The sequence below is a fragment of the Sinohyriopsis cumingii genome, chromosome 12, assembly GCF_028554795.1.
Source record: "Sinohyriopsis cumingii isolate HCF-2022 chromosome 12, ASM2855479v2, whole genome shotgun sequence".
Taxonomy (NCBI): domain Eukaryota; kingdom Metazoa; phylum Mollusca; class Bivalvia; order Unionida; family Unionidae; genus Sinohyriopsis; species Sinohyriopsis cumingii.
This window is the reverse complement of record NC_142972.1, coordinates 62,713,138-62,831,302: the sequence shown is the minus strand read 5'-3', so window position 1 is coordinate 62,831,302 and position 118,165 is coordinate 62,713,138. Positions and strand designations below refer to the sequence as shown.

Below are 118,165 nucleotides of genomic sequence, written 5' to 3'. Positions count from 1 at the left end.
TTTAGGTTTTCAATACGAAATCCATTTTGGCACAACTCCACTGGAAGAAATTCTGTATGAACTGAGAGTAAGAGGTTAATGAAGCTCCCAGGCATTCGTTTTTTTTTTTTTTTCTTTCTCGGGTAATGACGAGTCGTCATTTCACACCTGACTTTTACCTTGAATATTGCTGTCAAGCAAGTCAGTGGAAGATTTTACTTTGTACTAGTTTACAAGAGCTTCGATGCGTTTCGTTTCCAAAGAAGGCACTGGCAGAAAGAAATCGTCAAGCAAGTCATTTGGCACTTCTTGAAAATCTTCTCTTCTGGGACTAGGGCCCATGTTTCTTCCATATTTCCTCTTGAATTAACATCAAATTGTTGTCCTGCTTTTTCTGACTAAGAATGATTGATTAGACATCCTTAACAATGTTTGATGGCCAGGACTATAATTTCATAAAGCAGGTAAGCAGTAAACAAGTGACTAAATGTTGTTATTGTTCTGGCCTTTCTTGACATCATGACCGTATTTTTGTCTTTTTCTTCACTTTTGGTTTATGACCGCTGCTGTAGTGGTTCTGGATTTTCAAAACAGACCCCTCTTCTCCTATTTATATTGCTTCTTTTTAAAATAATCTAGGATCATTTCTCTCAAGCTGTTGATTTCCAGAGTTTTGTGAAATTATGAATACAAGATGACGTTAACTGTATTGACCAGAGCAACTACAAACTGAAATTCCACACAAACTTTGCTAGCTTTAAAAGGGCGGAAAATGACCATCGTCGCTGCCTTGGTCTGGAGCGAAAGCACATCCTCACAAAGAATATCCGCCTGCAAAATCGTAGTACGAAATACCGTTGCTGCTGTTGGTACATAAATATCTGGTGACTTCCAACATTATCAAAAAAGATCTCAGGTATTATTTTTTTCTGGGCAAAGTTAGGTTTAAAAGGATCTGTTACACAACGTCTGCCCATCTCGGGTGACTTCTGTATGTATCCATTTTAAGGATTTTGATCGATGACTCCTATAAAAAGAACATTGCTGACAATCATTAGCAAATGGTTTGGTTGCTGTCCTTGGAAAACATGATCATTGCTTTTGGTTCGGATTCCACATGCGGTGGTTTAGTAATTTGCTGTAATTCTGCTCAAAGTTTCACTGATGCCTTTTCCAACTTTCGATAAGACTGGCTCCTTCGATGTTCGTATTTTACTCGTTAGTGTTAACATTAATTTAAAATAAGATTCAACTTCGAATCAGTCTCAGGCGTACATCCATTCCATTCAAAAAATAATTGTTTGCAAATGCATGTCAAAATGTAAATGATCCATCATTTCCAATCCACATCCTTCCTTGATTTAATTTCGGCGGTCTTTAAATTTAAAATATTAGGAGTATCGCCATCGGCAGTCGATTCTGTGTCGGTGAACTTTGTCCAAAGGGTCAGGTTTACATACCACGGCGGCTTCCGATGTGTGCTGTCGGCTTCTTTTTACGTCGGGATATTTTCCAGGTAAGTTCAGGAAGGGTACGTAACCATGCTGTTGCTTACTTGTTTGTTATTAAAGTACAAATCTACTTCACTGAACAACAAATGCGTGAAATTATTAAAGGCAGTTACTCCAGCATCGAAACCTAGATTGGTGTTTTCCATTTTGAGAACGTTGACTTTCATGAGAAAGTAACTGTTATTCAAATTCGAAGTATTCTTCGGTTTGTTCTTTGATTTCAAATTCGATACGTGCTGAGGTGGTCAAAGGCTACATGTTTGTATTCTTGGATTATCATTATCGTCGGCGGCATGGTGAATAGATCAAAATCCGATTGAAACATTTGCAAAAATATTAGTGCATCATTTTCAGTAATTTATTAAACCAGTCAAGTTTAACATCGCAGATTTATTTAAAAATTCAAAACTGTGGATAACATCGTTGAAGATTTCAGTCCAAATATTAAATGCGAAAAAAACCACAACAGATGAATACGTTGATACCTGCTGATAGCATTGGCTCCACGTTTTTAAAACTCAAGTCAAAAGTACTCTGGTCGTTGTCATAAAATCTTGCAATCATATTCTGGCGCAATGAACATTTATAATTTTGCATAGGCATATTCTTACATTGGAATGCCATCAAATCCCTTTTTTTAAATCATACAAAGTTTGTGTGCTGCCACGTACGTTTATTGTATTCTTCTGCCAGTATGGATCAGGATCGTTCTGTTTCCTTGGCGATATCTACATAAAAGTCAAAGAGAATCAGATATTACCATCATATGCCCGTCACACTTGACAGAGACTTGAACCTCGTGTTTGCATGTTTCTTGGCAATACGATTTCTTCTCCTTTTCAGAAATGGACTTAATTACATTATTAAGTAGTTTATCTATCCCTAATCCATATATGATAAATTGTTTATATTCATTAACCATTAAATGTTCAACAAATTATGACCTGAGCGGAAACGGATACGCTGATAAAAAATAACTGTCATTTTCGGAACAGTATTACGTAATTTATCGGATTGTTTGTTTTAGTTGGATAGTCTTTTCTTTTATAATTAGGATGCTCAGTAATATCATTCTTAGGGTGTTCTATTATCAGGCCTCGGGTATTTTGGCACTGTTTAAATGGGGGGCCCTGGGGGGGGGGGGGCCTAGTGGTTTAAAGCGTCGCCATTACCGTTCACTGTCATCTCTCCACTCTCCGTGTGGCTGAAAGTCTAGGGCTCGGCCAGTGTGGGTATGAAAGGCACTTGAGAGTAACATCCTTTGAGTCGATGGTAGTACTTGGTGTATTCCTGGGATCTTCTTCCACAGGTTACACTGGCCGCCATGTATAACATATAATGTGCTGAAAAATGGCGTTAAACCCCAACGACAGCGACAATACTATTTAAGTATGTCCAAAGGCCGTTTAGAATCTGAACAGTATATAAATGGCATTACAGGATGCTGAGACTGCTTGCACATGAAGCCTACAATGAGGCATTAAAGGTTATTATGGTAAATGGAACCTACAACGGAATAACTGGTCAACACTTGACTGCTAAGGAGTTGGATAAACGACTATAATACCAATGACATCAACAGAGAAATATTACTGAGAATAACATATTTCTTTAGCACATTTCTTCATATTCATAAAATAAACGAATTACAGAAAGAGTTGAAAGAAGGCTACGTAACGAGAAGCAGAAATATGTAATTTTTGTGTGAATTTTATCTGTTAGTTTGATATTGCCACTTTCAGCAATACGTGTTTGATTGATAACTTTGAGCACATCAGTTTTTAAACCCAAAGCGGCAACGTTTAGAAAACTAGAACGTAGTTACGTTAGAAGGTCATTAAACATTGAAGATATTTGTAAGGTGGAGGCAACTTGAAGGTAGATGAAAAATAACTCAAATACCTATTAGGACGAAGCTCAAATTTATTTACAAAATGAACGCGAAGAAGCGAGCAAGATCTGGAAAGCAAAATGGAATACAAATTACAATTTTCTAAATCGCCAGTGGTTGTAAATTCACAAACGATAAAGATCATAGTTATGTTCAACATGGTAAACGTTCGCATTAATTTAAAATAGACAAAGCTGAAAAATTAAAAAAAACATGTACGACTACTGAGAGAACAGGGTCACGCAAGGCTGACTTAGATATTGTTAAAATAGATTACAACTTTTATTACTTGATAGCTGGTGTTATTATTACTGTAGGAGTATGTTTTCTATATTTAGAACAAATACACCTAAATAATAGATTCAGTGCCTGGGACGGGACGCCTGTATCGCACTTCGCTAGGACTGCTTTTTTTTTAGGGGGGTGGGGTGGGGGGCTATTAATATACTACAGAAAGTAAAATAAAGTAAATCCATTTCCAGAAATGATATAGAATATTATCTAAGCATGGATTTATGAGTTAATTTAATACAGTTTATATTAGGAAGTGAAAACGAAACGAATAACCTTATTGACACTACTTGCCCTTAGAGCATGCTTGTGAAGATGATATTTTATTTTAAAATAGTCCTCGACAAACCCGAGTACGGAAGAAATACTAAAATTGGAAATTTCAGTTTCTTTGAGCAAGTGTACGATTAACTATCTAATAGCACAAAATATACTACCAGAAAATATAATAAATTATTTTCATTTAATGTCAATGTTTTGCTTTAATCTGATGAAAACATAATGAAATACGAATGATTTAGTCAAAGAGATAGAACTCTGAGGAGTTTCGTGTAACCCATATGATGCGGTCGATGGTGACATTAGATCAGATGACGGTAATGTTTTACTCGCAATGAGGGACAAAAGCTTTTGCAGAGAATAAGGATGCTTTAAAATGATCCTTCAGTAGACTGCGATGGGTGAACCAAGCGTGGCGGCTCTTTGACCATTCCACCGAAAATGCATCGTCCTCAACTGACGCTACGAGATGCACATGTTCCAGTTTTAATCAATATTATCCAATATCACTCTCTGAGCAAAATCAATAATTCAAGATCATTATGCGAGTGAAAATCAATAATACGTACACTCTAAACATGGATATAGCATACATTATTCATATTTTTTTAGGAATTATGAATTTGATCACCTTTTGTTAAAATAAGCATGTAGTGTTCAAATTTGTGTATAAAATCCTAAATGTTGATACCCTTGGTGATACATTTATCATCCAGAGTGATATTTCCATATATCAATCATATTTCTTCACAACGTCGATACGGTGATTCTTTCTTGATAACTCGCTGAAGTTACATTTAGGAACGATATCATTTCCGTATATCCTTTGCCATTGGCGTATTGAGGGTAAATGGCCTCAGGAGTAATGATGATGGCCCCAAGAAATGTTGGCGCCCCAAGACCTCTGGCGTTCGGAGCCCCGTCCAGCCCCCGCTAGTACGCTACTGTCTGTTGTTGAACTGGGTGTTCATCATTTTGTTAAATCCATTGTTGAACTTTATGCGCACGAGTTAAAGAGGGAGACGCAAGCAAAGTTAGAAACCCCAGAAATTACTTCCTCATGGGAAGCTATTTACACAGGTCTGAATTATATGCCACTATCCTGAAGTGAAAAAGGGTCTTACATAATTTTTACGTAGAGACCAAAGGTTCGACGCTTATGATAAGAAGTTATAATTGTTGCTGAGGGAACAAACATTATTCGCAAATACTTTTGATATGGCTACACAAGCAGACTGTTTCGACCACGACTCGGGGAGGTACCCAAAATGCAGTCTCGATCGGTAACCAGCCTACAGACCAGATACCTCCCACTCCAAACAAAATCAAAATTTCCGCCATTGCTTAACAGGCTTGAGGCAGCTACTCTGAATTTTTGTGCCGTTTCTTATATGATATGTATGTGTTGACTGTGTTTATCAACACTAGTAGTTCGTTAAGCATTGTTTTTCTGTTGGAGTGTGTTTCTTCCTTTGCTTATTGTAGAGGGGAGAACTGTTAGAACGCTTCTCAGCCGTTTTGTCCCACTTGTACTACAACCATATTTTGTTTTGAACATGACGACATCACGTTATACTCGCCATTCGACCCGTTTATGCACGGATGGACCTTTATTAAGTGCATTAAATAGCAACTCGTTGGCGTTCGATACTACATTGTGCACTAGATATAACATCCTCGGAATATATTCATCTTTATGAAAATGTATACGGCAGCGAAATAAACGTTGTCTAGAGATGAGCCAAAGTGAATAATCTAACACCCTCCATTTACTCCATCAAGTCGTTCCCACGCCACTACTGTGGAACATAATTTACTGTCATCGAAAAGAACTCTATAATTACATTCTTAACTACGCTACAACCTTCAATTTCGAACATACATCGTCTGAGTTAGACCAAACCTCAGGCAAAACGATCCAATTTTTTCTGCCTCTACCGCCCTTCTCCTACGCGATAAAAGGAAACAAGCTGATCGAATCTCTCTTTTTGGAGCAGCTTCCTAACCTCCTGGAGTAAAGAGATTTTATTTTTCCTGGAGATTTCAAATTTCGCTTTAAGATGGAAATCCATAAACATTAAAATGTCTCGATTCTCTTCACATTTTCAACCTCAAACAACCGGTTAGCCAACCAACACATAAATACATCTAGTCCGATTATCCGAAACGAAAGGGTTTGTCAAAGTGAAGCATTTGTTATTGAAAGAAAGGGGTGGTCAGGAGGCCATAAGCACGATGATTGTCCGCGTGATAACTAATACCACGAGAATGGTATACAAGTCTGCAACAGTCTGGGAGGGGCTTGCCATGCGAGGTGGCTCCTTGTCATTTCGACGATAGGTTTGGAACCGGAAATACGTCGTGTTCGTCAGCTGGACGCTACGAGATATACCTGTTTCATTTAATCAATAATTAAACATCACTACACGAATGAAAATCAGTAATACATACATTCTACATGTGAAACATATATTATAATTTTGTACAAGTTATTGGGGGCCCAGAGTGGCCGATTGGTCTAAAGCGCTTTCCGTTACGGATCACTGCCATCTCACCTCTGTCTGCGTGGGTTAGAGTCTCCGATTCGGCCAGTGTGGTTATGTGAGAAAGCTTGCCAGTAGCTCCTCGTCGGTCGGTGGTTCTTTCCGGGGTTTTGCCGGGTTTTTCCTCCACCATTAATACTGGCCGCCATGTATAGCCTATGGTGTGCTGAAAATGGCGTTAAACCATACAACAACAATAACAAGTTATAGACAATGATCACATTTTGTGATACATTGCTCATATTTGCGTACAAAGTCCTATAAGTGTATACCCTTTGTGCTTACTCTAATATATAAGAAATAATAATACAACCAAGACCATATCAACACCCGATAATTTCTATCATATTGAAATTCGGTCTACACTAGCAAGGTCAAAGAAGGCATGACTGCTGATGACGACAATAAAGAAAGCATATATATCGAACGTCAGAAACATAACTGCAAAATGTAAGTAACTCCGAGTAATAATTACACTGTGTACATAACAATCTACAACACTTCAATTCCAGGATTTGATTGTTAGAAATCTATATATACATCTGCCGGATCGGATGCAGTTTGTAAATATCTGAAGCCTAGAAACTTATATACTTTACTTGATCAGCTAAACAATACAAAGAATCAGTGTAGCGGCTCTTATTCTACTCTTTTAGAGTGCTTTTCTAATACAATATATGTTTCGCTGTGATTTCGTCTAGGACGATGTTATTAGTATACGGATACATTACAAAGAGGTGTATACACATATGCTGTAAAGATGAAAACTATAAAGTCATATATTGTAATCGTATGCAAGTTACATACATCCCTAGAATATCTCATGCGGATAATTTTGCCATTTAACTATATGCTTAAAAACTAAATAATGACATAAATAATATTAACCCCAGGGATAATATCATATTAACCCCCGGGGATAATATCATTAAGAGGTCCTACTTATTTTAGGCTTAAGTATTCAATAACCCAATAACATCAGCCAAACCCCACCCCGCACAAGGCGGAACACAAAATTAAACGCAAATAACACCATCATAGATACGAACGATTGATATCAATCAACAGAAATTAGAATTACTATAACATAAATTGGTTAACCCAGAATTCATCAGGCCCGGCTGCATGTGCAGCAGTACTTGACCCAATTCAACTTAAAAACAACCAAGAACAGTGATTCCTATTCTTAGGGTGTTAAAAGGGAACTAACCAATGTATGCGTACTGCCTTTAACCACAGAGATTCCAACTTTCCAAATTCCAGCAAGACGACACATTTTAATGTCGGACACGAGAAATCATAATTTACCCATGGGTATCCCTACATACGATAATATTAGAATGACCAACATTCTATAAATAATTAAGTATGAGAGCATGCATAAACAGTCATTCTCATGTACGAAAAAATTGTTTACGTGTATGCTCACATTTATCTGCATATATGTGCATCCCTGCCCGCATATATGTACGAGAAAGGGAGTGACAGAAAACGGGTCATACTTTTTCAAAGTCAACATTTCATTCAGTGATCACTCTATTCCACCATCATAGTTCTTACTCTATTTCCTAATGAAATATGTTTTCACATGATTCAATTTAGTAAATAACTTTTGTACTTTTGGATTTCTCGGGTCAGACGTATTAGCTAAAATTTAAAAGTAGAGCATCTTGCAAATAAAAAAAGATTTTCAGAAATCTCGAAATTCACTCCAGTCTCGCTTCTATAAAAATATAAACCCCGACCCAAAAATGTTTTACAACAACACAGTTGCAAACTAAATGTTTTATCGTTTCTTCCTCGCTATTGCAGAAAGAACACCGTTTATAGCAACGGAACCAATTTTGAATAGAAAATTGTTTGTACTCAGTATGTTATGGGTAATTCTAAACTGGAGCCACCAATATTTTGTATCCAAAGTAATTTTGGAATCGAATATACCTTATTCCACCAATGTTTGACTTTTGGAATGTTGAATTTAATTTTTTTAGAAAAGGTTTCTTGAGTCTTAGGACAATGTAATAATGACTTTATTAGACAAGTATATATCCTTCTGCATCCCATTTTTTATTCTTGGGTAGAACTTCAGTATTCTTCTGGAAAAAAAGAGTGCAGATTTTTTGCACATGCTGCAAATTTAATGTTTTTAAATATAGTCTGATTGCACTTAAAATACCGTATTATCTTTTAATCTGGGGTGAAAAATAGTATAGATTACAAAATCCTTCATGTAATAAGTATACACCTTGTTCACCCAAGAAATGATATTTAAATTTTACCACCTTCGACAGCCACGATCGATCCACAACTGGTCTGTTGTTAATCGTTATATTTTTATTTTTAAACAAACCCTCCTGTGAAATTTCAAGGAATTTTCTATCTTTCTCTACGGTCATAAATTCTGCCCATGTTAAAAGAATATCCGTCAAAAACAATTTTTTTGGGGGAATATTTTTGGATAATCTCATTATTTGTAAATCATTTAAATGAAGAAAAACAAATGTGTAATAGCACAAAATGTATTTTTTAAGAAACTAGTCTGTTATATTTTGTCATTCAGAATAATTAGTTCGCAAACGCTTGATCCGAGATATTTTTAAAGATTTGATGAAAGATGCTAGATGTTTCATGCACAATCCACCTTTCTTCAAGTTTATTAATAAGTTTTTGGTTTGGACCTACGTAGAGCATACGCGAAGAGGGGAAGTAATGCAGGAAAAACTTGATTGCTCGATATTTAACATTTACGTACCTTGAAAAGCAAGACTAGAGCAGAGAGCGCGCTTGTACCAGACTGGTTATGAAATAAATTTTTTCCCATGGTTATTTAAAGGGATTTAAGAATTCAATTCAGTCCGCCAAGTATGTATGCGCAGAAAAATGCGCAATGTGCTTGGAAGCCAATAGCGCCTATGGAGACCTACATATCGAAGGATAACCTTTCAAAAGTCTGGATGAAAAGAGAAACAGTATTCCATGAAAATTTGTATACGGTGGAAAAAGGAGATATATAGATAAACTGTAGATTCTGTGTATTGAGTTATGTAGATCTCGAAAACCTTTAACTTTATTTTCAGGTGCCTATTCGAAAATTGTGACAGTGACATTCAGTGACAAGTTTTTTGAACATTCAGGTATGGTTGTCTCGTTTGATTTTGATATAAATTATTTTGCTTACTTGTGATGTTCGTTAAACCTGTTAGGTATGTCTTTTACCAGTCATATATACTGCTGGTATCAAATGCATCCAAGTTATTTTGAATTTACTATTTTTCTATATTTAGGACTTCACATTGACTTAATTGCAAATTTTACGCAAGTTTAACGAATATCTTCTTCGCCTCATATGAAGTGGAATTCATTCATGAATGTTAATATATTCCAATGCCTGGTGCAGAGTAAACCGATAAAAACCTTTCATTTGTTAAATGCACATAAAAACAGTATGTCCCCATACACGGTTGAGTGCATATATGTACAGAGACATTGCTTATTGACATCACTGACTGTTTCAGATATGAATTGCAAAGGGATACATTTAGTGGTAGAAGGCCTGATCAGTTGAAACTGGATATAAGAGATTCAATACCCATGTACATTTAGAGTCATCCAGTCCAGTTTTGAAAATTGAGGCATTCACATATATTTTTAGCAGTTTTCAAATGTGTACTTTAAAATACAACACCAAAAAAGAGTCTGTTCTGGTGGCTTAGTGGTTAGAGCATCCACCTTGGAAGCAAGAGGTCATGGGTTCGAACCCTGGCAGAGTCATACCAAAGACTTACAAAAATGGTACTAACAGCTGCCTCACTAGGTGCTCAGCATTAAGAGCTTAGTGTTAGGACTGGTTGATCTGGTATCAGGATAATGTGACTGGGTGTGACATCATATTACATGTCTGTGGCATGATGCCTCAGTGCTAGACATCACTATAAACTGCCATACTGCAGACATCATAGCAGTATGACTGAAAAATTGTTAAAAATCCTAATCACACACACACAACACCAAAAAGAAGTTGAGATGTGCAGGTTGTTTGACTGCTCTCAGTAGTTGTATGCCTGATAATAAGACCAATTTTTTATATATAATAGTAACAGTATTTTAAATATTTGAAGCATGGAAAGAGAGATATTTCATGTCTTTATTGGTCAGGTGATAGTTTGTAGTCATTCTCATGTTGCATGAGTGATTGATTTATCCATGACTAGGTGACACTGTTCATATGTAAGTTTTTCCAAGGGAACACTTCTTCTATGGTGTTCTCTGGTGGGTGTAGTGTCCTAGGTTTTATGTCAACAGACAGCACCGGAAAACAGGGTGAATTTAGTACATGTAATAGATTTGGTCTTTTACATTATATAATGTGATTTTATGTGTTGGTGGCACAATAACTCATGTGCAATGATGGGAGCTAGATATAGTATCCTGTAGTCAAGTGGAAGTGTTTATTGTTCTAAAATAAATTCCAGAGTAGATAAGGGAACCTCTCTATTGAACAGCAGAATTTTAAATATCATGGTTGATGCATGATTTGGATCTGGAACAAGGAAAGGTTAGAATATGAATAAACAAATAAGCAAATATTAAAAGACATCAATGATGAACAAGAAATTCGAAGATAATGAATAAATAAATGTGGTTGTGAATATAAATATATTTGGTAACTTTGAACTTAAGTTTAACCTAGATGAGTTGTAACACAAAATAAAATGCAGAATACAAAAGTAATACATGAAGTACTGGTATGTACAAATCAGAATGATTCAGAGAGACAACGAAACATGGTGATTAAAGATGCATATGCAAATAGTCTTTACTATGCCACAACACAAAATTGTATGGGTCTGAAAATGATTACCAACCTAACTGCATACTGACATTCACATTGATGTCACTGAGTTCCATTCCTGTGACCATAAATTTATTGTTGCACTGGTCCATTTTATGAATAACTGAAGTTTTGCTTGCAAATTATGAACCATAATTAGCATGCCAGACTTGTGACCAGAAGGACCCTCCTCAGACTAGATTGGGTGCATATATGGGCCAGTCATATTACTCCATTTTCTGTGTCATGATGAGATGTTTTATGTAATGATGTTTTGGTAAGCACTCATAAACAAAACTATAGTATATCTTGTCTGGGGGTAAAATTGTCTGGTGTGTGTATATTAAGTTCTAAACTCCTAGCAAAACCTCTGTTGGCTGAAATTGTTATTAGAAGTCTGTTATTAAAATACAAACACACAGAAACCCATGGGCAAGGTACTGTAGTAGGGTATAGCTCTCCTTTGTTATAGCATCCTATATTATGACTTACTATATATACTCTCTTATAAGTCAAGTCAACAGTAAAGATCCTGATCTGCTGTTGCATAATGCACCTGCAGGCCAGGGTATTTCTTGTTTGTTCTGCTGATCACTCCCAACATACTCCATAGACACAGGTCTGTTGGTGCATAATGCAATGGCAGATCTGGGACTGTGTAGTTTGCAATTGACTCAACTTATCAGTGAGTACAAATGGTGATTCCAGATATAATGCTGTACCACTGCAAACTGTGTGGTCAAAACTTAATCATTTTATTTTAATTGTGACCACTCTGGTGGCCTAAGTAGTAGAGTGTCCACCTCAGATGCAGGAGGTTGCGGATTCGAACCCCATCTGAGTCATACCAAAGACTTATAAAAATGGTACTAACAGCTGCCTTGCTAGGTGCTCAGCAGACTGGTTGGCCTTGTGTCAGAATAATGTCACTGGATTGGACATCATGCTACATGTCTGCGGCATGATGCCCTAGTGCTAGACATCATCATAAACTGCCACACTGCAGATATCATAGTGATATGACTGAAACATTGTTAAAGCTACGTTTTAAAAAAAGTCCAAATATACTGGGTGCCATGTATTGCCTATCCTTGTGGTGAAAAATGGCATTAAACCCCCAAATAATTTTTTTTACATGTAAACTCTTTCAAGACTACAAGATTAAATGTATTTTGTTGCTATCTGTAAGCACTAGGCTGTGCCAGGAAAAGTAAAGCAGCTATGTTCAACTGACAAATGACTTTATTGTGTGGGGCATCATGGTAATGTGATTTGTATAATCACATGTAACTCAAAGATTTCATAGTTACTCAGTGGATTAGTTCGCTTCAGTATATAGAAAAGTTGGTCTCATCATTAGCATTTTTATCCAGTCCAGTGATTTTAGAAACATTTTGGCGACTGAAAAATAGTCACCTACATTACAGAAATGCTTTTATTATATTTACTAAGAAAGTTTTTCTGATTTAATGCAGAACTATTAAATTTACCAGATGAAAGTTGAAAACAGTATTTTGCCATTATTAATGCAGTTCAGTCATTTTACTGTGACAGGTTTTTCTCATGTTTGAATTTTTTCTGCTAAATTATCAATTATCTACTCAAACAGAAATGATCCTCAACAAATATAATTCAAAGAATGTTTGTGCACGATAGGTAAAATGCTGGGAAGGTCAGTATTAATGGAATGAGGTGAATTCAGATATTAGGAATATATGAAAGCTGCTGTTTTACTGATTTTCACAGGTGCTGGTGGACAAATAAAGTAATTTTGATATTTGATTTGCAATGAATAAGTATGGTTAAATGTATGGTTGTCTAATACGACATGGATATATTTATAAAAATGACTGGTTTGCTGAAATTGAGTTCCACAGGTACTGATGGCAAAGTAAAATAACTTTGATATTTGATTTGCAGTGAATAAGTTTAGTTAACTGTATGGTTGTCTGATGTGACATAGGTATATTTATAAAGATGATTGATGTGCTGAAATTCGTTGTTAAAAAGACAAATTATGTAATTGTATGAATTGTGTGATTAATCTTTATACTAGTGAATTGATCGTCTATCAAACACTTGGACACACCTAGAGTAGACTGTCTTTTAGGTATATTGACCATTAAGATAAAATTGTTTCATAACACGTCTATCAGATATTGGAATTTTACTAAAGTCACTAACATGATTATTTTCAGCACATAATGTGTAAGAAAGAAATTATATCCATTTCCAAGAAGTAGTTGTTTTGTCAGGTTTAATTATTTTGATAATTTTTGGTGTAACATCAGAGTTGCATTAGCAGACTGCTTAGCATTAGCCACAGGAAATAAATATATAGTCAGATCAGAGTTACTGGGCAGTCTAGACTTTTAGTAAGTGTTGTCTCTCGCCTGTTTTAAGAGATTATATACTCTACCCTCTATGAGTTGTGCTGTACCCTCAAAGGTGCACTGTGCCCAACATATGGGCCTCCCTCGTCTAAATACTTAAGAGTTCTAATACATGGCATAGTGAAACATTAAGCATGTGTATTTTGGCCATGAACTGGGTATCATTAGCTTCTAGGTTTTACTTACAGTTCTAATATTATGATATACATACTAATAAGGTCAGAAAAAAATGCCCCCTCCTGTAGAAAAAGAGCATTATTAGCATTAGCAGTTTCCAGTTATATCACAAGTGGCAATCTAAATTCACAGACAGTGAATTATTTCAGTAAAAACATCTTGCTGGCATTTGCCAGTTGTGATTGTTGAGATATATATATTGACATCAACCCATTTTTATCTTGAAACTGATAATAGTGTAACATCCAGTTACTGTAGTTTTGAAGTTGTATAAACAACGTCAGAAGAAAAATCCATTAGCAACAGAATATCCAGAAGTACATTATTCAGTCAAGAATGCAAACGTTCAATAGTTTTATAAGAAATTTTTTCGAGAAAGTGGGGTTATGAATCAAAATAGATTTAATAATGGGTAATGACAAGAACTGAATAAATGTCAGATCTGGAATAGAAATACTCATAGTGCAACCCTTTTCTGGTACACACATCTGTATTTTTCAGTGCAAAATTTGGTGGCTACTTGCAAATTTATAACACTGACCTAGGAAAAGTCTTTATTGCACTTAGTAGCCATCACTCTTCCCTGACCAGTGGTCATTTGACATCTCTGTATTAGGATATTTACTTCGGCCTTGTACTCTTGAAAAATGTGTAAGATGCTATTTTGCATTGCTTGTGTTTGCTAAAGAAGGGATAATTCATGAACGCAATGTATTAACTCTCTCATTGTTGCTGTTTAGGACTTGGGGTTGTGAAGCTTACTAAACACTTAAAAGTAATCATTTTTGTAATAAATTCTTGCAGAGTTCTTTATATATATTCATTATTTGAAGCAAATACATTACCTGCCGATAAAGTACTGCCATTAATACCACAAACAATGTCTAGCTGTTAACCAGCATTAATAGTATCCCTAGTTATCCCTCATGTGCTGTTTGAATTTCTATGGTTGTCCTGCTCCTACTTGTAGGGAGCCACAGTGGCTTAGAGGTTAGAATAATGGCTAGAAGGGTGTGGGTTTTAATGCAGTCCAGATAAGGCCAGTTGAGTTGTGACTCTGGGCAGGCACATTACCCTTATTCTAGGTGCAATATAGCCTTTGAAGTGTTGATGTGTCATTAAACAGCACTCAGTCAGTCAGTGCTCCGACATTTCTAAACCAATTATTGTCTACCTGGTAAGTGTACAAGTTCATACAGTATAACCCCTTGGGCTGAAAGACAGTAAAAAATCCCCATTGGTCTCAGAATTGGGGGTCAGACTGAGTAAAAAACAAACTTTGGCATCAACACTGGGGGTCAAATTAAAATGATGGGGGTCCCTGAAGCACAAATGAAGGTAAAGGGAAACACTGTTCATATAAACAGGTTTTATTGTTTGTTTAAAACCAGTCCAAGGATTCCATTTCTAATTCAGACAACTGCATCGGAATTTGTATTGAATTCAGTCAACTTCATCTAGATCGATTGTTTGTATTTAGACCTAGTGCTTTTATTAATAGTACTAGCTGTAATATATTTAGAATAGATTGGCATATTATTGAAGTTTTATTTATCACTTTATTGATAACATCAAATAAAAAACTAGTAGTTACACTTTGCAATCAGTTTGATATTTGTGGCATCTGGACTGCTCTCATTGCAATAATTGTGTATAAAAGTAGTACATGTAATTGATTGGTTATAATATAGCTTTAGTCCTGAGAGACCTGTGGGATCTACAGTTATTCTCTGGTTAGGATGACAGATTATGAAAGAATGGTGCAAGTTTGAATCCTACCCAGGCCTAGGGCTGGCCACTTTATTGTGTCTCTGGGCAACACACTTTAAGGTAAATAAGTGTTGTAAATCCAAAGTATAGTTTCATCCTGTTTATTTCTGGAAGTCAGAGACTTTCCCAGTTTTCAGGGCTCACATATAAAACTGTATTATTGATTGGAGTCCACTGTGAGTTTATCAGAGTTTCACCAGGGCACAGACTTCTGAGTATTTTGTGATGTTGCTGTATATCACCACTATAATGTATTATTGCTGTATTCAGCATGACAATTATATCAGTAAAAAATATAGATCAGTGGTATTGTGCAGATTCCATTAAGAGGAAAATTGCTGATTGGCCAAAAGAATTAGAACATTTCTAGGTCAATTCTTCACGTAGATTTTGACTAATCAGCTATTGTCTTGACATTTTATGCTTTATAAATACTATAGACATGTGCATTTTTCTTGTGAAAAGTAAATACATACTTGAAGTAATATGATGTTTTCATTGGCATGACCATACATATATAAAGCTTCAGTTACTTTGGAAAACTGTTACTTGGGATTAGTGAAACATTGCCAGAACCATAAAAAATCACGATTGACATTCTCTCTCTCTTGACATCTTATAGGTCTAACTTAACAAATATGTCAGATAGCTTGTTGAAAGGGAAATCTGTGCATGAAAATGATGCCTAAATTACTGAAAGTTTCAATGTAAAATGCGAACAGCATCAGGATATTAAGAGCAAAATGTGAAACTGCATCAGGTCCATATTATTTATCCATTTTAGTATAAAGTTTACATTAGGCACCTGTGTAGAACAAAGCTAAGTTATACCTTCATGATATGTTCAAGACTAGATAACCAATAGGCAAACTCATGCAACAGTTGTTTATAATTGAAGCACACCAGATATTAAGTGATATTGAACTTTGACACTGGTTAGTGATAGAAAATGCACTTATATTTATTCTCAGGGTGTAAATCTGTCTCAGCTCATCCCAGAGATGGGTATGTAGTAAGGCTTTACTTAGCCCAGCCAATTTTTACCCAGAAGATGAATAGGTTTCATGGATATCCAGTTATTCCTGTATTACACTGGTGGTGATCTTAACTTAAATGTAGCTACCATGACAGCCATCTTGAAAATCTTTCTAGTGCTTTTCTTTCTAATGGAGAATCATATTGACAGATTGTGTCTGTTTGGTCCTAAATGAAAAAGATGCAGATCTGTTATGGCCACCATTGGCAGTCACCTTGAAAATCTTGTCCTTCAGAAGTGATGGTCATAGCAACATAGGTTTCACCAAAGACCTCTTTCATGACACCTACTAACTCCTAAATGAAAATTGTGCCCTGCAACATTCAATATGACTGCCTCAATGAATATAGCGAAAATCTTGCCACTAATTCTTCTGGGGTTCAAAACCCGTAACCTCCATCATAGATGTGTTAACCATTTAGGCCACTGGAACAGTCATGTCCTGTGTCCAAATACATGTATCCCTGCCTCTATCAGTGGATATGAAACCACCAGTTTATCAGACTGATACAATTTTAGAGACTGATTTATCGGATTGTCTTTTATCAGTTTGTTTGTCTTTGTATCCTAATTTTCCTTTGTCAATTCTCTTGGTAACTTTAAGTAAGTCTGTGCAGGTTGTTGCAGTTTGTTTTTCTCAAGGAACATGATGCTCCAGAGGAGGGGTGTGGATTGGGTGCATGTAATATATAGTCTTCTCATCTTTACTCCTTAGCAACTGTTTAGGGAGGGTGTTTTGTAGTATTTGGTATAATGATGCTTTGCCAAATTGTGAAGATTTGGGATATAGAATGCAGCTGATTTTGTGTGTGTGTGTTTACAATAATTATTCTTTTTTTCATTGAGTGGAATATACTAACTACATGTTCAGTTCTAAGTCAGTAATACGTAATTGGCTTCTTGGGTAATTAGTTGTATTTAAAAGAGCAAGGTGCTGACATGAAATTTGTAGGACTGCTGTGCGAAAAAAATTGTCCTGAAACTTTGATTCAAGTCATTACATTTCCATTTAGTTGATATCATTATTTACAGCTCAGCTGGATTGCCTACATTAAAAGAAAATAACAATGTTAATACCCACTTGAAGGTGGAAGGCTGAGGGGTTTCAGGTTCTTATATTTTTTTTTGTTTAATTTTATTCATTTGTGTAGCAGTTACAGATATGTGGATAATTAATCTGGATATGTACACCTAACTAGCTTTACAAAGTCATGTGTTTAATTCTTTGGAAGTTTCACAAAACCTACTCAAGAATAGGTGTCTTTCACCTGTTTGTGAAATTTTCATTTTCTAAGTGAAATTCATTGCAGGCTTTTTCTTGAATACTAAACATTCTTCATTTATTTAAGTTTATATGTGATTCAATAAAGGTAATATATGGATCTATGTTTTTGAATTATACACCTTTGTATAACAGGAGTTAACTGTGACCAACTTGTTATGCTTTAGTCGATCATTGATACTCAGGATTTAAGGTTTAGACAATATCACCTGCACTAGCCAGTTAGTTATCAATTATAGGCATATTTTCATATTGATTAATTAATTCTGTCCATAAATAATTTGTGGGGTGGATATATATATATATATATATATATATATATATATATATATATATATATATATATATATATGTGTGTGTGTGTGTGTGTGTGTGTGTGTGTTTGACTTTGAGTGTACACACAGAGCACTCCCTCATTATAAGGCCTTCATTTTGACTATGTTCTCGTTATAAGGTAATTGTGGTCCTGGACCTCATCTAACTGTTTCATTCCATAGTTATATGTATCCTGCCATAGGATCCAGCTTATACTTACATCTGACCTGTAACATGGAGTCAATCTTGTTTAAGGTTTCTTGCGAAATTGATAATTACTTTTGTAACAAGAATAATAGTTATAATGTCTTTATTTAGAGAGGGTGACACAGTTACTTCTATGGAACTTATCCTCCTTGTGACCCTCAGTTATATGCATCATAAGTTACACACATAGTACATAGCTGTACACAATAAAGAAAGGCACATACAGACTCTTAATTCTTTTCTGTAGAGGAAAAAAGACCGCTCTGGTGGCCTTGGTGTTTAAATCGTCTTCCGTAGATGCGGGAGGTGATGGCTTTGAACCCAGGAGATTGAGTCATACCAAAGACTTGTATAAATGGTACTTGCAGCTGCCTTGCTTGGTGCTCAGTATTAAGAGATTAGTGTTAGGGCAGGTCATCCTGTTGTCAGGATTATGTAACTGGATGGGACATGATGCCACGTGTCTGTGGCATGATGCCTCCAGTGCTAGACATAGTGATATGTCTAAAAACTTTAAAACAACATTAAAAATAAAAACACACATACAAAAATAAATATAGAAATCAATATATACCTACATACTGAAAAGTTGAACAAACAACGCAAAAATTAAAGAGAAACTAAATTTGTATTTGGACGTAACAAGCAGACATTTTTATAAGAATATGCCCCAACTAAATGCATTGTGTATATATACATGTACGTAGTACAAATATAGTGAGACAGCAAATGGGAACTTGCTTTAGGAATTTATACTTTAAGTTGTAATGTGTGTCAAATCAATCATAATGGCCACTTTCCATTATACTTTAAGTTGTAATGTGTGTCAAATCAATCATAATGGCCACTTTCCATTATACTTTACAGGGTAATATAACTCAGACATCAAGAGCTAGGCCACAGATTGAAACTGAATAAGGCAAATTAGGAAATAGTTCAGTCCCTTTGCAAATCAAATTTGACAGCTTATTCGCATGGAAACATCATATTCATATTTACTAAGATACTCCAGGAATGGCTCCAGGGAATACAAACATACATTATTGCTGAATATGTCATGAAGCCATGGTTTCATGATACTTGCAATGATGCCATCAGGGCATACACAAAAGTCCTCCAGCATCAACAGTTACCAAACGTTGGAAATGGCTTGCACTTGGGATAAGGAAGAACTGTATGGCTTTTTGGGTCAAGGTCACTGTAGCAAAAGAAATAAAATGGTTTTCGCACAATAACATTATTTGTACACAACACACCTGGATCAGACATTGTAGATGACTTGTCTTTGGGTAAGAAGAAGAGTGCTGCTGTTGTGTTAAAGAGATCAGACAGGTTAAGGCTACGATATTTTTCAAAATGGTTTCTGCACAGTTTCGTTAATTTTACATCAGACCTGAACCACACTTTAAAGATGGTTTGCTTGAGGAATAAATAAAGTGCCTATCAGTTTTGGGGTCGAAAGGACATTAGATCATTGTGACTAAGAGAAAAGGTGTTTCTACACAATAACATTAGTTCTGCATCACAGACCATGGCCCAAACTTTTTGGATGGCTTGCACATGGGGTAAGAATTGAACCTATTAATTTTGAAACTAAAGGTTTAGATGACTGAAGAAATATGGTTTCTGGAAGAAATAAAAGTTGTTCTTGACCGTATACATGTATCTTCACCAAAGTTTGTGAGTTACTTTTAGTTTGGGCAAGATTACATGGATGCATGGTTTGCACTTCAGGTATGATAGAGGCCTGTTCATTTTATGGTGAAAAGTCAAGTCATTTTGGCTTTTCCCCCAAAAAGGATTTTGCGGAACAGCTTTTCACTAGAGTAATTTCTATGATCATATTTTGTGGATGGCTTGCGCTTACGATAATACATAAAAACTAATGTAGAAAAGATCACATTTCATTGTAATTCTATTAAGAAAATAATTGTTTCTATGCTGCAAGTTTAACTCAAGACTAAATAACCTTGACCAAATGATCTGTGTCACTGAGATCAATTTTCTGATAATCTGCAGAGTCAGCCATGCCATACTGGTTCTTACATAGTTCCCATTAAACACAGGGCAGGCATATAATGTGCCAGTCATCATCATGTTCTCTTGTTTGGTCATTTCACACTGTGCAATTTCTAATTTTGAATGTACAAAATTAACTCAAGAAGTGAATTCTTTTTTTGTCGTTTTTCTTGTACTATAACTCTGACCACTTTGGTGGCATAAGTGCTTAGAGCATCCACCTCAAATGTAGGAGGTTGCAGTTTCAAACCCCAGGTGAGTCATACCAAAGACTTCTAAAAATGTTGCTATCAGCTGCCACACTTGGCACTCAGCATTAAGAGGTTAGCTTTATGACTGGTTAGCCTGGTGTAAGGACACTATGGTTGGGTTGCTAAACATCACAATAAACTTCCATACTGCAGACATTGTAGCAATATGACTTAAATTGATAAAGCTATGTTAAAAATCTCAATCATGTACATATAATACATTTCTACTATAACGTTTTTTGGGAGTTCTTTATATTTGTTAGAATTTAGCTTCAGTTTAGCACCATATAGCCAGTATTTTGTGGCTGTGCCATGGAATCGTATTCATACATATATACATCTTCTCAAGCCAAGTTTCCGATATGATAACCCTATCTATACCTTTTCAGATCGAACAGATACTCAAGTACTTTGTCCTAGCGACATCTACTGGATTTCATGAGTTGCCTCCCTTAGTTGGTAATTCCAAAATAACCAATAGCATATAACAGTGGTACATGTACATTGTATCTCAGTCAGAAATGGAATTTGACTTAAAAAGGTTACTTTGTAAGTTTAATATCGAAAGTATGTACCAGAGAGAAGCCATTATAGGTGTATTTGAGTGAAAGATATTTGTACAAACATGGACCGGCAGTTGAAAATTGCTTATTTTTCAGCCCATTCGAGTTGTGTGCTCCCCTTGCCTCATTCATGAAGGAACAGTGTTCAATATGAACAACTTCATTTTGATTGGATGCGCTGGCTTATCGTTGCTTCCAATGAAATTCACAGAAATATCTGCTTGATAGGGTTATTATATCGGAACCTTGGCTAGCAAAGATGAAGTATATATCACTTACTGTGTCTTAAGGGTATATAGAAAACCTCTTGTCAATCCACCATCCATCCTTCTGTCTCACACACATAAATGCAACTAGTCCAATGGTTTTGGATTGCTATGGAACTCAGCAGGTTTAATGGTCGTGAACTAAAGATGCATGTTTCAGCAAATCACTTTGTCGCCAGTTATTGCCCTATATGAAACAATCTCATCAATGCAACTAGTCCCGTCGCTTTTGCTGGATTGACCTGAAACTCGGACAATATTATGGTTATCACCGGAAGATGCACTTGTCAACAAATCACTCTGCTATTGCGATTTGTGTTGTAGTTATTGTCATTTTTGTCATGTAGCTTAATGCAGTGAGTTAATGCAACTATGACATAATTTTGTTCTTCAACTACTCCTGCAGTTTTCTTATGGAGTGCCATGAAACTTGGTCAAATGGTCATCACCTGAAGAAGCAAATGCCAGCAAATCATATTCTTTTGGAGCTATTGTTTTTTAGTTCAGTGTAGTATATGTCGGTCTTGTTAACACAAATAGTCCTTACTCAGCAGTTTATCTTGGGTTCTGCTATACAGTTGCACTTTGTATAGGGTTTACTTTTTAAAGGAAAAGCATTTCCCAGATTTCCATCATTGGTATTCTGGCTACTCAAAAATGACCTTGTATATATTAGGTATTGTTAAAATAATTTTTCCCATCATTTTGGTGTATGATTGGTGGGGGTTATTTAGGTTATTGCGTATACCGGTTGGTTTTACTTCAGATGTGCATCTCTCAAAAGACTACTATCTCCATTTGGTCATTATCACTTCCTGGGCCTCAAAGATAAGTTGGAACAAATGAGCTGATAACTTTTTTTACCTTTTATATATTTTATTCTCATTTATTGAACTTTCCAAAGCTGCTGTCATATACTTGCTAAAAGTAGAATATTTTGGAATAGTTCAGGCTCATTTTTCAAGCCTATAGGTGCAACTGTATTGATCAGCTGTCTGCTTTACATAGTGCAGTTTCCTTAGTTAGAAGATGTAAAGAAATTTCAATCATGGTTCATGAAAGTAACATAAAAATGTACCAAAATTCTCTCCAGTGTGTATATTGCCAATGCTAACAACGTTTCACCTTATGATGGTCCATCTCAGTAGTACAGAATGTCTGTAAAGCGGAACATTGTATATTTTGTTCATCAATTTCTAAGAAATGCACATAGTAATAAATTTGTTGGTTTCCCTCTCACAAGATTTTTGTTCGAGTTATTGCCCTTTTTGACAGCTGAATGCATTTTATGGTAGCATTTTGTGATTTCAACTTGCAGTCATTAGTGGAATGGTGTGAAACTTCATACATGTTATGGTCATGATGCAATTATATACATACAAAGATCATTATACTCACACTATTTTCAGTCGAGTTGTGTATTTTTGTCTTGACTGCGGATTCATCTCCATAATGGGATAGGAGTGGTATGCAAGAGTGGCAGAGGTAGATTTATATCAGAGGTCTTGCTAAGATTTTAAAACTAGGAGTTCAGGACTCCTATTTTGGGAAACACAGGATTCCCACCAGCAAATGTTGCAGCCCTCTGCCAGAAGCATATTGGGCATACCGAAGTGGTTAAATATTGAGATGAGTAGAACTAGTGGTTGTCATTGAGTCCAATTTTCTAACTTCTTTACTTTGCTGATATATAGCTGTTTGTCCATTAGAGTGAGAGTGAATTATGTCAGGCCAAGGAAAGGTCTTATTCCAAGCACTAGGCTAGGCACCATACATAGAGTTCCATGTGAACTATGAGTTATAGCAACTTTAGCACTCTGCTAAATCTCATTACAATCTTCGTCAATTTGCTGTTTAACCCCAAAATACTTATCCAAAATTGCAACAGCATTTTGTCTAACTCTCAACATGTCTTGATTTCAAGGTCACATGCACTATTTATTCTGCTACACTTAGAAACGAACACAATAATGAAAGCTGAAGTTGTTTGTTTGTTGTACTCTTACACACAAGTACATCACTGGGTCTTTCTGCCTCAGAATTTAGTCATTGTAAATATCAGTACCTTTTCTCACCACTCAGCAGCTAGTCAAGTCATTGAACTTGCCGCCAAGCTATTAGGTCATGTTCTTTTGATGTACTCTTACAATGACAACATGCACATCTGGAGGTCTTTCAGCCACTGAATTTTCTCATTGTAAATATTAGCACAGCTAAAATGGTCAATTTATCAACCTATTTTCTTAAGACTGATTGGTCTCCATATATCTCCAGGATGCCTACATTCACATCCCTATCTTCCCATCCCACAGTCAATTTATATGGTTTTGTCTGGACCAGGAGATCCTTCAGTTTTGGACTCATCTCCTTACCCTTACACTGCCTCGAAGCCTTTTGTAAGTGATGAACCTAATAGTGGCTCCCTTCAGGTCCTGTGGCATCCACATCATCGAGTATTTTGATGACTGGTTGATGCACTACTTGTAACTTTGTTGGAAGACAGTGATTCATCTGGGACTAATCCACAAGCATAGAGACTGGATCCCTTCACAAAGTTTCCTCATCCACCAAGTGACAAAACTGGGTTCTCTTCAACAAGATCTTACAGATCCTGACCCTCATTACAAATCTATCAGAGAAGACTTTATGCTCAGTACCTTTATTTCTTTGTCCTGGGGTGTGAATGCATCAGTAGATTTAGTTTCCCAAGGTAGATTTCATTTGCTGTCTCTCCTGTTCCTGCTGCTAGGAACAGGAGACCACATATGAATTCTCAGTCAGCTCAGATTCCATTTTGGAACCAAATTTCATCATCATTTGCATCTAAAACCTGTCCTGGCAGAATCAGAACCAGCTCCTGAGCAGAGTTTCAAAACATGCCCCGAAACCTCTGTCCTTTATATACACCTGAATGCTTCAGATTCAGGTCGGGTTGATCACATGTTGTCAGAGATGATAGTTTTGTAGGATTGTGGCCTCATGAGGAATCTTCCCTTTATATCAATATCTTAGAAATGCTGGATGTTCTTCTTGTACTACAAGGGTACGTCAACCGCATAACATGTCACTGGTTGATAGTTGCCATAGACATCATGTCATTTGTGGCATACAGTAATACCTATATTACTGTACCTCAGATGTCAAGGGGGGTACTAATACATCTTTTCTGTACTTGGAAGTCTGGAATCACCAATATTGGACAATCTCAGAGAAGATAACTCTCAGAGTCTGCCACATTCCAAGAAATATTCTTGTGGACAACCTGTCCAGGCATGATTGGGTGGTATGCAAATAGTGGTCAGACTGCACCAGTGTAAGTGACAGACACACTTTTTCAGTTGTTGGGGAAGACAATAATACACTTGTTTGCTCTTTGAAAATGTATTTCGTCTTCATGTCTCTAAATCCAGACAAGAAGGTATGGTTTGAGGACTCACTCAGCCTGAAATGGAATCATCTTTATGTTTATACATTTCCATTGTTTAGAATAATCCCACAAATCCTTCACAGAGTCATGACTTCTGCATTAGAAAGTACCCAGGTAGCACCTCTTTTGTTATGTTGAGTGACCTTCCTGACTACTCTTGGTAGATGACCCCAGAAAATGAACAATGATGAGGGATCTGCTATTTAAGCACAGAGGGTTCCACTTACATAACTATCCACAATTTCTCCACCCTCACCTGCACTGCTCAGGTACAAAGGCAACTGACTTCAAAGGTTTATGATGCCAAGTAGAGAATAATCTGTAATCGTTATGGTAGGAAAAACATTGATCATGTCTATCCCCCTTTCACTGCTGTTGCATATTTTCTTTTGTCTGTTCAAGGGAAAGACTTAAATATCCACCTTTACAGCTTTAGGGCAGTAATCTCACTGCTCTCTTGTGTTTTCTATATGTTGGACCCAAATCTTTCAGAACTGGCCATGTACTTTGAGCTTCACAGGCAAATGTCACACAATTTAATGCCTAGGTGGAACCAGTGCTATCATCTTTGGTTGTTATCAAAATGGGTATGAATTTTTGAGTGAGGGCTGCCTTTGTAAACCTTACTCGTAAGATGGTATTCCTTCACTCCCCAGTGTTTGTGAGGAAAATTATTGAAATTTGATCCTTATCAATGGAAAAATGTGATTTAATGTTCAGTGGTAAATAAGAACTATTTTCTCAATATGCTGTCCTGGGTTTTTGATCAAAAGACGGCTACCTTGGTAGACCCTTGTTCTATTGAAATCCCCAGGCCCACTCACATAAATGGATGATGAAGATAGGCTCCTTTGTGTGTTAAGACCTTACATTTCTGTTTGGCAAAATCAACAAGAAATAGAAATGGTTGAAACCAACTCTGTTCCCCTCTCAAAGATACCGACTCTGCTATTTCAACAGATGTGGATTATTGTGACTATCAAAAGACATTATAGTCTCTCATTGAGGGATCTGTCAATTTCATGAGATTTGGGCTGTTGCTGTATCTTGGGCCATTCTTAATCGATCTTCTTTGGTTGGTGTCATGAACACTAAATTCTGGAAGCTACACTCCATACTTTCTTTGTTCTACCTTCAATCAATTGTACATAAAAGCAAAGGTATTTAGTCCACTCCGGTGGCCTTAGTGGTTAGAGTATCTACCTCAGAATTGGGAGGTTGCAGGTTCAAATCCTGGCTAAGTCATACCAAAGATTTATAAAAATGGTGCTGGCAGCTGCTCTGCTTGGTGCTTGGCATTAAGATGTTAGTGTTAGGACTGGTCAACCTGGTGTCAGGATAATGTGACTCGGTGGGACATGATGCCACATGTCTACGGCATGATGCCCAGTGCTAAACATCATTATAAACTGCCACACTACAGACATCATAATGATATGACTGAAAATAAGTTGTTAAAATTGTTAAAGCTATCTAATACAAAACCTAAATCACACACATGCAAAGGTATTTATATATGCATTATGTTTCAATTGTGGCAGCCCAGGATGTCAAACCAAACTCCAATCTGCTGTAGAGCATCCCTGTACAGCAAATGGTACGTTGGCAGCCTATTCTGAGGCCATCAGCATCCAGTAACACTGATACATTCAAAAACATTACAGTAATAGCAGGTGATGAAATTGCTGCTATAAAATGCAGTTTGTTGGGCAGGAGGTTGGGGCTTATTTTAATCATATACATCTGACAGGCTATTATTTCCTAATTCCCTCCTCCCTTCCAGCTCTGATGTCCTTTTTAAATTATGATGGAACTTAACTAAAGGTATCAGATTGGGTTCATGTTTATTGTGTTCTAGACCAGCAATTTCTGATTGTCAGTGTGAATGTTTGCCTCGTACTGGAAATTAGCGTAAGAAAACTATACAGCACTGCACTAATGGCAGGTGAGATTCACATATATTAGTTTTAGTCCCCCCCACCCCATAAATATTCAATACATGTACCAGGAAGTAACAGGCATGGAGAGAGTTTGCACTGGTTATTGTGACACTGCACATTGTTTACATGTCTTTCATATCTGAGTGGGTCATCAATATTTATTTTGTTGTACCACTGGCACAAAAATAGATTTAACTTGGAAAAGTAATAATAGATACAGTCAGCATTAGTTCCTGGGTCTCTCCTCATCCCTTGGAACCATACTGCTAGATTTATAGTTTGGAAATCACTAAGATCCACAGTTTCTTGCGATAAGAAAAAGGTCATTTTTTACACAACCATCTTTGACCCCTGTTTCTTGCTTGACACTTATAAATGGTTCTAACAAAGTAATAGCCTCACCAAAAATGTATATATGCTGAGAGACTTGGGATACACATTAGAATTCATGTGTAGTAACCAAAAAACATTAAGGTTTTATGTCCTGCAGTACCTTTGTTTAGCATTAGCCATTAAAAAGCATCCTTAGCAGAATTCATAATATTCCACAGAAAACATGACTGGCAGTCAGATTTGTACAATAAAAATAGAAGAAAAAGATATTTCAGCAATTCCTTTTTGAAAACTGATAAACATAATTAGATCAAATTTGATAAGAAGCTTCCAGACCTAAAGTGCTTTAAGATTTATTCAAATGATGTCACTTTGCTTGTTTGGATGCTATTAAGTAAAACTCAAAAATCACTGACATAATTTGTCAGATTGTATTCTGGTAAGGAGAGCTAAAATGCCACTGTTACTACAAAATAGTAAAAACATTTAAACAACTTTATCACAAAAAAAAACAGTGGTCTTACAATATTGTACAAATGATGGTGATGCACTTTCAAATATGGATGAAGATGCAAAAAATAAAGACATCGTGGAACAGCTTTCTTCATAATGTATGCAGTCATCAACAGTGGAAAATAGTTTCTACAGAAAGAATTCCTGCTAACCATGATTTCTAGACTAGCTCCTATTCTGCAACCAGGTGAGCAATCTCAGGCTTACTAGTAACCATAGACAAATGAAAGTTTTTAGACATCTTCATTAGCTTATGTATATGATTTGATTAGATTTTAATTAATGCCCCACTGTAATACAGAGGTGGACCTTTTTTATCTGTTTGATGCATCCTGACACCCATCCCAAATCCAAATTAGCACAATAAGAGAAAAACTGTAGAAGCTAGACATGTTAGGGCCATTAAATTGTACACACTTATTATGGTTTAAATAGACAACCTGGATGGGTTTTAAAGTAATTTTTTAACTTTTTGGATGAAAACTTTGCAAACATGATTAAGGAAAAAGATAGCTTGAGATAAACATGTTTGAATTAGATGATGTGATCGGATTTCATGCAATTATGGCAGTGTTTAAATTTTTTTTGTACATATTATATTTTATTTACTTAATATTATTTTTGGGTTTGCAGAACACTAACAGTTCCCATGAGTTCTTACATGTTTCACCATTTCACTTCGCTGACCACTCCAGTGGTTAGATCTACCACCTCAGATGCTGGAGGTTGTGGGTTTGAATCCTGGAAGAGTCATACCAATGACTTATAAAAATGGTACTAACAACTGTCTTGCTTGGTGCTCTGCATTAAGAGGTTAGTGTTAGGACTGATCGGCCTGGTGTCAGGATAATATAACTGGGTGGGATATCATGCTACAATTGTATGTGGCATCATGCCCCATGCAGCGCTAGACATCACTATAAAAAAAATTGCCACACTGCAGACATCATAAGGATATGACTGAAAAATTGTTAAAGCTAAGTTAAAAATAAAAAACACACACACAAAGACACACACATACACTATTTCACTGATATTTTATGTGTAAGTTTTTAATATTTGTTGGGATTTTATTCTGTAGTGGTCACCAATATTGTACATAAATACAAATCTAGTTTCTATTTTCAGAATCAAGTTTCTTATTCAAAGACAATGATATTGTTTGTTGATTATGGTAATTTGGTTCTCTTTTGTTTTATGGCACAGAAATACAAGTAGGTTTCTTATTGCCAAGGCAATTGGAGTAAAGTGCCTTGCCCCTAGGACACACCATGGTAGCCAACCTGGGTTGGTACTGTGGTAGGATTTTGAAGCCATGCCCTTTCAGTTTTGAGTCTCAGCAAACCTGGCCACTGCTTTCATTATGGTTAACAGAAATAGAGAATTAGAGAAAAGTGATGAGGACATTTCATTTGATTTTCCTTGGTAAAATTGCTTATCCAAAATGAATTTTCTTTGCCATTATTCTACTTACCCCTGAATTGGTCCCAAAATGGTACACATACCAATCACAAAACCTGCTTCTTTGAACTATTTTCACTATTAATGATTCATTTTAGAATGTTTACCTGCTGAGGTTTTGCACGCAACTAAATAAGGTGCCATGGTTATTATCTATGGCTCTGACAAGCTTTGGTATAGTGTTACACTGGTAATTATAAACTGTTACAAAATGTATATCAGTACCTATAAACACAATTCCTGCCTTTGATCTTGTTTTGATAGACTTATGGTTTTGGGAGATTAACCTTTAGCAATATAGTTTATGAAGGTACATTGCATTAAGGAATATGCCTTAATTGCACCTAAGGTAGATATAGTATATGCAGTGGTGTTTTCTAATTTTATTCAGTATTTAATTTTTTCCATTATATTGCTTTTAGAAATGATAGTTTATTGTAAAAAGATATATCGTGTAACCATTTTTTACTATACAGTAAAGGGCATGATTCACTGTGTGAAAAACATATTTTTTATAAAAAAAACAGCAGTGAGCGACAGAAATCAAGTTCCTTTTGGGGATTTCAATTCTGGGTTATTTTTGCTCACTTTTCACTGTTCACTGTGAGCTTGAATAATACCAATACTAAAAAAAATAATCCACATTTGAAATTCCAGAAGGGATTATGTGAAATCATAAACTGGTTTGTTATTAGGGTACCTTTATAAAAGTTTAGCCGTATTTTCAAAATTCGCATTTCATCCCCATTTTAGTACTGCACAGTTTGTTAAAAACCAGCCGCAAATGCTGTATTGAAAATTTAAGACTGAGCATAGCCTGTATAATTCAGATCTCTCTCTATACCGCTTGCTCTTTCTCTCTCTCTCTCTCTCTCTATATATATACATATATATATATATATATATATATATATATATATATATATATATATATATATATACTGGTAATCATTGCTAAAACAGATGCAATTTTTATATGCCTGTCTTAAGGCATAGTGTTTCATCTATCAGACTTACAAATTCAGGTTCCACACAATAACTTGAATGTCCATGATGTATTATTACAACACTTTGTGGATATCTTGCAGCTGGGTGAGGAAGAACCCTATCAGTGTTGGGGCAGTCCAAGTCTGGTGCTATAATTACCTCAATCATTCAGAATATCATCTCACATTTTACGTTTGGTTTATAATTCAAAGAGTCTATCCACAAAGATCGATTTTTAAGCTGAATTGTAGGCTGCATCACCCATATGCTAAAATGAAATTGACCTCCAAAGTTTATAAATTATCAAGTCACAGTGGAGAGTTTTGATTCAACTACAGTTGCAGATTTTATTCTTTTTTATTTCAATGAAGAAGATGATACATTTTCACCATTTGGCGTAAAATGAGTTACCCTCTTCAGCACCCTTAAGTTTTATGGGATATACCATAGGGTTAGACCTGCATCTTTCAGAACTGTGAAGTATTTTGAGCTTCAGCAACCATTGTCTTGCTCATGAAATCTTTGTTAGAAAACCTTTATATATTATTTAGTAGTTATCTACTATCTAATCACCCTTACAAATGCTTGTGTGCTGCCTCCTTTAGAATCCCTTTTAGATGGTCTTCTTTCCATCTTTAGCATCAGCAAGGAGGAGTGAAATTCATTCCTTGTATGTGGAGAAGGCATAACTACAGTTCAGTCTCCTTATTTTGCCAGCCCACCTTTCTGGTCAAGATGTTAGAATTGCTAGCCCCAAAACCAATTGAAATCCCTAGTCTCATTTGTATATGTGCTAGTGAAGTTCAAGATAAACTCATTTGTCTCCTGGAGCCTTAGGTTTATATTTGTCAAACCAGAAGGGAAAAGAATTGGTTGAAGATGTATATTTCTCCCTTTCAGAGCTACCTTTGATATTTCAGCAGCCACTATCTTTAGGTGGAGTATTCTGTCAAAAGAGCTTATCAGTCTCTCACTTTGAGAGATCTTTCTTTCATGAGAATCAAGACCCATGAGGTTTAGGGCTATTTCTTTTGATTGATGTCAATGTAGCCACATTCTGGCAGTCTAATATTTCACCATCTGTTTGTTCTACCTGCACTCAGTGTTACACAAGAATGAAGGCAGCTAAGCTTTTGGACTGGTTGTGTCATCCCAGCATTTTTATCAAGCCATTTTCTTATGTAAAGTACAGCACCCTACTGACAGAGGTTATACTCCCTCTGACAGTTTGTCATGGGGCCATAAGCCTCTCTCCTGCCCTGAAAAGTCAGCAATATAATAATGACAGATAATCAGATAATGTATTACTGTCATTAAATGTAGTTTGGGGAGTTGTTATTGTGGGGTTTTATGTCATTTTTCATGATATTACATGATATAGCCAGTATATGTGGTGGAGGAATAACCCATGAAAAACTGATTTTAATTATACAATACTTACCTGTGATAATTACCAAATTCTCTCAATCCCTTTCATTCTTGGTCCAAATCAAAGAAGAATGATATTCCAAATGATGGAATCAGATGGAGATTATTTTTGTTTTTGTTTGTGGCCGCCAATTACATTTTGGATGAAGGAATTCACCTTGAACTGGGGATTAGAGCCAGGAAAAGTAAAAGCAGTTTGACAGTAATGGGGAAGTATTACATAATTATATTTATTTTACTCACCCACCCCAAATGTAAAAGCTGGTATTTTCTACAGTGGAAAGTTGTTCATGTTCACATGGTCATCATACATTATCTGCATTAATTGCACACATCTTAGTGGATCAAGAATGAATGAGTGACATAATTTAGAGATACCTTATATAGCCATGTAGCCATATCACAGACAATTGCATACATTTCATGTATTTTTGCATGATTGGTCTGATTCTGGCTGGGTTAATGTGTGCTTTTTTTATACATCAGTTTTACTCAAGTATGAAATTTTGAATGCTTTTTTAGTACAGTTACATTGTATTTGCATATGTATTGTAATTGCTGTGAATATTTAGGCACTTAATAGTTAATCATTTAAAATAAATGAGTTCATGTAGTTTCCTATGTGCATATGTTTAGGCTCCATTGAATTATCCTTTGTGTTCCAATAAATGTTTACATTTAGTAAAGCCTGCTGGTTTCACAGACACATGGGAGATGGATGGTACCTGCACCGTTTTAAGCAAAAAAAATAATCACTACAAGTAATAAATGAATATTTAATTTTAAAAGTGATCTTATTTATACACTTTTATCTGCCAAAAATTCTCATTTTTCCAATAATTCCCTTTCAGATCCTCATTTCATAAATGGCATTGTCCCTGATCATGATAATAGAAAGATAAAAAGAAATATCATTTTTCAAATGAGGGTCTGGGAGGGAAATGTTGGCAAAATATGTATTGTTGAACTTTAAACCTTGAGCAACCATTTATTGTTTACAAATAAGACTTAATGCTGGAAAAGGGGGGAGGGGGTTATCATCTGTCCATCAAAATGTGACAGCGCATAAATTTAGATTTATTGTCACCAAATCCACCAGCAAAAGTCTCAGAGTCTTCTGTATCCATTGTAATCTTAACCCAGATCTACTAGTCCATTATACTGTACATGTATTTGCATTTCCAGATTTACACTCTCAGTCAGCTGGAGGCATGTTAAAGTTATAACTTTAAATACATTGTCTCAGCCATCTTGAAAATCGTGTTATTACTACTTTTCCTGAATAGAAAAGAATAGTGGAAAAGCATTTTTACCACAAGACTTTATGACATCTCAGGTTGGTCCTAAATGAAATGGTGCAGCCAGAGTATCAGATATGGCAACCACAGTGGTCATCTTGAAAATCTTGTTATCACTACTCCATCTCAATGAATATAAACATGGGGTTTTCACTAAAAGACTACCTCTGATCACTAGTTGGTCCAAAATGAAAATGGTACCAATCTGACATCCAATATGGTGACTACCACAGCAATCTTTGACAAAAAGTCATCTCAGCATGGGGTTTTCACTGGAAGACTTTCTTTTGGTATATTAAAAGTTGGTCTTCAGGTGGGTCTCTACAACTGCAGACTTTGCAAAGGGTTTAATTTTCAAAGGAATATCGTTGGTTTTCCTCACTGATCATCAAGGCAATTTAAAAAAGACATTGTATATTTTAGGTATTGTTAAAAGAACTTTTCCCTGTATTTTGGTGTATAATTGATGGTCTATTTTTTTTGTTATATTGTATTCAGCTTGGCCTTACTTTAGATGTGCACCTATAAAAAAGAAAACTCCACTTGATCAGTTCCACTTTGTGGACTTCAAAGGTAAGTTGTAAAAAATGACCTGAAAACGTTTTAGATTTTTTATTTATATTGTATTTCATTCATTTTTTTTTTTCAGAACCAGTTATTAGATACTCTCGCAAAATTTATTTTTCCTGCTAAAGTTAGTTTACTTTGGACTGGTTCAGGCTGGTTGTTTTTGAGCACGTGGTGTCAGTCATCTTGATCAGATGTGTGCTTAGAATCCTTAGATCATGCATGATTTCCACAACTTCAACATGTATAGACATTTCAGCCACACTATACATGCAAGTAGCTTAGAAGTATGCCAACATTCTCTCCATTGTGCATGTTGCAAATGCAGACAATTTCAGGTTACACCTGTCACTCTGTCAAAAGAATGAGATATATATGGAGTGCTCCCTAAATAACATTGTGCTGATTTGATATTCAGTATGTCTGCCAGAGCAGCTGTCTTGATAAATGTTGTCACTACTCCTGCTAGATGGAGAGTCCTATATCTCAGTACTGAGTTTCTACCAAAAGACTAATTGTTCTGATGATGTCAGGTTGGTACTTAATGAAAAGGTTACTGGTCTGACATGCAGTTTATATAGTCACCATTGCAGCCTTCTTCAAAATCTTGTTATTGCTTCATCTCTTAAATGGAAAGATATATTGACATTGGGTTTTTACCTGAGGACTAATTATGATATCTAGTTGGTCCTGAATAAACATAATGATGATCTGACCTCAGTTGTGGCTGCCACAATGAACATATTGAAAGCTTGTCATTTAATTCCACTGAATGAATGATTGTATTAACATAAAGTTTACACCAGAAGTCTTCTAATGGTATCTTGTATATAAATCCAACTGCAAACAACATAGACCCTGATCAGCCATTGTGTATTGTGCTGGCAGATCAGGGTCTGTTTTATTTGTTCTTCTGATTACTCCTAACTGCATAGACCTAGATATGCTGACACATTTTGGGTCTGTGCCATTTGCACTTGGACTTAACCTACAAGTGAGTATATACAATATATACAGTACATATTGGCAAGTTCATGAAGGATTATCTAAACGGATATTCTTATCAATGGATATTGACTTAACGGTCTTGATAGTCTCCCCTCTTTTGTCATTGTATAGTTTCCACCAAGCTTGTGTTGTGCTCAAGTTATTGGAATCTACAGGAGTTTGGTGTGATGATATACTTTTCTTGGAGCCTGTCCCCACTGTATAAATATTAAACCTTTCTTTTCTTTTGTTTCCTTTGGGCTGAATACAGTATGTTATGAAAAGACTTATATACAAAGTGGTGAATAGGTGTTAACATGATTGCTGGTTCAGTGATGTAAAGTATTTACTTTAGATTTTATCCAAACACAATGAATAAATTGACCTTTCATTTGAAATGAGCTGTGTACTTGTAGTACTGATGTAAAGGAATTTATCAGTGTTCACTTACTTGGACTAAAAGTGTTTACCTGTATACGGGTTGTATCGACAAGTTTAGCTGATGTCTGACATTGATTAAGTTCATTTTTCTACACCTCAAGCTTTCGAAACACTGAAAAAACTATTGATTACTGAGACTTGCTTTGACCTGTCACATTAACTTCATTGTTTTCAAGTCATTAGTACTGGTACGTTTGACCTTGTTCAGGTGAATTTGATACTCAGTCCTTTAATGAGGTATTTTTTTTTCTTTCATTCCAAGTTTTCTGATTGGTAGTGATGGTAAAGTAAGTTTTGGATAATCACTAGATCAAGAGACAGTGTGTTACATGATAATTTGTTTTCTCATATATTATATTTATTTTTCATGTTAATAACGTGGACTGAAAGGAAAATTATGATCTTAATTTTCAGTGTAGGATCTATGACTAATTAGTAAAATAAAGTCAAACAAAGAAACTGTATATACAGTGTGTGTGTGTGTGTATATATATATATATATATATATATATATATATATATATATATATATATATCTCCTTGCAGTATGAAAGAAGGAAACTTGTACTATGCTGGCTTCTGTGACTTGACATTTGCTTTGTGTTACATTTTATCTCATTTGCTTTGTGTTACATTTTATCTCATTTAAATAAGTAAATGCAAATTAATGCAGCATTTACCATACTTGATGATCCTCTTCAAACACCATCTGCAGTCATTGAGATAATTCTGTGTCAATAACCTGTATCATCACCAGAATTTAATGTAAGATTCATTTTTATTTTGAGGCAAGGTTTTGCATTCTTAATTGATGGCAAGGCATGGTGGAGACTCTACCCAAATTACTCAGCAAGCATCGGGGAATTTTTGAATATTTGAGCATTATTGTAGATACTCTGTTTGTACAAAATTTGGCAAACAATTTTAGTAATAGAATGCTTGTAGCTCATAGTGAATGTTTGTGGAAGCATAGATTTGTACAATATTGCTTTCAGTATCAACAGATTTCCTCATGATATGTGCTGCAGGGAATTTTGGTGTCAAGAAGGTGGTGGGATGATGTTTGAGATCTCCTACACCTTATGGTGCTTTGGTTCTCATGATCTAAGAGATGATTGACCATGATGTTATTGCCTGGATCATGTAAACAATAAATTAAAATATGAAACTGATAGCTGAAGTAAAAGAGATCTGACCAGAGATATAAAATATAATGAACATGAGCCCCCATATATAAAATATAACAAGCAGTTGTCTCAACAAAATGAAATTGAACAAGACATTTGAATGATTCACTTTCTCTTAGAAATAAAGTTTCAAAATTTTGTGAGAAATTCAGTTAGCCATTCTGTTACACTGATTCACTTTTTCTTGGAAATAAAGTTATAAAATTTTGTGCGAAATTAAGTAAGCCATTCTGTTACACTGGTAAAACAAATTTCATTACATATTCGAGTGATTGATTGAACTAAAATTGACAGATTGTAAACTTCACCAGGTTGCTTCCAGTCTTTTCCAAATCACTGTTGGTAATAGGGAAGTGGTGCCATATTTCTTTTCCTTCTCTCTCTCTTTTTAGCCTCTTTGGGTCAACAACCATCTTGGTTGTAGACTGTGCTCTTTTCCACTCACAGTACAGGTATGGAGCTATTTTCCCTTCAAATAACAAAAAAATCTCAAACCTAAATATGTGTCTGGGGCTTTCTTTCTTCTCTTGGGATCAAACTATATTCCCACTCTTTTCTTGAGATATTGTCTTATTGCAATTCAACAGAATTAATATAATATGGTCAGTTTGCCATCTATTATACATTCACAACCCTATTGCCATAAATTAATGTCTTTTCTAGCTGCTCCTCACATCCCTAACTGAGAACCATGACATAATTATACTGTTCCAGTAACTATTACTCCACCCCTTTGGATTATAAATCACTAGCTGAGCTCTACCTGTCAACACACACTGTTAATACTAACACCCTCTATTCTTGGTTGAAAGAATTAACAGCTTAATTGCACAAATGAATAAATGGACTTCACTTCTTGTCTATGTTACTTTGCTAATTAGTGATTCATTGGCATACATTTCCAGATATTGAAATATCAGTTCTCAGCATACATGATCATTTAAGACAGACAATTTACTTCTCACAATTCATATCAGAAGAAATGCCAGAAATCTTAATGATACATGTTCTCAATTACATACAAAACAACTAAATCCGAACTCATTCATATAATACATGAGTCATATAACATTTGAGGCAACATGTATACAAAATATTACTGATGAACTCAAGGAAAAATTGATATATGAATTTAAAATAAAAAATTCAACAAATAATTACAAACTTACATCAATGAACATGCATTTGAGGTGAACCAGCTTTATTCTATGAAGTTGAATCTCTCTTTTCGTGTCAATCACTTTCAACATACATCCCTTAGACAATTTAATCAGAAAAGTATATTTTATTAATTCTCTGAGCTAAATTCCGGCTTGCCTCAGAAACTTAGACTGACTAATTGCATGAGGGGAATTCCTTAAAAGCCTAAATTCAGTCTTGGTACATGCAAACACTCATTTGGCTTAGCCAATCATGATTACTCTCTTTAGCTGTCAAGAACTGTATTACTCCCATCAACATCAGAATAATCCTCTCTCTAGAATGCATTTAATAATAATTATTCTAGAAATTATTATTTTATGACACCTGTTTCAAATGGCTCAATGTTTCCCAATAGCTTTTTGCTGCAGTTTGACTCAACTCTATCATTCCCTACACTAAACCATACACTGACACATATGTTGCACTGTTGTTGAATGCACTCTGATTAAACAGAGCAGATGCCATCTCTCACTGTCTACAGTTTATTGTGAGTCTGGATCATACATCAAACTTAATGCTTATGTGTCACAGAATGTACTGTGAAATTATCTCAACATAATTTTGCACTATTATATTTTAGCTCCTGATATATTCTTTAGGGTACCTTTGGATTGCCTGATATGTGCACTAGGTACTTTGGGCTTTGTGATATGTCCTGTGTACATTGGGCCTAGCCTAACTGAAACTTGCCAAAAATTACTTACCAATTTTCAAAACTTGCTTCTGTATTGGTAAACATTTATGTCTTATCTGTCTGTGATGCAGGTGGCTGGACTTGGAATTGAATGGGCAAAAAATTCTAAATCAGATTGATTTCCACATGGATGTACTTACTGATAAATGTTGAGTCTTACAAGGAAGTATTTTTCAATACATGTCATCTACATTGACTTTTACATGATACCTCTTTTAAACTGTATGTATAGCTGTATGTCAACTACATTTGTACACAATATCTGTTTCAAGGTATATTCTTGCTTAATGCTGTGCATGTACGAGTGAAATGTTACTTGGAATAGTGGATTGCAACACAGTATGTATTGAATGATAAATCCATGCTGAATAACAAGTACACACCTAATTTTAAAAAGTTTGGCCAGTACTTGGATTATAGCTTTTTCTGATAATAAGCTTAGCCCCATATGTTCCTGGTAATTTATTAGGCGATTCCCATGGTCCTATAATGGAATAAATACTGTATTATGTTACATAACTTTCCCAGTTGTTACTTAAGCTACCTCTGGTTTTATGCATATACAGTATAGTGTTATACCTCATATAAGTAACTGTGTAATGTTTGCCAACATTAATGTCATGTATCTGGGAAGTAATTATATCATGTCTCCCTCATGCAGTTGTGTCTCCCTCATGACCATACCTCACATTATTGTGTACCCATGTCTTGTGTGACTCCTTGTAGCAGACAATTTCCTACAGTGTATGGGAGAAGTAAGAAAAATGACTTGCCTTGAGTGAACAAATATTATATTTGCCCCTAACATTAGGGCAATAAATGTAAAATGTTTTATATTTAGAGTGTAGGCAATATACTTTATGAAAGTGCATATTTTTGTTGTAGTTGTTGCAGGTATACTTATTATTCAAGAAGGCCTCAGGGGAGTTTATTTGTTATTGGGTTGACCACTTTATATATTATTATTATTATTATTGCTATTATTATTATTATTATTATTATTATAATCTGCTAGCCCAAAATCCTCTGCAGCCCAGGTTGAGTAGTGATTTAAGGTTTATGGCCCAAATTATATTCCCCCTATATTAGGTGTCATCTTGCTAGGACTACATATATATAATTTGGTCAAAATTTTGGAAAATGTCACTGGTTACAATTTTTTGACATGTACTCTTTAGTCTGCTGTAATATACACTACTATGGTAGTGAGTCGAAATGGATAACTTGTGTTTGGACTCACCATTGTATGACTACTTTACAGTGGTCCCTTACTGTAAAGTTCCTCTGTATATAGCTGCCCTTTTTATAAGACATGCATGGTCATGGATCCCATTTAATCAAATTTTGTTTCATCCTGCTTTTGAGTTATTTTACTTAATTTTAGTTTTAAGGCTAATTAGAACCAATTATACTACAGATCAGCTCAGTAGTAAGTTATATAGTGACTCTAAATATCATAAAATCTGTTATCAGTTTTACCTCTAAATGAAGTTAGTCTTATTTTTCATTTAATTAAAATAACCATATGGAATACTTGCCTCCATTAATTTGTGAGTCAGGACTGAATATCATGATATCATGTGTCACTCCTGAATTCGCTTATCTCCATGGTTCTTTCCATATCTGTTCTTTGAACTGAAAGCATATTAGTACAGTAGTGACAAGGAGTCACCACACCTCATGGTTACTACTCATGTGTGTTATACAAAATGGACATGTAAGCTGTATTTGATCAGGTTTCCTTTGTTATCATTAAGAAATCAGTACACCCAGCTGCATGTATAGTTCTTAGACATTTTTCTCCATAAACTGTATTATCAGGCTGATTACTGTTTGTGAAAGGTGCTGTTTATGATCAGTCACACAAGCTTTAATGGCTCATCAGTCACACCAAATTTCACAGGCTGATCAGTCACACCATGCTTTATAGGCTGATCAGTCACACCAAATTTCACAGGCTGATCAGTCACACAAGCTTTAAAGGCTCATCAGTCACACCAAATTTCACAGGCTGATCAGTCACACCAAGCTTCACAGGCTGATCAGTCACATCAAGCTTTAGAGGCTGATCATTCACACCAAGCTTCACAGGCTGATCAGTCACACCAAGCTTTAAAGGCTCATCAGTCACACCTGATTTCACAGGCTGATCAGTCACACCAAGCTTTAAAGGCTCATCAATCACACCAAGCTTCAGAAGCTATATCAAAGACAGATCCCACTTTACTACTCTCCATACTTTTAAAGGTCAACATTGTGATGAAATACATGTTGTGTTGTGTTTGGAACCTTAGGAAGGAAATGGCTTCAAGGTTACTGGCACTGGTAAAGTTTTCCAGACAAATCTCTAAAGCCATCTAGAGCTGTTGTGTGATCTTCAGATTTTTAATGCCTTCTATGAGACTGAGATCAGAGCATTTCCCAAGTGAAACAAGTCAACATTTGCCATAAATCTTGGCATGCTGATTCATACAAATGCTTACATTCTGACATTCAATTATACCACACATTGCCAACATCAAGCAAAGCAAGATTTTTGAATATCCCAGTTGACCCTTTCATTCCTAATTCTTTGTGGTATTTTAACTGCCATAAATATGGCCACCACAAAGATGGCAAAATTTAAGGGACACCAGCCAGCCCCAGATGTGGGAACAAGGTTACAATGAATTGTTCTTCATGAAGGAAGTCTTCTGTGCTGGTTGCCATGGTGAAACTTTTCTTACTCATGCAAGACGACACTAAGTGGAAGCAGTGTAAGGAATATAAAGGTAAAGCATGAGAATAGACTGAGCTTCCTTGAAGCTATAATGTTTGTGAAACACTATACACTGCTAGCAAACCATACACCTTTGCAGATAAGTTTGAAAAGAATTAAACTTTTCACATTTTGTCTGTACCTTGAAAAAATTTCCTGTCCGCAGGGCAAAGCCAAATTTACATTATTGACACCTCCATTGTCAATTATACTGAAAACAGTTGTCAAAAATAAAAGCAGGTATATTTGATATTGAAAGAATTCTGTTGAAATGGTCAAAACCAGAAATCTCAAAGACACTGGCTGAAAGGTTCTTAAAAAGTTCTTCACAAAAGAGAACTCTTCTTGCGTTTCTTGTTATGTCAGAAACCTGACCAAAAATTTGCAATTTGCAAATACTGAAGATTACTATGAAGCTTTCACTATCAGCCCAAAAAAAGGCCCTCTTGATTGAGGCTCATTAAATTTCAACAGAACCAGATTATATCCATTATCGACTTCTAAAACACTGATTAAATACTTGATACAACTCTCAATACACTACATTTCCAGCAAGATTTGGGACACTGGTGACTTCCCGCTGCTATGGTAAGAAGCAGTAGCAAATTCAGCACTTAATCTTTGAAGGGACCAATTACCGACTGTACCATTTACTATCTCATATCATCAACAAACTTTATTTTCATAACCATAAAATGAACGAGAAATATTCCTATTTAGACAGGTATCTTGAGTTCAACAAAATATCATAAGACATTCTATGTGGATTCATGCATTTGCATGGCACAATTGATCATCTAGCCATACTTGCAGCACTTAGAGAAGCCAAAATTTAATCCCTTTTTGGCATATAAATTCATCCTCACCAAGAAGCAATGAAAACCAGTGTTGCCAATACCTTAAATTAGCGAATATAAGATGCATCCTAGTATAACACATGCTCAAGTATTACCCGTATTCTCTGGGCCAAAAGCTCACCACACAATCAAAGAAAGTAAATGAGCATCATGAAAGAAATATGTTTTTTCTTTAAACTCTCGTTCCTCTATTAAGAAAGTTTGGGAAACTATCCACACAAAAAACAGAAAGAGAAAATACAATTTTCTCCAACATCTGAAGCTGCACAATAACAGTTTTAGTTCAAAACGTGACATAGCAGATATTCTTTTGACAGTTTCTCTAAAAAATTTCTCGTCATCTAATTATTCAGAAGCCTTCTGAAGATAAAAAAAATCAAAAAGAAAAGTCGCATTTAAGGTTCACATCCAACAGCTTGGAAAGTTACAACCAACTGTTATTGCTATTGGAGCTTATGGAAGCTTTAGACAAGGCCCATGATACATCCGCTGGGTCTGACGAAATACATTACCAGTTTTTGAAACACCTTCCAGAATCATCTTTAACATCTCTTTTGAAAATCTTCAGTGATTTATGGGCTACTAGTAATGTACCTAAGATTTGGAAAGAAGCAACAGTAATACCAGTTCCAAAACCAGGTAAAGATAGCGCAGATCCTACCAAATATCGATCCATTGCACTGACAAGCTGTGTGTGTAAAACAATGGAATGAATGATCAATTCTCGGCTTGTATGGTACTTGGAAACTAACAATTTAATATCTCCTTTCCAAAGTGGCTTTCGTTATGGCCATAGCACCAATGTTCATTTGGTTAGACTGGAAACATTTACTTGTAATACATTTATCAAGAAGGAACATTTAGTTGTTGTCATTGTTGTAGGGTTTAAGGCCATTTTTCAGCACATGATATGCTATACATGGTGGCCAGTATTAATGGTGGAGGAAGAACGCAGGAAAACCCTGGAAAGAACCACCGACCCATGAGAAGCTACTGGCAAGCTTTCTCACATACCCACTCGGCCACTCAGGGCCCCGTAACATTTAGCAGAGGTTTTCATTGATTTAGAAAAAGCCTATGACACGATATGGAAGTACAGGATTCTAAATGACCTGCACGATCTGAATTTAAAAGGCAGTCTGCCTTCTTTCATATCAAACTTTATCTCAGACAGAGAATTCAAGGTACGAGTGTGCTCTATATATATACCCTCTCAGATATGCATGAGCAAGAGGTGGGTGTGCCCCAGGTCAGTATTCATTCTGTTAAGATTTTCAACATCAAAATCAATAGCATCACAAAGTGTTTGGCTCCTGGTGTGGATTGCTCATTATACATTGATGATTTTCTAATATGTTATCAATCAAAGCACATGCATACAATTGAAAGACAACTTCAGCAAAATATCAACAAGATTCGAAATTGGGCCAGTACTAATGGTTTCAAATTCTTGAAATCCAAAATAGTAATTGTGTGTATTTCTGTCAGTTACGAAGACATCATGATGAACCTAAACTCACGCTGGATGGGACACCTATTCCAGTTGTTGAGGAAAAAAAGTTTTTATGTATTATCTTCGACAGAAAACTGACTTTTATTCTACACCGAAAGAACTTGAAAGCTAAATGCATGAAATCTCTAGATCTTCGTTAAGTAATAGCACACACTGACTGGGGTGCTGATAGAAAAGTTATCCTCAATTTATATAGAACATTTATTCGCTCCAAACTGGACTATGGTTGCGTTGTTTATGGTTCATATAGGAAGTCATATTTGAAGATGCTTGACCCAATTTATCATCAAGAAATAAAACTCACTCTGGAAGCATTTATGACATCCCTGTGTGAAAGCCTTCTTGCTGAAGCGAATGAACCACCTTCAATATCACATCGTAGAGAAATGCTTTATGTACATTATGCTCTCAAATTAAAATCATATCCTTTGAACCCTGCTTTTTTGGCTGTTTTTCAACCCAAATACAAAACATTATACGAAAGAAGAAAAAATGCCATACCTTCCTTTGGTATTAGAAAATCATCCAGCCTTGAAAGTAAAAAAATTTATCTTTCTAAAATTCAGAAAATGTTTGTCTCCAAAACACCTTCCTGGCTACTTACACAAACATACTTTTTACACTTCACGATGGAAAAAAATCTGAGACAAACCCTTCCGTCCTCCACAACTCTTATCATGAACTCCTCACCAAATTAAAAACTATGCAAGGATTTATACTGATGAATCAAAGGATGAGGAAACTGTTGCTGCAGCCTTCATTAGTGGTAAACACACAAGTTCACTTACCAAATGGGACATCAATTTTTTCAGCTGAAATCAGAGCAATAGACCTTGCTCTGCAATATATAGAATACAAACGTATTTTAAACAGCATCATCTTCTCTGACTCACTATCAGTACTTCAGTCACTACACAATAGAAAACTGGATAACCCATTATTAACTAATATTCTCGTCAAAAATTCTGAATGGAGTAACTCCCAAAATATTGTATACTGTTGGTTACCTACCCAATTTGGTATTAAAGGTAATATAAAAGCAGATAGTGCTGATAAAATGGCATTATCCCAAGAACCATCTGATTTTGAAATACCGTGTACTGATTTTAAATCTAGTATCAAAGAGTCTTTATGTCAGAAGTGGCAGGCATCGTGGAATGATGCAGTGAATAATAAACTTCACGCCATCAAGTCCACCCTAAGAGAATGGACTCTTTCCTACAGAATCATCCATAGGGAGGAGGTATACATTGCAAGAATTCGAATTGGTCGTACATATATAACACACTCCCACATACTAAAAGGCAGAGATCCACCAATGTGCATTTCTTGCAATGAACGATTCACTGTTAAGCACTTTATGATAGTGTTTCGACCTGCAACCTACATATATCAATATTACTATTTGCATGACATGAAGGAACTTCTTGATACAGTGGACGTGACCTGTATTATAGAATTCCTGAAAGAAGTAAATATTTATTCTAAAGTATAACTTTTATGCCATCAGCTTGAGCATTTTTATGTAATGTGTCTACCGTCTTGTATTTTCAACAACTTTTTATATGTCTTTATTAACATATACCATTTAGTTATATTCCCAGTAGATTGGCAAGCTTTATATGTTACCCTTAACTAGCTTATCGTTTTACTTTCTTCTGTTTGGTTTTGATATCACTGGTCAATATAAAACCTTTTATCAATGTTAAATAATCATACATATTACCTTTTGTATGGTGCTAAATAGCCTAACAGTGCTTGTGCGCTGTAAAAATAACAATCAATCAGTCAGTTGAAATGTGAAACATAACAATAGAAACAACATTAGACTTGTTTACTATTTCGAACTTGGTGTATTGTTTGAAGTAGAAAATTAGTCTTTTAAAATATTACTACAATGTGGTAATTCTAGTAATATTCAAATTGTTATAACATGCTGACATATATATCCTAAAAGGGGGGGGGGGTACAATAGTAGGGAAAAACTTGGATAACCTGCAAGTTATTTTTGCTAATTTACAGTACTGCAAATTTCTATTGTCCCAAATAACCACTTTGGTTATCAACACTTCCTCTCCCCCTGCCCCCCCCCCCCCATCCCTACCCAAATAATGTTTGCTTTTTGCCAATTAAAATCTCTCTTACCATATATACTGGGTAATAAGACGAGTAACATAATGTGTTGGCAGATCTGGGTCTGTGCAGTTTATTAGGATAATCAGTAGAACAAACAAGACAGACACTAATCAGCAGGTGCATTATGCTATGGCAGATCAGATCTTTGTTGTTTTCAGTTTGGCTTGACTGATGCATGAGTATATTTGGTAATCCTCTTCTCCTTTCAGTACTTTTAGCATGACCCAAACATTACCCATGGTGTGGCTAAAATTACACCAAAAATGTAAAGGTCTAATAGCACAACTCATCCAAATCACTCTAATTAGTTTCCAGCTTAGTAAGGATGTCAAAGACGTACTTTATGTGTCATGAATCAAAAAGTAATTATGTATATTGGTCTAGAGTTGAAGTACACTTACTTCCTGAAGCCCATACCAACAACTGTAACATTTATGTACACAGGGTTGAACACTTGCCAATTGTTATGCCAATAAGTAAGAACACTCAGAACTGTCAAATCTTGGGCCACAAGAACATGATTACATGTAAATTTAGTCAAAATTGTGGATCCTGATTGTTTATGGTGGAATTCTGTGAGCAGCAGGTGTGTCAGGTGCACCAACTATACTTGTGATAATGATCACCTAAACATGACAGTGACCTGTTTCTGTAAAGGTCTACCATCTTTACCTACTTAGAAGCCAGGAATAACTACAAGCTGCATGCAGCTGTGCCATCACATAATGTGCCAACAGATATGGGTCTACGATGCAGTTTATTAGGAGCAATCAGTAAAACAAACAACATTAATCCTGATACATTGGTACATTATGTGATGGCAGGTCAGGGTCTTAGTTTTATATTGACTTAGGATAAGTATATACAGTAAATGAAAATTAATAAATAGATGTACAAGATAAGATTTATTAATAGTTGTCATGATTAAAATAACAAAAACTTAGATTTTTACCAAAATTAAATAAAACAATAATGATATTAAACCAACATATTTGGCAAGACATGCAAAATGTTTGTGTGTGTATTTGGATTTTTAATGTAGTTTTAACAATTTTAGTCATATCGTTACAAAGTCTGCACTGTGGCAGTTTTCAGTGACATCGCACTGGGGCGTCAAGCTGCAGACATATAGCATCATGTCCCACCCAGTCTTGTTATCCTGACACCAGGCCAACAAGTCTAAAACATCCTAATGCTGAGCATCAAGTAAGGCAGCTGCGATACAATTTTTATAAATCTTTGATATCATTCAGTCACCATCCGGGTTCAAACCCATGACCTCTTGCATCCAAGGTGGGTGCTCTAACCACTTAGGCGACTGGAGAGGTCCATACAAAACAGCATATACATAAATGCAATGAGACAAATCACATAGCACATACAAACAAGCAAAGCAGTATTTAAAAGTGAATTTAGTGTGGAGATCACTAAAACAAAGTGAAGGATAAGACTTTTGAAGGATGCTAAGGAGTGGATTCAGCTCTAAAGAAATCCCCCCCCAAAAAACAGAACAGCTGTTCAAATCAGGGTATCTTAAGTTAAAAGGAAGCACCATACATGATCAAATGAATGCTGAGATGCATATTAGACCTTACTATAAGAAAAAAAACAGGAAAGGGAGGTAATAGCAGAACAAATGATGATACTAAAACAATAAAACAAATATGTTGATGGCATCTCATTGCATAAGAGTTGGGAAGTTGGGTATTATTATTCCTATATGTAGTACAAGTATTCAGTGTTTGAATCTTATTCCCACTAATAAAGACAACCACTCAACAAGCACTTCTCCACCATATTTCTTCAGTTTTTGGGATATCTATTTATTATCACCATGCAATGTCATCCAGAGGTTATTTGAGGTGGGTACATTACCCAGCCTGCCCTAGGTGGCACCTAGCTAGATGCCCTCGCTGGGTCATGCCTTGTCCTTTCTGAGGTGTGACTTGATCTCCATGGGCGCTGCCTTGTCTTAAATCGTACTTTGCATGAGGTAACATTGTATGTGTGAATTTTGAGTGTCAACTTCACATCATTTACACCAGTTTTCACTTGCAGTGTTGTTGTAGTAGGGTTTAACACCATTTTTCAGTACATACATGGCAGCCAGTATAACTGGTGGAGGAAGAACCCTGGAAAACCCCGTGAAGAACCACCGACCCACAATGTACTTGCAAGCTTTCTCACGTACCAACGTTAGTCGAGCCTGAGACTCAAACCCACACAGACAGCGGTGAGATGTCAGTGATCCGGAATGGTGAGCGCTTTAGATCACTCGGCCACTCTGGGCTCCCACTTGCAATGTACATATTATCCTAAATTAACTAAACAAATCATGAAAGTGCCCACTGTGCCTAAAGAGGATGACAGGCAACCAACACCCTGCCCAGACTAATAGTCTGGGGACAACCCTAAATATGGGTCTACACTGTCTTTGCTAATAGTGATTTTAGAAAACAGGTCAGGAACATAATGCACTGACTGATTGGGGTTTACTCGGTCCATGATACAGTGATATTATCAACAGGATAGGAACATAAAGTACTGACAGATTGGAGTCTACTCTGTCCATACTAACAGTGATATTATAAACAGGATAAGAATGTAATGTACTGACAGACTGGGGTCTACTTTGTCCATGCTAACAGTGAAATTATAAACAGGATGGAAACATAAAGCACTGACAGATTGGAGTCTACTGAGACTGTCCATGCTAACGGCTGTATTATAAACAGAATAGGAGCATAATATACTGACAGACTGGAGTCTACTCTGTCGATATTAACAATGATTTTATAAACAAGATAGGAACATAATGTACTGACAGATTGGGGTCTACTCTGTCCATGCTAAAGTGATATTATAAACATGATAAGAGCATAATGCACTGAGAGATCGGAGACTATTCTGTCCATGCTATACATGGCAGCCAGTACTAATGGTGGAGGAAGAACCCAGGAAAACCCCGAAAAGAATCACCGACCCACGAGAAGCTACTGGCCTAACAGTGATATTATAAGCAGGATAGGAGCATAATGCACTGACAGATTGGAGTCTACTCTGTCCATGCTGACAGTGATATTATAAGCAGGATAGGAGCATAATGCACTGACAGATTGGAGTCTACTCTGTCCATGCTGACAGTGATATTATAAGCAGGATAGGAGCATAATGTATTGACAGACTGGAGTAACTCTGTCCATGTTAACAGTAATATAAACAGGATAGGAGCATAATGCACTGACACTGATTGGGGTCAAATCTGCCCAAGCTAACAGTGATATTATAAACAGGATAGGAATAATGCACTGACAGATCAGTGTCTGTGCTGTACATGATGACTTTTATCCATATCAGCAGGATGCTTATTATTTTGCAGAGAACCATTATCATTTTTATTTGTAAGTTTACAGAATTAATTCACCATTTAGACCTGTTTGGGATATATTTACTTTGAAAATATGCATAAATTAAATATCAGAATGATTTGGACCAATATTTTGCCATTTTATAGCATATTTCAGTGACATGCTAATGATACCAAATCGGTCATATTTTTGATTTTTTACATTGACTCACTGTTAAATTAGTACCATAATGATGGGTTCACTGGCACTCAGCTGAACTAAAATTTGGCAGATTTCTTTGACATATTTACTCAGTGTTTCTTTTTAGGAATGAAATAGCTTTTGAGGTACTTACATTTCCAAGTGGAAGCTTTATTTATCACTGTTAATTGATAGCTTTCATGCTTTTGTCAGATCAAACAATGTCATCTGGCCAAGATTTAGTGCATTTGGTGTTTCTGTTAGAGCTTTGTGATCTGTTAAATTCATCAAACATAAATCAACATCATTTTTAATATACCATATAAACCCACCTATAAGACCTTAAAATACCTTTTAATCATGTTTTGCATATCAGGGTCTGTGTTAAATGTTATACTGATTACTCCTGTTATATTGTAAAGATTTGGATCTTGGTCTGTGTTATTTGTTCTGTTGATTACTCCTGTTATATTGTAAATATTTGGATCTTGGTCTGTGTTATTTGTTCTGTTGATTACTCCTGTTATATTTAAAGATTTGGATCTTGGTATGTGTTACTTGTTCTGTTGATTACTCCTGTTATATTGTATAGATATGCATCTGCCAGACCATTATGTAATAGCGGATCTGGGTCTGTGTTATTCGTTATATTGATTACTCCTGTTATATTGTATAGATTTAGATCTGCCAGCCCATTATCTGTAGTGATGGATTACCTACCATATGTACTCGCTTATACGGCGAGTCCATCTGCAAATTGCACAAACCCATCATGCACCAACAGATTTGAATCTGTGGAATTTGTTAGGAGTAATCAGTATAGCAAACAATAAAGACTCTGATCTGCATGATGCTCTGGCAGATCAAGGTCTTTGTTGTTTGCAGTTTGATTCTGCTTATAAGCGAGTAAAGATGGCACCATAATCTGCTAAACAAGCTAATTGTGTTGCAGATAAACACTGTGATCTGAGCAACTGTGTCCTTGTGAAAAAATGAACTCTCCAGCATTCCCTTTTCTGTGCCTGTTCAATAAGAAGAGTCTATGTCCATCAGCTTGTGCAAATTTGATTTATTTTGTAATACTCCATCTACAATTAATTTATTAACGAACTAGTGAGAGGTTACTTTTTCCATACTTTTCTGTGTAATGACATTTTCTTGGGGAAAGATATACAGCTAAGAGTAGAGAAAGAAAAATTAATGCATACCAAGCTATTGTTTTTTGCTTGTCAATTTGTAAAAAAATTAAATAACTAAAATATTTTATGAGCAATCATTCTTAATGATGTTGAGCAAACAGGGCAGACCCTGATCTGCTGGCACATAACTAGAGCAGAAATTGGGTCTAAACTGTTAGAGGTTGCATACTTATTTATGTGGCTGAATGTAGTGCTGTACATAGCCAGTGTATGTTACAAGAATTTAGCTTTGAATGTATTCATTAAAACGGGGTGTGAATGATGAGCAACATAATTCATGCCTTAGAAAATGCAGCTGTATTACATGCAAACCTTGGGCTTGATTTTTTAGGGAGAGGGTTTGTGGGTTAAACTTAGTTATTGATGGTGTTATGTAAATTATCATGTGAAAATCAGTTTTGATGAGAACAAGTTTTAATTTTCCTTCAGCTGTGATTGCTTAGATTTCATGGGACTGCCAATTATTTGAATTTCACATAACAGAAAAACCAATTTTTCACATCATTTATACTCTTTGGATGGGATTAATAACTTATACCTCTTGATCATTTCTTTTTTTTAATCCGAGTGTGCTTTATTAAATACTATTACACATCAAGATACATTAAAATTACATTTGAATCGGATATGACTGTGGTTCATTCAGCAAGTCCAAGGACAGTATAAAGTGTGTGTGTGTGTGATTTGGATTTTTAGCATAGCTTTAACAATTTTTCAGTCATATCGCTACACTGTCTGCAGTGTGGCAGTTTATAGTGATGTCTAGCTGTGACTGGGGATGATCATTCCGCAGACATGTAGCATGATGTCCCACCCAGTCACATTATCCTGACAGCAGGCCGACCAGTCCTAACACTAACCTCTTAATGCTGAGCGTCAAGCGAGGCAGCTGTTAGTACAATTTTTGTAAGTCTTTGGTATGACTTGGCCAGGGATCGAACCCACGACCTCCCACATCCGAGGCAGACACTCTAACCACTTGGCCACCAGAGCGGTTACAGTATAAAGTACTTGTTAAGTCATTCACTTATACAAATAAATTGCTTTACATTTAAATAGTATTCAGTTGCTAAACTTTATTCATACCTACTGTTAGGTACACAAAGAAACCTAATTGAATGATTGTGCTAAATTTCCCCTAAATAAAAAATTGATGGACTTTATTATAAAGTTATGAATTTTTGTTTTACCTGCGAATTAAGGCATAGGCAAAACTGAGGACGTTACTTTATGACAGTAATTTTGTTTTTGTGGCTGCAGTCATATTGATATAGGCACTAAAGTTGACTTCTTATGTATAGCTTTGTATTTATGATACTACATAGAAGTTGTGGAACTTAATTGGTTGGTACATCTTGGGGAGTATGGTACTTCTCATTTTAGCAAAATTAAGGCTTAGTTCACTTTTTGTCACATTCTAGTTATGTAACTAAATCAAAACATTTAAAAATTCAAATATTTATATTTATTTTTAATTCATTTTGTTTTAAAAACTTTAATTTACTAACTTTTTATTAACATTATTTTTTACATGGTTCCTGAACTTTTATTCTGGAAATGATAATGGCAAATTCTCACAATAGACTAGCCACATTATCTGTCTATCTGTCTGTCCATCCATCCATCTGTCTGTTCATCCATCCATCCATCCACCTGCCCATCCATCCATCCATCCACCCACACATGCACCCATGCATCCATCCATCCATCCATGTCTGTTTGTATGTTAGTTTCCAAACTTAAAGGTTATTGAAAAATATTACATTCAAAGCATCACTAGTTGCGATGTTGCTACAATCATATTTGATTGTCGATGAAATGGCCTTGCCATTATATGACCAGATACAAATAAGGAGATACATACATGACTATAAAACAGCACAGAGCCATTTCAGGACCAAGCAGAGGTTGCTGAATTACCCGGTGCTCTTGCAGTATCAGGTAGAGTCATTGTAGCACCAACACTCAATCACAAAATGGTAGTCTGAAATGGCCTGGTCACAAAACAGCCCCAGTACCGACCACATTTTATTAGTTGGTTTCAATTCTCTGAAACTGGACAAAGGTTGTACATTATGTTCAGTCTCAAAGCTTGCTAGGTAGTTTCATTTTTAGGGGTACCGTTCTAGTTACCACTAGAAAGTTAGTCATATTGACATAATGTTTGTTGATATAGTCGTCTCATTAAGTTGTGGTTTTTAGCTCCTTTCTCTGACACTTTTACATGTGCATTCATCAAAATGTATAAGTAAACTCATTTTGAGGTCTGCTGTCCACATTACCTAAAAGTAGGCCACAGTGACATTTTCTTCCTCTGATGACTATTTTAAATTTCTGTATTAAGAATTCAATAAGGTTTTTCTTGATTGGAGGAGGTAACAATAAAGGTCAAGGTTACATAATAATTTATTGACATTAACATCTCCCATTGAAATGAAATTGGTGGTTGAAAACATTCATTTTATGTATTTTTTCTCTTTAGATGAGCCATAAAATATGTGACCATGACTACAGCCAGGAAAGGAAGTGCAGAGAAGGGTATACCTCACATGCGATTAGAAGATGATTCAATGATATGGGATACTTATGAATGTGGACGCAAACTTGGACAAGGCTCATTCGGAAAGGTTTATTTGGCCAAGCATAAATCATCAGGGCATCAATGGGCAATAAAGGCTGTAAATAAAGAAAAGGTAAGGCTGTTTGTATTTATTAGCAAAATTTATTGTAATTAGGTCAGACATTATACAGGTACATCATTCCATGGTTGGAAAACTAACTTGTCTAGCAGCCCACGTTTTTGTTTTTGTGAGTTTAATGACATTTTTCTGCACATGATAAGTTATTCATTGCAGCCAGTTTATCTGGTGGATAAAGAATCCAGGAAAAGCATGGAAGAACCACGAGCCCATGGGAAGCTGCTGGTAAGCTTTCTCACATATGTACATTAGCTAAGCTGAGAATCAAACCCACACAGACAGAGGTGAGATGTCAGTGATCTGTACTGGCTAGCACCTTAGACCACTTGGACACTCAGGGCCCATTGCAGACCAAAATAAGTTAAACCCATTTTGCTTGGTAATTTAAATTTTAAGTCACTGCCTAGAATGCCACATAGTGTTTTGAAGGGAAAATCCACTATAGTCGTGACACTGTCTGGTAGAATAATTTTGTTATGCAGTGTCTGTCTGTGTCAGATATGGAGTATGTGCCTGTGTGTCAGTTTTGGAGTATGTTTCTGAGTGTCAGTTATGGAGTATGTTTCTGAGTGTCAGTTATGGAGTACCTGACTGAGCATCAAGTATGAAGTAACTTAGTGTCAGGTATGGAGTCAGTTTGATTAAAATCAGATCTTCAGTGTCTTGGGTGAAGATCAGTGACAGCTACCACTTATGGGTCATGTTCTAATGACCTTTGCATTAGCCAATGGAAATGCAGCTTTTAGAAATTTGAAAGTGAATCAAACCGATAGGCACAGACTGATGCTCTTCAGCTATACTGCTCATAGTCCCAAATGCGAAGATAAAAGACTTCATCTGATTGGATGAACAAATTAGCAATTATGGTAATACCACAGGTCACATACATGTGTGTCCAGTAGACAGTGGTAGAACACAGATTACATAGATTGTTAACTTATACTGATTCCCACCATGACCCACAAAAATTTACATACCTAACTGATTATCTATATTAACTGATTTTCCAGACAAAATCATGCTTTCCCGTAGTTTTGCCACTTTTCAGCAAAGAACTATTTACAAAGGAAATATCTGTCTTATGGACATTTATATAAATAGTTCTTTATCGTTTGATGTGCTTTGATGGAAAAAAAACTTCAACCATCTATTTTTGCCCAATGTATTGATCTATCTTCTGATAGAACTTCAAGATACAGTGTGTCATTTAGAGTGAAAGTGCTTTGTTTGACATCTTTTTAAATTCTATGCTGTAAAATGGCTTTCAAAAGCTTGTTCTAGGCCACAGAATTCTGAAGAATTATTGACTGATTTTTATAATTAAATCCTTTACTCATGCTGTAGAAATACAAACATAATGCAAAGTCCTCAGCACACAAAGTGAATTGATCTAAACACAAGTTGATTGCAGCAAATAATAATGATTGAAAATAATATTTGCAGAAGTGCCAGAGTGATAATGAAATTTGAACACATTGTAAGATGGTGATTTGATTTTGTGTATTGCTGTGGATGTAACAATGAATGTTTTACATGTGATCTCAGTTTGTACTAAAAGTTGCGTGTTGCCCAGGTACATGTGCGTGGGTATGCAAACTTTTAATTTTTAAATCTTGATCCAGGACCTGTGCCATTTTAATGCATCCTGGGATTGCATGAGATATTTCTGATTTATAAATTGATTAATAAATTGAATATTAAAAACAAACTGAATGCACTGCACTTCCAAGGAAAGAAACAGTCAGGAGCTCATTCAATTACTCATGCAGTTCTTGTTTAAGTTATATTGATCTTGGTAATTTGAAATAGGTTGAAACATTAATCTGTCTGCCAGAAGCGAAATGCAAAATGTATTCCATACTTATTGATGTATAATCAATTACACACAAATGATTTCCATATTTTGACAACTGTGTGAATACCTTCCAGGTCTACATTAAATTACCATTATGTACTTGTTTATAATTCAGATCCAACTGAAAACTAAATAGACCAAGATCTGCCAGTGTATTATCTACACCAGATCTGAATCTATGAAGTTTGTTAGGAACTGTCATTAGAAGGAACAACATAGACTGTGATCTGCTGGAGCATTATACTACAACAGATCAAGGTCTGTGTTGTTTGCGCTTGTATCTGACTTATAAGCGAATAGATGTCATTGAATTAAGTACACAGTAATGAAACCAGTCTACAGGATTTCATCACTCACTGAGGAAAAAAAACCCCCAAAAATTGTTTCTGGTTGGCTGACCATTTCTATTTTTCTGTTGTTGACCCCATATATAATGTTTAAAACATGACTAACCCACCTACCTTAATTTTAAAAACAGTGCAGTAGGAAACATATTTTTTTTCTTGCCTATCCAGTTTGTTAAAATTTGTTTGAGTGTATAGACTTTTGCATGAAAGTGCGACTAGAATGCATTGTTGCTCTGTTAGGTCCAGCAAATGATGTGGTCAGTTCTTATGCCACAGTTAGGTCCAGCAAATGATGTGGTCAGTTCTTATGCCACAGTTAGGTCCAGCAAATGATGACTGGTCAGTTCTTATATGCCACCAACAACTCCAGATCCAAACTTGTACTGTTGTAACGATGTCATATTTAAGGCTCAAGTAAAGCCATTGTTACAATGCTTTCCTTGACTCGTGTAATCTAATAATATTTTTGGTTCTTTACAAAACACTTCTTGCATGTTTTTATACTAGTTATAACAGAATAATAATCATGGTAATTGATAAGATGTGTAAGGCTTAATATAAAAAATGTTTAGCCAACTCACCTAAACTCAGTATTTCTTTGGCATCCTTATTTGCATGAAACATGTCTTGTATGGTAAGAATTTAATTGTAAAGTTATAATCTGGTTCACAGTTAACTTTAATATCACCATCTGTCTAGAGAAAATGAAGTTGAAAGTGAATGTAAAATGCAGTACACCAGGGGTGTCATGGGACTTTCTTCTCAATATAGATATTTTCATTTTTATTGACACAGGATCTTTTTTTAAACTAATATGGTGGATAGAATTAGATTTTTTTGGTATAATTTAGAATAACAACTGTCAACAACTTGAAGGTTAACAAAGAATTCTTGATCTTATTGTTGTTGATAAACTAACTGGTCATGAACTAGTGTTTATTTATGAATATATATCTGAAATTGAGTTTATGCCAATCATAAATGACCTTTTAAAAGTAATATCATTTGTGATTGGTCTAAACAAAATCTCAGGCCTAAATTCTTACTGAGTTTTATTATATCCAGGCCAGTAAATGTTTAGAAATAGACAGCAGTGACATTTTGTCATTTTTTTTTACTTCTTTGTAAAAAATTTTAACATTTTTTTCACTTTATCTATAATTTATCAGGAGTACACATGTACTTTTATTTCAATTTTTTTCTTCTTCTAAAAATATATCCAGAGTTTTAATCATTACATCTTTACATCGTTATTTTGGTACTTCATACTATGTAGACAGGATTTTGCTGATCATGATGCAGCTAAATCCCATACCTAATTATGTACCATACATTGAAAATCATATTCAGAGAAGAAAGGTTTTGTGATATTATCATAAGCCTAAATTTCCATTGAGACAATGTTTATAGCATATTTAACTAATAAAATTCATCCAAGGTCCAGGTTACAGCTCACAGAAAATTCCTTTTCTTTCTTTCTTTTGCTATCTGACCAACAAACAGCAATTGAAAATACTAATGGTAATGTAATGAGGGCACCATTGAATGTGGTAAACATGATCCTTTGTATAATAGTGTCCAGTACTGCATTGAATTAGAAATGTACTTAAATGGCTCACGTGCATCTTAAATTTATATAATATCGCTGATCTGTATATTTTGTTGATCGTAGGATCATCACACCAGTTATGATGAAGATTCATGATGATGGCAATATAGAATAACGTCAGTAGAAAAGTTTATTTCAGTATTTGAAGACCTGCAAATAAATCAGTTTTACAAAACTGATTCCAATATTGCATCTCAGCAGTGCATTCAGACATTAATATTCAAATCAGGAACAGAGCACTCATGAAGTGTGTGTGTGATATGGATTTTTAACGTAGCTTTAACAATTTTTCAGTCATATCACTACAATGTCTGCAGTGTGACAGCTTATAGTGATGTCTAGCACTGGGGCATCATGCCGCAGACATGTAGCATGATGTCTCACCCAGTCACATAATTCTGACACCAGGCTGACCAGTCATAACACTAACCTCTTAATGCTGAGTGCAAAGTGAGGCAGCTGTTAGTACCAGTTTGTAAGTCTCTGGTATGACTCGGTGAGGGGTTTGAACCCACAACCTCCCGCATCTGAGGTAGACGCTCTAACTACTAGGCCACCAGACTGGTGTGCGCTCATAAAGTACTGTGCTTTGGAAGTTGGGGTTTATTATATGTTCATTTTTATCTCCATTAACTTTACATTGTCAGATTTATGCAGTATTTTATGATACTGAACACCATATTGCACGCATGTGCACAACACTTGTGCTTAAAGATCGTATAGTGTGTTAGGAACCACTTTGCAAACAAACCATGTACACTTGTGTAGTAGACACTTTAGGTTTTGGTTGATTAAATTTGTTTATGCATGTACTAAAGCAGCTGTTTTGTCCATTTGAAAGTATGGATGATAAAGTTAACAAATTGAATGTAGACGAGTTCACTGAGTCAGGGATGAAACTTTCAAGAAAAGCAAATAAATGAACACGAAATTTGCAATGTCAGCAACAAACATGAGACACAATAATTGAAAATACTGTTCTTATTATTGAAATAGTTATTGAATACTGTTATTGTGTATTGATGAATCTACGGTTGTGAATTTATTTTGGAATAAATCATAAATTCAGTTACAAAAATGTTTCTCGTAATGTCTTTTATTATTAAGCCTAAGGTAAACAAAATGTGTATAAAATAAAAAGGTTACTGTATTTGTATGGGAAAATAAGAAATTGTTTTTTCTGAAAAATACTGCACTACACAAGGTCGTGCAGTATTTTTCAGAAACATTTGTTCATATTTTCCCATACAAATGCAGTAACCTATAAATATAACTTTATCCAGCAAACAAATAAAAGTTGTAAAAAAATGTCAATAAACTAAAACCAAATAAAGTATAGTCTTATTAATCCAAACTTTAAATATTCTAATTCAAAATCTTGGATTAATGTAATTCTTCAATTTGATAATTAGGTTTAACGGTCATGAATCATACATGCTACATCTCCATAATAAAAATATAGAGGTTCATAAAAAGAGAAATGATTGATATTTCAGTATGCAATTTGTTTATCCAGATTTACAGAAAGTTAATTCTATGTGGATGCAACAACTCTTTTTCACCTTTCTCAGAAAATCTCCATTACTCATATTTATGTTCTTTTCCAGGCAGGAAGTTCAGCTATTAAGCTTCTTGAAAGGGAGGTCCTTATTTTGAAAAGAGTCAACCATGAGAACATCATCAGTCTTAACGAGGTCTTTGAGACGTCAAAGGTAATTAAGTGTTATACTATATGGTATGCCCAGTGGATGTCATTGCTGAGTATACTTCATGGACATTAAATTAAAATGTTTCTCAGATGTTTTAAATAATAATTTTGTTGAGTTTATCAGCTTATTCAGTTGTCACACCATATCTGCCAACATTCCCAGACAGTATTGGCAGGTTAATCTGAGACTCAGAAGGTGTATTTGTGGTCACAATGAGGGGAATGGGCGGAAGGGGCAATGCGTGTTTGACCCAAATATGTAATAATATACAACTGCCAATAACTGTTTTATTTGAAACATTTAATACACTTCCAAAACAAAAAGTTTGTTGACTGCCATTACAATATATCATCAACACAAACATATTGTGTCCACACATAATAACAAACACATACGTTATATAAAATATATCAAGTTTCTATCTTTCAAACCATTGGACTATATGGTATACAACGTTAACATTAAGTTTCTGACTCTGCTGTATTTAATAATTCATTGAAGGGTTTAAAGATAATGTCACAGTAACCTCATTATAGACTGTATGGTACTGTATAAACGCCCCCATAGATCTTGTTAAAATTTTACGAGCATTGACAGTGTGCTTTCTGTATCTACTCCAATACAAGTTAGTGTTGTTGTGTCAATGGATGTCATATACATTACTTCAAAATGACTAATGTCAGTATGGTGTTTGCAGTTTAGGAAAAGTATACAATGCATCACCCTGCTGACAAGTTTCTGAAAGTCAAATGAAGTTTTGCTCAGCTATGCTATTTGCTTCATGATGTTTTATGCTTCCCTGAATCACAGCTGCATGCAAAGATGAAATAAACTTCTGCACCGCTAGCATATCATTCCAACTATCAAAATAATTGCATTTTGTATGTTATTTATAGACTAAAATTCTAACCACAAAAGAAACATCGCTGCTGGTGACAAACTATACAGTAATCTTTAATAAAGGTGGTCTAATCATTTTCGTTCAAGGGAGGGAAGTGTAATAACTTTTGTTTCTTTGTTTCTTCAACATATATCAAAAATTTACCAAACTTCAAACAAATTAAGTTGCTCCACATTTTTGTTTACTTTGCATATGCAATTTAGCCTTATGGGCTCCCCCACAGTAGTGCTCATTTGAACAGCAAACACAAATTCATCTGAGATATTGTCAGTTAAGTAAATAAAAAAACAGCTACATGACTTTTGTACAGAAAATGTACTACAAATAAAAGAAAAACTAGATGATCTGAACAACATGGGAACCAGAAAATGCTTGGAATAGACGGTGATTCATTTGGTTTGTTTAACTTTTAACACATTATTGGCCATATCATGGTGAGGAAATTGGAGTTAAGTGTCTTTCACAGTTACACACTAAGGCAGCTAACTCAGGCCTGCCTGGATGGATATCAAGCTTGCAACCTTTATATTACAAGTCTAACACTCGTCCATCTGAACTAGCACAGATTCCTACATGATTCAGATTGAGAGTAAGTTTCCTGGTAAAAGTAAGTTTCCTGGTAAAAGTAAGTTTCCTGGTAAAAGTAAGTTCATGCAAAAACCAAAGTGTTTGTCCAGATTTGACAAGAACTCGGAGAAGTCAGTTTGGATCTAGCACTGAATTTCAGTGTTAAGGTCTGACAAATTTTGTTTCCAGAATGTTGAGTCCTAATTCAGATATCTCGGCAGGCCACATGATGTACTTATCACAGCCTGCTGTCATTAATGTAAATATCTGAGTACCTATATTGTCCAGACTCCTAATTAACTTCAGCATTTGGTATCAATTTTCTGTAGGACATAAAACTTCCAGATGTCAAGTTTTATTTTTAAAGCCAACACAATACATATTCAGGTTCGGAATGCAAACTGAAAAATGTTTTAACACAGGGTTCCTGCAGGTCCTGGAATCCTGGAAAAGTTTTGGAATTTAGAAAATATATTTTTAAAGGCCTTGAAATGTCATGGGATTATTTACCCAATGGAGTTTAAAAAATATATGTCTGTAGAGTGTGGAGCACTAATTAAAAATCTTGTTTCACACATGACACAATTGCAGTCAATATTGTGGTCCTTGTGTTTTGTGAAATAGCCCAGGAAAAGTTTTGGAAAAGTTATGGAATTTGTTTTTGTTAAGTCTGCATATACCCTGTTAACAGTATTCAGAACAGTTGGTTACTAATAGAAGGCCAGCAGACCATGAAACTATTTTGATTACCCTAATTATTGTGAGAAGTAACTGAAGATGTTATCAGTGGGCAGCAATACAAAAATGTAGCTGATGTGCTATGCAACCCGGGAGGGGCCCCGAGTGTCCGAGTGGTCTAAAGCGCTCTTCGTTACGGATCACTGCCATCTCACCTCTGTCTGCGGCGGTTCGAGTCTAAGATTCAGCCAATGTGGGTATGTGAGAAAGCTTGCCAGTAGCTTCTCGAGGGTCGGTGGTTCTTTCCGGGGTTTTCCCTGGTTCTTCCTCCACCATTAATACTGGCCGCCATGTATAGCCTATCGTGTGCTGAAAAATGGCATTAAACCCCACAACAACAGCAACCCGGGATCATGCAAGTCTTCAAACAAGTAGTTAATTTTTCTATCACACAAGTTTCACACATTCTTGTCATTTTAGTTTTATTCACTGGCAGGTTTCTCCATGATGACCTCATATTTACATAAATACTTTGTCTTTAGACCTTAATCAGCATTTAAAATAACCATATTCCATTAGTCTGAACCAGTTTCAGTGACTTTAACTCATTTGCACATTTGGGCATATTCTAGCCATATTTGGAGTTGTAGGACCAAGAATGTTTCAAGTATTTCTGAAAGAAAACATGGTTTAACTTTAAAGTTTTCAGTGTTTAGATTATTTTAATAGATTTATTCATCAATGCATTCTGCTATTATGGACAATCTTTACAATATGAAATAATCTTGATATTAAATAACTCATTCCACTCAGCAGTTGCATTAATTATTATCATTTGGATCATGGTTATGGGGCAGAGTTTAATTTCTGGCAATGATTTATACTGTGGGGGATTAAATCAATTGATTTTGTAAATAATTTATGTCTATTCAAACAGGTTAAGCTAAATGATACCTGGCATAAATCATGAACTTGCCCAGGGTTTGGAGAAATTAGAGTAGCTAATAATAATTAAAAGATGGCTACTGAGGATATTTGAGTATTGCATGTGACACAACATGTACATACTGTATATGCATGCTAAAATTGCCTGCAGCTCAGGGTGTTTGTTGTTTGTTCTATTGATTACTCCCAACAAACTGCATAGACTCAAATTTGCCAGTATGTTTGTAGTGGCAGTTTAGGGTCTGTTTAGTTTGCAGTTGGACTTGATCCACTTTAAACCAAGAATATGCAGTAAATAGACATAGTTTCATAAGTTGAAGCAAACACAAGAAGTGCAATCAACCAGACTTCTTTATTGGCAAGCAAAGATAGAATGCATTGTAGTTTATATAACTTACTCAATCCAGCCAGAATTGAACTAATGCCAGATGCATCAATTCACAATCTTTACAAGTTCTTTTCCTGGTGACACACATGGTAGTGATCTGATGTTGAAGTCTTGTGGATCCTGATTGTTGTGGAATCAGTGCATCTGCCATGGTCTCCATTGTTAGATTTACTAATAGCATTTTTGTATGGAAAAGTTGGGCCATACCTTCTTAGTGTATGACCTTTGTTGGCAAGCATTATATTGACAGGTAATATACCCACTTAATTATGATTCACTAATCTCAGATCTGATTCACTAATCTCACATCTGCATGTGTTCTACACAGCATTTATTGATGGAATGTAGTCTAAAAAGGAATGCACGTATTTCATTCTGTATGACTATTGATGAATAGATCAGATTTTTAATTTATAAAGATTACCCAGCTGTTTCCAATCAGTCTTATTTATTGATAACTGATCCTTTAAGGTCCAAATGACTTTCATTGGATTTACAAGGATTGCCATCTCCTTAAAAGGGATTTGGAAATTTGAAAGCAAAACTTAAGGAAAAATCATTATAGTGATCTTGAGTAGTGTGAAATTAATTAAAATTTTAATAAAGCATGTCACAAATTGTCAGGGCTTCTCATTGTGGTGCTTATGTGAATAAAGAACGCTTCATGGGTTTGACTTATGATTAAATAAAAAAGACAAGAAAATGAACTGAGAACACATGATTTAACACCTGTAACCACTATACACTGAATTCCAAAGTTGGAGGAAAAATATTTTGTGGTGGTTTCGTGTAAATGTATTGGCAACTACTGCCCTCAATTGTGTTATTCTCTATCCAAAGGTGAAATGCTTTTGTCAGTTACACTTTTAGATAGGTAAAGATAAGTGTTATTTTATTTTGCAAGGAATCTTCTAAAAGGTGAAGCAAAAAATTGCAGTAAAATATCAGACCCAAGCGTTTCTGAGTAATTGTACTCAGTATTTTGGGCAAAAGCTGAAGGCTACAACATTTGCATATGTAAATGGCTTAGTAAAGTTTGCTGTAAATATTTACAAAATCAGTAAAAGTGTAAACTGCTTTAGTGAAGTTTACTGTAAATGTTTACAAAATCAGTAAATGTGTAAATGGCTTAGTGAAGTTTACTGTAAATGTTTACAAAATCAGTAAATGTGTAAATGGCTTAGTTAAGTTTACTGTAAATGTTTACAAAATCAGTAAAAGTGTGAATGGCTTAGTGAAGTTTACTGTAAATGTTTACAAAATCAGTAAATGGCTTAGTGAAGTTTACTGTAAATGTTTACAAAATCAGTAAATGGCTTAGTGAAGTTTACTGTAAATGTTTACAAAATCAGTAAATGTGTAAATGGCTTAGTTAAGTTTACTGTAAATGTTTACAAAATCAGTAAAAGTGTGAATGGCTTAGTGAAGTTTACTGTAAATGTTTACAAAATCAGTAAATGGCTTAGTGAAGTTTACTGTAAATGTTTACAAAATCAGTAAATGTGTAAATGGCTTAGTTAAGTTTACTGTAAATGCTTACAAAATCAGTAGAAGTGTGAATGGCTTAGTGAAGTTTACTGTAAATGTTTACAAAATCAGTAAATGGCTTAGTGAAGTTTACTGTAATTGTTTACAAAATCAGTAAATGTGTAAATGGCTTAGTTAAGTTTACTGTAAATGTTTACAAAATCAGTAAAAGTTAAATGGCTTAGTGAAGTTTACTGTAAATTTTTACAAAATCAGTAAATGGCTTAGTGAAGTTTACTGTAAATGTTTACAAAATCAGTAAATGGCTTAGTGAAGTTTACTGTAAATGTTTACAAAATCAGTAAATGTGTAAATGGCTTAGTTAAGTTTACTGTAAATGCTTACAAAATCAGTAGAAGTGTGAATGGCTTAGTGAAGTTTACTGTAAATGTTTACAAAATCAGTAAATGGCTTAGTGAAGTTTACTGTAATTGTTTACAAAATCAGTAAATGTGTAAATGGCTTAGTTAAGTTTACTGTAAATGTTTACAAAATCAGTAAAAGTTAAATGGCTTAGTGAAGTTTACTGTAAATTTTTACAAAATCAGTAAATGGCTTAGTGAAGTTTACTGTAAATGTTTACAAAATCAGTAAATGTGTAAATGGCTTAGTGAAGTTTACTGTAAATTTTTACAAAATCAGTAAATGTGTGAATGGCTTAGTGAAATTTATGTAAATGTTTACAAAATCAGTAAAAGTGTAAATTGCTTTAGTGAAGTTTACTGTAAATATTTACAAAATCAGTAAATGTGTAAATGGCTTAATTATGTATACTGTAAATGTTTACAAAATGAGTAAATGTGTAAATGGCTTAGTGAAGTTTACTGTAAATGCTTACAAAATCAGTAAATGTTAAATGGCTTAGTGAAGTTTACTGTAAATATTTACAAAATCAGTAAATATGTAAATGGCCTAGTTAAGTTTACTGTAAATGTTTACAAAATCAGTAAAAGTGCACATGGCTTAGTGAAGTTTACTGTAAATCTTCACAAAATGAGTAAAAGTGTAAATGGCTAAGTTAAATTTACTGTAAATGTTTACAAAATCAGTAAATGTGTAAATGGCTTAGTTAAGTTTACTGTAAATGCTTACAAAATCAGTAAAAGTTAAATGGCTTAGTGAAGTTTACTGTAAATTTTTACAAAATCAGTAAATGGCTTAGTGAAGTTTACTGTAAATGTTTACAAAATCAGTAAATGTGTAAATGGCTTAGTGAAGTTTACTGTAAATTTTTACAAAATCAGTAAATGTGTGAATGGCTTAGTGAAATTTATGTAAATGTTTACAAAATCAGTAAAAGTGTAAATTGCTTTAGTGAAGTTTACTGTAAATATTTACAAAATCAGTAAATGTGTAAATGGCTTAATTAAGTATACTGTAAATGTTTACAAAATGAGTAAATGTGCAAATGGCTTAGTGAAGTTTACTGTAAATGCTTACAAAATCAGTAAATGTTAAATGGCTTAGTGAAGTTTACTGTAAATTTTTACAAAATCAGTAAATATGTAAATGGCCTAGTTAAGTTTACTGTAAATGTTTACAAAATCAGTAAAAGTGCACATGGCTTAGTGAAGTTTACTGTAAATCTTCACAAAATGAGTAAAAGTGTAAATGGCTGAGTTAAATTTACTGTAAATGTTTACAAAATCAGTAAATGTGTAAATGGCTTAGTTAAGTATACTGTAAATGTTTACAAAATCAGTAAATGTGTAAATGGCTTAGTTAAGCTAACTGTAAATGTTTACAAAATCAGTAAATGTGTAAATGGCTTAGTTAAGTATACTGTAAATGTAAAAAATGAGTAAATGTGTAAATGAATATGCATATAGTTGTTAGTGACATAGTAACTGTCCATTATAATGACATCTTTTATTTTCACATCTCTGCTTCAGACGACTTGAGTATTTTCCCATTAATTTTCATTTTTAATGTTTTGTTTTATGTTTATGTTTTATAAACTGAATTATGTCATAAGAAGATTGTGCATGACATACTGTTAATGAAACAGTTGCAGGTTGATCAAGGTACAGCATACACATTATAATAGATGTCAGCTGTTTGCTATTTAGCCAGTGGCTAGATGGACACTTAGGTTGAATTTCTAATCATTTTAATTAAATTGCACCATTTTTGGTTAATATAAACCATTTTCACATTTACTCACTTTTTAAAAATGTTGCGGCCTTTTTTCCTACTTGCATCTTAAAGGTCATTGTTGTTGTTGTTGTAGTGTTTAACGCCATTTTTCAGTACACGATAGGCTATACATGGCGGCCAGTATTAATGGTGGAGGAAGAACCCAGGAAAACCCCGGAAAGAACCACTGACCCACAAGAAGCTACTGGCAAGCTTTCTCACATACCCACATTGGCTGAATCCGAGACTCGAACCCACACAGACAGAGGTGAGATGGCAGTGATCCGTAACAGAGAGCGCTTTAGACCACTCGGCCACTCGGGGCCCCTATCTTAAAGGTCAAAGTCAAAAATAAAAGTTGTGACTTGACACAAAGAAGGTTTATCTTTTACAAAAATATCATGGGTCAGCATATTTGTTTGGTCTTTAATTGAAAATCAACACATGAACAGATGAATGTTATATTATATCAAGGCAATTCCTATTAACTGCTTTGCCCTGAGAAGCAAGCAACAGTAGCTGGTTAATGCTGATGTTGTCATAGAATCTGAATAGGTACCTTTCAGGTCATGAGTCCAGCATTCTAAAAGCTGTCATCATCCTAGATTTTTCCATCACGCTTTCCTTTCTACTTCATAATTTTCAGGCCATTTGATAAAACTTATTTTGCTTATGCATTATCATTACAGATATGTCACATACATTGTTTTCCTCATGATTAAACCAAGGGCTATTTAGTATCATTATCATAAAGTACAGAATCAGGGCTTAATTGTTATGAAACAAAGATGCCATTGCAAATATTTGCCAATTTGTTTTGAGATATGGGTGGTTTATAACAAAGCATGGGCTTTTCATTGGATAAATACAGTATCAAATGGAGAGATCCTATATTCATGTACTGGTCATGAATAAGTTTATTAGATTCCCCATTACACTTTCTTTTCTTTTCATAAAGTTTCAAGCCATTTGGAGATTATCTAATGAAACTCATTAGCAAACGTATATAGTAGCACATTGTAAGTATTATCTTCAAGGCCATGGTCAGTATTTTAGGTTTCCCATCACATTTCCTTCAAGCCATTTGAGATTAAGGGATGAAACTTTGGGGTCCCATCTTCAATGTCAAGATCCAAAGTCACTATTTTAAATTTTCCATTAGAATTTCCTTTCCACTTTATAACTTGATGAAGCGATGAAACTTAGTGTTTTAATACAGTATAATTAGAATCTTTGTCATGTAAAACACTGTGGGTCCTGTCTTCAAGATCAAGTTCACAGGCCAATATTTTGTACAAATTACCATTTTTACCTTTTATATAAAAAACATTAAACCATTTCCAACCAAATTTGGCATAGAAGATCCTGAGTTTTAACATTTTTAGAAAATGTTTTTGATCTGCTGTCAAGTGTAGCCATGGTTACTAACAGCAGATTTTAAACAAACTTTTAACCAACAACTTCTCAAAAGCCACTGAAACTTAAATTTGATAAAATTTGGCAAAAGAGCACCCATCATGAAATATCACCATTGTTACTAAATATTTAATAGATAAACTTTTAAATTGTGTCTCTAAAAGTGCTTAATAGAATTTCACCAAACTTGACAGAAAGCATCTTGGCATGAATTTTTTAACAAGATTGAACTACAATCAGTTATGGCCGCCATTGCTAAAAATAAAAATAAAAACTTTAAATGACTCATCCAAAACTGCTGAATAGAATTTGGCCAAACATGATGGAAAGCATCCTTGCATTAGTCACCTTTCAGTTTTGTTTTAATGCACCTTTTTACCATCAAATATGGTGACTGTTACTAAAGCCAGAACAACCTTTCAGTGACCTCTTATCCAAAGCAGAGTATGACAAAATTTGACAGAAGCATCCTGGTATAGAAGGTTTCCAAGATTTTACAAAATGAAACGAATCTGACATCAGATGTGGCCACAAAAATACAGAAGAACGTTTAAGCGATTTCTGAAAAATTGCCTAACATAACTTGACCAAACTTTGCAGTTAAGCATCCTGATATAATAAGCTTTCACATTTCGATAAACGATGTTAATCTGCCATCAGATATAGTCACAATACTAAAAATAGAAAATATTTTAAACATGTTCTTCCCGTGTGCTCAGCAAAATTTGACCAAATCTGATTGAAAGCATTCTGGTATTCAAGACTTTCCAATTTATGCCAATGATTTTGTTATTGTTGTTGTTGTAGGGTTTAATGCCATTTTCAGCACAAGATAGGCTATACATGGTGGCCAGTATAAATGATGGAGGAAGAACTTGGGGAAAACCCTGGATAGAATCACTGACCAATGAGAAGCTACTGCATGGCAAGCTTTCTCACATAACCACACTGGCCGAACCCAATACTCGAACCCACACAGACAGAGGTGAGATGGCAGTGATCCGTAATGGTGAGTGCTTTAGACCACTTGGCCACTCAGGGCTACACCAATGATGGTCAATTCTCCATAAAATGTAGTCACCTGTTATAAAAATGAAAAATCCTTTAAACAAGTTCTCAGAGACCACTTAACAGAAATTGATCAAATTTTGTAGAAAATATTCTGGCACAAAAATCAGCTTGTAAAAAAAAGAGGCCAATCTGGACTCCCATAGGGCTCTGAGTCCTAGGAACTAGACTCTTTCTAGCCAACATAAACATATACCTACCTCCATCAGCAGTAACATATTTGATGATAATACAATTGTACACTTGATTATTGCATGCAACACTGAATCAAATAATCTCAAACCCATCTTTGACAAATTTTTAAAAAATGGGAATCGGACTGGTTAATGTCCTTCAATCCAGACAAACATGAGGCTATTAGAATTAGAAGAGAATAACCAACTATATTTAATTATAACTTACAATATGCTACTTTTATATCATTGGACTCGGTAAAGTGTTTTGGAATAACTATCTCCGAAGATCCGAACAGGAAAACACATTAAATAATATTACAGCCAAGAAAAAAAATCACAATAAATTGTATCAAGAGAAGCATCCATACACACAAAACAAAGATAACTAAACAACATGCAATGTATACATGTAAATTAGATGTCTATACTGCTACATAGCAAAATATAACCAATGGTTCAGAATTGAAATTATTCAAAATTCGGCTTTCAGTTATATTTTTAACAACTACAACCACACGAGCAGTATATAATGTATATGCTTGACAATCTTTAGATATCAACACTCCAGGACAATTGCAAATGTCTTCTCTTGGTATTTTCTATAAAGTTAGAGACAAACTGGTCAAAAGAGGTTTTCCTTTCAGCATCTCTTTTACAAAATGGCATGTTATAATATTCACTATTACATATTCAGTATTTACTAATGCTATTTCATTGTTAGAAACACTACAATCTGGAATAACATACCTCTTGAGATGGTAAATAGACCAGACCTTGTACATTCAGTGTAAAATAATCCAAATCATTATTTCTTGATTTGATCCATCATTCATCTTTCCTATAATCCATCGTATACTAAGTCAGTCACACAATATTGTAAGATTTTTTAAAGTTTCTTTTTCATTAATAACAGAAATGAACCATCTACATCTGTGTTTCTCAGTCTGATGACCACTGATGCATTAACACTTAAGGTCATTTTTTCAATTTCAAGGTCACAAATAAATGTTTAGCTGTCTCTGACCATAAGGCCAAGTAAACTTATTGTATGGTCACAGTTATGGAAAACTTCTTTTCAAACACCACTTAAATAGTTTACACATAAATAGACAGGGAGTTTTCTGCCATTAAGACCTGTCAAATTTGTTCAAACAACATCCTGAAACCACTGAACAGAATTTTACTAGATTTGACCAAAATTATCATCCAAGCATAAAACCCGTTTCATGTTTGTATAAAATGCTGATTTATCAGCAGATATAGTCATAATTGCTAAGTAGATAAACCTTTAAAAAAACTTCTCAGAAACTGCTCATAGGGTACTTACTGACTGTTATGTATATTTAATTTGTATTGTTTATTGACTTCTTTTCAATGATTATATATAGTATATCTGGTTTTATTTTGTAATTGACCTTATAATGGTCTACCAGTGACATTTATTATGTAAACAACATAATGCATAGCTAATATTTCTCTATCATTATAGAATAAATATTCCAATCATTATTATTGGGAGGTAAACATGTTTATTTGAATCTGAGTCTAGGACATAAGTTTTCCACTTGGAGATAACTAAACTTGTTGACAAATTTGGCAATATTTTGGCATAAAGGGCTTTTAGATTCATACAACTAAGACCAATCTTTATTCAATTATGATCACATTTACTAATTTCAAAAGCTCTCAATATAACTTTTTTGACCAAATGAAGCATCTTTGAAGGACTGGTTTTCAGTTGTTGTAAAAATGATGCCAATCCAACCTCAAATATGCAACAGTTTATAAATTAGAGAGCCATTCACTGCTTGGCAGGATTTGACCAAATCTGACAGATGGCATACTGGCTTTGGGGGATTTTTAAATATATACAGAATTAAATGATGTCAAACCACCTTAAAATAAATCTGCAGCCATTACTAACAGTTAAGAAACAATTAAACAACTTCATCTTACAAACTGCTGTGCAGAATAATATCAAATTCAACAATAAACATTCTGTCATTAAGAGCTTTCAATTTAATACAAAAGATACAAATTTGCCATCAGATGTGACCATTGTTACTGAAAAAAGAAAAAAGTCTGATTTTGTTTACTTTCTCAAAAACCACTAATTACAACAAAATTTGATCAAATCTGACACCATGGAATGAAAAGTTTTTAAACTGTACAAGTGATGCCAAACCATAACCAGATATGACCACCATTACTAAAAAATAGAAAAACATGTAAGCAATATTTTCTTATAAATGCTGTCTAACTAAATTTGACCAACATTTACCAAAAGGATCTAGGCATAAAGAACTTAATTTTTCACTACAGAAAAATGATGCTGAGCCATCAAATATGGATCAATATTAAAAATAGAAAAACCATGAAACAAATGCTTTCTTAGAAATTTTGGTCAATGGCATTGAAAACTTTTGGCAGAGAAAGCATCCTACTCACTCTTATTTCATGCATTGAATTGACTGTTAGGCATATCTCCACTACAACCAACCCATAACCCACCATCTCCACTTCCAGAAAACAAACTAAAGTTCTTGGACATTGGTTTGCTATTTTACAGCACAGCCACTGAAATTTAGGTTATTTAGTGCTAAAGGAATTGCAGTAAAGTTCCTTACTCAAGGAAACACTATGATAGTCCAACTGTAAGGGCATTTAAACCACACACTTTTGGTCATGAGTTAGGCACACTAAATATTTTGATGGACAGGTAGACTGATAAGGGTAAAACTGAAATGCCCTACCAATGTTGTGGTGGGGCATAAAACAAACATATAAATGCAATACAGGACATTTGCTGTATATTGTTTCACATATAAATTTCCTGACTGTGCTAAAAAAACGCAATTGATAATGTCATACAGAAAACCTCCATGGTGAAAACAGTCTCCTGCTGGGAGCTCTGTTGATAATATTCACATCAGGATGAAAAAGTTTCAATTATGTTTTTACTCAAATGAAAACATGCTTTTCTAATCTGTTACCTTCCACTCCCTAATCAGATTGAAAGGTAACATAGATTTAACCTTTTGGTCTGCAAATATGGCCAATTTTTGGAATGACATTTATTCTGTGGCCATTTCTTTTTAAGTGCACTCGAGAATCTTGTGTTACTAAGAAAGTTTGGAGTATTGATTGAGAAAGAGTGTGATAAATGTATACACTCTTTGTTTTGCCTGGCCAAGGTAAAATTTAAAATTCCAACTATGATTCAGGATTTGTTTTAAAACATTGTTGTGCTGTAACATGCTTTGAAAATGTAAAGTTACTACTTTACTGAAGGAGATCCATGATCAGTGCTGAAACCCGTCTTGAAAGGACGCCCTTTCTATCATGAAGAAGTGGTCTGTAATAACAGGATATGACTGTCAATGGAATTCACTCTAACAATTAATTTAAACAATTGTTGGTCAGAAAAAAGTAAATTGAACTTTATGATTTTCCAAACTTTATTATAAAAAATTAAATTTTTTTTTTACTCAGACATTTGGGATGCAGTTTGTCTATAAGAGTCAAGGATATGAATAATAACTTCAAGTTAGTGTAGCCTTCCATCATGTAGTACAGTCATCAATCTTAGATAGTATGTGTGTTGTAAAATCGGTCCATTGCTTTAAGAATCTGGTCTCAGATCATAGGTAATCTACCAAACCACTAGTCTTTTAATTCGGGTTGTACTGTATCCATATAAAATGTTTTAGATTCTGATATGCAAACATTATGTCAATTAGTCATTTAATCCATCCATTAATCCATCCATCTATCTATCAAAGAATCAGTCAATCACTTGGAGAAATAGAAACTTAGCTAAAATTAAATTAGTAAGAACAAGTTTCTACTTTCATTGGGTTACTTGGTGGAGTCAAGCAATGCTGAATAATGTATTTGCCACCCGAACAGTGGATACCCAGATCTGCAATTACATAATCCCCCAGCAGATTATGGCCTTTTCTGTTTTTGTTTACTTGGGATTTCAAGTAAACAGTGATAGATTTGCTGGCGCATTATGCTTTGCTTTGGTGGTTTATGGCAAAGCTATATAAGTAGGTTTACACCCAAGGCGATTAGAGTAAAATGATTACTCGAGGATATAAGGTAACCAATCCAGGTTGATCTCATGGTAGGATTCAAACCTGCACTATTTCAGTTGTAAACTGGGCATGTTTCCCACTGTTTTGGCCACTGCAGCTCCTATTTCCATTGGTTGCCTCTTATGACTTATTGGAGTGCACATCAGGCATGTTCTGCATCCCAAGACTGCGGTGGGATGGTTCATCATGGCTTATTTATGATGTTTTAAGTTTATATATTATAGAGGGTCTGCATTAAATGCCACAGAGAACCAGTTGCCATATGATCATTACTTATTTTTATTTCTGTGCCCACCTTTTGGCACATGAATTTGGAAGTTCTGCAAGATTCTGTGTTACAGAAAATGACTTTCTTGGTTATAAACAACCCCGAAGATTATATTTGATCCTAGCTGATTCAAAAGTCTTCAGCAAATTTTCTTTCTCAAAATAAATTCAATAGAATCGGAGCTCTTTATCATAGCCATATGTTGCTGTTTTCAGACAGTTCTGTAATAGCCCTATGTCCCTGTATTCAGACAATACGAAAGCTGGAGATGTTATGTTGGAGCTCACGGCACCATCTCAAGCCACTTTAATACCAGATGAAGCCTCAGTTTTTACTGCACTAAAAGCTTTGAACTTAACATGAAACCTCTCAAAACAGAAATTCATTATCTTTTTGTATTCCCTTTCCACATTGAAAGCCTTGCAAAATCTTAAAGCTGACAAGCAGTTAATATCCCAGATACTGAAGAAGCATTAATTGCTCATACAATCTGGAAAAGTATTCTGTACTGTTGACTTTCTCTACTGGTATTAACGTTACTAACAAGGGTAATTAAAGCGCAAATAAAACAGCTGTGGAGTCGCCCATTTCTAAATCATAGATTCAACATACTGACTTCAAATATTGTAGAGATCAGTATATGGAATGAAAAGTGCACAGATATATTTCAGAACATTAAACTCTTTATTGGAGAGTGTCGTTCCACATATAGAACAAGTCAGAAAGATGAAGTGGTACTGCTCAGATAGTTGACTCCTGCATACTGTCATATGGTTGAACTTTGGCCAGAGTGCATGGCAGTGTCCACTGACACATTATTGTCAATGAATGAAGAAGCTGTATAATGATGTACATGTAGCACCCAAGAAAATCTTTGACTTTTTTAGGGAATGTGATTTATGTAAATGTTTTTACCTCATGCTTCAAGGACTTGACATGTGTTACTCATATCTTTTTCGTATACATTTTACAGAATTTTAACATTTCTGTCTAATGCTTTTATATTCTTATACTTTATTGTTTACATTTTTTTGGAAGTATTTCTCTGCCTACATATTTGTACAATTCAAGTTTACATTTTTTGAACATTTATCTTTAGTTGGCATAATATAAGCACTGCTGTATGGAGATGCTGTAAAACACACACACACACACACACTTTGATCCTAATTGCACCATTTTTATAGGTTGTGGAAACTAAATTCTCCATTAATTATGTCAATAAAATTTATTTGTTTAAAAAATGGTGCACAGAGTCAATAATTGGTAATGTTTGTAATGCAGCTGGTTTTATGTCTCAACTGCTGCACACCGTTTATGCAAATATGGTAGCAAAACATCTGTGGAATATAGATACCTTTTCCATTCATTATTCTGTATGACATTTACTAGATAATTGTTGAACATTTTCTTTTTATGAAAGCATTTTTCATCACCCTGGATGAATCAGTTGACTCTTTTTCCCACCACTGAAGTAATTATTTGACATATTTGATCAGTTAATGAATCATTTGATCACTGATACATGTTGCAGATAAAATTATTTGTATTGATAATAAAAGTGGAAACTTGTTAAACTTGAGTATGCTCAAGAAAATCTAAAACTGGCATATTTTCATAATTTTTGAAATATGGTAATGTTTGAGTAATATTCAAGATGACATACATCAATCAAACAAGTTCCTTTTTTGTTTCCAAAGTAAGCATCTGTAGATGCTGACCTTATAGCTACTAGAATAAGATCAGATAGTCTCTGCAATGTTTTACAGTGGCAGTTGGTTGCTGTTGTTTCTCTGTAAAACATATAAAATCTCCAAGTCTTTTTTTTTGTTGCCAAAAAGAGCCCTAGTTATATACTTCTAATTACAAAATCTTAATTGACTGAAGAAAACTATTCTTGAGACTGTGCATTAATTGATTGGTCCTGTTTTAGTTTTTCTAAATGTGAGATGAGTATGAACAAGAAGTTGAATTTTATTAAGCAGGTCAGAGACTCTTATGTGCCAGGAGATGTTAAGGATATAAAGTTAACAACACATTGATTAATAAAAAAGAAACACGCACACAAACCCATGCAAAACAAAGCAAGCATGAAACAAAAAGCTTTAAAGTGTTTTGTAGAGGGGATGCGAAAGCAGTAAATTTAGATGACTCTCAAGTTAGAAGTTTGTTTCATATGAAGTATTTCACTTCAGAACTTAAAAATGTCACGTAATTGTACTTGGAGAACATTGGTGTGACCTAATTTTTTTATTTTTAAAAATGCAAGAGATAGCTCACTCGTTCTAATAAAAACCTCGTGGATTATATACATTGTTTTAATTGAGTTTTAAAGGGATTAGAGTGAATCCCATTCAGCCGACAGTTTTTAAGCCTCTTGATCACTACTGACATTTCTGATTAATATAAATTCTTTAAGAATGCTTATCCCAGGGCTTGGTTGTCCAGGACCAGAACTGCTTTCCAGTTAACATGTGGGAACTAAAGCTTGTAAATTACTTAATCAAATATAATGCAAAACACGTTGATCTTAAATTTATTTATTGTGCATGAGGTATTATTTTAATTTTTTTTTTTAACACTTTCATGAATTTAGTAACTAATGCTGATCAGTAAGGACCCAGTAGTTCAAAAACTATTCATGAGCATAAATATACCCTTTATAAATGTCTGGGACCTGCCTTAAATTATACCATATGGAAGTTGTTTTCCATAATGTTTGGATAGAGTAAATCTGTAAAAATCCTGTATTTAGTTAAAGACTTAATATTTTGTTTATATCAAAAGTGCTAAAAATTGCTGCTTTGCAACCTTGTTGCCCCAAACTGGCAATTTTTCACATAGACCAGTAATTTATTTAATGGATTTTATAATTTGTTTCAATATTTGTAAGCACAAAGCCCACCAGGATTAAAAGTTAATTTTAAACACTTGATATCAGCAATCGTTATTTCTGTTTATTCTTCCAGTAGCAGCTTGGAGTATATTGCAGAAGTTCAGTGAAATATCTCCAAGGACAATGGCATTAAGCAAAACACTACATTATATGAAAGCAGAGTCATAAATTGTTTTCTGAAATTAACACACACACACACACACACGTACACACACACACACATATATACATAATCCTATCTATACCTTGGCAGATCAAGCAGATGTTTCTGTGTTTCAGGTCTGTGAATTTCATTAAACGCAGTGGCAAGTGCAGTCACCAATCAATTAATTTGTTCAGATTTGAGCACTGTTCCCACATGATCAAGACAAGGGGAGCACACAACTTGAATGGACTCATAAATAAGCAATTTCCCACTACCAGTTTGTGTTTGTGCAAATACCTTTCACTAAAAAGCACCTGTATTGGCTTCTTTCTGGTACATAGTCACACTTTTGATGTTAAACTTACAAAGAATCCTTTTCAAAGTCAAATGCCTTTACCATTTTCAGCTGATATACAATGTGCTGATGTTACATGCTGTTAGTTGGCATTACATAATAAGGGAGGCAACTCATGAAATCCAATGGATGTTGCTAGGACAAAGCACTAAAATATCTGCTTGATTCTGAACAGTGTAGATAGGGTTAACATAAATTAAACCTTGGCCAGCAAAGAGTCAGTGGGTTGGTGGTTATACCTACATTTTTTCATGGTAATTCTTCCCCCACCAATTCTGCTGGATGTCATGTATAGACTTTTTATCCTGTGCTGAAAAATGGCATTAAATCCACAAGAACAACAAAAGCAGAAAGTTGAGAATCAGTACAAAATGATACATACTTTTTTAAAAGTTATTTGTCATCTTCAGTGGCCATCAAGCATTATTTGTCATTTGCATCTTTATTCTTTTAATGCATATTAACATGCATCATATCAAGGTTGTTTTATCTAGTCCATCTGATAAATTGCCAAGATGGTTTGCATGACTTTATGCATGCTGGATGTGAAGAAGAGAATACTTTAAAATAATACATTTATACATGTATATAAAGCAGTCACATTGTGATAGCTTGAGTGCACTGAATATGATACATATTTTCCTGCATATAAAGCAGTCACAGTTTGATAACATGAGTGCACTGAATCTGATACATATATACATATATATAAAGCATTCAGTGTGATAACATGAGTGCACTGAATATGATACATGTGTACATGTATATAAAGCAGCTGCTGTGATAGCATGAGTGCACCGAATATGATACATTTATAAATGTATATAAAGCATTCACAGTGTGATAACATTAGTGCACTGCATATGATTACATATTTTCCTGCATATAAAGCAGTCACAGTGTGATAACATGATTGCACTGAATATGATACATTTATATGTGTATATAAAGCAGTCACATTGTGATAGCTTGAGTGCACTGAATATGATTACATATTTTCCTGCATATAAAGCAGTCACATTGTGATAGCTTGAGTACAATGAATATGATACATATTTTCCTACATATAAAGCAGTCACAATGTGATAGTGCACTGAATATAATACATATATAAATGTATATAAAGCAATCACAGTGTGATGTGTAGATAGTGCACTGAATATGATCCATGTGTACATGTATATAAAGTAGTCACAGTGTGATAGTTTGGATAGTGCACTGAATATGATACATGTGTACATGTATATAAGCAATCACAGTGTGATAGTTTGGATAGTGCACTGAATATGAAACATACATACATGTATATAAAGCAGTTATTGTGATAGTGTGTGTATATATATATATATATATATATATATATATATATATATATATATATATATATATATATATATTTTGTACATGTTTATATGTATACAAAACAATCACAGTGTGATAGTGTGACTATTACATGGACTTAGTCTGCAAGCATTCAGGTCTGGACTTGGCCAATGTGGGTATGTGAAAAAGCTAGCCAATAACTCCCATGGGTCATACACTTTTTCAGTTTTTTCCTATACAAGATATACTTACAGCCATGGCCTAACATGCATGTGCTGAAAAATGGCATTAAATCTTTAACAACAATGTGTGTGTGTGTGTATGTGTGTGTGTGTTAAGGATCCTGAAATCCTGATGGCTCTTGTTGCACATTTTGTTTCGCTAAATATTTATAACAACTTGTAAAAATAAGAATACATAGATATACTTAATGATTAAGTGTACCAGAAAGTGTGTTACTTTTGTTTACAATTAGCTGTTGCCTCCTCTACCTCCATTGAACCAGTCGACTGTGACTGGTATAAGTTGGGTTATAGTATAAGCTTAGTTGGCAACACCTGTGTTGATTGTCCAAGACAGAAATAATACATTAACCTAATTATTTTTTATTTTTGCTCTTTTTTTAGTTAAGGAATTGTTTAAATAAGTATTATGGATAAACAAGTTAGAGACAATTTAATGGCATTTGAGATATCCTATATACAATCAGTGTATATTTGCTCATTCAACACCTTTGATCTGTTGGTCATATCTAGAATATACAGCAAATTAAGTATTCATCCCCATTTAGACAATTACAACTCAGGCATCCTGTAATGTTCTTGCAGAGAATGTATTTGGTGATGGAACTTTGTGAAGGTGGGGAGCTTGCAGATGCTTTAAAAGAGAGGAAGTATTTTCCAGAAGGTGAAGTCAAGAAGATAACTCAAAAGTTGGCCAGTGCAATTACATACTTACATAAACACGGTATGTATATTAGTTTAATCCCAATATTGTTACAGCCTTTGAACTCTAGAAGTTTTCTTCAAATCACAGTTTCACCCCATGTTCATGGATACAGTGTCTTCAGAAATATTTGCAAAAAATCACTGATAAATGAGAGTCCATTTATGATCATGATGGGTTTATTATTTCTATAAAAAAATACTTTAAGACCAAGTGAGCTTACAGTATGACTTGGATTCCCTGTGTCTCCTTAGAACAACATTTCTATTTTCAGTTTTATTGAAAACCCAATACTTGACCAGTTTCAGACATATTTAGCATAGAGATTTCATGCATGAGGGCCTGCAAATGATACTGCCCCATATTTAAATTTGGCTTCTATTACTAAAATTGTTTTATTAAAAATGTTTAAACACAGTGTCTCATCCAAACACTGCTCAACCAAAATGAACACGGAGCATTCTGTCATGAAGGCATTGTAAGTTGTTAGTATCAAAAGCCATGTCTGATGTGGATTGGAACCATTCTGCAGAATACTTAAGGTCTTTATCCCAGGATGCCTATTGTTTTATATGACCTTATTATATTAAGCAATTTATTTTAGAAGTGTTCAAAATTGCAAATAGTAAATGATAAACAGGTGGACATTGCACAACCCAAACTAAATGCAGGACCACAGGATGAGCTCACATTTTGCCTTTGATCAGCAGTAGGCTCAAATGTTTTTATCTTTAATGTCAGTATCATATTATTTTAACTGTTTTCCTTGCCATTTTAAAGGAAAACCATTTATTTGTTTTGCCTGAAGATAAAACATTTTTTTCAGGTGCATATTTCAAAATATTTTGTCACCTCATGCAAAATCATACTGGGGGCCCCGTGTGGCTGAGTGGTCTAAAGCGCTCTCCATTACAGATCACTGCCATCTCACCTCTGTCTCTGTAGGTTCGAGTCTTGGATTCAGCCAATGTGGGTATGTGAGAAAGCTTGCCAATAGCTTCTCGTGGGTCGGTGGTTCTTTCTGGGGTTCTCCCAGGTTCTTCCTCCACCATTAATACTGGCCGCCATGTATAGCAAGTCGTGTGCTGAAATAGGGCATTAAACCCTACAACAACAACAACAACAACAACAAAATCATACTGATTTTGATTAATTCAAGCATGGCATACTGATTTTCATTGATACAAGCATGGCATACTGATTTTGATTGATACAAGCATGGCATACTGATTTTGACTGATACAAGCATGGCATACTGATTTTGACTGATACAAGCATGGCATACTGATTTTGATTGATACAAGCATGGCATACTGATTTTGATTGATACAAGCATTAACATACTGATTTTGATTGATTCAAACATGGCATTATTGATTTTGATTGACACAAGCATAGCTTACTGATTTTGATTGATTCAAGCATGGCATACTGATTTGGATTGATACAAGCATGGCATACTGATTTGGATTGATACAAGCATGGCATACTGACTTTGATTAATTCAAGCATGGCATACTGATTTGGACTGATGCAAGCATGGCATATTGACTTTCATTTATACAGGCTTGGCATACAGTTTTGGATTGATTCAAGCATGGCATACTGACTTTCACTGATACAAGCTTGGCATACAGATTTGGATTGATACTAGCATGGCATACAGACTTTCACTGATAATATTATGGCATACTGATTTTGATTGATACAAGCATTAACGTATTGATTTTAATTAATTCAAGCATGGCATTACTGATTATGATTGATACAAGCATGACATACTGATTTTGATTGATTCAAGCTTGGTATACTGATTTTGATTGATTCAAGCTTGGTATACTGATTTTGATTCATACAAACATGGCATACTGATTTTAATTAATTCAGGCATGGCATACTGATTTTGATTGATTCAAACATGGCATTACTGATTTTGATTGACACAAGCATGACATACTGATTTTGATTGATTCAAGCATGGCATACTGATTTTGATTGATACAAGCATTAACATATTGATTTTGATTAATTCAAGCATGGCATTACTGATTATGATTGATACAAGCATGACATACTGATTTTGATTGATACAAGCTTGGTATACTGATTTTGATTCATACAAACATGGCATACTGATTTTGATTAATTCAAGCTTGGTATACTGATTTTGATTCATACAAAACATGGCATACTGATTTTGATTGATTCAAACATGGCATACTGATTTTGATTGATTCAAGCATGGCATACTGATTTTGATTGATACAAGCATGACATACTGATTTTGATTGATTCAAACATGGCATACTGATTTGGATTGATACAAGCATGGCACACTGACTTTCACTGATAAAAACATGGCATTCTGATTTTGATTGATACAAGCATGGCATACCAGTTTTGATTAATACAAACATGGAACACCAGTGTTGATTGATACAAGTATGGAGCATCGATTTTAATACAAGCATTGCATGCTAATTTTGATTAATAAATGCATGGCATCATACTGCTGACATTTTGACAGCAAAGCACGGTGTTGAATTTAATATGACACAATATTTCTTTGCTGTGATAGTGTCAGAAAAATTGATTTTCAGCATGAATTAGCTGTCCTGCATACCTTGTTCTGCTCTGAAAATCAATTAAGACTATTATTTTCCCTCCAAGTATGGTGTAAATATCTTTGGAAAATTGTGCAATCTCACTTGGGGAGAGAAAGGAAATTGAATGACACCAAGTGTTGTATAAACTGTCATGCGTGCAAAAAATTGTTTTAACTGTTTAGAGTGGTAATGATAAAAGCTGCAGAAAATAAACACTTATTTGACTCTTGCAAGATACTATTTATATGAATGAATGAATATATATATATATATATATATATATATATATATATATATATATATATATATATATATATATATATGTGAAATGGTTACTCACTTTAAGGCCCCCAAAATATGTATGCTAATCTTATTGCACTATTCTTACAATTAGGTTGGGTTTGGGCTGTTGTTTTTTTAAACATAATATGTACTATAATGATTAGTATATATAATGTATTGAGCACTTTAAGTATCAGGCTAAGCCAGCTCAATTAGATGCAAAAATCAATGTTGGGAATTTTTTGAAAATGAAGGGGGGAGGGGATTTTATCCTTGGCACCATAGATGCTTTTTCCATTTCAAGTATACCTCTCCCTTAATAACTTGCACACAGTGGGGTCCAAAAACATAGACCACACTAATTTGTATGAGACTCAGCATGAGTTACCAAGGTGCCTAAAAAAAATTTGAGAAGCAGATAGCATCCCCACATGATGTCACAAAATACTGGAGGGGTATTACATTGTTTAATACATCACTGCTTTTTGTTTATTTATTTCACAACAAAGCAAGATTCCTTTAGGTATATTTGTTTGATGAAACTAATATCAACATTGAAAATCAATTTTAAAATGTTGAGAAAGCAATTTTGTTGCAAGTACATGTAATACTGAGACCTCTTCTTCTTCTTGAGGAAATTTCTGAATACCAATTCATTAATTTTAAGTTCACTACAAAATATGGAACTCACTTCCTTTTTCATTTACCAGGTATTCATTTTGCTTGGTTGCCTCACTATTTTTGATCACATTTGTGAATGAGTCAGCTAATTTATGGTAGTTTAATTATATTACTTATATAATAATATGTATAAGTGTTCGATTGATCAATTAAAATGAGTTGACCAGACACTTGACTGAAACCATGAGCTCTTACACAGGCAGAATTTGCATGCATTTTACATTTTCTTTTATTCCACTGCCCACCACCCCATGATTTGATATTAAATGAATTAGCATGGTGATACAATGCAGGACTGCTTTCAGTTGAGTGTAAGAATAAAAAACAAATATTTCCACAAGGCCCGGGCCAGATCAAAACACGATCAGCACTTAATTACATGTAGTTCTCACAGATATGCTTGTCACGGCATAGCTGTAAGGGAAGATTTACATTTTTCACATTTGAATATGAGAGGTCATATTGTATTTATGATTATTACACAAGAAAACAAATTGTAAAGATAGAACCAAATACAAGTTTTACTTGAAGAAACATATACTTATTTATTAAAGAGTTGTCACCTGTCAGCATTAGTGAGATTTTCATTGATCCAAATTTTTCCCAGTATTGTTATTTGCAGTGTTAAGAGAATGTTGTTTGGAAAGAGAATTTGACAATGTATGACTTCTTGTTAAAAGTTGAGTATTTAATGAATCTGATTCAAATTTCTGAGTACTAACCACTGTTTTCAACGATAAACGAGAAATTTATCATTTCAATTAACAATGTTATTCTGATTTTCTTCACATTCAATAAATAGGGGCCAATTTATTTTGTGTATTCTATAGCCACCAAATTAGGATCCAAACTTGACCCAGCATTATAAGCGAATTTGCAAGTTATTTTATTATGTAATGATCCTTATTTGGGTGCAACCGCTCCGGTGGCCTAGTGGTTAGAGGATCTGCCTCAGATGGGAGGTCGTGGGTTTGATCCCTGGCCAAGTCATACCAAAGACTTTTAAAAACAGTACCAACAGCTGCCTCGCTTGGTGCTCAGCATTTCAAGGCTCAAGTTGGTAAAGTTGGGTCCAGGTTGTTCAGGGTATGCCCAAACCAAAATGCATCCTTGCTGAAAGCTTGTGGCAATTTTGCGGTAAGCTTACAATAAGCTAGCTTGATGTTTATAAGCTAACATGGATGCTTGCGCAAGTTTGTACAAGCAAGTGCAGGCTTAGGCAAGATAGCTGGATATAACCGCAAGCTTGTGCAAGCTTGCACAAGCTTTCTTGTTTGCTTCAGAAATTAAAACTAGCTTGCGCGAACTTACTTGTTTTCTTCAGAAAGTAAAACTAGCTTGCGCGAACTTACTTGTTTGCTTCAGAAATTAAAACTAGCTTGCGCGAACTTACTTGTTTTCTTCAGAAATTAAAACTAGCTTGCGCAAGTTTTCTTGTATGTTTCAGAAAGTATCTTTAAACTAGCTTGCAACAAGTTTTGTCATATATATATATATATATATATATATATATATATATATATATATATATATATATATATATATCCATTGCTTTTGAAAGTTTGAGACCATTTATTCAACTAGCATGCACCGTCACACCCCTACGAAAACAAATTCATGACTTCATGAACAACCATGAACTGTTCATGAAAGTTCCTCAACTAAGTTCATGAACATTTCAAGAATTTTGATGAATCATGTACTTGAAGTTCATGAACACACTGATGAACTTTTATGAACTATTATAATATCTTTGAAGTTCCTGAAATGTCATGAACTTGGTTCATGAACAATTCAAGTACTTTGATGCAATACCAAGATATTTCTTAAAAATGTATACGAAATATCTATATCATTATATTCATAAAATATTCATGAAAATTTTTTCATACAAACTTCTCACAATATTATTGAAATTTAAATAAAGGTGAATAGTTTTTTTCTTTTTTTAAATGATATGATACTGTATAAATGTTCATACATATCTTTAATTCAATACTTGTGTACTTGACCTCAGTAGTTCTGGATTAATATGGGAAAATATTTTCTGGCCAGCATGAACAAAATGTATTTGCTTTAAAAAGCTTTCAATGACTTTGTCCTAACGTTTTTTTTCTCCATTACTGTTATAAACTGCATATTGTATTGACTTAGTCACTGGTTGCCAATTTGCCATAAAAAAACGAAATATATTAATGTAATCATTCAATGTCAATTTAGTGAATATACTATATCAAGAACTTGGCACAATTGGGGTTTATTATCAGTTGTTTGCAGCCTTATATAGCAATCTTTAACTTAATACATGTTTAGTTTTATTAGTAACATTTACCTTTGAATGTGAGATTGTAGATACTTAAAGCAAGGTTTCATTTGTACTACCGATATTCCAAAAATTTACCCTACATTTTGCCACTTAATCCATTTTTTTATTTAAATTTATACTTTTTTGTTGGTTTCATTTTTAAGTCATTGTTAGCTATGCCATGCTGAGGAAATAGGAACAAAGTGACTTACTGAGACAGCTGATCTGGGCTGTCCAAAGCAGGTATCATACTTTGTTGTCATAGAAACCAGATATCATTGTCCATATTTCCATGGTTTTATATGCAGGTTGTAGCTCATGCTAAGATTAATTGCATTTTCTGGAGCATTTTCTCATTGAAGCTTCACTTCCCTGCAGTCCCTTAAGTGTAAACATCCTGTTGGAGAAACCACCTCAGAGATTATTATGGAAATGTCTCATCACATATTTATATTAAAAAATCTTGAAAATTTGAACTAACGTTTTCATGAGAAGCAATGGAAATAAAATAAGTATGGTTATATAACTTTACAGCAATCCACAATCCTTTGATGTTTTTTTAATTATATGCTATTTGTCTGCATGCAATGGTTTGTTTACAGAAAATAGCTCCTATGTTTGATAAGCACTTGCAAGCAAACAGCAAAAGACCCAAATTCTGTCATTATATATTATGCAATCATTGACCTTTTTTGAGGTTGACATTACATTGTTTGGAACCCGTCGATTGCACATTGACTGGCATGAAATTCTGATCAACCAGCACATTATATGGCAACATAGTCTGGTCTGTGATGATTATAGTATGGTGGAAGTTATAGAACTGTTCATGATTACTGTATAAGGGGGAATTCCTTCTTATATGTGAAAACTGCCTTAAACTAAAGTACATGTATGTTACAGGGAAAATAGAATTAAAAAGGCTCTATAATAGCTCCATAACTATATCCATGTTATATCAGAGACAGTGTTATACTGAGGAACTTTATAATTAGGACACACTGTTCATGAGAAAATATACTATTACTAGTGGTATTGGTTGCTTTTATTTGAAAAAACTTAACTTTAGTCGATTGAACATTGTTATGGCATATTAAAATCTAGTCAGTTTTGTTTTGTTTTTCCAGATATAGTCCATAGAGATTTAAAACTAGAAAATATACTTCTTAGTCAGAACCCACATGATCCTGAGGATAAGTTACATATAAAGGTATGAAATTTCATGTTTCTTACACTATCTTTGTCTTTTTCTCCCAGATATTAAACTTAAATGTTGTTTATGTCAATTACACTATACATGTAATTTGTTCAGTATTCCTATCATAGTTATTTGACAATATTAATCAAGTAATTATTAAAGCAAGTATCAGATTTCTTATACTGCATGTCTGTCAGTCATGTTATAATGAGTTTTCAAAAGTTTGAATTTGCACTTTGCAGATAGACGGATTGATTCATTTATTCATTGATCGATTGATTGGTTGGTGTTTACTGGCAATTCAGCGCATAGAAGGTTATTTCATGCTTAGGCAATTGTGAGCAGTATGTCTTGCTCAGAAACATAGTAAAGCATCCAACCTAGCAATTAGTCTGGACAGGAATAGAACTGGCACCCATATGGTCACGAGTTTGGCATGCTGTTCACTGAGTCATTGTGACATCGTAAATAAAGGGCCTGTTAATAACTGCCCCGAGCAGGTATTCATGCTTGTAAAATGAATAATAGCTATCCACAACATGTTAACAAATGTTTAATTTTTCTTCTCAGGTGACGGACTTTGGTTTATCAGTAGTTAAAGGAGTAGGGTATGAGAATATGATGCAAGATTTCTGTGGGACTCCAAATTACATGTGTAAGTATTTTGGTTGAGTCCACATTAGTGGGAAGCAAGACATAACTCTTGTTTTTCCCTTGGTAGTGAAAATAACATCAGCAGATTTTTTTTAGGTCACCTTGCCAGGTGAACTTATGATACGGTTCCTTGTCTCTCATTGTAAACCATTGTCTGTTAACATTTGATATCAACAACATCCTCTCTAAAAGAGAATTCGACCAAATTTGAAAGAAAGCATACTGGAATGAAGGCCATTCAAATTTGTTTAAATGATACCAGTCCACTGTTAATATGGCAGTCATTTCTAAAATTTAAATATTTTTTTACAAAAACTTTAAAACTTTAAAAGAATTTTTCTCAAAAACTGCTCATTAATTTGACTAGATTTGACAGAAAGAACTTGTGTGTGAAGTTCTTACAGATATGGTCACCATTACTAACATAGAATAACCTTTAAATGGCTTCACAATATTCACTCAACATAATTTGAGTACATTTAACAGAAATCATCCTGACATAAATGGCTTTCATGTTTTATACGAATTCTGTCTATACAACATCAAATACAGCCACCATTACAAAAAATATAAAAACCTGAAAACAAATTCTTCTTCAAAATTACAAAACAGAATTTGACTAAATTTGAAAGAAACCATTCTGGCTTTGATGGCTTCCAGATTTATGCCAGTTATGCTGATGTTCCATCAAATGTGGACACCATGACGCCCCAAAAATTTAAAAATCTTTAAATTACTTCTTAAAAAACTCTCAAGCAAAATTTGACAGAAAGCACCAAAGCATAAGGAACTTTTAAGTTCATACAAATAATGCCAATCCACCATCAAATATAGCCACCAATATTAAAACTTTAAAAAATGCTGTAAATGACCTTAATGTTATCTGCTTGTTAGAATTTGACCAAACTTGCCCCCAAAAAAGACATTCTGGTATGAAGAGTTTTAAACTTTTTGCAAATAATTCCTATTTGCTATTTAATATATCCCCCAAAATTTGGGGATGACTTCATACAAACCATTGAACAGAATGTGACCAATTTTTGACAGAAAGCATCATGGCTTAAAAGATCATTTAAGTTTATGCAAACAATTCTAATCTGCCGTCAAATATAGAAAACTTGTAATGACTTCAAGAAAGTCACATAACAGGATTTGACCAAATCAACAGCAAAGCATTATCTTTGCTTGGGGGCCTTTCAGATTTATAGAAATGATGTCGAGCCACCATTGATCATTGCTAAAAACCAAAAAATATTTTGCACAACTTTATCTCCAAACATGGCCTAACAATTTGACCAATTCTGACTACTAGAACTAGTGTAAAAGACTTTCTATTATTTGACAAATGATGTTGATGTGAAGGTAAAAAATACTGGGAATAAACTTGAAAATAATTGTTTTCATGAGATATGCAATCAACAGTGATGAAAGACATTTCTACAGGAAGCATCCTACTGATACAAGATCATTAGCTAACTGATCATGGTTATTGAGCAGATGTCATTTGCGTAAGTAATCTCAAGCCCACATGGGCCTGTTAAGGTTTTGGGTAAAGCTTTTCATTTGAATCATTCCCATAAACCCCCTGATAGATTCTCATAACACATGACACATCATTAGGAAGTCAAGACAGTTCATTCCAAAACATGTTTGCTCACTCCAATTTCCTTGGAGTCAAAATCACACTCATTGAAAATGTGCATGGAGGTTTCGGTAGGTGTTTTTCTTTGCTGCTTATTCTTGTGTTTCTGAAACTCCTTGGTGAATTTTCTTTTTCATTTTTCATTTTTTTTCATGCTCACTCAACTTTTTGACCTTAGGTTCACTGTTACATATTTTATAGCAGCGCTTTGATCATTTGATTAACATGTAGGCCTCATGTGTTGTTGTTAATATCAGTTTTAATAATGATGGTGACATCGTTCATTATACATTTAAGCATATCATTTTATTATTTCATTCACATGCTTATTATTTGTTAATATTACATGTATTATTTAATTTTGGTTTGTGGCCTACATTACCTTCATAAAATCAATAAAGGCAACACATGTACCAGTTTTTCTAGCAGGTGTTTTGTCATTAAATCATAGTTTCTAACAGTAAACTATGAAACATCCTCAATAGCTCAGATAGGAGGGCTGCACTGTAGTGTGATAAGACATATTGTTCCATGTTACTTCATTATGATGGCTCACTAATGCGACACCTTTGACAACTGACCTCTGACCTTTTTGTTTCAGCTCCAGAGATAATTGACAACAAGACATACAGTCAACAGTGTGATATATGGGCTATGGGTGTAATTGTATTCACACTGTAAGTAGGAATGTAATAAAAGTTTACCCGAGTTTTACACCTATTTTAATGCTTTAATTATTATGGTATCATAGAGTTTAGGTTAGTAAATGAACTTCTAAATACTTTAGATTTATCCGTTTTCATGCAGAAACTGCAATTAATGGTCTCGCAATCTAGTACTTTGTTTGCGAATGTTTAACCTATTTGACCTTGATGCTCACTTGAAAAAACTTAGCTTTTATTAGTTGATTGCTTCATAGCCCTAAAGTAGAAATCAAAGTTAAGAGGCCATTGTACCACACAAAATGCCATATACTTACACAGCTGCCATCTATGCCATGGTGAAACTAAAAGGGAATTCCAAGTGAGAGTAAAAGAACACTTAGGTAAATCCGTAACCTAAAGGATTCCCCATTGTCTAAGCACTTTCACCTTTCTGACCATGGCATAAACTGTGTTCATTATCAGATCATAGAAATTATTAAATCTGATCCAGAGCTCACTAGTAGAACCATTTATTGGAAAGGTAGACGATCACTAGTAGAACCATTTATTGGAAAGGTAGATGATCACTAGTAGGACCATTTATTGGAAAGGCAGACGCTCACTAGTAGAACCATTTATTGGAAAGGCAGACGCTCACTAGTAGAACCATTTGGTCACTGTTTAATTGGGAGTCTGGGCATTTTTAATTTATTTAATTTAGAAAACAAAGTGGAAACATATTTTACCTCACTTGTATATGCATTAGTGAGTGTATACAGGTAGATGTCCATTACAGATGTCATGTTTACACTCCAAGGAGTACTTGATTGAGATGGGATATAATGTGATGTTTTGAAATTGACAACAGATCTAAAACTTTTGATCACATCCTCTAAATGTATATACACATGATGTAGGCATTACAAGATGAGTAAATATGTGCATATAATATAGATATTTTGGTAATTTCTATCCCCCGAGACTTAATCTTGGGGTGATAGCTTTTGACGACCAGTAAAATTTGTTCATTGCAATAATATATTATTATAATAATAAAATTGTATAGTGACTTGGACTTTAATAGGTCTAAGACTAAGGCTAATTATCAAATTATTTGTTAAAAAATATTGGTAATTGTTTTAACAGGTAAGGTTGTCCAAACAATAGACTTAAATGATGAACAAAAGTGATTGACATACCAGTGTTCCATGTGTTTTATGTATATATCAGATAAATGTTAATTTTTACAAAATAAAGGTCAACACCTTACTCAGTTGCGTGGCTAATTCACCACAGTAAATCAGCAGCTACCTGTTTGACATTGAAAATTACACTAACCATTTTAAAAAATTAGGTCACAAAGATTTAATAAACATTTGCTCAGAACGTTTCAGCACTTGAAAAATGTTATGACTTTTATGGTGAACTAGTTTCTGATTGTTATATTTTTATAAGTTAATGAATGTTTTTTTAAATATAAATTTGGTTTATTGTTATGTTCCAAGATACTATGAAACCATTTTTTTCTTCCTGTGTATTAATATTTGTAGTTTTCGCAAAAAAGTGATATTTTGAGGGTATTTCAATAAATATTGCATATACTTGCTTACAATTCAAGTTTAACTACAAACTATGTGGACCCTTATCTGATGTCCGATAATGAGTAGATTGAGGTCTGTGGAGTTTTCAGCTGGACTCCGCTTATAAGCAAGGATATATTGTAAATTTGGTCTGGGATCCAATTGTTTCCACATTAGAAACATTGTTTGCTAAATCATTATATTTATGGCTTTTTGCAAGCATAAAATACAAGAAAATTGATTTCCCATGAAAAATAGTGAATTTATCAATTCCTTTATCTAAAAATTCACTGAAATCCAAAGTCACCATAAACCAGTTCCAATGTATTTGTACCATTTGTCATTTGTACAAGAAGGCAAAGGTGATACTTGTCTTTATGTCTGTTTGGATCATATGCTTTTATTCCTAAGCCAAAACTACTAAATAGGAGAGATGGCACGGCCTAGATTTTAGTCAGCTACTTTTCCTCCGCTGCCTTTATTTACTTTGTTTCATCTAATTTTGTCCAAGGTTTTGATATAAAATGAGCTTAATCAGATAAAGGTCTCCAAGCATGAATCCAGTATTTGAAATGCAATAAATTCACAGAATGCTCATTAACATTTTAAAGATAGAATTAAAATGGAAATGTTGAATCGTTAAGTTTTTAATTATTGTAACGGTAGCAGTTTTTTAATATTATGTAGCATATTATGTAATATTGCATCGCAGAAGTCTAATTATCATTTCGTTTTCTTTCACAGATTATGTGGAAATTTCCCATTCCGATCCAAAGATAAAGATGAAGATTCTTTGTTTGAATTAATAAAGAAAGGTCAACTAGACTTCTCGGATGAAATATGGAATGATGTGTCTTCTGATGGTATCTTTTTACTGCAGTATTTGAAAATTTTAATGTCTATGCCTTTTAGTCAGCTTTTGAATGATGGGACTGAATTATATTGGTTTTTACCTGTTGAGTGATGTATCTTGGGATTTTTTTTTGCAAGGGAAATAACTCCAAAATTGCAAAATTTTGCAGCTATTATTTGTGTCTTTGACAGTAAAAAACTTACTGTGAATTAACAAAACTATGTCATGTAAGTTAAATTTGCATCAGTATTCTTTATTTTCTTTTGGCCTTTTGCATCACTTGTGTTTGAATGAATAAAACTGAATAAAAACATGATATAATTATGTTATTTGTAAGAATAATATTAGGAATTGTAGTAAGGATCAGATGATTCAGTTATCATACAAAATTTGTTACAGGTCAAAATAGAGACAAGTTATGTCAGTAATTATTACTGATACCAAATGGGAATCAAACATTTAAAAACAGAGGATATCAATTGTAATTGTTATTTATTTTTCCTTAAATTTGTTTTTGTAGCTAAGAAATGCATAGAGGGGATGTTGAAAGTTGACCCTGCCCACAGATATGCAGCCAGTGAAGTTTTAAGTCATCAGTGGTTAACAGTAAGTACAATAATTAAACTCTGTATCAGGCTTGAGCAAGAGCCGTAAATTGTCATAAACAGGGGAACTGCACTTTAACATGCCTTATTACAGTCAAAACTGTTATGAGCAACCTCTTTTTTGAACGACCACCTGTCATTTCTGACCACAATCATAATGCATGGATCGATTTTATTATATAAATGCTCTGTTATAACAACCACTTGCTGAATGTGGCCAACAGCCACAATATCTTGGTAAAATATGCATTTTGACTCTGCTATGAAAGACCACATTGCAAAAATGGGGATAAACTCCAACAACCTTTATTTAATATATTGACCACTTATGTGAAGAAAACAAAAAGAGGCTAGCTACCAGTAACTGATTTTTTTTATATGTTATTGTAAAGCAGACGAAAGTACCTGTTGTAGAATACACAAAGCCTGGTTCCTGACCTTATCGTAGCTACAAGTAAGACCCAGTATCCAGCTCTATTAATGACTGTATCGCAAGAACTGAGATAGACACCAATGACTTTTATGTAATCATTTGTAACAATGACTGCTTGAATAGTAAGGCTTGTTCTGATAAAAAACTCGCATGAAAAGAACAACAAAAAAAAGAAGGGATTCTGGCTACCGGTTTGTATATAGTGACTGATGGTCCAGTCCGCTAACCAGGCTAATGTACATGTCACCAATTGCCTTTATAGTGACAGAATTAAGGTAGTGGTCATGTATATTGTCTTTAAAGTTAATCCATATTGCCTTGGGGTGAATAAGGTCTTTGTCTATTAAGCCAGCAAGTGAGAATTATTTGTGGGATTCGATTGATAGCGGTAAAGGATTGTGATTTTTTTAAAATTTGTTTTCTTGATGTTACAGTTATTACATCCCAGTCACCAAGCCATCATCTATTCAAGTTGGTGCAACCGGGTTACATACTTTGTTTATAGAGTTATTTCCTGTGCGTCTTCTTTGATTTAAGCTATTGATTTTTGTGTCTAAGTAAATTATTCTGTTTCTGGATGAGATAAACGTTTCTTTTTATTTCATTAATTGTTAGATATGCAATGCACATGTATAAATTTTTCATATTTTCCCAAAGCCGTGACAAAACCATCTTTACAGTTGATTTTACAACTGAGCATTTAATAGTGTTAACATGTACCTTAGTAACAATGGAAGAACTTCCAACTTAAATGAGACCAATTAAAAGCAGGAGAAAACAATTATTGTTTCTGAAAGAAGTGAAAAAGAGCAGACCACTCACAAAATAGCGGTATAACTGGACCTTGCAAAATGGTCTTTTACGAGAGACCACCTGTCTTGAGAGATCAATTTTTGTTGGCAGAAGGGGCAGTCTCTCATAACAGGTTTTATTGTATTATGCAAAGTCAGATTCAACACATTCACATTCAGGCTCCTAAATTTCAGATGTAGTGCCCTGATCATGGTTATACTGTCTTGAAAATATATATAGTCATGTTGTATATATTTATCAAAATATGTGGAATGAAGCATCATCCATTGTTGGAGAATGGCAACCCACATATAGAACAAAGTACAGAGATGAAGTGACATTGTCCAAGTCGCATGTAGGACATGAATACCTGACACCTGCAACCCTTCTAAAAACATCTTTATTGAGTGTTTCAGCTTCTACCCTGTGAGACAGAGTTTTTTTTAATGTGAACTCAGTTAAAAAACTTTAAAAATTATAATGATATACAACCAGAGAAACTCTTGGTATATGTGAGGGAATGAAGTTTATATAACACAATTTTTATGCTTTATTTTAAGGATTTTATATTTGTACTTTTATCTGTTATTTTATATACATGTACTACATATAAAATCTTTTTGTCAAAGGCTTGATCTTTTAAATAATCATCTTTGTGCAATTTTTAATCTTTATATTTTTAAAATTTAAGTTTTAATTAGCGCCATTTATACCATATTGTGTTGACATGCCATTAAACCAATACATACTTAAAGTGACTCACATACTGAGATTTGTATCAAACAGGTTTTGCCACAGTATCACACAAGTGTAAAGAATGCAAACAATGTGAATTTAATAATGTGAATACACATTAAAAATGGTTCTCATGAGTCAGGAACTGAAATCAAATGAAATAACAGTCGAACAAATTTAACTTATTTAATGTGAGCTGTCATTGTAAAAGGGTCTGCAGCATATGGAAGATCTGTATGCTTTTGCCATGAATATGTTTGGAAGACGTTTAATGGTTGTCATGCTAACTTGAACACATCTATACATTCATTCATCAGTCCATCATAATTTTGTTTTTGCAACTATTTGGACAGCTTTTGATTGAATTAAAACTTGTTATCTCCAGAGAGATGATGAAAGAGCTAGCCCTTTTTACTTTCATGAGTACAGATTGAATGACAAACTCAAACTCAGGAAGTAGCTTTATCCCAGGGGGTGATATGATGAAGTAGCTCATTCCTGCTAAAGAGTGAAGACAGAATGAAAGACTCATTTTTATTTTTTTTACACAGATGAGTTCTCAGAAGAAATCATTGGATGTGGTCTTTCTAATCAACCTTCATCATGCTCACCAGTTCAGATGATGGAATTTTGATCATGCAATAAATGAGGTTTACTCTGTATTTTTCTTCTAGATTTATTTTCCCAAGACAGCATGATCTTCAGATGTTATGATCCTCTCCAGTTATGATGATGATGGTGAGGGAGTGGATTGTTTCCCTCATATACACTTTACACTTTAGCTCTGGTCTCAGCTTATAGTTGCAGGATTCCTTTGCCCACTTGGTCCCTTAAGATCCCATCCCATTCCACCCCAACAGTTGGATTTGGGTGCTTCCCATTTGGGGATTTCTGCAGAGACTAGGACGTATCCCCCGGCCAAGGCTGTTGGAGTATTCAGAATGGTGGGTTTGTGTAGCTTCACATGCTGATCTTTTTTGGCAACCTCCTTCAGTCTTCAAATCAACGTAGGAGGCATCCATGTCTCCAGCCTTGCAGAGACTGTTAGAGGTTATGGCTAAGCCATTGAGACACGTGTTCTCAATGTCTGTGGCACTCTGCAGAGTTTCACAACGGGAGATTTGTGGCCTTAGATATCTACAATGTTTTTTTTCTGGATCACACCGAAAACCTTTGTTCCTCTAGATGCAGATACATTATTTCAGGGGCTCATCCCTTGAGTGGCTTCTCAGGATTTAAAGGATCAAGAACACCAGTCTCTGCCCATAGTACCAGGCCTGGCTAGACCAGTGAAGAAACACCCCATACCATGCATCATTCTTATGAGGGAGGAGCAGGTGCAAGGGGAGATAAGTCTATAGACCTCTCCTCCTTCCCTGAGGTGGAAGGTGATCTCTTGAGAGTCTCACCATCTCCTGCAAAGTCCCTTTCTTCCATTGCTCCATTCAGTGCCAGATTAAGGCTTTTTGTCTGAGGCTTGGTTGGACATCTGGGATGATGCATGGGACCTTTCTAACATATGAGAGGGTTACAAGTTTTGCTTCTAGGGTACTCTACCATTTTCATGGACCCCTATTGTTTTGCACCAGTCTCAAATAAGGAAAGGTAAGGTAGATGGAGAAGAAGATAATAAGTCTGGGATTTTATTCCCACATTGTCTTTGTAACAAGATAACCAGGTGGGATATTTCGGATTAACAACAGAACACGTAATGACGACACATATATATGATTTAATGTGGCGATTTATATGAATAGTGGATTATGAAGATGTGTGCGTATTTATAATCCAAATATTGGATCTATTTAACATAAAAAACGCACAGTTTCAAAGATGGAAAAAATATACAAATAAATTTAGTTCAGTAACCCTAAAATATAGGATAAATGATTTCACAAATGATTCAATAATGGAAAGATGAATATAGTTCACTCAAATAGTAAACAATGTAAGTCTTTACACATAGTAAAAAATGTATTCGCTCAGGTAGCGAAATTATGTCACTAAACAAGAACGGATATACACTCTATCCTTCCAGTCCTGAATAATACACTGGGTCTTACTAACCCAAAATTAGCATATAGCTAAAATACATGTGTGGAGATGCACTCCGTCACCCGTGCACCATATCCGCTCCACAGCTCCTCCGAATCAATTTCACAACCAATATAGACTCCGGACTCTCGGAATACTATGATCACTTAAAACATTAGACCCTCCGGACACTTGAAATATTAGACCCTCCGGACCCCCTGGTCCTTTGACGGCTCTACAGCTGGGTCACCTTAGTCACTCTTGACATTCCGGACGCTAGACATTAGACGCTCCGGCACCTTAAACGCTCCGGACACACGGACGTTTCTACCCTCTGACAACACTGGACACCCCGGATATTCCTACCATCAAAAACTCTCTCTCTCAGCCCTACAGCTGGAGTTGTGCGAATCCTTTAAGCAGGCCGCTTGCTGACAAAACCATTTGTATTGTAAAGGTCCTTTACATGTAGTAATGTATTTATACCTTTAGAATTTTCGTTATTCTTTATCAAAGGCACCTTGCACGTGTGGCACAGGATGAATCGTACTCACGATTTCGAAATATATAGACCATATTATAATCACCCTCGGGTATCGTTGTACAGAGAAAAGAAACGAAACCCCGAGTACATGTATTTAATTAACAACATTTACACCATTCCGTGACAGTCTTAGCTTCAAAAAGATGGGCAAAGTTTTGATTCATCAGTCTCTCCTCTTTTAACAACTTCTTTCTAGAAGAGCATTTCAAGATGAGATAGCAGCCTCACCCATGAATGCCATCAGGTCAAAAACATGGGCAGTCTCCATAACTTTCCAGGTTGCATCTTTACATTTCCTTCTCAGTTAACAGGAGATAGAGCACAAGAGAGAAGTCCTGCAGGGTCATTGGTTTTGGGAATAAGCTTCCTCCACATCAGCAAGATAGAAATACAGTTTTTTCCCCTGCACTACAAGGGTGCATCAACTACACAAGGTATTTTTACATCATATCACTACAGACAACATGTCAATTATAGCATTTATCAGATGCCAAAGGGAAATTCATGCCCCTTATCTCTGCTTGAAGTTTGGAACCAACTTTGTTTACTCTCAGTCTGCCACATTCCATGTAAAAGGAATCTTATTTCTGGACAGTTTTTCCACAAAAAGGGAAGGCCAATGAACATGAAGCTGAACCTCAAGTTACCTCTTTATGACCTTTTCTGCACCAGACCAGAGGGCATGGGTAGCAGATACCTTTTGTCTAAGGTTGGAGCACCTTCCCACCTTTCACAGAATCAGGACCTCCAAGTCCCTGCTTAATAGCTCCCAGAGACCCCAGGAATCATGGTTCATTATTCTTCTCAACTTGTTGGTCGATGATACCATGGAACTACCTCTGAGGAGGGATCAACTGTTGCAGCACAGAGGATCACTCATGTACAATACTCCTCAAATCTTCCATCTTCATGGCAGGCCCATATCAGATAATCTATTGAAAAGATCAGTTTTTAAGCAAGGTTTTTAAATTCATTGCCCAGGCTAGACCGCTCTGGTAGTCGGGTGGTTAGAGCATCTGCCTCCGATGCAGGAGGTCATGGGTTCAGACCCAGCCGAGTCATACTAAAGACTTATAAAAATGGTACTAACAGTTGCCTTAAGAGGTTAGTTTTAGGACTGTCTGGCCTGGTGTCAGGATAATGTGACTCGGTGGGACATGATGCCACATCACTATAAACTGCCAAACTTCAGACATCTTGGTGATATGACTGAAAACTTTTTAAAGCTATGTTAAAAATCCAAGTCACACAGATACACACACACCCAGGTTAGACAATCAACATCAAAGCTTTATAATGCCATGTGTCTGTAAATGGTGCAATAGGAAGTCCAATCTGCCTCTCCCCTCTTTAACTGCAGTTACAGCTTTTCTTCATTTTCTCTTTAAAGATTTCTTAGTGTCCACCTGTACTTCGGACATTTTGGCAGCCATCACCTTGAGGTGGATTGTTTTGACTGTTAAAAGATGTTATGTTTATTTGATTTAAATACATCTGATTTAATATAGATTAATTTTAACTTAGTTGTTTGTTTGTCCCTCTTACATTTTTTTATTTTTCATTACATGCTATTGTAATGTAAATTTATTCACTGGAGATGATACATTTTCAGAAAATAGTTTGACCTTGACTTTTCGATTTAGTAAACACCAGGTGTTGACTTAATCCTGACCTTGATTTAAAATTAGTGGCAGCCACGTAAGTAAGTTCTATTTTTATTTTAAAATGATTGGTTGTTGAGGTCATGATGGGACTACGTTGTTTAAGATATAAACATTTTTGATTTTATTTCTTAGAGTAAAATGATTGGTATTTGTCAGGGCCACAATGGGTGTACGTGATTTTTAACAAATAACTTTGATGAGGTTCTGGAACATGATCATGTGACCCTCCTTTTGCATTTTAGAATATGATGTAACCTTTTTTTTTTTGGAGAGATATTCTCAGTTTTGAGCTTTTACTTTACACTGAAAAGTAACTGTGACCAGTTTTTGAGTTATGTTAAGTTTTCTCCAGATTATTTGGATTCAAAAGGATTCGTTTTTTCCCCCCCTGGAAAATACGTGTGCTCATGTGAGATTCTTGAACAAAGACAGCTCTTATAAAAAAATGTAATCAGATTTCCAAAACTCGAGTGATTTTTCTTGTTTCTACAAGGAACTGTGGACTTCAACATGACAGGTTATGGCATACGTCATTGTCTTCCATCTTGGATTCTTCGTCATGATTCTAACTTGAAATCATTATAACATTTTATTATTAGGACTACACAAATTTGATTTGTGGATTATTCTTGGATAATTTTTGGATTTGATTCTTAAAACCTTAAGTTCATATTTTTTCGTTTTAACAGAATTTTTCCATGGAAATAAATTATTATATTTTTCAAAGCTTGTTGTTTTCACTCTTTCTTGTGTTACAGTTTATTCGAGCCTAACACGTAACAAAAGAGCTTATCAGTCTCTCACTGAGATTATTATCTCTCTCTCTCTCTCTCTCTCTCTCTCTTTTGAAATTCAAAGCCTATGAGGTTAGGAATAGTGCAGTATCTTGATGTCCATATTTGATGAAAAGTTGACTTACTTGACCTTGAAGTAAGGTCAGAGGTTACTTCATGTATTTTTGTACTTTATAGATCTACAGAGACGTGTACACATGCTATTCAATCAGACTTTGTATTTTATTGTATTTAATAAACAAATTAATAACATTTTGATCTTGATTTCATGGTCAAAGGTCTCGATGTAAGTTTTTACCTGTGATGGTATGTGAACCTGATAATACAAAAAAGTATATAAATGGATTTTTTCATCAAACCTAGTTTGTAGATTTATCTGAAGAATATCTTGAATTATGCCAGTTCAAAGATATGGGTTTTAAAATAAAACATAGATCAATTATTGATTGAACCAATCTTAAGTATGTACTTCTATCTTGACAGTATGATTTACCAGTGAGGCACCAGTTTGTGTATTTAAAGGATGCTCCAAACCATAAATTTAAAGAGCAGACAAACAATGCTTCTTGTGTGGAAACAGATGGACATCATCCCCATTCCTTGTCCACAGATCTACAAAGCAACAAAAATACAATGAATTCACAATATGTGAAAGCATTTTATTTTATAATATATTTCTATTAAAGAAATATATTGCATTTCTACTCATATTTTGTCCTCTTTGTTTAGGGGGTGAGTAGAAATTCTACAAATGTGTTAGAGATGATGAAAGCTTGGACAGATCTGAAAATCAAGAAAGATGAAGGGGAAACTAGTTTAACAAATGGAGACATAGATGATACATTTCAAGAGGAGACAACAAATGATGTCAGATCTGAAAGGGAGAGCACACCCTCAGAACATCATACTAGTTCAAAACAAAATGGTCCAGAAGTCAAGGTAAAATAAAACAAAGTAGTAGAAACTCTATTTATAGGATGGAAAAGAAAGCAAATAATTTTTCAACCGGGAAAACTTATAACTTGCCACTGGGATGAGAATGGCCAGAATAGCAAAGCATTAGTACACATAGTGTGTAATTTTTGTTCATTTTTAACAAATTGTTATATACTATTGATTCTCCATATTATTAATCCCTAAGTTTCCATTCTAATTTTTACAAAATGCTTTTAAAATCTACAATATATTTGTAGGAGAAGCACATGATAATGTTGTAGAAAAGAAGTATTATGTAAAGAACAAAAGTTACTCTTGACACTCACATCTCACTAAACATCTCAAATATCTCTACCACTCCGGTGGTTTAGTGGTTAGAGTGTCCGCCTTGGAAGTGGGAGGTCATGAGATCGATCCCCAGCCGAGTCATATCAAAGACTTACAAAAATGGTACTAACAGCTGCGTCACTTGGCACTCAGCATTATGAGGTTAGTGTTATGACTGGTCAGTCTAGTGTCAGGATAATGTGACTGGGTGGGACATTATGCTACATGTATGCAGCATGATGCCCCAGTGCTAGAGATCACTATAAAATGCCGTACTGCAGACGTCATAGCGATATGACTGAAAAATTGTTAGAGCTAGGCTAAAAATCCAAGTCACACACACACAAAAATCTCTTCTTAAATTAACTTTTTAAAATATTGTATTTGTTGCTTGGTAACATTGATTTTTTCAAAGAACATTCAACAGGCATCACTGATTAAAATACAGTAATAATGTCGTAGATTCACTTGATGAAAGGAATTCCTCAACAAATTGTCAAGAATAAAAATGTTTCCACATATTCACTTTTAAAACTAAAACAGTAATTATGCATCCTTTCCACAATCTCTAACACCGACAGAAATATTCTTGTTCAAAGAATCATATGCATGATGATGTGTAAAATCTTAGTTGAAGAGAAAGTTTTGAGAAATTGTTTGAAACTGAGAACCAATTCCTAATGAACAGATCGGTTATGTGATATCATATACATTTGTCCCACGCTATACAGCACTTACTGATATAACACAGGTATAGTCATGAATTCCATTGTACTGGATAAATATAATATATCCTGTATAAGGTGACCTCGACTTAACAGTTTTGAGAGGTCACTTGTCTTGAAAGACCATGTTACAGTAATGCATATAGTTCAATCATTATAATTTAAGTGGTTTTCATCTGCCTATCTTTTGGTACAGTGTATAATGCAAAGAATGCTAAGACCATATCTGCTGTCCAGCTGTGCATTCACTTTTCCTTATCCACATAATTCCAGTTTTAGAATCACAAGTTGAAATCAGTGCAACTGAAAAATGGTTTCCTAATAAAAGTGTCAGCTCTAAAATGATGTATCATCACCAGAGTTTGTTTCTGATTTGTATGTTGGGTTAGGAAGAAGTTTGTACAATTTTTGAATCAAAGGGTCAAACATCAAGGTCACTCTGACTGAAAGAAGTTAAATGGTTTTGCATAGAAACTTTAGTTATAGACCATGACCAAAGTTTGTTGAGGGCTTTCGTTTAAAGTATGGAAATGGCCTATTGATTTTGGAATGCGAAAAAAGTCAGTGGTCATTGTAAGTTAATTAGTAAGTTTCTATCACCTAAAGTAGAACAAGCCTGTGGTTTTGCTATCAACCTTAAAATAAGTACTGTAGACGTAGGGTAGTTCTGATTAATCGAGTGAATAGAGTATAACTCATTCAACCAGTTTGATTGATCTTACAAATAAAGAGTGGTCTCATCTCAAACCAGAAAATGTGGCTATGATGGTGTATATGAAGTTACAGTCTTGCTCTGAGCATGTCAACTGAATGACTCATTTGTACCTACATCTACCTATTACCATAGTCAACATAGTGAAGACTCGTCAGTTCAGAGTTGAAAATTCTAGAATTTATAGTTATAAAATACAATTAAAAATAATCATGATTAAGTGGTTCTAGTCATGAATTTTCTATCTAGTCATTACATTATTTATAATACAAATGATTTTACCTGTTCACCTGTTCTTACATTCTTGTTATAAACAAATAAACACAATTTTGATAATGTGTTTTTTATTAACCTGTTTTGGTTATAAACAGATTAACAGTTTTGATAATTTATTTTTACTTAAAGAAATATAACAAACAACAATCCTAAATAATTAAATCCTATTACAAAAAATTGAATTATACCATTTAGACCCTAGCTGACACTGATGCACTACTTTGATCATTTCTGTCATGTGGCAGCCATATTTAATGATTAATAATTGATAAGTTGGTGTAACTGATGATTTGTGATGAAATTTCAACTGATTCCCAAAACTAGTAGATAGGTATTACTATGAACTGAGCAATATGGTATATATTTTCTTGCATTTAATGAATAAATTACCAAACAATACTGACTTTGACAGTTTTTTTTAAAACCAGGAGGTCAATCAAGTTTCTACAAATAGTGCTGTTAAACATAGGGCAGGTGTATATAAATGTGACATTCACGTTACTCTAGTTCTGTATGTTGTGCCCATTTTCACCATTGCCACAGTGGTTTTGGTAAGGATGTCTGCATTTTACAGACAGATTTCTGAATTTCTAAATTAAAAATTTTGACCAATTATTGCCAGGTATTCTCATTTTCATGAATTGTAATTTTGTCATAAAACAAAAGATTTTACTTAAAAACCAATATATCAGTAAGAAACTTTTGATTTCAGATTTTTTTATACCCTGGGTCTTTCAATAAATTATTCAAAGAAATACAATACATCATGATTAATTTGTACATTTTAGTAAAGTTATATATGTATTTCAGAATGATTCTTCTGGCAGAAGAGGGTCGGGTGGTGTGACTGGAAAACCTGGTTCAGGCAGAAGGTCACAGGTAGTTTTGTACAGCTGATTTTTAACACCTGTTTTTAAATAAATAATGAAAACAGATTCTCACATGAAATATTTTGAGGTCATTTTCTCTATAGGTATTGTAATATACAACTCTCTGTTGACCACAGCATATCGACTCGTGTTTGGATCAGTTTCCTAGCAAACAAATGTTGATTGATTAAGTTAGGAATTTTATCACCACAGCAGCATTTGTTATGCAAAGACTGGCATATATCTGATTTGCAAGCAAATTCATAACCACAACAATGACTGTGCATACTGGTCTTTGCAACGAAACAACAACCATCATATCCCGTGTTTTACTTGTTACATTGTTCATAGCATTAAAACAGACACCACAAATAAAATATTTAGAATTTTCAGCCCAACTGTTTGACTATAGACAATCATTCACATGATCTTTTCTTTATCTCTTAAGAAATCCAGACCATTTGAATTTAATAAATGGAGTTCATTTTTTCACTGTAAATTTGTTAATAAACTTTCCATGCAAATAGCCTGCTCCCCGACCCCAATTTTTATAACAGTCAAATGGAAACTACTGATTGCAGTATCCAAAATGATTTTGCAACATCCTTAGGTCTAATCTAAAAAATTTGCTGATATTGCAGAGAAGTTGATATTTATTGCTGTAGAGATCACTATTTGTATGTTTCAGGGTAGTATCAGAATATAGGGAATTTTACATTAGTCTTCATTATCAATCTAATTTATGACACTCACAGAATAATTTTGTCAAGGCTTCCCTTAACAGGTTTCATAATTTTCAGTTGAAACAGATATTATATTTGACAATATTTTTTAAATTCTGTAAATTCACATAGTAGTGACAAATAAATGACTTGTAAGTAGACTCTTTGAACCTCGGCCTAACTTTATATCATTTGTGACATAATGAGGTATTATTACACATGTATTATGCAAACTTAAATAAGACCTTTATAATCATGTGATATGAATTACTCTGGACAATTGAGAACTTGAAAACATATAAAGTTGGCTCTTGCACAGCCTATGTAAAATATACTATCATTGTTAAGTTCAGCATCACAAATCATATCTGCATTAGTAACTTAGAGAATTTTTATGCAAGCATCCCAGATTGTTGGCATGCTTGCCAAATTTCTGTCATGCATGAACGATTTCAACACCACTTATATCAACATACAGAGCAACACTACTCATTCAGCGCTTGCTGAAAAAAGCAGTCTTTGTACATGTAATTAATCTGCCTTTTTGCTCCTGGATTTATTAAAGAGTTCAATTTTGATATGTGACTGAGTGGTTATGGAACCACATGTAAACAAATATATTCTGTATCATCAAGTTTCTTGAAACTGTGATAAATTTCCAGGTTTTTTTTTTGTCTGTTAATGATGCGACTTTTATCTCATGAGTAGTTGATGTTTTTACCTGTGGCACATGACAGCATTGTAACTGCTCAGTTATGTATCCTATTATGTGCTCACTGATGTAATTCCATGACCAGCACTGCAGATTGCATGTACATAAGTATACTCAAGCTATTCATTCTTAGATAAATATATTGCACTTCACTTGCACGAGTTTATGATATGTATAGAATATCAGTACCATCCAGCTTGCCTACCTGGTGGTATATGGTATTTTCTGTTCCACTCAGTAATCAACCTCATTAATAAATTCTATCAGTTGATCTTGTATTATGTATTGCAGCATCATTACTGTCATTCATTTCCATTGCCATTTATTCACTGCATCCCTTCACAGCATATTCATTATGATTCTTATATACATTTGTTCTGCTCTTTTTACCGACAGGTGTCAACACAACAGCCAGATTAAATGTGTCATGCAAGCAGTTCAGGATGGCTGAAAACAGTCAATCCACCTGCATAAATTGAATGGGGTACAACTCAGGTCAAACATGTGTCATGTGTTCATATTGGTCTGAGGTTGCATGGGGTGACCATCATAGCTGAGCAAGTAACTAGGGTGAATGAGAGAACTGAGACAGACATGCACCATCAAGAGTGCTGATAGCATCAACATTACCATAATGTAACCTCTGTCTACAGTTTCCTTTTGAATGAGTCCTTGAAGATGGGAATCTCACCTTTTTAATCAAAACATCTCTTACAGCAGCAGTCCTGCCACCATTTCCACAAACAGAACCAATTTGTATGATACTGTCTATTGGGCCATTACCATCATCATGGTATGGTATCCCATCTGGACCAAAAGTGGATATACCAACAATTCAGGCACACCCTGATACTGTCTACTGTTAGGATAATCAGTACTGGAAGTTGAAACTAGACACCATCAGTTATGGATCACACCAGCTCCAACACAGCCTCAACCTGCACTTTTGATTTCTGGAACCAGGTTCAGTAATCTATCTTCCCAGTATACAGTCCTGGCTGCACAAAATAAAGAGCACTTAGCCATGGCTGTTCCACCCCAGGCTCTGACTCGGACACATAGAATTACCAGCACCAGAATAAGTGAACTGATGGAAGTATCATTGACCAGATGAGAGATCACCAGTCTCAGCTCCCTTGTGGCTCAGTACTGGCTATGTCATTGCCCCATTCCCAGTTCCAGTCCTACAGTGTCAATGATAAACACTGAATCCCTGTAAACATCATGTCCCAACACTCCCAGTCTTGTCCACACATCTAGTTTTGCCAGCTCAGGCATCACACACTTCAAGTAAGGTTTTTTATCAACCCACTCTCAACTCTTAAAAGATTCATGCTTGCAAACACCATCTTTACTTCTTGACCCAGCAATGCCTAGAAAAGACTTATCCTTCTGTACGTTGATTGAAGCAGTTTTCTGACTTCTCTTGCCAGAACTATGCATGTACCTTGGCAGCATCATGTAAGATGATGATTTGCATGGACATTAGTACAACAGACTAAGGTGTCCACATTGTATACTTCTTCAAAAAAGTGAGCAGCAAGCAGGCTTTGACCATAGCAGGACCATTCATTACATATAATTCTTCAGGAGACACTGTCTGGAAAGTGAGTTCTTAGCCATTCCAACTACTTGACTATCAATTACATCAGAATGCAAGGGGTAACATAATCATTGGATCACTGCTTAGTGGTTTTGGGATATTCACAGGTGGTGTCATCACAGACAAATCCATGTCAAGCTATGTCCCAGGAAGGCTTAATGACCACTGTACTCACTGTCCCGACATAATTAGCCGATCAAAACAAAATGGTTCATTTGCCATTTGGTCTTCTTTCAAACTTGTATCCATTGGAGAAGTCCTCATAATGACCTATTTATGACAAGGTGAAACACAAAGCTTCCAACCATAATATTTCCTGTCCTAGATCTGAAAGCCTGAGCAGCCTATCCCAGAATAGGAACAGTATTGATGCATATGCCTTTTCCCCAGAATCTCTGATTCAAAAAGCAAGAGAATCTGAGTGCTGATAAATTGCTGATTGATATCCATAATTGGCAGAAATCATGGCTCAGTGACCTGTTGAACTGAACAGCCAAGTTTCCCTGGAAGATTTTGCTTTTCAGAACTTCAAATTCATGTGTTCCATTCAAACTCAGGCATGTTGAACCCAGCATGCATGGATCATATCATGCAAGCCCTCATAAAAGAATAGTTATCAGACAAGTGCAGGGCTCGAATTTAACACAAATTTCTTTGTAGTCAGGACTAGTACACTGAGAAATTTACTAGTCCTGCCAAATCTTTACTAGTCCTGTCCACTAAACAATGTCACACACTTGTATTGAGATTAACAACAATTTTATTTCATAAATAGCATTATCATATGAAATGCAGAAGTACAGAAATGTAAATCCCGCCTCAGATCATCAATCAGTCAATTCACATTTCTTGTTTCTCAAGATAACTTGGATCCAATTCCAGAAAGGGATCCAGGTTCCTTTCTCGTCCCCAACCTGCACTCAGGGTCCATATGGGGTTTGTTCTGGTCTCCTTACCCGTCTCCGTAAAACATTGCAGTGCAGTGGTGATCACCTTCAGGATCCCTTCTGCCTTCTCTACAATATCAAATGCCAGGAATGATTATTTAATCTCTCCTCCTTTGCAAATTCTAATATATACAATTTCCTCCTCCTGAATTCGAGTTTCATTACAACTGTTGCACACTACACACCTTTGAAAAATTTCTACATTTTACTTTCAACCATGTAGTGAGTAAATGTAACAACCTGTTTATCATTCCTGTAAGTCTCTCAAACATCAACTCCTTTCATCTCATCTAGCTGACACATTCATACAAAATCAGTGATGGGTCTTTTGTACTTTATGATAGCATGTGCATATTAACGTGCTGGTCAAACACATTCCGATTTAAACTTTCCAAGATTTACCAGCGGTCAATTCTTCTGGTGGTATCTGCATTGCTGCTTTTCTCTCGGAACTCTCATTGTGTTGCGCACAGCTTTCATGTACGTTTACTGATTCAGTTTTAAAGTTCGAACAACCGGCTACAAAACTGGATGTTTTCTCCGTGTTTGTTTTTGCAAATTCCAAGGACCATTTAGAGTGCATAACATTCTTTTCCTCATCATAATTCATCTATTCCCTCTCTTTTGTCCATGTCTTCTGAAACGTTTGATTATGCTTTTCCCTATCATAAGAATTATTCCTATCTTTCATGTCATTTTCATTCAACTTTTGCTTTTTTTCTGGTGGCTAAACACTTTCTATAAAATGCCACATTTTACCCGTTTTATAAAGAGGGAATTGTGCCTCATGTTGAAATACAAGATGTTGCAGCATAGCTGATGCGAATTAGTTAAAGTGAGAAAAGGTATGGCAGTGTCCTTTATATCATAAAGTCAGAGCAAGAAACATGTTTCAAAACACGTGCTTTTGCCCTAACTTCCCCTAAAATTAAATGGCCTTTCCTTAATAAAGACTCGACTTCAGCGGATGTTCTGCAGGATCAAAGCAGTGGCTATTGTAAACAGTTATAAAATATTAGCATCAGAAGATAATGTTAGTTTCAGCTTGGAAAAGGTGTGTTCCCATTAAACAAATCCATCTGACTCGTCGTGTTGTATTTAACAGCTCCATTTACGGTCTCATCTTTAATAGCATAAGTTTGGTAATTTTTCCTAATTAATCGGACCTCAGTATAGCTGAAATTAATAATAAGGCGAAAAATTTCCAAATCTTAGATGCCCATGATCAGAAATTTTAATTCCCAACAAATATATGGCATTCTGCTTGGATATCTTCACGTGTGTCCAATTATTTGTTCATTCTTGTAAGGGAAAAAAATATAAAAACTATTCTTATCATCAGAAAAAGTAGTTGTATGAAAAGGATGTGTCAATAAAGTAATCATAATAAATCGATCTAATTCTTATAATTATTTTGATGCAGATGTAAAATATGCAGTTTTCCGATTGTGAGTGTTTGGCAAGCGAGCCCCCCCCACCTAATTTCTTTGAATAGTTTTTGCCGTGTTCGTTTGTGTGGTTTACCCATTTGTAGTTTGTCACTGTGGTTGATTGAATAAAGTGTGATACCACGTCATATTTCATTTAATTTGTTATCAGACTAATTAGGATCAATTACCCAAGTCCTGTTGTTAATGATGGGACCATAATTGGCTCTGTTTAGCGAAATACACAAAATAGGATGGCTTCTAATGCACATTTTCGAGGCAGAAATTGACTTCATCTTTTCATGCTAATATTTTATGACTCTGTTTACAATGGTCAATGCTTTGATTCTAAAGAACATCTGCTGAAGTCAAATGTTTATTAGGGAATGGCAAAAACCAAGCGCTAGCTGTTGATAACCGAAACTTACTAGCCCATCGGGCTATTGACATTATGAAAGTTACTAGTCCAACTGGAAATCTACTAGCCTCGGGCTAGCGGACTGCCGCTAATTTTGAGCCCTGAAGTGTTAGACAGAATTGTGTGGACAGGGAAGGAAGTAATACCACTCTGAAAGCCTAGGTAGGAAAGTGGGAGTTTTATCCCAATGATGTAAGAAGAATCACAGCTCCCTTTTAAAACTTCGGTACCCAAGATAGCTAACCTCATCTAATGGATTTTCTAGGAGAAGATAGGTCCCATCACAATTTTTCAAACAGAGATTCACCATGGATTTGGACATGGTTGAATAAAACACCCTTCAAACCACTATTTGTATTCTCCATGGCATACCTCTCACAGAACAACTGCTTCCTAGTCACGCTAGCCCTATTAGGCAGAATCAGTGAGATGCATTATTTGACACTCAAGCCAGACTATTGGAAGTTTTGTCATGATGATTCAATTTCTTGCACGACGCTTCCTGCTTTTCCAAGAACAAGCTCCCACTCATGAGTAATAAGTCCTTTGCCTTGAAACCACTGTGTGCATGGGACCCTTTATCACAGGGGCATTAGCAGGACTCTTCAAGCAAGCCCTCATAAAAGAATAGTTATCAGACAAGTGTTAGAGTTGTGTGGACAAGGAAGGAAGGTCCACCACTTTGAAAGCCTAGGTTGGAAAGTGGGAGTTTTCACTGTGTGCATGGGACCCTTTCATCACAGGGGCATCAGCAGGACTTTTCAGGGCCCTGAAGGTATACCTCAGAGAGAGGAATATCATTTGTTCCTTTCTACTACTCAGAGTAGGAAGGGACAATATTTCGGCTCAGAAAACTCTTATCCTGGATATTATCAGTCATGCACTTACAGGAACTAACCAAAAATTAGATTAATTTCTTACTTGTGTCCTCTCATGCAGTTATGGCAGTTACACTAGCAATGCTTTCAAGCTGAACTGCTCCCTAACCAACATCATTCGAGCCATAAAATGGCTGTTAGAGACGACATTCTAACTATACCCTTGATAGCTTTCATTACGAGGGTATAGTTTGACCTGTATCAACAGTGCAACAGGCTTCCTATGGATTGTTCAGCAGCTTTATTATGATGCAAATGAATTTACCAGTGCTGGAATTGGAGGACTGGAACAATTTTTTCTGAACAAAAACATTTGATAACCTTAGCTCACATCTCACACACCTTAAAGCTGCTTCACTTATGTTTGAACACCAGAAACAGGGCAAACTCATTTGTCTTATCTATTCTTCTGACATATTCTGATTGAGTAATGTATTTGAAGAAGAAACCAACTTATACTAGAGTAAATAATATTTTCTGGATAATATTTACCTAATCAAAATACATATACACCCTCATAAGCCCCTCCCCATTACATCTAATGCAGTAGTAACTCATGATTGATGGAATTTGGTGTCAGTTCCACTATCCTACGAGATACCAATCTAGTTTGATTTCTATCTTTGAAAGCAGATATTACAAGCCTGAGAGAGGGGCTGGATTTGAAGAGGATTTGCTGCTAAAGTAATTTGATTACATAAGTATTACGGAAGAAACAAAATTTACTCAAAAATTGGTTTCTGTGTATGTATCTTATTTTGAGTCTGTTTAGTCTTATTATTAATATACATGTATGTATACAGGTATTTGTTTCTGCAAGACTATTTTACTTTGCTCATGAACTTGTGTACATGTTGGCTAAGTGAGGACTTCCATACCTTTATTAACAGTGGTGACAGGGAAGGGAGTGTATGAATGCTAGAGACAGATAAACTGGACTTAGTAACCCACTAAACCATAATGTAATTTAAAAAGAAATGTTTTTAATTTACTTACAGGCTTCTGGGACAGGGAGTATCCCCTCCAAGAGTGCTCCCAATCAAAAGACTACAGGAATCAGCCCTAAAGCAACAAGTACATACAATTCAGCCTATTCCTCTGTGCCATCATCTGCACGTCCAAGTCCAGCAAGCTCCAGTAACCCTCGTTCAGGTCTTGTAGGGAAAACAACACCAACTCAAGTACCAAATAGACAAACATCTACATCATCATCAAAAGCATCAGTGAAAGGAAAAACACAGGGCAAGAAATGACAAAACTTTTATCGAGTGAAGTTAGCTAGGATATTTGCAGCATGGGCTTGAAGCCATCAAGTGCTACAAGAGTCATCTTGATCAATGGATGTCAGATGATCTTGTGTTCAAGAATCTTGTGACTGTACATCATGACAACTTTATTGTTAGAATAAGTATTTCATCACATACAAAAATTTGGGCTTTATGGGTTAAACATTTTCAACATATCCAGACTGTGGATGTATAAAAAATAGCACCTGTAAAAGAATTTTTCTCAGCATCCGTTAACCAGCACAAATTAGTTTACCTGGGCTTCCAGATAGGGGAATATTTTCTACCTAGAAAATCTCTCGCCATTTTGCCCTGTCAGATTCTAAATTGTAAAAGCTTTTGTTATAAATTTTGAATTCTTTAATACTCTTAAATAAAGGTACAAAAACATTTACCCGGTAGGACTTTGGATTTCAACCTTTTTTATATTATACATTATTTTGAAATATGACATTAGAAATGTTCAGATATATTTGCAATGCAATCCACATCTTGATGGTAATCTATATAAGAAAATTTTATAATGGGTTTGAATCGTACTATCACAAGCCAGAGCTAGCTATCATCGTGTGGCCTCGGACAGGTACTTTACTCCATTTGCTTCAATACCAAATAATTAATATACATTGCTTTCTAAAACAAACATCTATTTATTTACACCTTGATTTCAAGCCCATTTTGAAATACATGTAGTTGTGATTTCAGCCACTTAATGAATCAGTCATTATTGTTTTAAGATCAAAGATACTGAAAGAAATTTTAAGGAATTTCTAAGTTGCTTACAGGGTAAACATTTTTTAGGAGTCCATGTTAGTAGAAAAGAGATGTTTTAATAAGTTTTCCACAGTTGGAAGTGCTGTCATTAACACTTTTTGTTTTTAGTTGAAGCTTTTCATACAAGAGTAGGTGTCAAAAAAAGACAGAGACTTCTTAAAATTTATTCAGTGCAGCTTTAGAAATAAACAATGATAATCACATGGTTTGTCCTATGAAGTTCATTATGTTTTGTTTGAATATCATTAATTTGACATGCAAAATTAGTAAAAGTGATATAAAATCTTGTCACCTCTTCTTCCTCCAGAGTCATATTCATAAAAAGTCATTTTAGACACAGTTCATGTGTTGCCTGTTAAAATGTTTGACTTTCACATCCATCTATACCTTTAAAGGACTACCTTGAACTATCTGACCTATAGTCTGAATGATGGATCTTCATGGTATGTTTTCAGCAGATTATGGCAATATGGAATCTTACCAAAGTTTCACATGCAGCTTATTTGCCTTGGCAGCTGTATCTTTTAAATTGTGTACAGATTTGATTGTCGAACACAAATGCCTCAACACACTTGGGGAAGATTAGTGTTCTCCACACACAGGTATGTCAAAATTAAAAACCGCCTGGCCATTCAACCAATAATTTATCAGAAGCTGTCAAAAACAACAATATATGACAGATGGATGAAGACGAATGATATTAAATGCCACATTGCATATTCACATTGAGGGATACAATTATACAAAATAAGCATATAAGTATTCCTTTAATCAGTCTTACTGGACCTGAGGTGTGAGTTCTTAAATGCTCTAAATTCATTTATTTACTCATTTTCGTAAGATTTAAGAAATAACTGAAAGGGAAATAATCCTTCTAAATCGTAATGTTGTTGAAATAAGCACAAGATCATTTCAATGTGCACTTGTAAATATATTTGAAAAAGAATAAAGTCACGGTAAATGAAGGGCAGTCGGTATGTCAAAACTTATCAAAGGCACTTTGCAGTGCTTGTTGTGCAACAGTTTCCTTTTTTAGTGAGTAAGTCATATTCTCTACAACTGTCACCCCACTTTTTCATTATCTATCATAAAGATTTATTTTCTCATAAAAATATGCATTTAGAGAAAAGATGTAATTAAGGAATGATGTAAATTATTCATGTATATATGTATATATAAATATTTCCATCAATGTTTGGTTTCTTGAACTTTATGTGATAAAAACAATTGTATTTTTTTTTGCTGTAAATCTCTAGTTCTGGTGAATTTATTCTTTTTATTGTATGTTATAGTGTGACTCTCAGCATGGTTAGATAACACCCAGAGTTGTTTATCAAAATGGTCAACTACTGATCCTGAGTTAAGATGCATGGAACAATTACTAGAGCAGAGATTTCTGTTCTACACATTAATTTAGCATTTTCTTTGCTATTGGAATGTTGTTGTTTTTTATTGTTAACACAAGTTTACCCAAGAGAAGCAGAACCACAACCATAGCACTATGATCATTAATGCATGGGGAATATGTTGGTCATTTACCATGCTCTTATTTGTCCTGTCTAGCTGTTTTCTATTTTTAACATCGATAATGTGTATTATTATCCATCATAATAACCTTGAATGTCCTTGCTTACTATTCTGCTGTTATTGATCTCAGACTCTAACTGCTGCAAAAGCATCCAAGTATTTTTGCTTGTTAAATGTCAATGTCATTTCATTCTAGTAAAATTTTTAAAAAGAATATCCATCATGCATTGTACATTGGAGCCTGTAAACTCAGACCAATTATTATGGTAGAACTGTACTGTAAACTGTAGTATACAGAGCAGACTTCGATCACTGTAGGTTGAAATGATGAACTAAATTTTGCAGCTACAGTAGACAGAGATCAAAAATACTGAGTCTATGTGTGTGGTAGGACAAGTTAAACAGGTTCCTTTGTTTATGGAGAAAAATAACTGCTGAATATCTTCTTGCCTGTTTAAACTGTAAATTAGATATATTTTAACTTAAATATTTTCATACATAAACCGGCACATGCAATTTTTATACTACTTGTGAACAGCTATTGTGGGTGTCATGCATTATCTTGATTTCTCATGTACAAAGGAATTTCATCTCAGCTGTTTGATGTAAAATCACATTGGTTTTCCATATGAAACAACATGTGCTGCTAATTTACAACAGGTCTTAAATCGCTAACATTTTCCAAGGTATAGTATACCTTACATAGATTCTGTTTATGTTTCAGAGGATTGTTACTGCAATTATTAAAACTGTATAGGATATGTTTTTCATTATTTAATATGATTGAAACATTGCAACTACATCATTTTACATCTAATCTCCCTGGGTTCATGTTCCTATGATACCCTAGTCCAAACATGATTTCATCGTAGTTATATCATTATGGAATGATGACATCATTTCGAGCTGCAAAGTACACATTAATGTTACAAAAGAGGACATCTATATACCTTTTATCTTTAAAAGTTAAATCAGGTCTTCCATACTCTACTTTTAACAACTTGTACAGATTAGAATTTTTAGGTCCTTCATTCTTATTGGATGTAACAGAAACTTAATCTAGACCAGTGGTTAACTACTAGTATACATTCTGATTTTTAACACTTCAACTCTTACAAAATGGCACAGAAATGTTCACCTGTCACAAATCAAAGTGTATCACCTTTATTTTCACATTGTTTGGTTCATAGATAAAATTGGTTAAATAATTCTTTTTCAAATTATTTGTTACATAAACCATGATGAGCCTAATAATGAGTGACACATTTATGGTAAACTTTAAACTCTGAATTAAAATGTGCATATAACTTTATAAAGCTCAAAGCATTGTTCCATTTGTTATTAGAAACCAAATTAGAACTACAGCTTGTCAATCTACGAAAGTCACACTGACCATTTCAGAGGTGTAAATTCTGCAACAGTTTCACTAACCTGGATAATGTGTTTATCAGAAAAAATGCATGAGTATATGGCAACTTAGATATTGAAAATTACGCAAGATTAGTTTCTAAAGCATACCATATGTAGAACAGAGCATGTTATACGAAATATTTAGAGAAATTATCATTTACTAACTTATTATTTATTATTAAAATGCATATTAAGAAAGGCTCTTCCCATTTTGACCAGTTACTTTCATGCTGTGCATAGCTGATTTACCTTTTCACTTTTAACATTGTCTCAAACAATCTGCATTGTTTTGTGGAGCATATAAAATATTTTGACATTAATTAGGGCATTAAACACTAGAATGAAGTTTGTGTGAATCTGCTGCATTAGAAACTCTATTGAAATAGCCTTGATATAGTTACGGATACTCTCCAGAGGCAGATATTATATATAACCTAATTATTTGCACCTTACTTTCACGCTTTTAAGTTTAAAATGGCTGGGTGAGGATCTACCTCAGAAATACTTTTCTGTTTGTATAAGAGGATCAAGGATATCCACTTGTATAAGAGGATCAAGGATATATGTGAAAAACTTCCCTTCAAAGTAGATGAATTACATCCATGTATAATTGTGGATTTAAATAGTTTCAGAATATTTCAGTTTGCCACTAAGCATTTTGATTACATTTTGTACTGTTCTTTTTGTTTTTGGTTTTATTTGCAAGAAGAATGATTATGTTTGAAATATATTTCATTGTTAATTTAGTGATCATTTTAAAATCTGGTTTTTAGAGTGTTATTGAGGGTGAAAATTAGTCCATGCTCTGGTTATCTCCCCTTAATTTGCTCTATAACAAAAGGAAATTTAGTTATCTCCATTTTGAACCTATTCTCTACACCTTATACAAATTCATATTTAATGCATTTTAATGGGAACAAAACCTAGTGCACTGAAACATGTTTCCCACTTGTAATGTGTAAATTACAACAACAAATTTTCACAGGAGTATAATCCTTGTTTATGTCAACCATTGTCACCTTTACTACTTGCTGCTCAAGCTTTCATAACATAAATGGATTGAACAATTTGACATACTTCATCACTATTATCTTTGTAAATATCCATGCTACATACTGTGTACATTACTGATTCCCACAGAGATATAAATATGTATTTTTCTTAAAGTAATTTATTTTTGTTGACGTTGATGTGTTGCTTTGTTTGCAGTTTTTAAACTTACTAATGATATGTATTTAAATTAAAAAAACAAGTGCCATTTGTTTGTTAGTACTATCCAGATGAATCAAATTTACAAATAAAAAAAAGATTTCTTTCATTTTTGGGTTTCTGTTTTCTGCTGTGTGCCCTCCTTAAAGTCCATGCTGGGGACTTAATGTTACACTTGTAAAACCTGCTTCCAATTTATCACAATTTTTTGTTTAAACTCACTATCTCTTTATAAAGGCATTAGCTGCAAATTTTGGTACCAACCCAAATAAAAATCTGTCAGTAACTGATAATTTTTTTTTATAAATGTATAGCTTTTAAAATTTAAAAAAAAAATGAGCAAACAAATATTCACTAAAATCTTCCACTGGGTCATAGTAGGTATCTTTTTACGCAACCCACTTTTTTCATGGACTCCATTCCATGTCCACACAGTAAGCATATGTACTATCTGAGAAAACAAGATTCACCTTATATAACAACTGCTACTGATTTTGTAATCCCAATCTCTGTGTATGCATATGTGATTTGAAATTTTAATACAGCTTTAAGAATTATTCAGCCAGATCACTACGATGTATGCAGTGTACAGTTTTATATTGATGTCTAGCACTGGGACATCATGCCACAGACATGTAGCATCATGCGCAATCCAGTCATGTTATCCTGACACCAAACCAACCTCATGCTAACACTGACATCTTAGTGCTGAGCAATTAGATAGGAGGAACAACTCTCCACCTACTTATAACCTCCTCTGGGAGCCAGTAACATTAACTGGGAGACCTAGGTATTTCTTCTCCAAGAATTAAGAAACAAGAACCCTGAAAACTCTGAATAAAACATGGAAAGAACCTTCTCCCTCAATTTATATATATATGTTTATGGTTGGTGAGATCCCAGACCTTGTCAGACGATAAGCTGCAGAAGGGACAACCATGTGTCCTCTCATGATATATGCAAAATAAGTGGGGCATGTGTCCCATAGGGATGTCATGTGACTACACCTACCACCACCCTGCTTAAGCCCTGTTCCTTTAAAAGAAAGCTGAAAAACGATTTTGTTTCATCTTACAAAAAAACTTCTATGCACCTAAATTTATACACAAGTTAATACATGTGGATTATGTCTATGCTAAAATAATAATTTCAGCAAGAAGACACCTTACTCAGGCACTGTCATAAGTTAAAAGCAAAAATCAATGCTAAGCTCAATAGAGGAAAGAAATACAATCCAACCAGGGTTGACAAAATCTAGGGAATACAAAATCAGCAAATAGCCAGTTGGTTATGATTGCTAATAATAAAGGAAAATTTCATGGAAAGTTAGCAGAAACTAACCTGTTTTCAATAAATGGGCATATGATCAGAAGGAAAAAAGTTGTGTGTGACCTGCTTACAATGTTTAAAGGGCCCTGAGTGTCCTAGTGTTTTAAAGTTCTCACGAACACAGATCACAGCCATCTCACCTCTGTGGGTTTGAGTCTCTGGTTAGGCCAATCTGGGTATGTGAGAAAGCTTGCCAGTAGCTTCTCGTGGGTCAGTGGTTCTTTGTCCACCATTAATACTGGCCACCATGTATAGCCTATCTGGTGCTGAAAAATGGTGTTAAGCCCTACAACAGCAACAATACATAAAAATAGCACAATTAACAATATTGGCAATTTGAATTAAATCAATCATAATGGATCAAGGCTAATCAGTAGACCACAATATATGCTTGGACATAAAAAATTTTAAAAAACCCACCTACTAATAACAAAAATGTACAACAAAATTTGAATTACTAATACCATGTCTAAGGGGTAAAAGATAAAAATATGATGCCGAGCTATAGGCAAATGCTAATAACTTCTAAGTGAGATTGAATTAAGAGATAAAACTTGATCAAGGCTATAATCCTACCATTTATTAAGATGCACACATGAGAAAGACTAAATTTACTTGGTCAGTGTTGATCCTCAAAGAGACAGCACAGAGGTGATAAAGTGTTGTGGAATCTTCTGGTTCCTGAATGGAGGATGAATTTTCATTATATATAATGGGAATTTTCCTCCAGGAAAAGTATCAGTTATGCAAATAGCAACAGGTACAGTAATATGGTATTTAAAATTCTAATTATGAAAAGGCACCAATGTCACATGCTTGATATGTAAACAAACTCTGGTTCAAATACCTTGAATGGTTTAAAGATTTAAGCTCAGGAATACAGACAGACATACATTGGGGAAAAATAATCAAATGGGAACAAGACAGCAGATGAACAAAGTACACAACTCATCTAACTAATCATATTTGATATTAGTGTCTGGAACTGGTTGAATATTTAAGACTGATAATTAGTTCATCACAACTAATTATGATCATTCTGAACCAATGTTTTATATATTTACATGGTTGATTTTATTTCTGTATGCTTAGTAATGAGTAAGCTGAGTGGAATCGATTAAGTTGAACCATTTACATGCACACGCATCATCTACCATGTTGTTGGCACTAGGTTTGTATTAAATAATGGGAAGCTCTCTTTGACCGGAAGCTGCTAAGAAATATACTTTAGCATTCCTGGATGATTTCGTCCAAAAAGTCTAACAGTTAAAAACAAAAGGCAGTCTGTTACATTTGATTTTTTCATTTGTCTATTCTGACCAACCTTCAATTATTTTTATTGTTCACCACGCAAATAATTTGTATACAGACTTACCTATTATATCATGAAGATTTTGAATGAATTTACGTGCAACATCTATACATATTACTGAGGTGATCTTACATCTGACTGGTTATGCTTGCTGCCAATCAAACACCCATACATATTAATCATGTGATCTTAGATCTGACTGGCTGAGCATGCTGCCAATCAAACACCCATACATATTACTGAGGTGATCCTACATCTGAGCTTGCTGTCAAACATCCATACATATTACTGAGGTGATCTTACATCTGACTGGATGAGTTTTCTGCCAATAAAAGTGCTGTATTTCTGACCATACTAAGATTATTATGAAGTTGGCAGGGTTCTATAGTAATCAAACTGACCATCCATCTGTCCCATAACAATTTCCACAATACAACTTCACTGGTAATTGTTGGATTAAAAACAAAAATGGAATGCAGCTATATGTTTACAAGTTCTCAAAAGAATTGTTATTTCCAGACTTATTTATTATCATTTAGGGGAGTTACAGGCCCTTGCCTTTGTTTTTACAGCACAACTTTACCAA

General features: G+C 34.7%; 1 protein-coding gene across 1 annotated transcript; it reads left to right on the top strand.

Annotated features, from left to right (window-relative positions):
• Positions 1-9,399: 9,399 nt before the first annotated feature.
• On the top strand, positions 9,400-115,047 carry LOC149786581 (myosin light chain kinase A-like). The gene is made up of 12 exons (XM_089977085.1): positions 9,400-9,628; positions 52,564-52,774; positions 58,199-58,303; positions 78,017-78,155; positions 85,136-85,218; positions 85,777-85,861; positions 88,104-88,179; positions 90,471-90,589; positions 91,100-91,185; positions 98,910-99,119; positions 101,967-102,035; positions 109,731-115,047. Exons 2-12 carry the CDS (start codon positions 52,586-52,588, stop codon positions 109,983-109,985), a joined length of 1,416 nt encoding a protein of 471 aa, XP_089833211.1. The 5' UTR covers positions 9,400-9,628; positions 52,564-52,585; the 3' UTR covers positions 109,986-115,047.
• The last annotated feature ends 3,118 nt before the right edge of the window (positions 115,048-118,165 follow it).

Coding starts and splice junctions, on each gene's coding strand:
- LOC149786581 (XM_089977085.1), top strand. CDS start 52,586: ATGACTACAGCCAGGAAAGGAAGTGCAGAGAAGGGTATACCTCACATG. Junction 78,156..85,135: donor TACATACTTACATAAACACG/GTATGTATATTA, acceptor TTGTTTTTCCAG/ATATAGTCCATAGAGATTTA. Junction 91,186..98,909: donor TAAGTCATCAGTGGTTAACA/GTAAGTACAATA, acceptor CTCTTTGTTTAG/GGGGTGAGTAGAAATTCTAC.